The sequence below is a fragment of the Ochotona curzoniae genome, unplaced genomic scaffold, assembly GCF_017591425.1.
Source record: "Ochotona curzoniae isolate NIBS_2020 unplaced genomic scaffold, NIBS_Ocur_1.0 contig_3622, whole genome shotgun sequence".
Taxonomy (NCBI): Eukaryota; Metazoa; Chordata; class Mammalia; order Lagomorpha; family Ochotonidae; genus Ochotona; species Ochotona curzoniae.
The window spans coordinates 2,009,527-2,131,359 of NW_024465926.1; the positions used below are offsets into that span (position 1 = coordinate 2,009,527).

Below are 121,833 nucleotides of genomic sequence, written 5' to 3' on the forward strand. Positions count from 1 at the left end.
AGGCGCAGAGTCCCCGGGCCTCGAGCAGCACAGCCCCTGGAATGGGATGCGGATGGATGGAGGCCACGCTGGCGTCCATAACCCTGGGGGAAGCCGGTCACACACCGGGTGCTGGACCCCTCAGGAAAGTTCCCCGCCTATAGACAAGCAGACCCAGTGTCACACAGCCTGCCAGCTCAGATCCGCCTTGTGCCAGGTCCTGGGATGCCAGCTCGTGGGGGAGGGGCAGCCCAGAGATACCAATCCTCTCCCCACTCCTAGGGAAGCTGAGTACTGACCAGCTCCTGCTGTAGGATTTGTGCCAGCTGAGAAGGAACGCCAAGGGGCAGCTGTCTCGGCTTCACCTGGACAGCAGACTGGACACCCCAGGCTCTAATGGGTATGTGCCAGGAGAGGCCTCTGGGCATTGCCCAGCTGTGGCTTCCTCCACTGGCAGCCCTAGGACTCGAAAAGCATGGCCAGAGGCCCAGGGCTCCGATGGAAGCCGCCACCCCAGGCCCCCAGGAAGCCATCCACGTGGGCACTTCTCGGTTGTACGGCTCCCGTGGAGACATCTCAGCCCACACTCCATGGGGAGTGCGCTGGCCCTGCTGCTGCTAATGGCACCTGAGCTGTCCCCTACCTTCCCCCGGGGGACAGAGGCTGAGCCCCACCCCTGTGCTGTCCCAGTTTCCCAAGGCCCAGGATCTGGTCGGGCCCAGTCGGCGCGGACCCCATGCACACCCTGTGTTCCCTAGCCTTTGGCTGCTGTCAGCGGGCTCCTGCGTCCCTCCTGCCTGCTCCCAGCAGCACCCAGCCCCTTTCCCAGTTGCTTCTCACCACATGGCAGACCCGGGCCCCGCCTGGCCCCTGCAGGCAGCTCCAATCTCCCCACCCTGTGGCCCCCACACCCCTCAGAGGCAGGCGGCCAGTGCTTGGCCTCTGGCTCACCAGGGACCCAAAAATCTAAATTCATCAACTGAATGCCCTATTTTTCTTTTTGTTTGAGCAGTCGCGTGTGTGCCTACACACACACACACACACCATAACAAGGGGATTGGTGGAAGCTTTGGGGATTCCTAATGGTTTCTTCTCCCTGAGGAATGGTGCAAGAGCCGGCTGGAGCTCCTGGCTCCTGACTTCGGTCTGGCCCAGCAACGGCTGTTGTAGCCGGTCAGGGAGTGAACCAGCAGATGAAATCCATCTTGTCTCTGTCACTCTGCCTTTGGAGTAAAGAAAGGAAGAGGCAATTCATGACTTGCCAGATATCCCCAAGGGTCAGAGCAGGGGTACAGATCCTCAAAGCACCTTGCTCCCCTCCAGTTAGAAAGAAGGCAGGGGGAACATGCCTGCCCTCCCCCACCCCTCCCCACATGGACTTTAGTGCCTCATAAACCCTCTGATGGGTTGCCCTGGCCCCAGGGACCAGTGCTCGGCGTAAATCCAGAGGCTCCCTGGCTGCTGGCAGCCCAGCAGAATTCCCAGGGGTAGGAGTGTCTGGCCAGCGTGACAACAGCTGTAGGGATGGGTGTTGGTGGCTCAGCAACCTGACGGGGTGGGGGGCGCTGAGGCTCAGAGTGGGAGACTCCTTAGGGCCTGGAGGAGACCTGCAGTGTGCTCAGTGCCCAGCCAGGCATGAGGGCCAGCCTCCCCAGGCCCTTGTCCCTCATGGGGTCCTTCCAGGGAGGACCTTACAGTCAGGGCTTACTGCACACCCAGAGTCCATCTTGGGGCTCCATCCGTGCCTGTCCCCATCAGCCTGGGTGCCCTGGGGCCACGACAAAGGCTGGGACAGGTCCTTTGTTTTGGCTCCCTGGCTAGCTAGGGTGTCAGCAGCAACGGGTCCTCCTGGCCACCAAGGTCAGCCTTCACTTCCACCCACGGAACCCATCTGGGCTGTCAATGCCCAAAGAGGACACTGTGACAGGCTCCCTCTCAGACGCCGCCCGGTGTGCACCCTAGGGCTGACGACTCACAGCCGGGCACCCAGGGCCTGACCTCTAACCAGGGCGATTTCTGGCCGTCATATCCAGATGCAGTCACAGCCGTGCCCTCCCCACCACCACAGAGACCCTGTGCCTTTGCCTTATCCGCTGCCCCTCGTTAGGTCAGCCCAAAGGGTCCTAGTGTGCATACACCCTCTCATCTCCCACGAGCTCTCAGTGCCTCCTGGTGCCACCCAGTGCCACCTGGCCAGCCGGCTCTATGCCTTCTGAGGCCGGACGTGTGTCCTGTGGCACCTCTGGACCTGACCTCTTGCTGCACATCTTTGAGGTTCCTGTGGTCCTTGACCCCCTGAACCATCGGTGAGTGTGGGGACATTTCCTTCTGGGGTTGGCACCTACAGGGCATGTCTGTGGCACAGGTGCCCATAGGGTCCAGCCAGCCATCGGAAGTGGACACTGACCTCAGTGACAGAGTTGCTCTGTGACCACTCATGGTGGTGCCCGGAATGTTCCCGAGGCTCCCGCATCCCCAGGGGCAGTCCTCCGCTTCCCCCACCCCACCCGCCGAGCCCCAGAGCTGTCTCCCTGAGCCCCTGCTGCACTTCAGAGCAAGCAGGCAGCCGGCAGAGAACCACACGGGCTGCAGGACGAAGGCCACGGCCACTGGCACCGTCGCTGGCCCGTGCCCGCCTGGATGTATCCCTGCCCTTGGTCGGAGACTGCTGCTTTCATGGGCCAAGATACTCAGGCAAGGCTCGCTCTAAAAGGGGAAATGCATTTTCAAATTCCAAGCTGCCAGGGGTCTGAGAATGATTTAGAACATTCCAGCTGTCGGAGGGCAGCAGTCCTCAGAAACTGTGACTTACAGGCCTGGCCCCGCCCCTCCCAGGGGCCTGGAGTGGAGGCTGGGCAGGATCTGGGCGGCCGGCAGGACGGTGCAGAGGGCTGGGCAGGCATCCAGCGTGGGGACTGGCGCCTGCAGCCATGCCGGACCCCGGGCTGTCCCGACCCCTCCCATCTTGCTGCGGGGGCCCCTGCTAATCCCTGCTGCTGCCTCATTGTCAGCAGGAGAGTGACAGGGGCTCCCCAGAGGTTCATCTCCCCCACCTGAGCCAGCCCCTGCCTGCAAGGGGCAAGTGGTACCCACCTCCCAAAGGGCACCTGTCCAGGGAGGCGGGTTCTGCCCCTGCCCCACCCCCACACCAACTGGAGATGTTCCCTAGGAACGGGCTTTTCTGAACTCCAGCCCGAAGCCCCTGCCTCTGCTTTGGGACATGAACCCTGTGAGTCTGGCCCCAGCTTGCCTTGGTGTGGAGTGGGGAGGGGGCAGGTGGGGCAGAAGGACTGTCCCTGGGGTGGGTTGGGGAGCTGCCTCCACAGGGACATTAATATTCATCAGACATCAGATGGAAAGCTGAGCTGTGACAGCTGTTATGGGGGCTGGCGTGTGTACACACACACACACACAGGGGCAGTGGGCACATGGTGGCGGAGTGGGCTGAGCAGGGCCTCGTCTTGGGGACAAAGCCAGGCATTCAGTGGACAAGAGGAATATGATCAGGGAAACCACAGCTCCTCCTTAGAAGTGTTCCAGGTCAAAGGGTGGGAACAGGGAGCTGGGGCTGGACTTGAACCCCTGGCCTCCCAGCTGCTCCTCAGGCCCTGTGCTGTGTCTGCTCCCCGCCCGGGGACACCCCATCTTCTCAGAAGCACAGAGCCAGTCATGGTCTCGGGCCTCAGATTTCTCGGGCTGAATGCCAAGTTCTATAGTCGGAGACCCCCAGGGTTACTCGGAACCCCTTGCCCCACCTGGCACTGCCCCTGCACTACCACAGGGCCTTTGCACATGCTGCTTCCATAGCTGGGAAGTCATTTCCCTCCTCTTTCTGGCTGCTTTCTTCCAGGTAATCCCCAGCCTCACGCTCTGCTCTGCAGACTGTACTTTCTAGGATTCCTTGCCTCAGACAGGGGCCAGGAGCTGGGTCAGGAGGAGGAAGCCAGGGTGTTGCTTGGGCAGCGTCTCAGCGGGGACCCCTCCCTAGTCCTGCAGCAGCCCTGGGGTCTCTGTCCTCTCCCTTTGTCCCCTGCAGCCAGTGGCACCTGCTCAGTAGCCCCTCTGGAAGCCCCAGCACCGCTCAGCCAGGTAGTGCTCCGGGGCAGCTCCCTGCTGACCCACTGCGCTTGGCGCTGTGCCTGGCCAGCACCTGACTCCTTGTTGGTCCTTCCTGCACACCCAGCCCTCACAGCAGCCCTCCCCGAGCCCTGGCACAGACCCTCTGTGGCATGCCACGTCTGAGTACTTCTCGAGGTTTGCATTTAGGGAGTCACACATGTGGTCACATGACTGATGTCTGACCGCCCCCTCCCATCCCTGCACATTTGTAGGGAGGGTTCAGGTCACAGCGTGTGCTCATGGATAGCCCCACCACCAGGATCTGCAGGGTCGCCTGCTTGCTCCGGGGCACTCAGCTCGCTGGACAGGGAGCTGCTGGATGAAGAAGAAGCTGTGAGGACTCACAGTGAACTTGTGTCTGCCACAGCTTCCAGCATAGAATGCCGGAAGACTCACTTTCATTCAGATAGCACTGACTGGGCGCCAGGGTGGGTGGACAGAGGGACAGATGGATGGACAGTGGCTGGGAACCGGAGTGGATGATGACAAGGGATACGTGCCTCACGGCTGGATGAGTGGGGGAAGGATGGGTGGGTGGGTGTGTGATCAGTGGGTACATAGAGAGTCGGTGGGTAGGTGGAAGGATATGCTCCTGGGAAATAACAGGTACAGAGGACAGAAACCGTCAGGTTGTTAAAAGACACTGCTGTACCCTTGTGGAGAAGCTGGGCAGCACGGATCACGAGCATTTCCCAGTACCCCGTGTGACAGGCAGAGCAGCCAGCTTCCAAAAAGAGAGCAGCCAGGAGGGAGTTTTGAGCGGAGCAGCACTGCCCTGTGTTAACCCAGAGGCCTGGCACTGGAGTCCCCAGGGCATGCCTGACTGACAGCCACTGCCCACCGGAAGCACAGGGTCAGCGGTGAGGGTGGACATCACCTGGCTCCAGGTGCAGAGGCCAGGGGCAGGGGGACGCCAAGCCCACATGCAGCAGGCGTCAGGCCGAGGGCTGCGGCTCACAGGGCCCAGGGCCGCCAGTGCTTTTCCCAGCCCACATTGGCAGCCACCCCCTGGAGGTTTCACCGGGAGGCCAGGGCCTCTGCGTGGTTTTAGTGGCAGCTATGCCTAACAGTGGCCTAACCGGCTAATCCTTCAGCCTTGGCTCTGGCATCACCTATGGGTGCTGACTCAAGTCCTGGCTATCCCACTTCTGATCGAGCTCCCTGCTAATGGCAGGAGATGGCTCAAGGCCGTGGGCCCCTGCACCCACGTAGGAGACCCGGAAGAGGCTCCTGGCTTCGGGTTGGCGCAGCTCCAGCTGTAGCGGCTGATTGGGGAGTGAACCATCAGACGGAAGATCTTCCTCTCTGTCTCTCCTTCTCTGTATATCTGACTTTGCAATAAAAATAAATAAATCTTACAAAAAAAAAAAACCACGCCACTGAACACACATTTCTCCTTTATACAAATCTCCATGCATCTTTGTGATGGCTCCTTGTATATATTTTTTCTTTCACAGACATAAACTTAATCCCTTAATTCCTGTTTCTCATACACATTTTGGAGTATCCTCAGATATACTGCTCAATCTGACTTGTTCACATAGACATTAAAAAAAAAAACCTCTGCAGTAGCTGAGGGAGGGCAGAGGGGGCGGGATACTGGATCCTCCTCAAAGCCCCACACCTCATGTCTGCTCAGGGCCTCTGCCTCCCCCAGCTCTGAGGAGGGCATCCCCACTGCCCCAGCTCTCCTCCCTCCTCCCCTCTGCCCCAGCTCTGCTCCCTCTCCCTCCTCCCTCCTCCCCACTGCCCCAGCTCTCCTCCCTCCTCCCCTCTGCCCCAGCTCTGCTCCCTCTCCCTCCTCCCTCCTCCCCACTGTCCCAGCTCTCCTCCCTCCTCCCCACTGCCCCAGCTCTCCTCCCTCCTCCCCTCTGCCCCAGCTCTGCTCCCTCTCCCTCCTCCCTCCTCCCCACTGCCCCAGCTCTCCTCCCTCCTTCCCTCTGCCCCAGCTCTCCTCCCTTTCCCTCCTCCCTCCTCCCCACTGTCCCAGCTCTCCTCCCTCCTCCCCACTGTCCCAGCTCTCCTCCCTCCTCCCCACTGCCCCAGCTCTCCTCCCCTGCTCCCTCCTCCTCTCTGCCCCTGGCTCTCCTCCCACTTCCCCTGTGTACTGCCCTTGGCTTGGGGGTCCCTGCAGGGAGCAGAGGCTGTGGCTGAGAGGCGGGAGGGAGGCAAAGGAGTGCAGGCTGCAGTTTCTCCGCTTCCTGCAACAGGTGGCTTGCCATCTGCTGTGGCTTGCTGCCCGAGCCACGTGGCCAGCCCTCTGGAGTTTTAACTTTGGCCATGCATGTAGCCTGAGTTCACACAGCCAGAAAAAGAACTTGCTGAGAGCCGGTGGGTCCGAGGACAGAGCTCAGGTCACTTGTCCCGAGGAGCAGGCTAAACAGGACAAAGGACCTGGGAATGTCCCCCTGCCTGGGGCCTTGACCAGCCTCTTTCTTCCCTGTGAAGTGCTGGCTGAGGTTCTTGACTGGGAGGCAATGGGGCTAGCCTGGGCTCATGCTGCAGTATGGCTCTCACGCGTGGGGCTGTCAGCTCGCCAGCTGCTCCTCCGTGGGATGCTGAGCGTCCACCCACCGGCCACCCAGGGGCTGATGGAGCCTGACTAGTGAGGGTCCTGACCTCAGTGCCCACCGGGGGAGCCAGGGGTTTACTCAACATCACTACACTTTCTTTGGATGTCTCAGCCACCCTGCGCTGCCCACGTCACCAACCAGCATGCCCAGGGCAAGCCTGGACTTGGACCCAGGGCAGCCTGGTCCCTAGCTGGCCTCCTGCATGCCCACCACCACCCCTCCATTCCGCAATAACGACCCCCACCCCCTGGCTGGAAGGAACATGTTATGGCCTGTCCCTTGTGGCAGAGCCCAGCTGTCACTTCGCCAGCTGCCAGGACCGTGGTATGAGACACCTGGTGCTGGCCTGGATGAGGCCAGGGAGTCATGTGGCAGAACAGGGACAGAGGGCTGGGCAGAGCCCAGGTTCCACCCCTGCACCCTAACAGAGCCTCCCCTGCAGTTCCTGCCAGGGCTGGGAGCGGGGGAGGGGACACTAATTCCTGATGGTGCGTCCAGATGGAGAGAGCCAGAAATAGAGGACATGAGGACACGGGCAGATAGGGGCCACAGAGATGACAAAAGGACATGGACAGCTGTGCACAGACCTCACGGTGACAGAGCCCTGGCCAGCCTGCTGCCCCCATGACCTGCCCACTGGGGGGCAGAGGCCCCCAAGTTCCCAGCTCCTGCAGCCTGCTGCTGCTCTGCCGCAGTCAGGGTCTTGGAGTTTAACCCAAACTGGCCCAGAGGTGCTCTGGGCACGGGGCCTGCGTTTGGATCCTGAGTGGCCCCTGCCCGCTGACCCACAGTGAAGGGGAACCTGGGACTGCAGATGTCTGTAGCACGGGGCCATGGGGCATGGCTGGGTCATGGGGCATGGCTGGGCCATGGGCATGGCGGGGCCGTGGGCATGGCGGGGCCGTGGGCACGGCTGGCTGGTAACCAGCCCCCGGGATCGGGGGAGCTCAACCCACACCCTGGCAAGGGCAGCACTACCACAAGGTAGTCTTTGGAGCTAGTCCCTCAGCGTTGGCCTCAGCCTGTCCCGCCCAGCTCTGCTGTCCAAAGCCAGGCTGCATCCGTGTACACTGGGTCTTGCATGCACGCCCACAGGGTGGGGGGCTGGGCCAGACGGCAGGGGTTGACCTCATGTGACTCACTGGCTGGTTTAACCTTATCTCCTAGTATTTAAAATGGGAACAAAATGAGTGCAAGCACTCTGTCAGGGAGAAATGACCAACAGAAGAGGCAGTGGTGGACAGTGGAGCAGCACTTGGCCGTCATGAAGTCGCTGTCCCTCACAGTCAGATGAGGGTCAGTCGCCAGAAGCAGAAGATCGCGCATTGTCTGAGTTCACGGTCAGGACTGTCCTGAACAGACCAGGCTACCAGGACAGGAAGCCCACCAGCGCTTGCTTAGGGCTCGTGGAGCCCAGTGAGGACTCACTGTGGGGGCGGGGCTTCCTTACAAGTTCCACAGCCAGAAGGGCGGTGTGCAGCCGGGGGTACAGAAAACCTGACTCAGATTCTGGCAAGAGCCTACCCAGGTGACCACACGCGTCCCAGTGCCCAGCTTCAGAGCCAGCTGTTGCAGGCATCTGAGGAGGGAACCAGCAGCCCACATGGCCTGCACACACCTGACCTTCTAGTAGCCCAGACTGGCCCCAGGAGCCCTGGAGGGCCTGAGCTACAGAACCAGGCCCCGACTCTGACATAGGGAGACACAGAGAGCCCCACTCTGAGGCCAGCATGCCAGCTGCATCCCTCAGCACCCACCCCAACGACCACCTGGGCTGCAGACAGGAGAAAGAATGTGGCCTGTGCCGGGGTTCTTCCTGGACGCAGGAAGCCAGCCTGCGCAAGTCAGCAGGGGCTCCCAGGGGCTTTGAATTACAGGCAAAGGGGAGGGAAGGAAATGCAGCAAGGAAACAGGCCCGGGAAGCCCGCTCAGCCACCTTCCCTGGGCCACCCTGCCACTGTGGGGCCACTGCCCACAGCACCACACCTCACCTGGTACTTGCTCAGAGCCTCCTCCCAGGCCTTCCCACTCCCTGCTAAACCCTCCCAGGAACGTGGCCATCTAGGATCCCTGAAGCAACTAGACATTGCTTCCACTTACTGGTTTTCTTCTCTTTTCTAGAAGTTTCTTGAAAGCAGTCTTGTGTCTGCACCATTTCCAGGGTGCAAGGAAAGACCACTCCCATGTTCCCCCTCCCCAAACAGGCAAAGGCAGCTTCCAGCCCAGTCCTACCCATCCGCCAGCCGGTGGGTGACAGTGCTGGTGCTTAGCCTGTGGGTGTACAGCCTGATGACAGAGCCACAGTCACACTGGCACAGGAGGGAGAAGCTGCCGTGGACCCACACTATTGCTCAATGACTCCCAGCCCCCTTGACTTCTTGATCCACAGCCACGGCGCTGGGCGCTGCTGTAACGCTTTCCCAGACAATGGAAAATACACATCGCTGGGCTCCTCCCACCTGGCAAGGGCAGACCCACATGGCTCAGAACATGGCAGGTGACAGCAGGACCCCTGGCCTGCAGGGCACAGAGGGCCCCAGGCTGGCCACCCTGGAGACAGAGCAGCGAGCTGAGCTGCTCTAAGTGGGAGACAGAAAGGCCAAATGGTACTTGGGGCCTCATAGTGTCCTTCCCCTGTCCACACCCTGAGCAGGAATCAGGCCCCAGGCGCCTCAGCCCAGCTCCCTGCCCTGGCCCCTCGGCCAGGCTCTCACAGGACCGTGACCCAGCCCCGGGTTGGATGCTGGCCACAGGGAACATGGCTTAGCCTCGGAAGTGTGGGGACAGGAAGTGCTACACGGCCTTGGCAGGGTCAGGCAGCCGCTGCCTTGGGCGGGGCGGCCCCTGGGGCATGGCGGCCTGGGAGCCCATGTCCTTACCCTAGGGGCTCCTGCCCTGAGCCCCTGTGCCACTGGGGAGACACTTTTTGTATAAATAGATTCCATTGTGCATACCTCTGTCACCACCAAAAGCCAACTCGCACCTGGGAGGGACAAGATCTGGCCAGCTCAGGAGGGTGGGGACGAGCAGGGGGCTCAGGGGAGAACCTTAGGCAGGCAGCCAGGGTCAGGGGTTGGGCCCCAGACTAGGGACTAAGGGCCTCAGGGACTCCCAACACCCCATCTGGGAGTTGAATTGAGTCCACCTGCTCCACTGTCTTTATTTTTTTTAAGATTTACTTATTTTTATTGGAAAGCCAGATTTTACAGAGTGAAGGAGAGACAAAAGAGCTACCATCCGCTGGTTCACTCCCCAAGTCACCGCAACTGCTGGAGCTCAGCTGATTTGAAAACAGGGTTAGAGTTAAGAGTTTCTTCCGGGTCTCCCACATGAGTGCAGGGTCCCAAGGCTTTGGGCTATCCTCAACTGCTTTCCCAGGCCACAAGCAGGGAGCTGGATGGGAAGTGGAACAGCTGGGACACGAACTAGTGCCCATATGGGATCCGCAACATGCAAGGTGAGGATTTTGGACACTAGGCTATCGTGCCAGGCCCCAGCTGCTCCACTTTCAATCCAGCTTCCTGCTAAAGCACCCGGGAAAGCAGCAGAGGATGGCCCAGCTGTGTGAGCCCCTGCGTCCATGTGGGAGGCCCCGAAGCAGCGCCCGGCTTCCTCCCAGGCCACGTGGCCACCTTGGCCATTTGGGGAGTGAACCAGAGATGAAAGTGCTCTGTCTCTCCCAACCCTGACTTTCAAATACGTAAACCAAATGAAAAAGAACCAAAATGGCCCAGAGAGGCCAGTGCACAGAGGCAACACTGATGGGTGGTCACGAGGTGGGGGAGTCAGAGTGAAATGGGGTACGACGCGGGGTACAGGGAGCAGGGCATGTTTCCAGGGCACTGACGTCGGGCCCTGCCACAGAGGTGTCACACACGGTCAGGCAGCTGCTCCCGGGCCCTGAGCTGAGCAGCAGCGTGGCTGGGAGAGCGGCAGCCGGCTGGTTCACAGCTGCTCCCTCACTACGCCTCAGCTCTCCACAGTGTCCTCCCGGTGGCCTGTGCTGCTGCTGCCCCCCTTCCCTGCTGGCACACGTGTTCTTTTCATCGGGTGACACGGCGGGGCCCACGTGGGGGATGTGCTGGCAGCAGACAGAGCACAGCTGCTGCCCCACCAGGATCAGCGTGACCCTAGTCACGCCCGGCCCAGGCAGCCCAGGCTCATGGACTCACAGAGAGGGGGCTCCCAGAGGCCCAGCTGGGGAAGCCCTGCGGCCACCGGGCTGCACAGCTCCTAGCCCCGGTTGGCTGGCTGAGGCGGACATTGGTTGTGCTGGAGGTTTGTTTGTTTTGAAAGGTGGAGCTACAGAGGGATCTTCCATTCACTGGTTCACTCCGCGGATGGCCTCAATGGCCAGCACCGGGCCAGCCTGAAGCCAGGAGCTTCTTCCGAGGGCGCAGGAGCCATCTTTGGCCGCTTTGCCCAGGCCATCCGCAGGGAGCTGGATCGGAGAACAGCAGCTGTGGCACGATCCAGCTCGCAGGGGTGCAGGCGGCACTCCCCTAGATCCCAGGGTCACCTCCTGCCTGTCTTTAAACTCCAGGGTGTTTGAGGATCACCTGGGGTCACATGAGAGTGGAGCCTGCCAGAACCATGGACTCTGTCCAGGACAAACAACCCTGCTTCTTCCACAAACACATCATAAAGAGACAGAGAAAGGGAGGAAGACAGAGAGAAGCTGGTGAGACAGAGTGGGGGAGGGGAGCCAGAGAGCTGGTGGGGGGAGAGATGACACAGAGGCCTGAGACAGAGCCCACACGTTAAACATGTGCAGGGAACAAGCCCTCCCCAGGGACAGCTGGATCCTGGTGCAAACAAACCCAGCAGGACAAGGACTCAGGCGGGTGCATTCCACGAGTGCATGGGTACCAGGGGGCAGGCTCACCCAGGAAGGGCCCCCTTTGTCAATGGGCTCTTAGCCTTGGCCATGACCACCCAGGAATGGCTGCCAGCCCCTGCAACCCGCAGCATCTCACCCCGGATGTCCTGCTGCCCCTGCTGGTGTGACCTCACCCCAGCCCTGGCCTGTGTGACCCAGAGGCTGCTTCGTCTGCCGTGGTGACCCTGAGGTACTCTGACCAGCAGCAGCCGCTCAGCAGCTCGGGAGCTCATGGGCAGGAGCCACCCCCTCCCCAGGACCAGCAGTGCTCCTGCTTCTAGCCTGCCCCCCAGCAGCGCCCAGTGCCCACCCTCCCTCCTCTGTCCTCCATTCTCGGCACTTCTATGCAGGAGCTGGCTGACTGTAGGGCCGGGAGCCGGGCTCCAGCCCCCTTTCATCGTGGGCGATGGCGAGATCAACGCCCCCAGCATGGAAGCCGCCCCCACCTGCCCCAGGGGACTGACCTCCCCTCTGTGATTCTGCGGGTGGGCGGCCTCTCGGGGGAGAAAGGGACAATACAGGCCACTGTCCAAGCTCCCTGCATGTGCTGCCCTGAGGACACAGCCTGCCTGCCCCTGTGCCCCGGCTTTTCCTGACCAGCTCAGCCACTGTCCCCCAGGACCAGGTGGCCTTGGTGTGTCCCATCTGGACAGGAAGAAGTGGAGGCTTGGAACAGGGGCTATGGCCAGGATGGGCCACTCTCCCGGATGGGTGTCCCCTATCCCAGCCTGCTCAGGAGGACCCCCAAGGGCACAGGGATCTCTAAGCCACCTGACCGCCTGATGCTGAGTGCTCTGGGGACTCTGAGAACAAAGCCCCCCTCACCATGTCACCTGCACAGCCAGGACCACTGCCCCTTGCAGCCAGGAACACTGTATCCCTTCCTTGCCACCCCTCCTCCTCCACCTGCACTGCATCCCTTCCTTGCCGCCCCTCCTCCTCCACCTTCTGCCTCCCCCTTCAGGAAGTCCTCCTCACTGTCCTGAGACTGTAGCCGGTGCCATGAGACCACGCCTGCATGTTCTGTCTCCCAGTCTGCTAACAGTGCTTCACAATTCCCCTCCTAACTGGCGTTCTGCGAAGGCGGAGGCTCTCTGCCTTCCCCAGCCCTTCAGAGAGGCAGAGTTGAGAGAAAGAAGCGGAGCGTCTTGCCTCTGCCGGCTCACTCCCCAAATGGCTGCAATGATGAGGGGCTGACCACCCTCCCCTTGTGCCCAGCTTAAGGGGCACCTCTCAGAAGTACGCCAACCTGGACGCTCGGGCTCTGGCACCAGCTGGACCTTGGCGGCCTGGTCTCACTGTGACAGACACCAAGTGGCCCCCTGGATGCAGGCAACAGGGGCGGCCTGCCTCCCACACTGCTGCAGCCCAGCTGCCTGGCACATACCTCGACCCTCGGCGGGACCCCGGGGGGTTATGAACAAAACACTCAGATGGGGCAGGGGGGCAGGGCTCCCCCTGAGAGCTGCCACCACCCCTGCCACCCAACCCACCTCAACAAGGGGTTTCATTCATGAAGTCAGTCCTCTCCTTCAAAACACACCTGTTGTTGGAGAGTGGGGTGAGCAGCAGGTGCCTCCCCCAGACTGCCAGAGGCCCAACAAGCAAGCAGCTGGAGCTGTGCCCCTGCTCTGCCTGTGCCGGCCCCCGGCCTCGCCTAGAGCAGGCATCTGAGCCCAGAAGCTGCAAGGGCTTTGGGCCTGAGGGCCTACAGTCAGACACTGGGGGTGCAGGGGGTGGGGGGAGGAGGGACACAGGAGTCCAGCAGCCCCAGGTGCCACACCTCATTCTCATCAGCAAAAATATGGGGTTCATGGGTAACAGTCACTTCCTGCCGCCTAATACCCCCCCTCACAGGTCCTGAGGGAGCTAGGGAGGAGAGGGAGAGAAGGGAGGGGGAGAGGAAAAAGTGGGAGGAAGAAAGGCAGAGAGAAAGAGGGGAAAGGGAGGGGGGGGAATGGGAGGGAAGCATTTACACACCGCTGAGGCCCTGGTCAGAGACACACCAGTCCACAGCATGGCCGAAGCCACCCCAAGGGCAGCTGTGGACCTTGGCAAGCCAGGCTTGCTGAGGGACCCCACCCATGGCCCAGGCAGCCACCTCCCTCCACACCAGGCTGCTTACACAGGGCCTCTGTGGCCGGGGGCCAGGGCAGCCATCACGTGGGCGGCAGCCCAGGGAGGCGGGGTGGGCGCTCCCCCCGCCCGCCTGGCCCCATGTCAGCTGCTCAGCCTAGCGAGCGTTCCCAGATGTGCGTGGCCGGTCATGAAAGGCGCCCCGGCTCCTGTCGGCTGCAGAGAGCTCCAGGGGGTAGGACCCCCAGCAGACGGCAGGGCAGATGTTGGCAATGTGTGTGCTGGCAGCCAGGAGCGGCTGAGGGAGGCGTGGTACCCCTTCCTCTACATACTTGGTGGAAGGCGCCAGCCCAGGCTACCTTGCTCCCTACTCCCAGGGTTTGCCCTGAGCGTGGCCAACCAGCCTCTGGGTGCGCCCCAGGCCCCTGCTCCCTGCCTGTGCAACTGCACCACTTGAGGTTCTTTAGGCAGGTGCCCATCACAGCATCTTGCTCTGCCCACACCCCTGCCCCTGGCAACAAGGAAAATCGTTCTGGCCAATCACAACTGCCCCTTGTCCTTCCAGCTGCAGAAGTGGTCAGGAGACCCAAACAGGCCTACCAAAGCCCTTCCCTGAGATGGTTTTTTTCCTTGGGAAGACAACGACAGAAGGGGTTCCTGTCTGGGTGTCCGATCTTGTGAGACATAATCCTGAAGGCTGCACAGGGTCACCGAGACACACAGGAGACTGGGGTACAAGGTGGGGCCCGTGGCAGTTCATACTACCAGCTACTGACCGGGGCTGGAGGGGGCACTGAATGGGACCTCACTGCCTGAGCACCCCTGGGTGGCCTCAAGACCCTTAGCATATGAGCACTGTGAAATCCGGGCAGCTGGGCAGGTGCAGGGGCAATGAGTAGGGCTGGGCCCGGCGGGCGGGTGAGGCCTACTTCTGCTGTGAAATGCAGGCCGGGCCAGACCCTGGCAGAGCAGCATGGGAACACCGTGACCAAGAGGGCCTTGGGCAGGGGTCACACGAGGGCACGCCTACCCGGCCAGTGTGGAGCAAGGAGTGGGGCCGCACGGAGGCCCTGCAGGAAGTGAGGATTCCTTCTTTGACTCCCTAGCATCTAGGGGTCCCCAGGGGGGAACATCATGTCTGTGTCCCATAGCTGCCCCATTCCCACGGCAGCCCTGCTGACAGGGCTCTGCTGAGGGATCAGGCAGGGAGCGGCTGCACCCTAGGCCAGGGACTTCAGGAGCTGCCTGTTCTCACAGGCCCTGCCTTTGCCTCGCAGACAAATGCCATGTGGTTTGGAGGTCTGACCACAGTCCCCTCACCTTCTCTGACAGCCAGACTAAAAGCAGACAACGACCAGGGAGGAACAGGCAGTAGACTGTGCCCAGGAGGTCTGTTCAGGGTATCACTGGACAGGGACCCAGCCACCCTGGCCTCCAAGAATGGCTACTCAGGCAAAGTTGGCCCCGAAGTTCTGTTCACCCAGGCACTTTTCTGGAATGTTTTGTGGCCAGGAGTTGGGGGAAGGAGGGGAAGGGATATTCTCTGTGAGCCCAGCGCAGTGCCGCTATCTCCACCGGGCGCCAGGCGTGCATGAGTGTCTGTAGAGAGACGGCAGTCCAGCAAGGCCTGGTGCTGGCGGTGCTCCCCACAAGGTAGCATTGCACAAGCATCTCTCTTGGGAGCAACAGACACTCCCTCAGTCCAACCTTGCTTCTTACCCGCTGAAGGCTCAGGGATGTGACCTTGTCAGTTCCGGGGCCTCAATTCACCATTTCAGAAGTGGGTGTGATGCTCACTGCCATCAGGACAGCTGATACAACCATGTGCCTTCACGCCCCACAGGAGCAGCCCTGGATGACAGGCTAGGGCAGTTGGTGGGGGATGGTTGGCAGCCAGGCCAGCAGGGCGGGGGCCGGAAAGCAAGGGGGTGGCCACAGGAAAGGTGAGGCCGGAACCCCCGGAGCCAGCAGCTGGAAGGAAGCAGTCGCCAGGTGGGCCCCGCCCTCAGTAGGTGGTGCCGGCGGGCGGAGCGCCAGGGCACTTGGCAGGGCTGGCCCAGCCTCCGGAGACCCCGGGATGTCCTTCGGGACTGAGTGCCAAGCATTGTCCCCCTGGCAGGAGGCCTGGCCCGCAGCTCCCAGGAGGCCCATTGTGTGCAGAGCCTGTGGGAACAGGCCTGCGGCACCACCCCACACCCTGCTACCGGGTGGAGCTGGGTGCTGGCAGGGGAGGTGGCCTCAGCCACCATACAGTAGTTCCTTCCGTTCACTCGTGGGTGCCCTGGGGAGTGGGTGATGCCTGCCACACCAAGCCCAGGGAACTCCATGGGGATGGTGAGTGGGCAGCCCCAGGCCAGGCGAGCCTCTGTGACCTGAGTCACACTCCAGCTCCTGTGGGAGCAGGAGCAAGTTGGGAGGGTTTCCCAGAAGTCCAGGGGTTGATCAGACTGAGGTGGCAGGGAGGAGGTCGCCCTGGCCACAGGGGTAGCAGGTGCATGAGGCCCTGGACCAGGAGTGAGACCCAGCGTGATGCCTGGTACCCACGGGACAGGCACCAGCAACATTCACACAGCCACGGGAGGGCCCTGAACTTCCAAACCTTCTGCCTCTGCTGTCCCTCCCCCAGTCGTCTCCCGGGCCCAGTCCTTCCAAGGCCAAGCAAGGGACCAGTTAGGCCACACGGGTGGTACCCAGGTACCTGTCAGGGTGGCTGTGTTCAGGGCCCTGGGTTGCACATTACAGGAAGCGGCCACTGCTCACACTGCGGGCTGCCGCACCATCTGGAAGGCTTTTCTGTGTTTTCGCAGCCTTGATGACTTGGCAGTGGGCTGTCATGGAGTTCAGGACTATGTGGTGACAAAGTCGGGGAACTGCAACTGTCACAGTGATTTCCAATGGATCCCACAAGTTCATGTTTGACCATGTGACACAGGGCAACTTGCATTTGGGGTGCTGCCATCTGGGAAACGAATGTGGTAGACCGCAAACATGGGCCCGAGAAGACGTGGCCCCGGGCCAGCGGAGGAAGACATCTGGGGTCTGTGACTCCCAGCCTCCCCCCTCCAGGGCTGGTGGGGGACAGCCTGCTCCCCCTCCCCCCAGACAACAGTTGTTCTCACCCCTGAACCTCTCCAAATTTGGTGCTGCCCCGAGTCTCGACCCTGCTTCCTGCTCTCTGCCCCGCCCTCCATCCTGCCTGCCAGAGGGGCTGCCATGGGGGGGGGGGTTCGGGTGGAGGGGGGGCAGGAGGGCCTCCCTGGAGCCCCCAGGAGCTGCCCGAGGAGGAAATCCTCTTCTTCCTCTTATGGGCTGGAAGCTTCAAGTGTTTCTTTTGGAAGGGTTTGGCTTCCACGTTGCAGAATGTTCTAGCCTCCTCGCCACAGGCCCTTCCCTCCCGGCTGGCCACTCTTCAGCCAGTGCCTCCCCTGCTGGGGGGGGCTCCTCTCCCTTCCCCTCTTCCTGGGTTTATTGCCAGCAAAGCACAATGTACCAGAGAGGCCAGAAGACAAACAGGCAACTCCTCAGACTCACCCATCCTGGCCAAGGCGCCCAGGGTGCGGGACCTGACGGCCTAGGAGGGAGAGGGGGACGAGGGAGGGACCAAGGTGCCGCCTGGCCACTGGCCTGGGCTTCTTGCCCCTTTCGCTGCTCCCAGCCCTCCCTTCCTGGCAGAGAAATAATTCAATATTCATTCCGCAGGAAAGCGATAAGTCAGATTGCAGCGCGTGCACACGGAGCCTGGGCCCCCAGGCCAAGGGCTGGAGCCAAATTCCAGGGGGAAGACAAAGGCTTCACTCAACCTATGATGAAAACACCTTCACCTCCTCCGCCCCGGCCTCCTCGGCCTCCTTGCTGCGGCTGGGACAATCTGAGAAGCGGGAGGCTCCAGCGCCAATTAGGGCTGTTTGTGCTGACGTCAAGTCTGGGTGAAGGTTTTTTTTTTTTCTTCCCCTTGCAAGAATTTACAACACTGACAGATGCAAGGGGGGGAAGGAAGAAAGCTGGAGCAGCAGCAGGCCCGGGGGACCAATAGCCCCAACCCAAGTCAGCAGGGACCCATGTGTGGCCCAGGGGGCAAGAGGGTGAGGAAAGAGCTATTGTCGAGCGCCCACTGAGCGCGCCATGTGCCCGCCACCTGGGTGTTCACCCCATGCTGCCAGCAAGGCTCCACCACGAGGGCATTTTCTCCAGGTGGCAAAGAGACGGGGCTGGCATCCAAACACCCTGCTTGCACCCGCCCCATGCTGCTCCCTCCACCAGGATTCCTGACTCTCTGGCACAGGAACACAGCTGGGGAACTGGGAGCGGCTACAGCACCCCTCCCCCAGGCTCAGCCCAGAGAGACCTGGAAGTTGGAGTCCCATCCCACTGCACCCACAAAACTGCCCCCTGGTGGGCAGGGCTGGGGGTGTGCGAAGGGACCAGGAGCCTCTGGTGCAGCGTGCACTGAGTCAGAGCACATTGTGCAGTGGGGGCAGCACCGTGTTTCAAGTGCATCCCCTTCCATGCCAGCCCTAGAGTCCCCAGAAGTGCCGGACCCTGGGGACCGCGGGGGGGGGGGGAGGGTTCATGAGGAGGAGCTCCCGCCCGGAAGAGGTACCCACGTGCTGTGTGCGTGTCTCCATCATGCTTACATTTCAGGGATGGTGGGGAAGGGGCGTGATGGGAGTGAGGACGGGCAGGCGTGCCCACGTCCCATGTCACAGCGGTGCCTGGGTTTGATTCGCTGTCCCTGGGCTCCAGCTTCCCGCCCATGCAGGTCGCTGCCACCCACACAGGAGGCCTGCTAGAGTTCTTGGCTCCCTGGATGTGGTGGGCCTGTGGGGTTGCCATGTGTCAGCTCTCTGGTCCCCACCAGCCCAAGCAGGGCCTCTGTGTGCATGAGGCAAAACCCACAAGCAGCCCGTGGCTTGTTGCCCGGCCCCCTTGCAGAGCAGACAACTTACCAGCAGCTCTGGCTGGCAGGCACTGAGGGCGGCTGATAAGCAGAACCTCCGCCTCTCGCGCTGGTCCCTCCACCTGTCCTGCTGCACAGACGTGGCTCCCAGCCGGGGGTGGGGTGGGGCCTGACAGCCCCTGTGCCTGGCTGTGTGTGGCAAGTGGGGAGGGGCAGGGCTCTGGCCAGCGTCCCCCCCCCACCTCCCTTTCTTACAGCAGGCTCAGGCTGACTGTCTGGCTTGCTTTTGTGAATGGAATGTAACCTGAGAATTGGGCGGGTGGGGGGACGTGGATAGCATCCCATCCCAGCCTAACAGCATCCTGGTACGCCAGCCAGGCAGTGCCCCAGGCGAGATGGATGGGGCCAGGTGGGGAAGGACAAGGCGGCAGTGGCACAGCCAAGATAGGGGAGGCCCTGCTGCACACCCCCCGCCGCACCTCCCACCACATTCCCTGGGCTCTGCAAGCTGCTCAGAGCCCCAGGGCCAGACCACCCAGGAGCATCCAGAAGGTTCCCTGGAGTCTGGAACTCATTCATTTATTCACAAAGTGTGTACTGTGCACCTGCTGTGCCACTCAGTGCTGCTGTGGATTCCCCACCGCGGGGCCTTGTGACACCCTCCATGCGGTACACGCTGAGCCCTGCAGCAGAACCTCCAGCAGGAGGAGTGCCACCCACTTCCCAGATGGGAACAGCTAAGGCCCTGAGGGCAGGAATGCAGCCAACGTGGAGCCTGGTGTCCCTGACAACCAAGCCTGCACCGCTCTCAGGCCTCAGGCTCCCTGGGCAAGGAAGGGCCACAGCCTCAGCTCTAGAGACCAGGGAATGGAGGACTGGAAACTGGTGCAGGCGTCCTGGCGCCCGCTCCCAGCCGGGTCCCCACCAGCTCTGGGTCATCCTCCGCGCCTAGCAGGAGACGCTGCTGTGCTGTGCCAGGAACCGTGAGCACCCTGGGCTGCTCTGTTACTTTCTGTCCCACCACGCATACAAGCTGCAGCCACAGAGGTCCCCGGGATTCAGGAGGAGGCACAGAATCCCCTCCCCGCCCTTCTCCCTGGTTGGCTTTGTAATTGCCATGATTCACTAACCATAACATCTATATTTTAAAATATATTTGAGAATGAGAGAAAGTTCCCACCTGCTGATTCACCCTCCTACGATGCCTGCAGTGGCCCTGGTGTCTCCCAGGACGAGGTGGACACCTGAGTACTTGAACCTCCCGTGGGTGTGTGAGGAAGCCAGGGTCTGGAGCCAAGCTGGGATCGAACCTAGGAGCTCCCACATGGATGTGGGCTGAGCACTCCCCTGCAGCTTGGGGTCATCTCTGAGTTTTACCACAGTCGCAATGGCTGCAGCCTGCACCACTTGATTCCAGAGCGCTCTCAGGACAGCCCCAAGCAGTCACCCACACTTTCCTCAGCAGTCACCCACACTTCCTCCCTCTTGCCACCACTAACCTATTCTACGTCTGTGAGTTTGCCGATCCTTTAAACAAAAACAACAACAAAAAAAGATCAACTTATTTATGTACTTGAAAAAGCAGAGTGACAGAGAGGTCTTCCATCTGCTGGTCCACTCCCTAAATGGCCACCACATCCTGGCCTGGGTCAGGCAGAGGCCTGCCTCGTGGGAGGAGGGGCCCAGGTCCCAGTCCCATACGGCTTTCCCGGGAGCTGCATCCGAGCGGCGCTCCCATAGGGGACCATGTGCACCAGGCCGCACTGCAGTGCCAGCTCATGCAGCCAGATTCCCAGGAAGTGCAGGTCCCCAGGGATGGCGTCTCCCGGGAGCGTGGCTTCCACAGGCCTGCCTTTTCACTGCTGCACAATACTCCTCTGTGTGCGTAGTCTGTACTGTGAGGCAGGTATTGTAGACCGGCTACCACGAAGCCAGTTTCCCCCTTGCTAGGGGCCCTTTGGGAACTTGGCGTTCTTAGGGACCGGCTAGTCTGCTCCCCACAGGCACAGAGATCACCCCAACCCCCAGCAGACCTGGCTACCTATGTCCCCCTCATCTACCCTCGCTAGAGCTTTTGCGATGCCCTCCCACCCCTGCTCTCCTGTGCCCCACTCCAGGTAATGGACACGTTTATTGAACTGGGGATCCCTTCCAGCCTGAGCCCTCAGGAAGGCTGGGCTGCCCCAGCCCTGTGTACCATGACCCCCCACGCACAACAGCAAACAGGCAGGCAGTGACCTCTTTAGGCCCTGCTGGACTGGCCATGGCACCCAAGGGGCACCAGGAGGGACTGGTCCTGGGGAGTGGGTTCATAGTTTGCCCCTGGACGGTGCCTGGCCTGGCCAGGGGACAGGTTCCACAGAGCCTACCTGGGGTTCTTGGTTCTTTCACGGCCTTTGCCAATCACTGCCTGGCTCAGTCAGGGCAGGCGCCACTGTCACCGGCTTCGTCCAGCCATGCCTCAACGCATGGACCCACTGCTCCCCAGGACAGACCCGGAACGTGTGGCCCTGGCCAGGCTTGGGTTCAGCAAGACCACAGAGGCCCAATGTGACTAGGAAGCTACTCCTTGTGGGGTCAGCTGCGGCCCAGGGTGCCCCTTCCCTGCCAGCCCCATGCTGTGCGGCTGCTACAAGAAGCAATGAGAGCAAGGCCAGGGCCGAGCACACCCAAAGGTGTGGCTGGGGTTGGAGTCCCTGGAGTCAGAGTCCATGAGCCATGGTGCCCTCACCTCCCATCTTCTACTGGCAAGGTGGGTCCCTTCCCAGCAGGGCACACCCTCCCGCAGGGACCCCAGCCCTGGACCTCTCTATCTCTGGCCACAGATGTCTCCGTGTCCCAGCTGGCTTCCCTGTCAGATGCCCTTTTCTTCCTTCCAAGCCATGCTCAGCCTGGCACGCTCCATTCAGATGCATTCCTAGGGGTTGACTGAGGCTTGGTGGTCACATGGTGTACCCCACTCCCACCCTGGGCCTATGGGCATGGGGGTCCCCAGAGAAGCTGCCAGGCATGGATCATGGGGGCAGCCACAGCAGCGCCTAAGAAGCCCGGGCATGGCCTACCTGAGCACTCTGCTCTCTGGGTCCCAGAGCCACTTCCCAGGCTTGCCCTGAGATAACCACCCCCATCGCAGGCTGTGTGGGGGCCAGCAGTGGCCATCAGGGTGGGGGCAGGGCTGCTCCTTCCGGCCAGCCAGAGCCTCCCTGGCCAGTTGCCGTGTGGCGTGGCTGCAGGCTCTGCCCCCTGGCTGCCCTAAATATGTCTCTGCTTCCTCTTCTTATAAGGACACCGTCCCTGGAGCTGGCTCCCGAGTGACTGACTCATCTGGGCTAATTACAGCTGCCAGTGACCTCATCTTCAAATAAGGTCACAGGCTGAGGTCCTGGGGGGACATGCATTTTGGGGGAACCCTGTTGGACACAGCCCAGGCCCTGGGAGCGAAGGCCGCTGAGTCGGTGAGGAACATCCAGACAGCAGGTACAGGGTCCAGCACAGGATCCCCCTACTGACCTGGCACCATGTGGTGGGCATGGGTGTCTGCTGGGAACTGCCTTCCAGGGTGGGGGAACTGTGGCTGCACCAAACACTGGTTCATGCCCACACCTCAGGCAGGGTGTCAGGAAACACGGAGCCCGTGCCGGGGGATGGCCAGCAGGAGTGCCAGGGAGGGCACCAGGGAAGGGAGGCAAAGCAGCTCAGCCAAGGAGTACCGTGTGGTGGAGTGTGCCCAGCCATGAGGAACCCGAGGGCAGGCCCTGGCCTTGGTCCCTGCACCCCCATGCCAGGGACTCGTGTTCCCAAACTACTGTCAGGATTCCGTCCTACTTGGGGAGAAGAGAGAGGCTCAAAGAGGCCGAGTGACCCACCCAAAAGCCACACAAAGACTGAGCCTGGATCAGCCTGCCCTGATGCCTTGCTGTCACACAACACTGCTGTGAAGTCTCCAGACACGTCCACAGTGACCGCCTGGGCAGTCCGCCGGGGGATGGTCAGGGTCACGGTCACGTCTTGTTCTCTCCACACTGAGTCAGCACGGGGCACTGGGAGGACAGTGCGAGTGGGGGACACTCCTTTGAGCGTGGCCCTAGGAATTTACACCTGCCACATAACAGGTGCAGGAACCCAAGCACTGCGACCCTCTGCTGCTTTTCAAGATGCACTGGCAGGGAGCTGGATCAGAAATGGGGCAGCCAGCGCTCAGGGAGGGGTGCTGGAGCTGCAGATGGAGGCTTAGCCCACTGCGCCACAAAGTAGGGCCCACGCCTGAATTTTCCCGTGAAGACAAGAACCCCTCAGCTGTCTCCTTGTATACCAGCTTTCCCATGATGCACCGAACCTCACTTGCCATCATGCCAAAGTATTGTGGTGACATTGAGTTCCACATGGAGACGCCACGACACCCTTCCAGAAACCCGCAGGCTCGGCCTGAATTTGGGTGGAGGCAAGCACCATCTCCTTGGAGGGAGGCTGCTTGCACCCACTTTTGGACACACCATCTCACTAGGTGAGCCCTACCCTTCCGTTTACACCTTAGTTTTGTCTCTGCTAGGAATTTATCCCCCATGCTGAGATGGCAGTGTGGAGGAGATGCAGCCGGGGACCCCATCCACCCAGGCTGGAAGTGAGGGCTGAGTCCCAGGCCACGCCTAGTCCCACTGGAGCTGCCACCTGCGCAGGACGAGGAGGGGCCCTGGAGGTACCCCTGTCTGAGCACCTGAAGCCCTGAGCAGGCAAGGCTCAGAGGCCTCCCGCCTCTGGGAGCGTTGCCAGGACAACCTGCTGCCACTCTGCCCAGGCCTGCTGTGGGCGGCCCGGTCGCCTAGCAACCAGGTGACAGCGTCCCTAGAGCTCCCGACCACACAGGCAGGTCCCTGGCGGCCCTGGACAGCCGCCTCCTTCGGGCACAATGAACCTCGTCCTCTCCAGGTGAGTGCCTACCTGAGGCGCCGGGAGGGACAGAGGTGGGCATGGGGTTCAGGGCTCTGATGCACCAAGAAGAGTGAGCGTGAGGGTGGCTGGGATTGCTGGGGAAATGAACTCCCCTTCTCGCCCCGCCCCAGCCCTCTGCCCGCCCCTCCTCAAGGCCCAGGCACTGTGGCTCCTGATGACAGAGGCCTCTGGAAGCCGCGTTCTGACTGCCGCCTGTGTCACTGCCCCCACCACAGCTAAATGTACCTGCCCTGCGGCCTCCACCTGGCAACCCTCATCCCTACCTCAGGCCGGGCCCGACCCCGCCCTCAGCACCTGTCGCCCTCCCTGCTGCTCGGTTGTCATACCTGCTTGCTCTATGGGAGGTGAAAGGTCCTGGGGCCCTGGGCTCCCACCCCTATCCCCCGTATGTGCCTTACCAAGTGCAGCTGCCTGGCCTGGTTCCCAGGGGCTTGCGAGGTAAGGGAGGGGTGATGGCTACCTGCGAATCTGCACTTTGAAGCTGGGAATGCTGGCGATGCTGAACCGGGGTCTGGGGACTCCCTGGGAGGAACAGCAGCACCCCTGCTGCAGTGCTGGGGACAGCAAAGGCCAGCCACCAGGAAGCAGGGCCCCAGGGAGGCTCGGCCAGAACAGAGCAGCGATGCAGTGACCAGCCAGGACACAGATGGATAGCACGAACAGTGACAAACCAGGACACAGTGTGGGCAGGCAGTGGAGACCCCAGGGAGGAGGGCAGGTGCCAGGCCTGAGCCTCCCTCGCTGTCTCTGGGAACACATGACAATACAGGGCGACAGGAGCCCACCCACAGGAGGTGCTGGGTGCCCTGAGGGAGCATGGGGCGAGTGTCTGGGCTGGCAGTAAGACAGGAAGTGGACAGTGACACCAGGTGGTTGTCTCAGCGCACAGTGTGAGCAGCCCCGGGCACAGGGACATGCCCAGCTACAGCAGGCAGGGTCTTCAGCTCCCCCAGTGCCACGTGAGGCAGATGCTGTGGACAGAGGGGTGCCCTCCAGCCACCCCATTTCTCTTCCTCATAGAAATAGGAAGAGAATGCTTTGTGGTTCAGAGAAAGGAGAGGCCTGGGCAGCATGTGGGGGTGCCTGGGGAGTTTCAGCAGTCAAGAGTCCCACGAGGCAAGGCTGGGTATGCAACCATGCCTACACGTGGTTCCTGCTTGCCACTCCCTACGAGCCTGCTTATGTCAGTTTGAGTGTGGGGTGACCCCGGGGACTAGGCAGCCAACTGAGGTGGCCCCTGCGTGTCCACCTTGTGGGCCCAGGGTCCCTGCCTCACTCAGACCCCTGCACCCCCACCTCACAGGGACAGCCAGGTGAAGGCCATGGAGACCACGGTGACCAATGCCGACAAGTACTTGGGGCAGCTCTGCACACTTCTGGCCGCCTACACGCGCAAGACAGCACGCCTGCGTGACAAGGCTGACCAGTTGGTCAGGTGGCTCTTCAACTTTGCCAATACCGAGAGCCCTGAGCTGCGGGCCACCCTGAGGGACTTCGCCGAGGACCTGGCCAAGGTGCAGGACTACCGGCAGGCCCAGGTGAGTGGATGGGAACCCTGGGCCACTGCACCCTTGGGACCTACAGCCAGGACTGGATTCTGCCCACCTGCCTGTGCCAAGTGGCAGCACACTGGACCTGCTGCTGCTCCCAGCTTCAGGCTTGAGTGGCCAACGATGCCCTAAGGCAGTTTGGCAAACCACAGCGGGAGAGGTGGGGTGTAGTTCTGTCCCTGGCCAGCTCCAGTAGCCCCCAGTGCTGTCCTCATCACACGGCAGGGAGCAGGGCTGCCTGAGGGGGCTCAGCGCACACCCCTCCCTCATCCATCCTCCCCTGCAATGACCCCCATCCCTGGATTCTGGACTGGGTAGTTGCCCCCAGGTGCGAAAGCCCAATAGGCACAGCGATGTTCCTGCCTCCTGGGCGAGAGCAAGGCTGGCTGAGCTCAGGGCTATGCCGCAGAGCCAGGAAGCAAAGCTGGGCCTGGTGCCCAAACTGGGGGCTGGCTACCCTGCCAGCAAGGGGCAGGGATGTGCCACCTTCCTGGCCTCCCCACCCCTCCTGGGGCCTGTGGGGTGCAGACAGCATATCCAGGCGGCCTCCTCTGCTCTGACTCTCTGACGCCCCCAGGTGGAGAGGCTGGAGAACAAGGTGGTTGACCCGCTGAAGCTCTACGGGACACAGATAAAGCAGACCCGGGTAAGCAAGTGACACCTGGGGGCGGGCAGCAGCCGTCGTTGGGACTCTCAGAAGCCACTTCTGTCTTTCCCTTCAGGCTGAGATTAAGAAATTCCAACACGTCCGGAAGCATGAGATCAAACAACTGGAAAAGCTGGAGAAGCTGAGGCAAAGGGCGCCCTCGGATCGGCAGACGATTGTATCCGACTTGCCGCTGGGCCCAGGCTGCCCACCTAGCACTGGCCTCCTCCTGTCAGCTGGGACCTCCCTGGGGTGGGGGTGGGGCGCTCGGGATGAACGTGACTCCTTAACGGACCACGCTCAGTCACAGGTGAGTTCGTGGGTCTGCCAGGGGCAGGCGGGGCACACGCAGGTAACAAAGACCCTCCCCAAGTGGCCAGGTGACCTCGCTGGACAGAAGCAGGAGTGCACAGAGCCCAGCTCAGCCCAGGGGAGGAGGAAGGCACCCCGCTTACAGGACAGGGGCACCACCAGCTGTATCCTGTCATCTGGACCAGGAGGCTGCAGCTCAGACAGACCAGCTGGGGCTCAAGGGGAGGAGCCAGGTAGCAGGGGGCCCAGCCCGGGAGAGGGGAGCTGGGGGCAGGGCTGAGCACCAGCTGCGCCCCTCCCTGCCCCACTGCAGGGCCTGTCTTCTTCCTGTCTGATGCCCTGGTCCTGCCCAAGGCTGGCTCCAACCTGGGTTCTGGCTCCTGGGAAGGGGCCAGGGGCAGGCGGGGCACACGCAGGTAACAAAGACCCTCCCCAAGTGGCCAGGGTTCTGGCTCCTGGGAAGCTGGTTCCCTCACCCTACTTCAGGGCCCCTGACCTTGAAGGGGAGCAAACAGGCTGAGAAGGATCACAAGCACCGTGCCACCCAGACAGTCAAGGGCCGGCCGCGTCCAACCCTCACAGCCTGTTTTCCATGGGCCAGGTGTGGCATCCATAGGTGGGAACCCCAGGAACCAGGGAGCTGGGAGCCCCACATACTGAGGTTAATTACCAGTGAAACCAAGGAAACCAAGGATTAATGTCCACCATGCCCTGCACAGCAGGCTCCCAGCTTGCATGCAAGGGGACGCAGGTTCAGAGAGCTTGAGCAGGCTGCTCCAGGACAAAGAGCTGGGAAGCAGTTCTGTCCCCCAGCACCTGCCCCTGCAGCCACTGTCCAAGCAATCTGTCCCTGGGTGGTCAGAAGGCCGGGAAGCACTGGGAGGCAGGAGAGCGATCCCCAGAGGAGGGCACAGGCTCTGAGAACCTTCTAACATGGTGGCAATGGGTCAGCACCAATCCCACAACATCTTCTACCTCTTGTGTCCCCGGGCCAGGCTGAGAGCCGCGTGCAGAGAGCCTCAGGAGATGCCAGCCGCACCACCCAGCAGCTGCAAGAGACAGTGGATGGCTTCCAGAGGCAGAAGCTGCGGGACCTGCAGGTCAGGTGTGGGCTGCCCCGTGGGGACGTGTCTGGGTACAGGCACGCATGTGTCCATGTGCGTGCCTGTCTGCCTGTGCCCATGGGCCGCCTAGAACAGTTAATCCTGGCTGCTCAGGGCAGCTGTCCGGCACAGCTGGCTTGCCCGGAGGCCAGCCGGCAGCGGCCCTGGGCACAGCTCCCAAGCAGGAAGAGACCTTGGGAGGCACACTGCCCGGGCCCAGAGCCCAGCTCCAGCAGACGAGGGTCTGCAGCACGAGCCTATCCTCAGGCCCCAGCCCCGCGTGCACCCCCTCCCTGGGCCATCTTCCCAATTGCACACCCTGTAGCCATTCCCAGCCTGCTGCCCTGACACTCCAGGTAGGACCTAAGTGCCCTGGGCCCTGTCCAGCTCACAGCTATCTGGCAGAAAGTCCTCCCCACTCCATCCCAGCTGCTCTCTTCTCCCACTCTACTCTGCCCCCACGGGGGAGCTGCACTCCTCTTGCAGGCACTAATTTGACCAATGTGGGCTATTCTCCTACTGTGTGCCTAGCGCCATGGCACCGGGGGTATTGTGCCAGCAGAGCAGGGTCTCCACTCGGAGACACAGATGGCACGGTTGGGGGAGAATACCCCTGACACCTTGTGTCAGCACTAGCTTCCCATACCACGTGGCATGTCCCTGTGACCCAGCACCTGGCACTCAGCATGGTCCATGTACACACATGTGAAGGCATGATTGCATGCAAAGGGATCACCCCACGCCCTCTGCTGGCAGAGCCGGAGGGCACCAGCAGGCCATCATTAAGTGCCTAACATGTGCCATCTGAGCAGAAAGCCCCTGACTCCTTGCAGCAGTCAGCCTCCAGATGTACACACTGGGACTGGAGCAGAGAGGCGGCAGGCGAAGCGCCCCTAGAAAGCCCTCCAAATCTTAAAGGGTCAAGCCAGCAAGCCAGACCTTGAACGAGTCAGGTCTCTGCACTGCTAGTCTCCGTGCAGCTCCCAGCCTGGTTAGCGTCCCCTGTACGGAGGCGTTGGGGGATTTGGACAGCATCTGAAATCCTGCACCTAGAGTGGGTGTCAGCCTGGGGCAGGCTAAGGCCCAGCAGAGGCCCGGGCTCCTGGTTCCGTGGGCCATCTACTGCACAGAGAATCACGCCAAGGCCCCAGTGAGAATGAGCTGTTTTCTGGCACTGGTATAGCGAGGCCTGAACTCTGACCTCTGAGTTGGCAGCTGCTGGTCCCAGTGTGGCCAGGGTTTGGGAGAGAGCGGTCTCAGGTCCCTCCCCATCTCTCTTCCAGCACCACTGTTCCTTTCCGGAAATGGAGTCCAAACTGCAGGCCCCACCCCTAGCACTGGGCTGAAGCCCCCAGATACACACACAGTAGGGCCACTTTGGAGGCCCAACACACACTGGTAGCTCCCCATGAGGACCACCTAGACCCAGCAGCCCATCTGGTTCCAGTAAGCAATGTTCCTGTCATTCCTCACGTCTCGCGGAGCTAGCTGCAGTCAGGCCGGGGCCTCTAGGCAGCCGCCTCCCTCCCAGCACAGCTGTGCTGGGTGCGAAGGCCTGAGGACACGGGTGCCCTCAACCTGCAAGGACCTGTGTCAGCGAGGGGACACAGCTGAGCACTGGTGACATGGAGGGAGCCAGCCTCACACACACTTGCTACTCTGATCAGAACCACAAAGCAGCAACATCTATCTGGACGGAGCCAAGGGTGGAGAAGGGGCCGGACTCACCCAGGAAGCAGTGGAGGATTCTGCAGCAACTTCCAGCGTTAGCTCAGGGAGGTGGAGGGCTCAGGATGTGGGTGGGGCAGGCCTCTCCGTCACTGCTGGAACCTGGGCCTAGATGTGAATTCTGCTGCGGTATGACCAGGTTCAAAGTTACAGCCAAACTCATGCCAGCCTTCCCGCCTAGGGCTCACTGCGCAAGGACCTTGGCCGTGCTCACGGCCCCCCGGGACCCTCAGCGTGCTCCTGATGGGCTGTGGGCTCCTCTCTCTCCACAGAAAATGTTCCTGGACTTTGTCACTATAGAGATGGTCTTCCACGCCAAGGCGGTGGAGGTGTATTCCAGTGCCTTCCAGACCCTGGAGAACTACGACCTGGAACGGGACCTAGAGGTAGGACCCCCACACTCTTTTCTCCACTTGGTGGCAGGGGCCAGTTTCGTTTGCGGTTTGTCTCCTTAGAAGCAGCTTTCACTGGTAATGGTCTATGATTTCTCCAGCTTGGAAGACTTGCTGCGACAAATTCCTTTATGGATCTGCCTCTGGCAGAGAGGGTGTCCTGGCCACAGCACCTCGGGTGTTGCCCGCTGAGGCCTGGCATCCAGCACGAGTCGGCTAAAGTATAATGTGATAGACGGTCCCAAACCCAGGACCATTAAACCGAGCATGCATCATGACAGCCCCCCGTGGTCCTGGGCTAGTCGGGGCTTGATCGGTAGCCCTCATGCTGCAGCTGGTCCTTGGTTAGTAGTGAGTTGCTGGGGTGGTCCCACAGCCTGGGAGGGGTGTCGGCTCCAGCCCTGACTCACAGGGGTTTGAAGTCACTTCGGGATGGAGAGGTGGAGCTCAGACGGCTCCTGCCATGGTCCCCTCAGCTAATCCAGCCCGCTGTCCTGTGTGACTGATGACATGGGCCTCAGTCTTCTTGTCTGTTAACTGGGATAGGCTGCAACAGGTGACATGAAGTAGCAAACAGGAAGCTTCCAGAAGGGGCCTCTGGTCCTGCTGTGATCCACGCCTTCTTGTGTCATCATCCCTGTGTGTTTCCCAGTCGGACCCAGCCCACCCTGCTCTCTCTCCTCTGCAGGATTTCAGAACCAAGATGCATGGATTGTATGGGCATTCTGATGCCCGGCAGCTCCCTGGCACCACTCCCTGGCCATCCGTCCCGTGGGCACTGGCCAGTCAGGTGAGCAGCTGGGACCTCACCGGTGAGCAGAGGAGGAGCTGGCAGGAACCCTGGGGATAACAGCGTTTGGGTAGGAAGGAGACCGTCCATCCAGGAGCCTGGCCTGGGCTTGGCCTCCAGCAGGTTCCAAGCGCCCCCTAGAGGCAAGCAGGCATTTCCACATCAGAAACAGGCCCACCTGCAAGCCAAACCGCAGAATCTAGAACTCAGGAAAGCAGTGGCTGCAGCTCCGCGTCTGGGTGGGTTGGGGTGGTGGCCCTCGGTAATGCTCCCTGCAGACCAATGAGGTCGGCCTCCGTGACCCAAGCCTGGGGCCAGCCAGCCAGCAGGAGGAGGGATGGGCGGAGCTGCCCCAGGGCCTGGTGGTGACTTCCACAGCTGTCCTCCTGCAGAGCGCTCAGGACACAGAGAGCCAGCAGAGAGAGCAGGAGGAGGGCAGCGAGGCCGGCTCCACCGAGGACCCTGTGGAAGATCTCAGGGGTCAGGGGCGTCCCAGCTAGGACCCGCCTGCCTCCAGCCCCGAGGGCAGGGGTGGCGGGCTCGGCCTGTGCACTCTGAGTTCATCCAGTCCCTCTAGCCTACACAGCAGGCTCTGTGCCCTGACCTTGCGGGTGGCTCGGGGTTGGGTGTGGGGGCGGGAAGGACTCAAGTCTTCAATAAACGCTGTGCGACTGCACCCGGTTCAATTCCTGCCTTAGGCCAGCATCCCGCCGGGCAGGGTCCTGAAAGCCAAAGACTGGGTCCCTGAGTGCCTCTGGTGGCTCCCGGTGGTCCTCGGCGGAGCGGACACCTGGCCTGGTCTCGGCCTCCACGTTCCCGAACGGCGCTCCCTGCGTGCGTCACTTCCTGGCCGAACCGGAAGGCCTCAGTCGCGTGCGGCGCATTAGGATCCGGAGCTCCTTCCGCCCGGACCTTGTCTGTTAAAGACCCAGGCACCATGTACGGGCGCCCTCGCGGGAGTGCGAGCTGCCGCTTCCCCGGGGACAGGGCGCCCTGGGAGCCCACGGAACCTATGGAGCAAGGGGCCTGTAGACCGGGCACGGCCTGCCGGGGACCCTCAGGGGCTGGCCAGGGCCGGGCTGGATCACAGGCACGAAGACCTGGCTGCGCTAGCCCGCCACGTGCTGCCCAGCGTCAGTGGGTCACGTAGTGCCACCGGAGCTGGGCAGCCCGAGGCCGGAAAGAGTGTGCAGTGCAGGGCTGGGGTCAAGCCAGGCCCCCAGTGGGCAGGTGGAGCTGAGGAGTGGTCCTCCCAGGCCAGCGTGTCCCATAGCCTCCCCTCTGAGAGGACCCCGTGGCCGGCATGACCAGGGCCAGCGTTCCTCCAGACACAGGTCCTGGCTTCAGGAAGCCCCCGAGGTGACAGACCTCACAGATTTTAAGCAAAGACCTGGTGGATGGTGACACAGTTTTTTCCCCAAGAAGATAATTTATGCCTGGATTCTGCCTTCGCCAAGCCAAGGTGTGGGGCAAGTTTATTTGCTTCCTAGGAAGCAGTTCCGAATTTAGCTCTGCTTTGAGGTCTGCGACCTAGAAGCGTTCTCAGCCTTCACAGCAGTTTCTAGAACCAGCACCCCGCAGGACACATAGCAGGCTGGTGTCCCCGGACGCTGCTGGGCGGCTACCACAGAGGCTGTGTCTGAACACCACAGTGGAGATCTGGGCTGGGTCAGAGACACGGTGGCCCAACCCTGCCCTGACACAGTTATGCCTCTGCTCTGGGAGCGTGGGGCATGCGTGCTGCTGACTCCGCCTTCCTCAGCCTTCAGCCTTCCCTAGCACAAGGGTGAGCCATCCTCCTTGAGGTGCCTCCCAGGGGACCCAAATCCCTTCCCCAGCACGGACCTAGTCCCCACAGTTCCATTCCAGGAGTCCACGTATCCTTGCCCACCGGAACAAGCAGGGATGGGGTACAGCCCCAGTTGCAGTTCCAGCAAGAGGGTTCTCTGTTGAGAAGACTATTCTGATTCAGATGCAGCTCACAGGTGCTCTAAACCCAGCGGGTTCCAGGCCTGACTGTGCTGTGTTCACACTCTCTCTCTGTCCTGCAGGAGGGGTCGGACCCAGCCTGACCTCCCAATGTTACGCTGTCCTGTTCCCTCCTGACCCCAGACACAACAAGCCAGGGTCAGGGCCGACTCTGAGCTTACCCTCTTCTCCCTGTCCGGAACCCAGCACGCCGGCCAGCGGCAAGGCACAGGCACGAGCTTCAGTGCAGTCCAGCCCAGGCCGTGGTTCTGGTTGGCCAGGAGCAAGGCAGGCTGGGGCCCTGGAGGTATCAGTTCCTGTGAGCCTCTGTTGGTCACAGGAACCAGTGACACCAGGCCCAGTGGCCCGTGGGGGGCCGAGGTGTGCTGGGCAATGACGGGCTGGGGGGACAACCCCGTGTGGCTGTCTGCTGTCGCCCCACACTACTCATGAATGGACCAGGAGTGCTCCAGCTATGTAGTACCTGGTGACCACGGAGCTTGCTTGACAGCTGTTCTAGGCCACCACGTCGCCATGAATCGTGAAGAGGAACACATGACACCCAGGAATGGTGGGCCACACAGCTGAGCTGGGAGAGGACTGGCTCCCCAGAACCCAGTGGCTCTGTGGCGGCAGGTGCTGCCACAGTAACTGACACACAGCCTTTACCCAGGGGGCACAACTGCAGGCTGCAGCCTTCTGTCTGCTCCAGCCAGCCTGGGGCCGTGCCTGCCCTGGGGCCCACTGGGTCCAGCCCACACAAGCGGTGATACCCATCCCTGCATGGGCCCCAGTTCTGAATGGTGGCACTGTTTCTATGCCACCAAGTGCCCCTAGGTGACCGGAGCTCAGAAACTGGCCCTTCTCTTGTTCTTTCTCTTTCCAATGGCAGAGCTGCACAGCTCCAGGAGCGCAGCATATGGAGGCCCCACAGGCAGGTTTTGGGGTGCGCTGTTTCACTAGAGCAAGGAGGGGCCGTGCCTCATTTCCTGTTCTCTCAATATGCTCAACAGAGACACGCACTACTAAGGGGCCTGCGATGGGGAGTGCCCCACTTATATTACCTGCCCTGGCACATAGTAAGCAAACTGACAACGCAGTGGTGCTGTCCATGGGATGTGCTGGGGGTGGAAATCCAGCACACACGTGTGTGAGTGTACACACACACACACACACCACGGCCTCTAAGCCCTGGCCCTTGTCCTTCCGGTTGGCCAGAGTGCTTCCAGAGATTGTTATGCTTCAACTTGCCTCTGTTTTATCACCTCCCTTGGCCCCAAGTCACCATGTGTGTGGTTCAGCCAATCCCTGTTCTCTGGAACATTCCAGGAAGGCACTCCCCAAGGACAACCTTGCAGGCACTGATGGAAAAGTGACGAGGTTGCGCTCACAAATGAGACAGTAATTTAATTTGATTGAATGCTGGAGGAGGCCGTGAGGGAAGACGGCGGAGTGTGGGAGATGCCTGGCGGGTGGGGAGGAGAGCCCAGGGGCCCGTGTCAGGGTCAGTGAGCAGACTGCTATGGCAGGAGGCAGAGCGAGCCAGGGCTAATCAGCAACATTTGCAGGGTGAAACCACAGGCTCCGGGGCCAGCATGCTGGCTGCTGCGGCGGGGAGCTCGGGGTTACGGTCGGCCCGCTGTGCCTGGCACGGCGCACAGAGCAGTGCGTGGTTTCTGGCACCAGAGACAACATGAAGGGAGCATCTGCAGGGTAAGAGAGAAACACGAAGGCCTGGGCTGCACAGGGATGTGAAGGGCCCTGTGCCCAGGGCCTGGAGGTGTTGCCAAGTCCACAGTGCTAGCTGGCCTGAGCAGCCGCAGCCCGTCCCCTCGCCTCCGCCCTGCCTCCTCTGGCATGAGCAGCGACGATGTCTGATTTAGGAAGGATGGCGTTCTCATAGTTCCTGAAGAAGCCTCTGTCCTCTGCGCTCCGTGCCTGGGACTCAAAGCAGAACACTGCTGCAGTGACTCAGCCTCAGAGCAGGCTTCCAGCTGACGGATGGCCCTGAAGGACGCCCAGCGAGAGCCTGGTGGCCGGGGATGCCGGCTGGATCCTCCTAACCCTGTGGCGGGGGTAGGCCTTGCTAGGACAGAGGCAGTGTCCTCTGCACCAGTGTCTGTTCCCATTGAAGGGCACATCACCCAGCTGCAGTCCTGGGCAGGCCAGCGCAAGCCTGCTCTGTGCCCCACTGCAGGTGGTCGCCTCTGCATGCACACAGTTCCACCTCACCCCTGTGCTCCTCAGATGGGACCTAGGCCAACAGCGCCCCGTGCCGCCTCACCCAAAGGCCTCCTCCTTTCCCTCCTCCTCCCCCTCAGTCTCATCTCCCAAGACTGGCACAGGGGTGCAGACGGGCACCTCAGCTCTTACTGCATGATCCGAGGGACACTCTGGCATGGGGATGGGGGAGCGGGTGCAGGCCAATGGGAGCACAGGCGCTGGATTCTTCTGAGAGTTTGAGGGCAGCGAGGAGTGGCTGTGGGCACTGCTGGTGTCATGCAGGGTCATTGAGGGAGACGGCCAGTCGCTGGCCCAGGAAAGCAGGGTGTGCCCTCCGTCCTCTATTCAGTGGCCATCTGCTCAATGTGGTCACTAAGCAGCTTGTATTGCTCTGCAAGAGAAAGCTGCGTCATTGCTGGGCGAGACAGCCGGCAGGAACAGGCGGCTTCCGCTCCCCAGGCAGAGCGGGTAGCCTTCTAAGCGCCACATCTGCCGTGTCCGGGGCAGGGCTGGGCCACAGGGACTGAGCAGCACAGCTTCAGTCCTGCACACAGCGAGCGGTGACACGCGCAGAGTTATAGAAGCAGTGTCACGAAGGGCAGCCACCTAGCCCTTCCGGAAGTACACAGAAGGCACCGTGTGTCCCAGGGGACTGCCTACATGGCCATGTGCTGGGCAGGGGACAGGGCCCTGCCTTGCCCTCCGCTGCTGAGATGGGGTTGTGGTGACAAGGCGACAGTCCAGAGCTGGCAACACTCTCTTTCCTCCGAGGGCAATGTTGCTGTGACCCCCTTTGCTACAGCAAGGACCCCTAACCCCTTCCCCCAACACTGGTCTGTCCAAACAGACGGAGTCTTCAACAAGTTGGTGGAAAGCACATGTTATGAAAAACTTGTACATGGATTTTTAAAGTTTTTTTGTACCAAGATAGACTTATCTCGTAACTCTACATTTCCACAGCATTCCTGAAGTGCCCTGCACGTGTCTGGGTACCAGGCTCTTTATGCTGTAGCATACCAGATGGCACAGAACAGCTGGCTCCAACAGAAGACCCCTAAACACCTGACATCCCTCCTGCCCTCCCACAGCTGCTGCTGCAGGAGTCAGCTCTGGCCCACCTGCAGTGTGGGCACTGACAGGCTTTCCGCATGAGTGCGGGCCTGTGGCAGGCTGCCCGCCCTCCAGCAAGCCGTGGCCAGGCACAGAGTTCCACAGGGAAGGAGTCAGCCTTCACTCATTCCCATAGGGAACAGGAGGTGAGGCAACCCAACAGGTTGAAAAAAAGAAACCTCCATTTTTTGGCAGGTGGAGGAGGTGTGAGGGGGCGGAGCCCCAGCATGCCAGCGTTTGGACTCCACCTGCCCCTGACCTGTCCCCCACCAGCACTGCCCTGGTGCCCCAACCTAGCAGCCACAGTCTCACCTTCGTCCAGGTTGCCAATCACAGCCTGCTTCTTCAGAAAGTCATTGCACAGCTTCTTATTCAAGCCAAAGGCCAACATGTTGTGAGTAAACGTGCTGGAGAAAGACAGCCGGATGTCACCGTTCCCTGGGGAGGGGGACCACGCAGGAGGCCCAGCCACAAGTGTAGTGCGGGGAGCCCGCCCACAGCTTTCGGGGAACAGCGCTCACCCCTCCCGGGAGTGGGGAGGCTGTCAGGAGGCATCCAGGCCAAGCGTGATTAGGCTGTGCGTTGAGGACACAGCTGTCCTGCTGTCCCCACGTGGTAGCGCAGGGTCCCAGGGCCCTCCCCCGGGCACCCTGACGCTTACCCCAGCTGCCCAAAGGTGATGTTCTCATTGAAGCGGAGGCTGTCATCGCGCTCCTCCTGGGTCATGTGGCACCACTTCTCCCTGCGGCATAGGAGGGGACAGCAATGGCTCAGCCTCAGCGCAGGCCTCCCCCACCACTCGCTTCCTGCTTTGTTCTGCAGGTGCAGCTGCCGCCAGGCGCTCCAGCCCAGGGCAGAGCCCCCCCGCCAGGCGCTCCGGCCCAAGGCAGAGCCCCCCACCAGGCGCTCTGGCCCAAGGCAGAGCCCCCCACCAGGCGCTCCGGCCCAGGGCAGAGCCCCCCACCAGGCGCTCCGGCCCAGGGCAGAGCCCCCCACTGGGCCTGCTGCGCTCTGCTGGGCTCTGCTGGGAAGGTGCTGCTGGTTCTGCCTGAAGGGTCCCAGACAGAGAAGAGCTCAAGTCCAGAGGCCCAACACTCTGTGTCCCTCACTGCCCTGGGAAGACAGGGCCAGCGTGGCTGCCTAGAAAGCTCTGTCAGCAAGGCCAGCCCATGTCCCTCCTGCAGGTTAAACATGGGGTTTCAGGTACCCCATCCTCGCACAGTGGGGAAGCCTCCGGAAGGAAAGGGGGTCTCCCCAGTGTCCTAGGGAAGTGGGGATAAAGAGACACACGGGCCAGCAGCCACTAAAGCATCAAGTCCTGGTGCTGGCTGCAGGTTCAAGGGACACAAATGGCCACCTGACCCTTGCTGCGACCTCCCAGAGGGTCACCCAGTGCGTTGTGTTGCTGTTCTCCCTCAGCTTCCTTCTCCATTGTCCTGGGCAGGCGACACATTCCTCCCCGAGCCTCTGAACTGGGAGCCTGTGGCTGAGGGACCCTCGTGAAGATGGCATCAAGGTCTGGCTGGGAAGCCCGAGGCAGGCCCGGCTGGCCTGGAGAGAGCCAGAGCTCCCCTGTACAGTGTGGGGAAGCCCCCACTGAGAGGGGTGCTGCGGCTCAGCTGACGCAGGGCAGCCAGGGCCGGCCCCAGTTAAAGCCCTGCTCCGTCCCTCACTGCGGGTACCCTGTACCAAGCTCCGTCCCCCGCTGGGGGCTGACAGGCCCAGGCATATGTGTGTCTATCTGGGAAGCCACCTGTGGATGAATGCCGACATGGAGGACGAGGTCATGGCAGCCCATTGCCCGCTGGAAAGAAAACTCTGGATGAAGGACCCTGACTAGAACAAAGCTGCGAGGAAGATGCAAGAGAAGGGGAAGGAGACCGCATGAAGGGGCGAGGGCTGGGGGAACGGAGATGCTAAAGGAAGACCAATGGAATGAGAGGGTAGGAACTCTTAACTCCTCCCCACCCCCTGGGCCCACAGAGACCCCCAGAACGCACATCCAGGGACATGGCCAAGTCCCGTCCTGTTGTCCTTCCTTCCTTTTTCCTCTGGGACCCTGAAGGCGTGGCAGGCACACCCGTCAGTCCCCTCACTGGCGCCAAGCCTGGTGTGCAGAGCACAAAGCTGGGGCACCTGCCACCCACCCCATGGGGACAGCTCCCTGCAGTCCTGTAGCTCATTGGCCCCAACCTCTGCTCCCCCTGTCTGGATGGGCAGGCTCCTCTCTCCCTGCAGCCTGCCTCAGGCAGGGTATCTCCGTAGAACTGGGTTCAGGCCTTAGTTCCCCTGGAGGGCCAGCAGCAGGCGTGACAGCCCTGGCTGACAGGGAGACCATCAGCCACTGAGAACGGCAACGTGCGGTCAGCAGAGGTCACGGAAGGAGAGCAGGCAGGCCTAGGCATGAGGTGGCCTGCGGACGGCGCTGACACCGCTGTGAGGAAGCAGCGCCAGGCCCTCTAACTGGTAATGGCACACGGCACGTTGAGACATGGCTCCACTGTCCCTGGTAGGTCCAGAGGCCACTGTCGTCTGAGCTAGCTCCAGACGGGACAGGGCTCCCCGCACTAGCAGCCCTGCCACTGAGGAGCTCCCAGTCCTGTGTGAGGACACAGACACCTTGTCGCCCTGGTGACTGCAGGGAACTTTGCAGAAAAGCTCCTTTAAAAAGAACCAGGCTGGGCCCGATGCAGTAGCCTAGCAGTTCAAGTCCTCACCTTCTATGAGCCAGGGTTCCATATAGGCACTGATTCTAATTCTGGCAGCCCCACTTCCCATCCAGTTTCCTGACAAAGCAGTCGAGGATGGCCCAAAGCCTTAGGACCCTGCACACATGTGTGAGACCTGGAAGAGGCTCCTGGCTTTGGATCGGCACAGCTCTGGCCATTGCAACAGCTTGGGGAGTGAATCAGCAGACAGAAGATCTTCCTCTCTGTCTCTCCTCTGTGTATCTGACTTTCCAATAAAAACAAAATATATATAAAGGCCCAGGCTGCAGTAGAAGCAGATCCCCACAAGAACAGCACCCCGAGGAAGCACCAAGGCCCCCTCTGCAACTGGATAGCGAGGCAGGCCTGGCGGCCTCTCTGAAAATACCTCACAGTGTTCTCAAAAGGACACGGCTCACGCTGCCACGGTCAGACCCCGTGGGTGCAGGGAGCAGCCACGTGCCCTCCTGGCCTGGCTGTTCTCCTGGGGACCCCACCACACCCTCGCAGCTTGTGGAAATGGATCAGCTGTCCTGTCCCCCCACTGTCCCCACACTGCCAGCCCCACCGCTCCCCTCCGAGGGCGCCATGTAGCATGCCACACAGCCTCTCCACGCCCCGCCCTCAGAGGGGTCTAACTGTGCAGCATTTCACCCGTGGGGGAGGGGGTGCTGAGGGTGAGTCCCAGCTCAGCGCGGGAGGGGCTGGCACAGCTGGCTGGGAGAGGCCAGCAGACCCCGCAGCTCCCTCCACCCTGCCCGGGCCGCCCTCCCCCAGCGCTGTAGAAGGGGACAGTCCCGGGGACACACACCTCTTCTCCTCCTCCTCTCCAGCATCCCCTCTGCAGCGGCAGCAGAAACAGGTAAACAAAGGAACATGTCACGTCACGGGCAAAGAGGGCACGCAGAGAGGGCGCTCATCGCAGGCAGCAATGGAGAGGACAGAGAGAGGGTTCCAGGTCGACTCCTCTCCTAGGACTGTGAGAGCTAAACCCGAGCTCAGGCCCACTTGTCTGGAAGCATCCAAGCCCCAGTGTCACTCAGGACCCCTGCGGGAGTCTCAGCACAGCCTGTGTGGGACAGGCGGGCTCTCGGCCACCGGGAGGCTCCCCACAAGGCGGGCTCCTAGGGCCCTGGGAGGCTCCAGCTGCCCCCGGGACTGAGTGTCTTAGGGCGCACCGAGCACTAGCAGAGTGGTCCCCCCAGCAGCCGCGCAGTGAGGCTGAGGTCTGCCCAGCGTTAGCGGACGTGGGAATTTTTTTTTCCCCCCACTAACACAGAGACCAAGGCTCCAAGACACTTAGGGACTTCAGAACCGCGAGACCCTAAGGCCAAGAAGGGGTCCAGTATGGGTGGGGTGCTTCTGTCGCCCCTTCGCTGCCCAGTCACTGCATGCAACGGGCAGTGACCTATCCTGGCTGGACAGGAAGGCTGCACACAGAGAGCTGGGCACCAGTGCCCCGTGCCAACTCTTGCAGCTGCCATGCAGAGTCTCAGAAAGATTCTTCAAAACCAGTGCCCACAGCAAGAGGAGGGGAGAGGCTGCATTTCTAGAGGTGTCAGCTCTGGGGCAGGCAGTGGGCAGCCAGGCCTACACCCCAGGACCCTTCTCGTTCCGACTTCCCCCAGCAACGAGCAGGGCTGCGGGTGGGTGGTCCGGCTGGTCTCATTTGGTGGGAGTTGCCTTCTGAGTCATGCCAGAGCCCTAGGACAGACAGCGTCCATGCAAGCAGAGCACCCCCACCCACAAAGCTGTGCGTGTCCGGGGCTTCAGGCAGCTTGCAGGGTGTCAGGGCCAGGGAACAGAAGCACATGGACATGGCCATCCTGTTGCTGTCCACTCTGGACACTTCCTGAGCCAGTCGGGGCCACTCATGGCGCCTACCTGGTGGTGGGGGACCGCTTTCTCCTCTCGCAGTGCACAGCGTCGAAGAAGGCTGCATTCCAGAACCTCAGCGTGTGCCTGCAGGGCAGAGATGTGCGTGAGACTGGGAGAAGGCGGGGGTGAGACAGACAGATGGGTCCTGGAGTCGCTGCCGGCCGCTCGGGCCTCTGAGAAGTCTCGGAGGGGAAGGATTGTGACCTGAGCCTAAACAGAGGTTTCCCAAGAGTCCCCAGGCAGTACAGCTGTCTAGGGAGGTGGGACAAGGAGTCAGGAAGCCTGGCACTGCAGTATACACAGGGCGGAGTGCAGCCAGTGCGTGCTGGGCGCGCAGCCCCAGCGGGGTGCTGCCCATATCTCTGCTTCCCGCTGGGGCTGCCGCAAGGAAGCAGAGGGCCAGAGGACCCGCTTCTCCAGGGTCTCGGCACCCCAGGGTGTCACACACGTCCACGGGTCAAGGAGAGCAGGGAAAGTGCTTCTGAGAGATCAGGCGTGTGGCCCAAAGCCAGCTGCTGCCTGTTCCTGCAATCAAAGCTTGACGGTACACAGTCATCCTCAGCGCATCTAACCACAGCGCTGAAGCACTGTGCTGACTGAGGGGCCCAGGCTGCCCTACTCCATTTGCCCTGACAGAAAACGCTGGCCACATCTCCTCCCAGGAGGTAAGGCAAGTCAGGGGTCGGGGGGGACAGCCAACCCCCTGCACAAGTGCCACAGGGATGGGTCAACCCGTCCTCCTGCTGCTGCCATGGGAGCTGGCCACTCAGGCCAGCCCCACGTCTCCCAGAAGTTCAGCCTTAGAACTCCACCAAAGCCAGGCCACACTTGTCACAGGCAGTTCTGATCACTGCTGGCCTGTGATTGCAGAGGCAGTCTGGCTCCTGTGGGTCCGTGCGCCAGGGCAGCATCTCCCTCGTGATGGTGACGAGAACCTTCGGCCACAATGACACAGACAACTGTTCACAGCGGACAGGGGAGGGGTAAGGCTCCTCCTGACCTCTGTCCGCCCACTTCATCCTGGCCTTCATTCACAGGTGGATGCGTGCCTGAATGTGTAGGTATGTGAGCTCCATCTGGGGTCTGTGCTGGATTCAGAATTATGCCATGACCTATGGCACCATCTAGTTCCAGAACATTCCAACTACCTGACTCTCCAATTCCAGACGCCCCTGGCATTCACACTGCCACTGTTGGCACTGGGGGTTCACCTGTGCTGGACACGCCACAGCTGAAACCGCAGAGTACCATTCTGTACCATTCTGTTGAGGGGGGCCAGCAGCTCAACACGGCCGAGCAACGCTGTGTGGCATGCACAGACCCCTTTCTGTCTGTTGTCCACAGACATACCCCGTACTGTCTGCCTTCTGGCCGCCAGGAGCCACGCCACTGGGCTTTCCTGTGGACGCATCTTCTTCTCTCTGGGGTGCACACGTGTGGACCTGTGGGCTCCCTGCTCCCTCTGGGCGTGACAGCTGTCTCACAGTCAGACAGCCCTGTCTTAATGTTCCCACCAGCAGTGTAGCACAGCACTGATTTCCCCACATGCCTGCCAACACCTGTTAGCACACACATCTCTGAGCTGGACCTTCTCAGAGCACCAGTGGCCACCATGCGTGATGGAGACAGGAGCTGCTGGGAGCGGTCCTGGGGAGGCAACCGTCCCCAGGTCCGAGAGCGGCTAGCGGTGTGGGTGGGACTCACCAGATGGGCTGTTGCTTCAGGTGCGTGTACAGGTAGATCTTCTCCCCTTTGCGCTCGTCCTCGGGGCTGCACACCGTCACTGCAGGAGCACAGCAAGGTGCTGAGCGTGGCCCTGGCTGTGCTCCCACATGTCAGCAAACCCCCTGCCACTCCTCCCAACAGACACCACTTCTCCAAGGTCAGCAAGACAGGCGGTTGAAACTCAGCAGCCACTGCCAAGGATGAGTTCCTCATGCCTGGGGCCAGCACCTCCTCCGACTGAAGAGGCTCCCAGGGGTGACTGTCCCCTCCAGGAACAGGTCACTAATTTTCTGGGGACTAGAAAAGCAGCTCTCCTGAGGGAGTCCGGTAGAGAACAGGGACCAGCTTGGGAGTCATCTAGGACGAGGGCTGCAAGGCCCTGGACCGCTTAGGCCAGCTTGCCTGTGCTGCTAGCCCATGGTGGGCCTGGCTCAGCTGGGCCTGGGGGTGGCGAGGCACTGCAGGGGCGGCACGAGCAAGTTGGCTACTCACCAGTCTTGGGCAGCTTCTGTTTGGGCTTGTTCTCGTCGTCCCTGGAGGGAGAGAAACCACAGTGTGACAACTCCGCCCACGCCATCCAGTCAAGGATGGCGCCGCTCAGTTCTGAGGTGTGCCTGCGTATGTGTACACGGTTTCCTCCAGAGAGAACTGCATGGTTGGGGCTGTGTGTGTCAGCTGCCCGCCTGCTGCGGCGAGGAGGAGCCGGCTGAGCCTGCTCTGAAGGCAGCGCTGTAGGGACGCGAGGAGGAGCTAGGCTGAGTCATGTGGTGTGAGTGAGGGGGGTCCCTCCCACTGAGGTGCCCCCTGCCTTGTGCACTCCAGGGCCTCGCATGCCTGTCCCCAGGGAGTCCTCAAGCTGCCATTCACCAGCTGCTCTCCTAGGAGACGGTGCTGTCTTTCCTGTGTTCCATTAGCGCCAATTCTCACCATGGCTGGAGGAGGAGGAGAATGACAGCGACAAGCCGGAGGAGGAGACTGTGGTGGCAGGGGTGCCGTCTCTCTCCCATCAACTGAACAATTTCCATATGTTCTTCCTCAGTCCAGAGAGCACAGACTCCCTCCCCTGGCCAGGCCCTCCCTCTGCAGGGCTGTGAATAACACAGGATCCTGGGGGAGGCGGCTGAGCTGGCCAGCAGCCATGTGCACGCCCAGCGGCTCTCGGGGCCCCAGAAGGGAGAAGCTGGGCAGATCCTCAGATGCGGCGCACTCCCTGATACGCCCTGCTCAGTCCAGGCCCTTCCTTCCTACTGCCCCGCCCCCACCCAACAAACCAGAGATGCCTTTGAGGCCATACTCACTCATTTCTCTTGATCAGGGGTCCCCTCAGCTTGGTCTCCAGCCCCCCAAAGAAGCCCTTGGCGTTCTCGGTGCTGGCAGGGGTGTCCTTCAGCAGCCGTGCAGCGATGTCCCTCTTCTCAGCCAGCCAGCTGTTGGCGGACTTCAAGTAGGCGTCGATGCTCCCCACAGGCTTCTCCTTGGACTCGGAGGGGAGCAGCTGCGGTTTACCTTGGCAGACAGGGAGGAAGTAGATGAGCGGAGCAGGAGCCGGACTGGACAGGCACACACAGAGGGCCGGGCTGGCTGGGCACACGCAGCAGGAGCCAGGAAGGGTCCTGTGGGGCCACAGGTCAGTGATGGGGAGGCAGGGCCCCCAGCATCTACCGTGCAGCAGAGGGGACACAGCCTAGGACAAGGCAGAGGGTTTGGCCCTTCTCTGGCAGTGTCTGAAGGATTCAGCCAGGCATTGGGAAACAGGAAAGAGAAAGCAGCAGGGGTCTGGCCCTAGCAAGTGGGGTGTCCGTCAGGCCATAGCTGCAGCCATGTGGGCCAAGGGCAAGGAGAGGACAGACAGCATAGACTCAACATGGCCCATGGCACTCAGGCTGGCAGGTGGAGGGTAGGGGGACACATACAGGACAGCTGATGGGGTAAGACCTGTGAGTCGAAGCAAGAGAGAAGCTCCAGGTCCCAGGACACTATGCACAACTGCCCCCCAACACCCCCGCCACCCAGTACCCCTGAATATCTGAGAGGCTCCCACCTGACTTGAAGGCAGTCAAGACAGCTAGCATAGCCCAGTATGAAGGGCCCACTTGGGGGTGGCCTGCTTTGAGCTAAGGCAGCAGAGAAGCTGCTGTCCTGGAATGGGGGAGGGGAGCACAGCGAAGCAAGGGAGAGTCAGGAGGGACACAGAGAGGCCTGAAGGGGCACAGAGAGGCCTGAAGGGACCTGGAGGGGCACAGAGGGGCCTGGCGGGACACAGAGGGGCACATAGGGGCCTGGAGGGGCACAGAGGGGCACATAGGGGCCTGGAGGGGCACAGAGGGGCACATAGGGGCGTGGAGGGGCACAGAGGGGCACATAGGGGCCTGGAGGGGCACAGAGGGGCACATAGGGGCCTGGAGGGGCACAGAGGGGCACATAGGGGCGTGGAGGGGCACAGAGGGGCACATAGGGGCCTGGAGGGGCACAGAAGGAATGGAGAGGCATGGAGGGGCACAGAGGAACCTGAGGGGTATGGAGGGGTGGGGCTGTTGGGTGTAGGAGAGGATGAAGCCGGGTTGCAGGGGAAGGGACTGTGGGAGAGCAAGCCCGTGCATGAGGCAAAGGAGGCCCAGCCCCACCCACAGAAAGCGCTCCACTAACCTCCACTAACCATCTGCTATTGTACCCAAGGGGCTTCCCACGGAGCCCATGAGCTCCAGAGAGGCATTGCAGCCTCTGCATTAAGAAACATCTGGACTTTCCACAAGCATTTGCAAGGATGCCTGCAGCTCGCACCTGGGAGCCGTGTCTGGCCTCGGATCCTGGACTCCTCAGGCAGCCTCAGCCCTGCTCAGGAGCCTCCCTACTTGCTCACTCCTCCCTGACACCAGCTTCTTGTGCTCTCCAGAACTCTCGCCTGTAGCCACGAGGACACGCGCCGTCTGTGGACCAGCGCCCTGTTCCCCAGCCTCAGCTCCTCCGAGTCACGTTCCAGGGGCTCACCAATGTGGTAGTAAGTGAAACACATCGTCATGAGGTTCTTGGCAGGCCCGAAGTCATCCATCTGATGGCACCTGAAGCAAGGAACAAGGCTGATCAGCGAAGGTGCTGTGCCCCCGACCTCACTGCCCGCCAGCTAAGCAAGGCCAGCACACTCTGCAGGCTTGCCATGGATTGGCTCAGTGCCACGGTGCCACTGCATGAAGAGCTCCACGATGACCCACTCAGTGTGCCCAGGTGAGTTCCCCACAGCTCCACGGCCTGGGAAGAGGCCAGGCCACGCACCCACAGCCCAGGAGGCCTCCCCCCACACTCAGCACCCGGGACTGGAAGTGAGGCCTCAAGTCTCGGGCCAAACCCAGGGCCCTCCTAGCGCCCTGGACCCTTCAGAGAGCTTGTGGAGCAGTGGATGTCTGGTGCAGCTGGCAAGGCACCCCTTGGGTTGCCCACACCCTACATGCAGGTGCCTGGGTTCGAGTCCCAGCTGCCTGAGAGGCAGAGGCCATGGCGCAAGGACCAGCAGTTGTCGTGGCCTAGAAGAAGTGCAGACAGACATGTTCTACTTCCACCCAGACCCCTCCTCGCCAGGGCTATTGGCAAGGCTCCCGCTCATTCAAGTCAATGCTGCATGCTTGGCGTCCCTGGAGTGGAGAAGGGCCCATCCTCTCACTCCAGGGGGTCTGCCACCTGTGCTGGCCACTGATCCACAGGTGTGATGGGGTCTGGCCATCTCAGGGGTTCACAGGAAGGAGCAGGCTGTGCCCCCGTAACCCACAGCCTGCTCTGCACTGCCTCTGCTGTCCACACTGCCTTGTGTGAGGCGGCTCCGGCAGTGCCTAGCTGCTGCTTCCAGGCAGGCTGCAGGCTTCCAGGGGTACAGCACCCTGTAGGAGGGCCCACTCACGGGCTGGGCGCCTGTCTGGTTTGAAAACCTTCAATATGGAATCTGGAGAGCTGCACGCAGGGGCACAGGCCGCGGCCCCAGGGGCTTGACTCACAGCCAGCTGTGGAGCTCTAACAAGAAGCCAAGTGCTGCAACAGACGCTGGGCATGACTTCTTGGGTTGATGCTGGGTGAGAGTGCTGACTACCAAAGAGGGCGTTTCTCACCGCATGGTAACCCCGGGGTGAGAAAGCATAGGTGGGACATTGGCTGTGAGCGGCCACAGGACTTACTCAAACAGCACCACGGCAAAAGACTGCACGAGGCGGTAGAAGGTGGCCTCCGAGACACACTTGGAATTGCAGCGCTGTGCAGAAAGAAGCAGACACACTGTGAGCGGCGGGAGACCTAGGGCAGCTTCCTGCTGCAGGGGTTTCCTGGCATGTGGGATGAGCCCCAGCACGCTGCCTGCCCCCTGCCCCCAGCAGAGGGCGCCATCTCTGCCTGACTGGGTGCAGGTATGTGCCCCTTGTGCCCGCCCTCAGGGCAGGATGCTCACTCTCACTCACACACGGAAAAGCACGGAGCAAGGACATCCCACAAGGACAAGGCTGGCTCCCTCTGTGCTGAGGACACAAAGCCAATCAGCTTTATCTGACTCGTCTAATTCTCCTACGAAGATAAAATTACTCACAATAAAATGTGAGCCACTCTTCAGAAATATGAAGAACCTCTTAGCTGGTGACATCCCTGGCCTTGGCAGTCACCTGAGTCCTTCAACACTGAGCACCTCTTCCAGCCCGCCCAGCGTGTGCTGCTCCAGAGTAACATACAGACACGGCTCACACGCTGCCTCTGGTGAACCCCATGCTCCCCTTCACAACATCTTCAGGGGGCCAGCTCCCTCTCCTCCCTTCTCCAGTGAGGACATAGCAGGATGTAGGAGTCTCTCTCCCCCCCCCCCCGGCTGCCTGCCCTCACCTGGGCACTCACGTAGCGGGCAAACCACTCACGCCCTTGGCCGCTGTCACCACTGCAGTACTCTCCAAACTGGGCTTTCTCCTCCTGCTCCAAGTCCTCCCTGAAACCAAGACGAAAGGAGAAAAATGAGCCAAAGATCTCTGAACTGTCTGGAGTACAAAAGGTGGCAGTGGGGGACAGAGCAGAGAGAAGGCGCTAAGGATGCGGCACCTGGCCACATGGACACTGAGGTGGGTGAGCCGAGCCCTGGGCACACAGCGTTGGGTCAGGTGGGCACTGTACAACCCCAGAAGGAAGTATGATTATCCTGTCAAAGATGGGGGCCTGCAAGTGGGCATCAGGGTGGCATTTAAGCTGCCAAGAGGGGCACTAGCGACTCATACCTGAGTGCCCGATTCTGAGACCCAGGCTCTGCTTCTGACACGGGGGGAAGCTGTGGGGCAGCAGGTGATGGCCCGAGAGCTTGTGCTTCTGCCACCCACATGGGAGGCTGGGATGGAGTTGCCGGCTATAAGTTTCAGCCTGAGCAGCCCCGGCAGTTACAGATCAATCTCTCTCTCCTTCCCCCATCTCAACCCCCTCATCCTATCCAAAATGAGAGTAAGAATATGAGTCCCTTCAGACAACCAGAGAGGGCTTGAGTGACAAATGCAAGTCCCACCCAGGCTTCCTGTCCAACCTCTGTCCTCTTGCTTATCGCCAATAAGACCAGAGCCCCAACAAGGACAGGAACCCTAAAGTCCATGCTTCTCCACCTTATCCTGCTCGTCTGGATAATGGCACAGCAGGAATCCCCTGTGGAGTCCAAGATGCCCAAGAGCACCATGCCTCACCAAGAAAAGCCACAGGTCTGAGGTGCGGGAGCTGAAGTGGTGCCACTGTGCGCACCCGGGTGTGAACCAGCCCCCATCACTGCGAGCTGCTGCGCATGTGAGAGGCGGAGACTTGGAGAGCCTCGGCTGCAGGCCACCACCTCCAGAGTGGATAGAGAGCTGGCGTGAGCCTGAATCCCTCCTGACTTCTACTGCAAGGGACCAATGCTCCCTCCAAAACGTAAAGACAAGAGTGAAGCAGAAGGCTTAGACGATGTTCATTTATTTAAAATTTTTATAGGAAACATCTTAGTCTCGTTTATCCCCCAATACTAACACCAGATGAGGTAGGGGACTCTGCCAGCCATCTGCAGCATTTCTGGAATGCTCTTACAGATGCATCGGACTCAGCTGTCCACGCTCCACATTGCTGACAGCCTGCTGCAAATACAGACAGGCCCTCCTAGCGGATCAGCCAACTTCTGGCTCTCTCCCCTCTTCTTTTGGCTAAAGATGCTGTTTTGGCTAAAGCGTGTTTTGAGAGAAAGCAAGCGATTCTGGTGATAGTTGAACAACCTGAGCAGGCAGCCACGTGTGCTCCAAGTCAGGTAGTGATGCATTTCTGAGTCAGATACTCGGATTTTCACTTAACCTTCCCTTTCCCAGCCTGAGGAAACTGAGGCTGGGCTCTGCACAACCTTGCAGGGGACAGCTCTGTGGTGGCCCTTCGCTGACACAAGAGGACACAGAAGCCCTATCCCCCCGGACAAGCCTGTGAGGAGCAGAGCAGAGTGTGTGTGTAGGGGGGTGGGCAGTGGGCACGGCCGTGCCTGTCTCTTGCGTGTAGCCACCTACCTTCCAGAAAAGATCTTCTCTACATAGCTGCGCATGAACTCTCGGAGTGCCACAGTCTCCTCGTCCTGTGCCGACTCAGTGCTCTGGCCGGAGGAGAAGGACTCATTGGAGGAGGAGCGGCGGTTGTGGTCCCAGGACGGGTGGGAAGGGGACTCGCCCATGTCGTTCTCACTGTCTGCTGACTCAGTGGTCTCGCTCTCGGACGCGCCGTCATCCAGGGAGCCATCCCCATCCCGGTCCTGCGGTGCTGAAGGGGGTGCCTCCAGCGGACAGGAGGTGGGGGTGTCAGTCCCAAAGTCAATGAGGGAGCCCACAGGGACCTCCGCAGCCTCCATAGCTCAAGGGTGGTGGGCCGATGAGGAGGAAGACTTGGTGGCCGTGTCAATGGAGCCCACCAGCACACCAGGGCGTGTCCCCGTTCAGCTCACGTGGCTCTAAGGCATCTGGAATGGAAATAGACAAACACGGTCATCAAGAGAGAGAGCCCTTCCTGGCACAGGGAGATCAGACTTGCTATACCTGGTGTGGTACGTTTGCCGTGGTTACGGGCCAAGTGCATCCCAAAGGGTTGCACTACCGGAAGTGGAGCCCACTGGGAGTCCTTAGGTCCTGCGGGGCCGGCCTTGGAAGGCAGGTCTGCTGAGCTTGGGCCAGTCTACTCTCTGTTTCCTGGCTCGCCATGTACATGAACCCTAACACGTGCTCCCACCCTCTCTGCTTTCCGTTCTCACTGGAGGCCAAATCAACAGGCTCACCCTGTCACGGACATGAACCGTCAGAACTGAGTTGAGCAGAGGGGTTCAGCAGTGGGTTGCCTCATGCACTTTGTCATAGCAAAGAAAAGCTAACACAGCACTCAGCATGTATTGAGCAAGTGAATAAATAATCACCATGCAAACAAGACTCTCATGGCAGCACATCTGCCGGCTTCCTCCCAGCTCAGCTTCCAGGCACATCATCCTGGGCTGGACATAGCAGGTGGCCATGGGGGGAAGGGTCGACCTGCCCACCCTACTGCTGGGCTCTTCAGCTGCGGGAGTGCTGCCTGCCAAACGGCGGGTCCCTCCGACCCTGCCCCTGGAGCCCTTGGCCCTCCGGGGTGTCTTTCCCAAGCTGGTGGTGGCATCCAACACCTGGACCCTCCGTCGCCCTGCCACACAGCCGCCCAGATGATAAGCACGTCCACGTCTGGGCCTCTCGCTCTGGTCCCTGCTCGTCCTCTGCTCCCGCCGCACCAGGAGTTGTACTTAGACTCCTGTGGATGAAGTCAGTGTTTTTGTCTAACCAGGAAATCACAGCTGGGAGGAGACCTGGCCTGGCTGTCCTGTGCCCAGCACAGACCCTTGACTAAAGGAGGACTCCCCCTGCTTGCTGAGTGGGGAACAGATGTGACTGTGACCCTGAAACCAAGGGTCATGAGGAAGGTGAGGTTGGGTTGAGATCTTTGCTAGGCTCCTGACGTTTCCTCAGAAGCTACCTGCCGGTTCTAGAATCTTCCTTGCCAGAACCAGGGGGAAGCCAGCAAAGCAAGATGTGAAAGTCTTCCTGTGGTCAGCCCTGGAGACAAGAAAACATCTCTGACCTTAGCCATCCTCTATCAGACCCCAAATCTCTAGGGCAACCCGCAGAAGCGGGACTGTTGGTTGGCGTGTTGAACTGAATGCATCTTCCGTGGACAATTCAATATCAGAACAGCACTTACTGCCTCTTAATGTTCACAAATCAATCGTGGATTCTTCCAGATTGCCTAGCCTTCAATGATTTTAAATACTCTGAGTCAGGAAAGAGATCGGCTGCCTTGCGGTCACCAGAGCCAAGTGCCCAGGGTCAATGAGCCCTTCAGGACCTGCCTCTGTCGAGAAGTGGGAGGCAAATCATGGCTGCAAGGAACTTGGGCGAGATTGTGACCAAGACCCAGAGGTCCTTGCGGCCGCTCCACGCCGTGTCAGACTCTCCTCCGAAAAACAGAAAGGCACACACATAAAACGCACTGGGTGATAAACACGGAAAACCATACACACCAGAAACGCTTGCTGGGCAGGTCATCGGCCCGTGCTATATACTCACAATTACAAAACCTATATTCTGACAGACACCCAAACTATTCTCAAAGGGAAAAAATACAAGAAATATAGTTATTAAGTCCTGAGACAACTCTTCAATTATACAAATAATCACACTTAAGGCTGCTAAGCCAAGTTCCACATTGCTCGCACTACATTACTACAACTACAAAAACTCTAATCCAAACACAGGTAAAATTATAGCCAAACACGTCTTCTCCAACCTGGCTGCCTTGGAAAACAATGTCTTTAATTCTTATTCTCCTCTCCCCTGATCTAGGCATTGACACATTCAAAACATTAAGAAACACTTACATGGAGCAAACTGCTCACTATGACAGTATTTAACATCCCAGGGAGCTGAGGGAGGAATATCCAAGTACAGCAAAGGGGCAAATAAAGTGTAACCATCCGGTGCTGGAGTAATCAGCATATGATGCAGGTAGGAAAACGCTCAGTGCACAGCTGAGTAAACAAAACACCCTGCAACCCGTGCGTGCCCCGGCTGCCTGCCGCGAGCCGCGGCGGGCGGACGCGAAAGAATCTCTTTTTCACTTGGACGACAACCGTGCAAACATGCAAGGCAGCAAGGCAAAGGGGGCTGGGAACTGTGCTGCCCTGCTGGCTGCCGCACTCATTATCACCCCAGGACAGCTGGCAGACCACAGGACAAGGAAGCAAGTGCATGGGGAAAGCCTAAGGGGACAGAGGCCGTGTCCCTGACAGCACAGGGGCTCAGCCGTGTGTGACCCTGCCGCAGTGTGCTCTGAGCGCTGCCCACAGGAGGCTCTACTGACACCTGCACCACACTTGAGCACCGAGTGCGTTCTATGGGCGTAGCCAGGAGGAGGCAGAGCAGCAGCAGGTGCCCCAGGTCCCCTGCTGGGCCCTGCCCTGGGACCCGTTGGTGGTGATTTTCTCTCTCCTGGAAGATGGGACAGAATAGCCAGCTAGTCCTGGTACTAGGACACTGTGTAGAAAGATCCCAGGAAGTGACACATTTTCCATGGAACTATCAGCCTCTCAGAGTCGCTCTCACACTCCAAGATCACACAGCTTAGGAGACTTCCTGGCCCAGCCGGAGGACACAGAGGTAGTGGCCCCTTGGGTGACGGTCTGCAGTGTCCCTGCTCAGAGCCAGCCAAGGGTAGCCATTTACAAACCAGGCCCAGTGGATCCAAAGATTCTAGGATTTCTAACGAATGCTGAAATTACAGTATGAAATCTCCCAGTTTTTCTAGAACAGCAAGTAACTTCAATTTATTTATAAGCACTTTGGACATTAAAAAACAACAACAACACTTGTGTGGATTGTGGTTCAATCACTAGAATGTTCCGCACACAAGGAGGCTCCAAGCCCCTCTGCAAGTCAGACTCCAGACCACAGGGTACTCCATTAGCGGGCACCTCCGCAGAGTGGTGCTACGCCCACACCAACAGGCAGGGGGCAGCACAGAGCTCCCACAGAGGCACTCAGCTTGGCGCGAGTGCAGAATTGCTACCAGGGAAGCGCTAAGTTAACCCCTGTGATGAACCAGCTGCTGTATAAGGAGCAGGACAGACTGGAGCCCTGAGCATCTTTTCCTATGTGGTGGAGTGGGGGCAGAGGAGGAACTGGAGAATAAGGAGAAAGCAAAGTCAGTTAACATGTTCTAAAAAACAGTAACACTTGGTGGCACTAAGTGTGGGCTCCAGGGTGATAACCCTAGCAGGGCTGCGAGATGCTTCTGTGCCCTGGCTGGGGGCGGTCAAGTCTCTGGGCTGGGATAGGTTGTAGGGAACCAGCCTGAGGGGCCACAGAGCCCAAAGGTGAGCACAGCTTTGGGGAGTTCAAGGCTGAAACACATAGCTGAGCCAGGGGGCTGCAGACAGGGTTCCTGTGTTCCTGTGTTTCCTGACCAAAGGGGAGGCCTAGCAGAAACTCAAGGCCCTGTATCTGCATGGAAAATAGGGGAGCAGGCCAAGGGGCCCGGGGAGGCAGGCATGACAGCCATAGCACTCTGCAGGGAGTTTCCCAACCTCCTGCCACAACCCTGTCAATCCACTTCCCCAGAGTCTCTCCCCACCGCTCAGTATCTCCTTGCAAGAGGAACTCACGAGATTGCCTCGGCCCTGCCGCGGCCACATCCCCACAAGCCTTTGCTCAAAATCTGATTTCCCCAGCACCCCCAGTGAGTAGAGCTGTGACTTCCCCAGCAGAGCAGCCTTGGGCAATCAGACCAGGCCCCCTGGTTCTGTAACCCTGTGACCCACTGCTTCCTGCTGGCCTCAGGCGACACCCGCTATTTCAGCATCCTCAGAATCTACCACCGAAAGCAGAGAAACTGCACAGCCTCACCTGCCCAATGCACGGATGCCCTGTTAGTCTCTCTTCCTAAAACTACTGTAACAGGCCCAACACTGTGGCAAGCAGGTTAAGCTACCACCCTGCAGCACTGGCATCCCATAAGGGTGCTGGTTTAAGTCCTCAGAAAAAGCTTGTGGCTCCTGATTCCAGTCCAGCTCAGCCCAGCTAAGCCCAGCCCAGGCCACTGCAGCCATCTGGGAAAGAACCAGTAGATAAATCTCTCTCTCTCTCAACTCTGCCTTTCAAATAAATAAACCTTTAAAAGAATGAAAGAAAAGAACCGGAGTAAACCAAGGCCAACAAAACAGGGGAAGCGTCCACACACAGAGAAGTGACCAAGCAATCAGCCCACACACAGGTCAGCTGCAAAACCACTGTCCCCTGCCGTGCTGCCCCAGCACTCACAGCTCTATCATAAGAACACACTGGCAGGGCAGGACTGCTGGCCCAAGGGGTCACATGACAGGCTGCTGGTAAGCCCTGACATACTGGCCTTCTGCAAAGTCCGGCCTGGGGCAGCGTATGCTCGCGGGTTTCACATCTGACCTTTCAGTGCAACCCCAAACCCAGAGCCAGCATCAGCTTCCCTCACTCATGGAGTCAGCGTGGGAGGAACTGGGACCCCAAGGCAGGCCCTGTGCCCCTGAGGGGCCTCAACTCTCACACTCTCCCCACCCCTCTGCCTGATGTCCCAGTCAAGAAACAGTGACCGCCTTATTTTATTTATCTGAAAGGCAGAGTTACAGAGAGAGAGAGAGAGAGATAGTGAGAGAAAAAGTTGCCCACCCACTGGTTCTCTGTGCAAATGGCTGCAATAGCAGTGATGGGTCTAGGCTAAAGCCGAGTCTCCTATGTGGGTGCAAAAGCCCAAGTACCTGGGCCGTCTTCCGCTGCTCTCCAGGCACATTAGCAGGGAGCTGGGGGGACTTGAACCTGTGCTTGGTACTACAAGTGGAGTTTCAGCCCCTTCTTCCCCAAGTGGCAGCTCCACTGTAGGCCCAGGCATCTCCAGTGGCTCATGCTGAGAACCGTGACTTCACATTTCTGTTTCCCCTAATCAACTGGGTGATCATTAAGCTCAAGGAGGTTCTACAGGGAAGCTCCAGGGAGAAATACAGTCTTCCTCTGGGCGAGGTGGGAGGGAGGGGCAGCTGGAGAGCCACAGCCCTCCCCGTCCACCACCCTCCGTCCCTCTGTGGTGACTGCCAGCAAGAGCCAAGGCTCCTGTCCTCCGGACTGTCCAGAGTGGCCGTTGCCATGCGGGACACCTACGTTCCACACGGCAGTTCCTGGTTCAAGTCCCAGCTGATCTCCACATCCAACCTCCTGCTAACTCGTGCCGTGGGAGCAGCAGGATATGGCTCAGGCTTTTGGATTCCTGCCACCCACCTGGAGACCGGATGGAGTTCCAGTTTCCTGGCTCTAGCCTGGCCCAGCACTGGCTGATGATGGCCTCTGGGGGACGAACCACTGGATGAGAGATCCGCCTCTCTGCCTTTCAAATAAGAATGAAAATAAATACAAATACAGATATATCATTACATATATATATATATAAAACAAAACATTTTAATTCTGAACAACTATATCAAGCTGCTGGGGTAATATTATCATGTTTTTCCTGCCAGTTCAGAGTTTAGGCTGAAGGAGGGTGGATGTGGCTTATAGGGGAAGCTCTCTCTGCCGGCTCTGGGTCTAACGTTGTCTTCAGAAACTGGTTCAGACTTGGGCTCCAATCTCCGTTTTCTAGAACCGCTGTTTTGGCTGAACGGTGCCAGTACAGCTAGAGGAGACAGCCAGACTTCACAACACCAGCTCAGCCCAGATTAATGTGGTTCCCAACCTGGTGCCAGGGCACCCAGAACACCTAACTCACAGGAGTGCCATGGGAAACATGCCAAGGCCTGCCAGACACCTGCTGCACCCACAGCCAACGGGTGGTTGGGTGCCCCTCACAGCCTCACTGTTAGGCCGTGCTGGGCTTCCTCAATGACATGGCATCTTCCACTCCTGGATTTCCCACAGAGCGTCATGAGCAAGAGCAGGGAGTGTGGGACAGGAAAGGAGGGTGGTCGTGCCGGATACTGAACCCTGTGGACATACTGTCCTGTTGGTTAGTAACCACGGGACTCTAACAATTACTTCTTTCTGAATGGTGCGATATGCTCAATAGTAGTACCCCAAAATGTCCACATTGGAATCGCCAGAGCCTATGAATGTGTTACTGTGGCAAGTGTAATTACATTAAGGGCCATGGGGGGAAGGGCTATTCTGGATTATTGGGGTACAGGCAACATGATTCTAGAATCCTCATAAGAAAAAAGAAGGGGTCAGGGGAGATATGATGACAGATGTTGGGGTGATGTAATTCTTAGCTTTGTAGACAGAGGGGCCACTAGCCAAGGCATGGGGGTATCCCTAGAGCCCCCACTCTGGCTTTAGCCTGGGGGACATGTACTGTTACCTGTGACCCCGAGACCTGTAAGTGAGTGAACAAGCACTATGCCCAAATCCTGAGGAGCCACAAGTTCCAGCTGCGACAAACAGCTGGGATATTGTTGGACATAAACTGATCAACAGGGCAGTCAGGTATTGTCTATAGTCTAGAAGTACCAGGATGATACTAAGCATTAAGACAAAAGTGCTGTGGAAGTTTGGAAATCCTTGGCCCAGGAAGAAGGTCCCAAGGTCGATGCCCAACCCGAGAGGCAGAAGAAGGCAGGCGAAGCCCTCTTTGCCTACAGAACCCCTAACGCAGGGCTACACTGATTGTTGCTAGCCTGCCCTGTGCCAGCGTGCAGCCAGCACTCAGCTTTGAGCAGGCTGTTGGTTCCGTTTCCCTTTATCACAGCTGCAGAATTACAGCAAGGCTGGCAAACAGAAGGGGGGAGGTTTCCACGCCAACACAGTCACATCTCACTGCTGTGCAGTTCCTTCTAGGCACGGTGCTTGCTTTCTCAATAGCAAATGGTTTTAATAACTGCAAAGCCAAAAGGCGGCTAAGCCTTGATTCCCCACCTAGCCAGGGGCTATTCCTCCTGTGACATTCACATGAGCGGCTCTGTGAGCTGACCCCGTGTCTCTCCGTGTCGGCCTGCAGCAGCCATGTGAAGCAGCCACTGAGATTTCTGGTCTCTGTGGCTCTCTTGAGATAAGCAAACCCAGTCAATCATGAGATTATCATCTGCTCTTGTTGAGCTATTAAACAGACACAATAGATGGTTCCGTAGGAAACTATGCCCCCCTGAAAGAGCTACTAAGGGCAGAGGAGACGGAGAAAACCCAAGGAAGACAAGAGTCTGCTCGCCTGCATGCCGACGAGGCGCAGCACTGGAAGGAAAGCGCTGCGGACATGACAATGAAAAGGGGAATGACCGAGGTGCCGCTGGACCTGGGCGCCGTCCCCAAGCAGCCGTGCCAGCACCTCTAGCTGTCAGGGTACGAGGGGAGGGCAGGACCCGCTCCCACAGGCCGCTCACCCCTACACCTGCTGGGAGTGAGCCTCAGCAGGGCAGGGCCCTTCTAGCACCACCCTCTGCTTCTGCCCCACACTCAGGAATCCCCCTCCCCCACCGCCCACATCCTTCCTCGCCTGAGATAAGAAGCCCTGTGGGCTGCCTGCGCTTGGGCTGTGTATGGATGTGCTGCGCGGGGGGCCCCAGCCACACCACATCCACTGGCCCAGGGTGCTCGGGGTCTCTCCTGCCCGTAAGACCACAGGACGACGCTCATCTGCCTTTGCTGGAAGCCAGCCAGCTTGGCCCTGAAGCTCGTGACAAGCACATCTGCTCGTCACTCCAAGCTAGCTGATAAGTGACTTGGCCTGGGAACCAGGAAGGGCCTTTTGACTATCTGGGGCTATGCAGCTACACTTGCTCCAAGGGGTCAGAACATGCCAAGTCCAGAATGTCCCCAGCGTCCTTCAGATGTGAGTCCAGGCTGCTTAGACAGGAACTGATATCCAGCCCAGACGAGTCTGTAAGGTGACTTGCAGTCAGTGGGAGCAAGCAGCACATTGCTGCTGTGGCGCAATGAACCACGTGCATGACCGCCAAAGTGGTAAGGGGAAACGGGTTGGTGTTGTGGTGCAGTCAGTTAATTCGCTGCCTGTGAGGCTGACATCCAAATGGGAAAATCAGTTCCAGGGCCTCAGTCTCAACAGCCCTGCTCCTGACCCAGCTCCCTACTCAAGTACCAGAGGGCTGTCCACGTACCTGGGCCCGGCCATCCACAGGGGAGGCCTAATGGAGTTCCAGGACCCTGGCTCCAGCCCTTTCCAATGTGGCCATTTGGAGAATAAAACAGAATGAAAAAGATCTCTCTCTCTCTCAGTCAGCCTTTTAAATAAATGAATGGGTAAATAACCTTTTTGTTAAAAAAAAAAAAAAAGGAAAAAAATGCTAGGGCATAAGATTCCTTTGATTCTGAAAAATTCACCTGCAAATGAAATCTTTCCAGACACTGGATTAAAAAACACATTTGTCCAGAAGGTCCTCGTACAAAACGATAGTGACTCTTAACAACAAAGTCTTCAACAGTCTCTGAGACAGACACACAGATGCCGAAAGAGACGTCTCTCTCAACCACTGCCCAGTTACCCAAGCGATCTGTTGTATCAGTGAGCGCCTGGCATTTGACTGGACGGTGGCATTTGGCTGGACGGCACCATCTGCTGTGTAAACACACATCTCAAGGGGTTCCTGATACATGGCAGGTGACGCACCATGGCACTCTTCAAAGGCCAGATGCCTCCAAGGGTTTGACAAGCACAGCCACAGACTGGCCAGCCTTGACTTCTCTGAAAGGGTCCTTCGGGTTCAGCGTTTGGTAGCTGACTGCCATGGCACCCATGCACCACAGGCACCAGGCAGGAGGACTATGGGCATGCAGGGAGAATTTAGGAGCCCAGTTGACACGAGAGCAGCAGTGTCTCCGACCTCTGCAGGGGCTACTCTTCAGGGAGTTCTGCACAGGGAGACGCAGACGGCTGGGTCCCACCTACGGAGGGCAGCGGAGGCAGTTCCACTCTAGCTCCAGGCACGGCCCGCTTCCTGGAGTGGCTGCAAGGAGGCGGCTTCAACCAGGGAAAGTTCCAGCCGAGTGCTGGGCATCAGAGCCCTGACCTGTGAGAGCAGGCCGGCCTCCCTCCGCTGAGTGCACCTCTTCATGACCCAGGGTCCCCGAGCTCAGCACCAGCCTCACCAACGCCAGCTCCCTGAGGAGCCTGAGTCCTGCCCCAGCCTCCCCGTGGATTCCCAGGGCCAGACCCCACCAGGTCCAGGCATGTTTGCTGTTGGGAACTCAGAGTGCAAGGGTCAAAGGTGAGCTCTGTCCTGTTACTGCAATCACCCCCGTGCTAAGCCCACCCGGTACTGAACACTCCCCACACTTCTGCTACCCTGCACACCACGCCAGGGAGTGGACAGAAGCTTTTTAAAGAAGTCTGTCAGAAAACGCTGCCTGGTGATGGATTTTGTGGCTGAAAGGAGCAACACCGCAGGAGCACTTGCTGATTGTCTAGGGCACTCAGCAAGGCTGCTGGGAGCAGCTGGCATACTTGCGACCTCAGTGAGCTCATGCTGTAATCCAGAGGACAGAGAACAAGCACTGCTTACATCAGAGAACTCACAGGCCTCCTGCCTAGGTCAGAGAGCACGTGCAGGCAATCGGAGAGCCGGCCTCTGCGACTGCACGCCTCGCAGGAAGTACAGACAGGTGCCAAAACAACCAGGCCACCACACCAGAGGCAAAAGGTGGCAGGTTGAGCAGGGGTAGGAGTGCCTGTGGCAACATGGAGCCCACAGTCAAGACCTGCTTGTCCAACAAAATTCTCAGGGCTCCCGAGTTCACAAGGCCAGCTTTGATGCCCCTGTCAGGGGAGCAGTTAAATGCTGTTAAATGCTGGCTGCAGCTCCTAGAAAGGTCTGGATTAGGAATGGGCTTGGGGTTCATGGACCAGAAACACACACAAGGCACAGACCCACACAGTGCACAGCAGGGCAAAGCCACTTGCTGACCCCATAGGAAAAGGGCAGAAAGGGCATGGAGCAGGTGCCGTGCCTGCGGGAGGCTCACTGCCCAGGGTACCAGATAAGAGCAACACAGCGCTTGGCTGTGACATGGAACTCGCGCCCACAGCTGCTGCAGCGGAACATGCTGAATGTCAACTTCTCATCTGGGAGGAAACCAAAACACGGCAGGGAGGAAGTGAAAAAGGGCAAACGGGAGAGTCGGGGTCTGTAACAGATTGAGTGAGACATGTGCACATCAGGCACACATCTAGAGAGAGGTTCCTAAAGCGATGGCTCTGTGCGTGCTGAGAACAGGGCACGACGAGGGCTCAAGTCGAGGCCTGCCTCCACGGAGCTGGAGCTGTTCGTGAGCTTGGGGTCACCGGGGACAGTGGGGAACAGGATGCTGTTTGGGGAGCAACTGAGCAAGCCGTATAGTTAGAGGATGAGACAGAAAAACACAGCCTAAACACCATGGGATTAAGCGGATTTATAAAGACTGCACTTCATTATCTAAAATGCACTTTTTTTTCCTCTTTCACAGTCCCTACAGTCAGATGTGCCTTTATTGTTCCCAGGCAGGCGCTTCATGATGTAGCTGTCACTCTCAGACAATGCCAGTCTCCTTTAAAAAACACACACACAAAAATAGAAACCAGGGCAGCAGTGTGATCCAGCAGTTAAGATAATGGTTAAGATACCTGCACTTTCCTCCTAGCTCCTAGCTTCACCCCAGCACAGGCCCAGCTGTCCTGGGCATTTGGTAAATGAGCTCTATGTCTTATTCTCTGCATTGCTTTGCGTCTCAAATAATACAAAGAAAGTATAAAGGAGCTGGAATGGTGGTATAGTGGATGACGCTGTAGCTGTGATGCTGGCATCCGTCTTATAGCTCAAGTCCTGGCCGCTCTGCTACCCATCGGCTCTTGCTAACGAGCCTGGGGAAAAGTGGAAGACGGGCTAAGTGCTTGGGCCCCCGCTACCCGCTTGGGAGCTCTTGACTTAACTGCGTCCAGCCCTCGCCACTGTGGCCGTTTGGGGAATGAGCTAGCAGGTGGAAGATCTCTTTTCTCTTCGTCTCATCCATTCTGTCAGTTTTCCTTTTGAATAGCTATATTTTTCTTTAAAAAAAAAAAAAAAGATGGTTGAATGTGCTATCAGAGGGTTGGACGTGGCTCCTGACTCCACATTCCTGTTAGAATGGGCCCTGTGTAGCAGCTGCGATGGCTCAGGTGGCCGGTTCCTCACTCCAGCCCAGCCCAGGACGGTTAGTGCTGGTCACTGTGGTCATTTGGGAAGTATACCGGAAGATGAGAACTTGCACCTCTCTGCCTTTCAAATAAATAAATAATTTTAAATGAATACAAAAATACACAAATCATAAGTTGCTCAGTGAGCCCACACACACCCATCTGAGGAGGCACTGCCCTCCCAGGGGTAAGGACTGCTCTGCAGAGGGGAAGCCAGCACCGAGGGCGCACTGGGTAGGGCAAGAGAGCTCCTGCTGCAGGCGCTCAGTCTGTCTTTACCCAGACAACCCAAGTAATTCTACAGGACGGTCTTCCTGCAAGGAGAGAAAGGTTCCAGGGCATGAGAAAACACCGTGATCACTTAAATGACCATGATTAATATTTCCAAATGGTCCACAGAAAAACAGCAAAGCTTTCCACTGAGTTTCAACCTGATGAAAAACAGATGCAGCGGGGGAGGGGCTTGGGGAGGGAATAGGGGAGATCCCAGAGCCTATGGAACTGTATCATAAAATGATAATAACAAAAATAAGTAAACAAAAAATTTAAAAAAGCAGAAGCAGTCAGGGATTGCTTGGACTTGAACACAAATAACCCTTTGGTGGAAAAGACAGGATACTGAAGGCTGACAGTGTTAACGTGGAGTGACAATGCTGCAACTCCAAAAACTACCCTGGCAGACTTCAGCAATGGGCTGGCCTGCAAGTCGCCTGGAGAGGAAATGCACTCACTTGCTGGTGTTTACTGAGGGCCTTCGCTGTGTCAGGCATGAGTGGAACAGTGTGGTGGCACTCTCGGATGGCACACAGACTGCTGGCGAGGCAGGCGACATTCCGGTCCACAGTTATCTGAGCTAATGGGAGTTCATTAGTCAATGGGATGCTTGATCAAAGTCACTGTGTCTCACGAACACAACAAAACTCCAACCTGACCTTCAGACTCGTTGATACGTTATCTGATCCAAAACCACAATAATTATTTCATTCAATTGCCTCCATAGGGAGAGGGAGGTCAGACTGCTTCCAGAACACTCTGTTCTGTTCTACCCACTGCAAGCCAACTCAGCTCTCCATGCTGCAGCAGGACCACAGGTGACCCCATCTGAGAATCCACACCTGCTGTCATTGCCACCCATTAGGATTCACTGTTTTAGAAACTGCAACCACCTTGCAAAGGCATTCCAATTCAGAAACTGCTTTTAAAAACATGAGAGGAGAAAAGAGCTCTTGAGAATCCAGACAGCGTCCAACAAACAACGCCATCCAGCCCGCGCCCGTATCCTCGGGAGTCTAATAACCGCACTGTCACACAGGCGGCAGCCAGGGAGTCAAGCACCCAGAGGTGGCCTGGGAGACAGAGGGTGGGCTTCAGGTCCACGAGGCGCTGTCGTGTCACCAGGGACTGCATTCTGTGTGGCTCCAGAGGGGGAACTGAGACAGGAGCCACTGCCACTGGCACTGTACCTCCAGGGTTTCTGGCCACATCCCTTCACTTTATACAGCTTGATGCGTTTTTCCCCTCTACTACAACTGCCATAACTTCCAAAAAGAAGAAAACATCTCAACTGTTCAGAGAAGAAAGGGCACATCTACTGGTTCCTAGCCCAGGGTGCAAGTTTGCCACCAAGAGTGGCGCAGAGCTGTGGCTTCAGTGCCTCCATTTCTAAGCCACGCAGGTGGGCCAGGCTCTGTGCCAAGGCGCAGCAATGCAACGTTAGGAGACATGCTCCCTCCCTCTCAGGACAAACAGCCCAGTGCCCTGCCTTCTTTGATTCAGCTCAGGCACCGAGGGTTCCAGGACAAATCCCACTGCACCATGCTGCCCAGGAACGGAAGGAGCCAGGAGTTCCGGGAGCCCGGGGTGGGTTACAAGATCAGAGTCCTACAGCTCTACGAGAGTCTAAAGGGTTACCGTCCTCATTTCTCAGACATTTTCCTAAGTCCCCACCCAAAAGGCACCTCATACAGGCCGTTTTACTAATGGCTTAACTTATCACACTTTGGTAATGTTTAACTTCTCACAGGTAATTCCTGTGTCAACGGCTGAGCCCTCCTGTTTCAGACCATGAGGTGGAATGTAGCGACAGGTGTTTGCCATGGATTTTCACCGTGAACAGACCGAGTTGGCTCCACTCTAACTAAACATCAGAATTTGCTGTGAGGCGAGCCCCTCCCTTGGTGAGCAGCTGTCTCTGAACACAAGGACACAGCCGGCAACTCAGGAACAGCTGGGTTCAGTCTGGATGGAGACTAGCTTGGCCCTCTGTCCTCCTGAGTAGTGTGGTAAAGCAAGCAAACATGGCACAGCAGAACCAGTTGGAACAGGACAGGCTCCCTCCAGGGCTAGAACTTGGGTCTTCTCCACGAACCCCAGGGAGGTTGAGCACAGACTGGAACAGCCGTCTATCCTTCTCGGGGCTTGGTTTCTCTGTTGGCCAGAGAAGGCCTCCAGGAAGGGCCAGGGTGCCGAGCCTTGCGCACGGACACCTGTGTGCCTGTGGGAGGAGAGAGCGGGCAGATCCCCCGAACGCGGGGCTTGCTGGCAGGTTTTGATGAGCCCTCTCATGCCTGTCACCATCCAGCCCCGACACCTGTCATCTCTGGCTGGTAGTCTAGGTTCTGCAAGCTGGAGCTGCTCAAAGCTGCCCACTCAGTGGCCAAACACAGAGAGGATGCTGCCACCGGGAAGGAGCAACTTCAGCAAGCCTTCAGGGCCAGGCCGGTCCGCCCTCACTCCTCACACACTGTGCCTTGGCTAAGGCTTTCCTCATCCCCCCACACACTGCCTGCCACCCTCTAGCCAAATCCCTTGGCCAATCCAAAGCTTGCCTCTCAACATGGAGAAATCTGCAAATTGTCATTAAGCTGGTGTTTTCTACAGGACATCTGCGGTCTTTTGAAATCCTTCCTAATCTTGTTGAAATATGTTTAACAATATTTTAGAAGTCTATTTAATCTATGCTAGGGCTATAACCCAAATATGTTCCATTCTGGGGTGGTGGGGAGGGCGAAGCTAAATGTAGTTGTATTTATGAGAGGGGGGGAAAAAAAGAAAGAAAATCTAATTTGTAAACAATTATGTAAATTTGCTACATTAATTCTGGCACTTCATTGACATATTAGGGTAATAATGCACATCCTGGAAAACTGTTCAAGTGAAATGAAAAATTAAACACCAAGATGGAAATGTACACCTTCCTTGAACGCTAGAATAAGGCAAGACGTGGTATGGCTGCCCCATCTGCCTCCTTATACTATCAGCCTGCTAAGTCCTCCAGCGGCTGAAGCACCCTTCAGAGTTTAAACGTCATCCACATTAGGTATCTGAAGACTGTCAGGATATAAGTCAACAGTAACGGGGGCTGGCACTGTGGCACAGCCTTAAATGCCAGCATCCCATATGGACCCCGTTTGAACCTCAGCTGTTCCACTTCTAATCCAGCTCCCTGCTAATGTGCCTGGAAAGCAGAAGACAGTTCAAGTAATTGGGCCCCTGCCACCCATATGGGAGATCCAGATGGCGTTGCTAGCCTCTGGCTTTGGCTGGCCCAGCCCCGGGTGTTGCAGCAGCCGTCTGAAGAGTGGACCCGAGGATGAGATCTCTTCCTCTCTTTCTCCTTCTCCCTCCGTCCCTCCCTCTGTAACTCTCCATTTCAAATAAATAAATTTTAAAATATGCTTTACTCTCAAAAACACCTTTCTCTATTCCTTCTGTACTTTTATTCAAAAGGCTCACTGTCCCTTTTCTGAAATGCTTGTGGTCATAAGCTTTGGATTTTTTTCAGATTTTGGAATACTTGCATACACACGATGGGATATTTCAGGGATAGGTTCCAAGTCTCCACAAGAAATCCGTTCGTGGTTCATATGCATATAAACCTTATATACACAGCCTGGGGGTAATAGGTCATTTTACACAATGTTTTTAGTGTGCCTGTATTTTAACTGTAACTTTCCACATGAGGTCAGGAGTAGAACTTTCCACTTTTGATGTCATGTGGACATTCAAAATGTTTCAAACTTTACAGCATTTCATATTTTAGACTTTCTGCTTACATATGCTATGTAGAGCCAGGAGATGGGGCCAGGGGGAACAGTAACTTGAGCCTTGGGGCAGGGATAGTTCAAGTTCGGGCTGCTCCTCAGGTGCAGCTCCCTGCTAGTGCGCCTGGAGAGCGGTGAAGATGGGGGAGACTTGGGCTCCTGCAGTGACGTGAGAGACCTGGATGGAGGCCATGCTTCTGCCTTTGGCTTTGCCCAGCCATGGCTGGTACAGTCATGTAGAGAAATGGCCAGCAGAGGCCAGAGCTCTCTCTCTCAGCACCACCCACCCCTCTCTCCCTTCGATGTCACTGTCTTTCAATTTGAAAAAGAAAACAAAAAAAGACACAGGCATCTTAAGGAAGGAGCTGCCCAGCCCTGATGTGTTTGCATCTCAGATGCCTATGCTAATGCTTGTCTAATCACTCACCCTCTATTGCTTTGCCCATACAAACCATAACTTCCCCGGGCCACATACAGCCTGACTTCCTCATTATTTTGTTTAATCTAGATCATTCTGTTCAATGCCTCTAAAACACACATTTTGTGTCTTCTCTGTAGTTCTGCATAAGATAGAGCAAGCCTGCCCTGCGCTTGACATTGTAAGCCCGGGGCAGGATGCATAGAGCAACTACTTGAGGCCTCTGCAAACCAGTCACTGCTGTGAATGAGGGCAGAGCACCAGCGTGAGGCCCCACCACTGCAGGGAGGCCCGGCCCCTCGGCACCAGCATGAGGCCCCACTACTGCAGGGAGGCCCAGCCCCTCGGCACCAGTGTCTAAGGCCCCACCACTGTTGGAGAGGCCCGTGCCCTTGGCCAGATGGACGCAGCCCAGAACCTGGCATGGCCTCGGTGCGGTCAGGGGCTCAGGAGCAGCTCTTTTGTCCTGGCTTACAAAGCAGGAGGAGATGCTGGGCTCTCAGCCGATGGACCCCATCTTAGGGTTCTTTTTTCCTTGTCTTGCTGCTGTTGTGCCCTAGCCCCCACCATTCCACAGCACCAGAGGCAACAACTGCACCAGCAAAGAATCTGCGGGCGCCCCTGGGGGGGCTGGGGTCTAGAGGGGCAAGCTCACTGAGCGTTGCTCCCAGTCCCCCTCTTGCTGGACACAGAAGTTTAGTCACAGCTCAGTCCTTCCTTCTGACTGAAGGTCCAAGAGGAGAATCCCAGTGAACAGGAAAGCACTGAGAAGACTAGACGGTGTGGTGCTTGGAAACACCGTCCCTGACACCGCCGTGCGCTCCGGGGCTCACTCCTGGGCTGAATGTGCATGGATGGAAACACAGACTGTCTACACCCCAGACTGGCACAGACCTGAGTAACTGGGCAAAAGCTTGGAGACACAGCGGACACTGAAACCTGGAGAAGCTTGAACGAGACCCAGAACCTGAAGCCACGTTGGTCAAGTGCCTGTTGAAACCAGGATGCAAACATTCTGCACAAGACTTCACCAAGTGATCATCAGAGTGTTACGGAGTGGGGCGGATGTCCCGCGCGTGGCACTAGCATCCCACATGAACACCAGCTCGTGTCCCAGCTGCTGTACCCTTGACCCAGCTCCCTGTTTACGGTTTGAGGAAGCAACAGACGTCTCAGGTCCTGGGCCCTGCATCCACACGGAAGACGCAGAGGAAGCTCCTGGCTCCTGACCAAACTGATTTTGCTCTGACTGTCGTGGCCGTCTGGGGAGTGAACCTGAGAATGGAAAATTGCTCTCTATGTCTCTGCTTCTCTCTGTAACTCTGGCTTTCAAAAAAAAAATTAGAAGAAAATGCTAACGATCAATTCAAAAGGATGCAGAACACTAAGGACTCACAGGCGAAGATAACAGATTATCTGAGATGACACAGTGACTGGAATTAACAGACCAAACTTGAAGGCAGTAATTATTTCAAAACAATTCAGAAACAACGGGGAACATCTTGACATAAGACAGCGAGTCTTGGACAGGCTCCTGTTTGGCCCAGCAGTTCAGACAATCCCTCAGAAGTCCTGGGCCTGACAGCTGCCCGGGCTCCTAATTCCAGTTTCTGCTAACGCAGACCCTAGCAGACAAACGGTGACAGTTCTAGTTATTGGGTCCCTGCCACCCACGTGGGAGACCTGGGGTAAGCACCTGACTCCTGGCTTTGACCTTGTCCAGTCCGTGTCAAGAATATTCAGGCAGGGAACCAGAGGGTGGGATCTCTCAGACCATTGTTCTATTGGCTGTTTATCTGCTTGTTAAACACATTTTTTAAATTAAAAATAAATAAAAATCCTCCAGAAGCAAGCAGAAGATATCAAGGAGAATCAAGTGGAAATTTCAGAACTCAAAATATAATGGCTGAAAATTTTACATTTTAAACACTGGATCAGCTCAATAGCAAGATAAAGGTTACAAAGAAGAGAGTCAGTGAGAAGAAGACAGACTAATAGAACTAAGGTGATCTGAAGGACAGAGCAGAGAAAAGAAGTTGGGAATGGAACAGGCCTGGGTTCGTGAGACAACACCAAACACCAGACGGTCACTGGGGTCCTTAAAGACAAAGAAGAGGGCGGGCTCAAAACATGCTTTCATCTGCCCGAGGACACAAACCCAGAGCTTCAAGAGGCTCCATGCCCCCAAACAGGATAACCCGAGACAGCCACACCTACACACATCACAACAAAACCACCGAAACCCACAGACCAAGAGCGCACCTTGAGGACAGCTGCAGCCAAGCGCTGAGCGACTTACGGGGAAATACGGACTCTGTGACCAGAGGCTTCTCGACAAAACCCACAGAAGCCAACAGGAAGTGAAGCAACATTTTTTAAGTACTGAAAGAAAAGAACTGTCAACCCAGAATTCAGTGTGCAGCAAAAACAAAACAGCACACAGAAACGACCTCCAGGGATATAGGTAAAATTAAGGTATTTGCAAGAGAATTTTAAAAGAAAGATATATTCATTATTTAAAAGAGTTGGACACACACACAGAGAACTCCCATCCACTGATTTACCTCCTAAATGCCTACCACGTCCTGGGCAGAACTAGCCCAGGGCCAGGAGCCTGGAATTCCATCTGGGTCTTCCCACAAGGAGGCAGGGGCCGAATCACTTGGCTCATTATCAGGATGCTGGATCCTAAGTGGAACTGCTAGGGTGTTGAACTGGCATTGCTATGGGATGCTGGCCCTGGCACGGCCAGAGGAAACTCTGACTCCTAGCCCCATGAAGGTCCATCCTTGTTGCTGTGCCTATCTGGGCAGTGAACTGGCAAATGGAAGACCTCTCTCTCTCTGTAAACCTGCCTTTCCACTAAAAATCAATAAATCTTCTTTAAAAATAACATTACATAATAATAAAAGTGTCAATTTATCAAAAAGATTTAGCAATTCTAAATATGCATGGACCTAAAACTGGGGTTTCAAAAGATACAGAGTAAGAAATGGATAAAACTTATAGGAAAAAGACATAATCCAGATTGAGTTGGAGAATTTAAAGCTCGTATAGAGCTCATAAACAGAACATCACTGCATATCAGCAAGGATATGAAACGAGTCCGGAAATACCAGCAGCTGACTGGGTCTAACTGACGTTTATAGGATACACCATCAAACCGCAACAGAATAAAATCCTCTTCAGGTGCACATGGGATATTTACTGAGATAAACTATATCCCAGGTTGTAAAATAAACATTGGCAATTTTAAAACCACTGAAAACACATCAAGCATGTTGTCAGATTGTAATGGAATCAGACTAGAAGTCAGTAGCAGAAACGTCACAAAACACCGTCAGCACTCAGATGCTAAACAGCACACTCTGCCGTGACTCCTGCTCAAAGACATCTCAAGGAAAATGAGAATACATAATAAGCCAGACAGAAGTGCAAATACAACCTATGAAAGCCTGCAGGTGTGGGGAAGCACGGCTCAGCACAGCAACCAAGGGCATGCAACACCACATCACTTTCTTTTTTCAGAAAAAAATAATATATTTATTTATTTGAAAGTGAGAATGAGAAAGGGGAAGGAGGATTCCATCCATTGGTTCATCCCCCCCCAAATGCCCGCAACAGCCAGAGCTGGGCCAGGCTGAAGTCAGGAGCCAGGCGCTTCGTCTAGAGCTCCTGCATCTGGGCCATCCTCTGCTGCTTTCCCAGGCACCCCAGCAGGGAGCTGGATTGGAAGTGGGGCAGCCGGGACTCAAACTGGTGCTGCTTGTACAAGATGCCAGCTCTACAGATGGTGGCTTGTCCTGCTGCTCCACTTCCCTGCTTACGCCAACCAGATGGCTTAGCTGAAGTCACGTTTGTCAGGCTGCTCTCCTTCGTGCCCCTTAAATCCTTTACATTTGCACATTCAGTCTTTGGGAGGAACTCACTGTGGGCAGTCCACACGTGAGGAACACAGATTCGGAATTCTGAGAGACTCAGGCAGTTCTTAATAGAGTTAAACATGCAATCATGCTTACCATATGACACGGCGATCCCTTGGTATGCACGTACTCAAGAGAAATGAAAAGAGAGGTTCACACAGAACCTGTACTCAAGGTTCACAGCAAATCCTTCACAATGACCAAAAGCAGAACACGAGCCAAATGTCCCTCGGCAGGTGAACGGAGAGCCAGCTCGACAGCTACTGCTCAGCAACAGCGACGAGAGCCACGCCTCGGACGGACTGCTGCGCTCGGACGCAAGTCCATCCACAAAACGTTCCACAGAATTGGGCAGGTGCCCGCCAACAAGGAACAAGGAAATGGCTTACTATGAACCAATCTGTATTTTACAATATACTCCAGGAAAGATGAATCTTACTGTATACTAATACGAAGAAAAAGGAGGCAGATGCAGCCAGCTGGGTGTCAGAACATGGAAGGGGCTAGGTAGCTGGTGGCCCCTTCTCCTTGAAGGCCCAGGCTCCCCAGCTCTGGGACAGATGCACCTGGCCCTGGGTGGGTCCTGAATCTAATACCACACCCACCTTTCTCTAAAGCCCTACAGCCTCCACACCTCCCTGACAAGCAGGGCCAGACCAGTCCCTGGGGAGGATGAGGCAACCAAGCCAGCCACTCCACCTGTGGCATCAGCCAGCCCCAAAGGGGGGCCTTAGCTTACCGACAGGCCCTTCCCCCTGCCGACTGACAGCTGCTCCCTGGGAGGGAATCAGGGATCCCGGGGGTGGGTGCAGACAGAGCAGAGCGCCCCACTTTCTTCACGATGCCTGTTCAGGAGGCCAGGTTTCCCATCCAGCAGGAAAGGAGTGGGGGGCACTTACCACCCCAGAGCCCTGAGGTGTCTGCGCTTCAACACCCAGATCTTAGTGGAGGAAGGCTCCCATCCAGAGCACCCGGAGTCAGATGAGGGCCTCGGCTTTTGTTTCTAAAGTAAACAGGAGTTAAAAACAGAAGAGAAAGTGATGAGAACAGTATCACGGGTACACTGGAGGAAGACTCATTGAAACACAGTCACAGAAACGACTCCTGCCTAGCTCTCAGAGGGCCGCAGATGAAAGGGGAGAAGGCAGCCCCTCTGCGTGCGAAGCCAGGAGGCAGTGATGTCACAGCCAGCCTGACCTGTTTCTGGAGAGCTGTGACCCAACAACCCGCCACCATTTCTTTCCTGACCCCTCCCTCAGGTGGCTGCCACGTAGGATGTGTGTGACCAGCGGCCTCCACCTGCCTCACCCACTGGGCACACAGCCATGATCTGAGGCAGTATAGAGAAGTAGATGTATGGTAGGAATGGGGTGGTCCCGGCACGATGGAGCAGTCAGTGGTTAATGTATGGAAGGAATGGGGTGCCTTGGAGGAGCCCCATGGCCTCATGGGGGCCACCACATGGCTCGCCAGCCTGCAGCACAGGAGCCAACAATACAGGACACAACTCAGTCACCCAAGAGGAGGCTGGCAAGTGGATCCTAATCCCAGGGACTGTGCATATAGGTTCTTGAAACAGTCATGAGATCCGTGCTTAGGCGGCCTCTGACGCTCCTCTCCCCAGGCAGCATGCACACTGCCACGGTACATGTCCCTAACCGACTTGGAGACTCGGCAGGTGTGGCAGGCCTAGCTGCTGTCCACCTCTTTCTTGCCAATGCACCCAGCTGCTCCATCCACTTACGTGACAAGGTGCATGGGGGATCTTGCTCTGCACCCTGAGAATGGAGACTCCAGCAAAACTTCCGCTTTGGCACACTGGGGAAGGGGGACCCTGACTTCTCAGTCACTTGCCTGACCTGCACTGGATGACCCAAGAGGCAGACACTGGCCTTCCTGTGTGAGCACAGGTTCACCTTCTCTCCCTTGGGAGCCAAAGCTGCTCTGTGTCTACCAACAGAAACCAAATGGTTTTAAAATAATAGGAAGGGAATAAAAGGTGTTTGCACAAAAGTGGGAACACAATGGTTACAACCCTAGACCTGATCCAAATAAAATTTCAAGATGGTAAGGTTAGCTGAGACTTCAGACTTGCAGAAAACAGGCAGGGAGGGTTAGAGGTGGGATAAGCAAGGGGTGCGGAGCGGAAAGCGCAGGGAAGCTGAGCAGCAGAAAGCCCGGAAGGACGGCCTTCGTTCTCACCACTGAGGTTTCTAGGCAACAGAGAGGGCAGCACCGACTCCTGCCTAAGAGCATTTCAGTCAATTACAATTCACTTCCACCGCACAGGGCAGAGCAGCCCAGACAAGGACGCACAGAAAGGCCCAGTAGGCCAGGCAGAGCAGTATCTGCTCTTCGCAGGCAAGTAGCCTGCGGAGAGGAAAGGGAGGGTTTGTGTGCTGCTTGCTTGCTCACAGTCTGACACGGACCTCTGAGGGCACTGGCTACGCTCCCAGCTGCCTGCCGAGGCTCAGAAGGCCAAGGGGTGAATGGCCTGGCTCTTCCGTGGACTACCCAGCCACGAGGCCTCACACCCCCAGGGCTAGTCTGCCCTGTTCCTCCTGGAGAGGTTCATCCCAGCTCCCCAATGCTGCCTCCTCTGTTGAGCAGCATGCGTATCCTCCTGACATCCTGTGTCCAGGCTCTTGGCTTTAGCCAAGGAATAAATCGTGCCCTCCAAGACACGGCATGGAGGAAAGTGACACCTCCCATGTGCTTCTGGCCAGACCACACCTGCCTGGTCAGTCCAGTGAGTGGAGGAGAGATAGTAAGAGGGAGAGTGAAAGGACAGATACAAGAAAGAGGGAGAGGGAGATACAGAAAGAGCAAGGGAATGGGAGGGAAACAATCAGACGAGACAGGGGGAATGAGTCAGAGAGACGAAGCAAAGAGAGGGACAGACAGCAGGATGGAGGGTAAAAGGGCCCGGGGAAGAGGCAGAAGGGGGCACACACAGAGGCCAGAGGGAAAGGAGGAGGGGCACAGGAGACATCCACACACAGAAGGGCCTTCGACATGTGTGTGAGGAAAAACTACGCATGGATTCCAAAAGCTCTATTTTCAAAAGCAATGTTGGTTTTTCTTTCATTTCCCATGAGCTCCTGGGAATGACCTTGTATGTACGTGTGAGTAGAGAGAGAGAACATGCCTTGCTGCCAGACCTAATAACAGCCCCAGAGATGCTCCCGTGAGGTCGGCGATGTAAAGTAAGGGGGCTTCCTCATCATTCGTTTTAAGAGCTTTTTTGCCACCCATTACAGAAGTTTCATACAAACACATTCCTCTAAACTTCTTCTCTTTCCAAACTCATATTTGACCAAAGAACGGCACTTCAGAAATCTCCCGGAGGCACTACGCCCCCTCGCCCACCGATCGCCCACCGATCGCCCACCGATCCCCTGCCCAGGCGCTCCGTGGAAACCAAAGCCAGCTGCGTTCTGCCGCTGCTTTGGCTACGGCGGTGGTGTGGAAAGCCAGGCTGCTCCTTTCCATCACACTAACTAGTGTATATATTAAACACTTCTCAGACATTAAGTGATAACTGCAACTGAAGTTTGTTGTGTGCTCGCTACACACCGAGCACTAAGCTAACACGTTACACTAATAACCTGATTTAATTCTCCAGGAACAGACGAGCCAGGCCTAGCACCATCTCCAGTCTGCATGAACAGACTGACTCAAGGTCTGGCAAAGTCAAATAGATCCCCCCGAGGCCCAGAGGCCAGACCACCCCAAGCAGCCTGACCACAGCCTGGCTAAATTGGGGTCTGCACAAGGCACTCCCCTTCCCCTTCGCGGGGATCAGGAACCGCCAAGCGGCTGTGGGAGCCTGGAATGGACAAACGCTCCTGACGCTACTACCTGTAGGCAAAGACGTGGGTGACACTCGGCTTAACGGTTTCATGTTTCACCCAAAGCACTCAGACTTTTCCAATCCCCGCTTCACTAGAGGCTGGCAGATGAGAAGGCCTCAGCACTCCTCCGCCACAACTGCTGCTACTAGAAGTGCTAGAAACTACCCTGTGCCTCCAGACAGAAACAAAACGAGTTTAAAATAATAGGAAGGAAATAAAAGGTGTTTGCACAAAAGTGGGAACACAACAGTTACAATCCTAGACCTGATCCAAATAAAATTCCAAGATGGTAAGGTTAGCTGAGACTTCTGACTTGCAGAAAACAGGCAGGGAGGGCTTCAGGTGGGATAAGAAAGGAGTGAGGAGGAAGTGCAGGGAGGGGGCAGGGGAAGGTACGGACTTGAGAGTGCAGTTAACAGATGGGGGCACTGGAGCCACAGCGGTTCACTCAGAGCTGCACCTGGAAGCCCTACTTCCCACTAAGCCCCACACACCCATGTCATCAGCTGGTCAATCCAAGAACCAGTGGCTGCTCTTGCCCTGGGTGAGCCAGGCGTCTCTTAGCTCCACACTCCTGGGATCTCCCCAACTGAGGTTGCAATAAGACAGTGAGCATTTCCCAGCCATTGCCCCTCTCTTTTCAGCAGGGACAGATACAAGGTGCGATTCAGTCAAGTGCACTCATTCATTTGGCAGTCACTGACCGAGACCCTGGCACCCAGCGGGACTGTGGTATTATGCCCTGGGAATGCGAAGACAGTGGAGGCGTGGATACGGCCCTTCATTTTTCAAACACAATCCATAGAGAGACCCAGCTACACAGCTACTGCCATATAATAAACACTGATTCTAGGGGCAGATGTGACCGGGAATACAGAAGTACAAAACCTCAACCCTGGGGCCTGGCGCGGTGGCGCAAGTGGTTAAAGGTCCTCACCTTGCACGCCCGGGATCCCATATGGGCACCACTTCACGTCCTGGCTGTTCCACTTCCCATCCAGCTCCCTGCCTGTGGCCTGGGAAAGCAGTCGAGGACAGCTTTGGGAACCTGCACCCACGTGGGAGACCCGGAAGAGGCTCCTGGCTTCGGATCGGCATAGTATCGGCCCATTGCGCTCACTTGGGGAGTGAATCATCGGACGGAAGATCTTCCTCTCTGTCTCTCCTCTCTGTATATCCGCCTTTCCAATAAAAAAATAATAATAATAAATCTTTAAAAAAAAAAAAACCTCAACTCTGCCTACTGAGATTTAGAAAGATTACATTCGTGCTCGCTTCGGCAGCACATATACGAAAATTACATTCTTTGGGCCAAATCTGGCTGGAGCCTGAGCGTGCCAATCAGGCAAGCGATGGGATTTTGGACAGAAGACAGCTGGCACCGAGCAGCACGGCTCAGGTGGCCAGATGGTCCCATACAGCCAACTCAGACCTGCGCAGCCTTAGCTGCAAGGGGACAAAATACTGCCATGGGGCTGGCATTTAGCCCAGAAGTTAGGGCCCTGCTTAAGATGCCCACGGTCCATATGTAGAGTCTTGGGATCGAGTCCTGCCAGTACCTGCTAATGGACACTCCGGAAGCAGGGGCAATTGGGCAACTGTGTCCCTCCCACCCACTTGACAGACCTGAGTTTCTGGACCTCAGCTTCAGCTTGGCTCCATCCCAGCTGTGGCAGGGGTGGAAATAAACTAATAGATGATCCCTCTTGCTCTCTGTGTGTTTGCAACACAAAATAACATTGTCTAGCTGAGAATCTCAGCTTATATGTGAGGTATTCCCCCTAAAAGTTTAAAATGGAAATCTCTACCATTTTTCCTATGTATAAAAAATAGTCAAATTCTTATATTGGCAGGGAGGGACTTCATGTATAACAAGGACTGGAGTCCAGGCCTGCCTGGGCATGCTGCTGTGTCCTGAGCTGCCAGTGGGGTGAGCAGAAAGGCTCTGCAGCCGCCTGGCTTTGTGGACAGCAGGGGCTGCTTCAAGTGTATCGATCCAGTTCCCATGCCTTCTCAGCAGAATTCAGATGCGTGGTTTAAAAGCGGGGCGCACTTCCTTTCATCTCAAATGCTTTAGCTGTAGGCTCCCATGAGGCCTGTCCTTTTAGGAGAGGAAACACTAGGTCCGGGCAGGCTTAACCTGAAGGGAGGGAGGGAAACAAAGACAAGGCCTGCATGGAAGCTGTCAGGCATCCAGACGTGAGGAGCCTTCCTACTGTTCCCAGCGGCAACAGGCGTGCAGGGCACTGCCTGGCAGCAGCGCTCCTGTGCACCACCGCCAGGGGGATCCGGGGCCATCACTGCACTGGGGGCTGTCCTCAGTGCTGCAGGAGGCTTCGGGGCATGGCTGGCCAGAAGCACTGACGGGGTATGACAGCCATAGAAGGTTTTTTTTTTTTTTTTCCCAACTTTGTCCCCAAGATGAAATTCCTGTTATAGGGCACACCATTTGGCAGAGAGTAAAGTTACAGTTTAGGATGCCCCAGCCAATTCACTTCAGAGCTGCCCTCTGCTGATGTGCTGGGAGACAGCAGGTGAAGGCCCAATAACTTGGGCCCGTGCCATCCTGGATAAAAGTATCTAGTTCCTGGCCCAACCCTGGCTATTGTGGGGATCTGGGGAGTAGGGAAATACTTCTCTCTTCCTGCCAAATGAAACACAAAGAAATAATTTTTAAAAATTCCTAATCTATACTAACTCCAGAAAACAACATCTTCAAAGAAGCTCAATCCTTCGAATTCCTCTCTTCAGGATCACTGTCTCAAAAAAACAAACCCAACAGAGTCATCAGAAGGGACCTTTCACAATACATGAATGAAAAGGAGCAGGAACCCTGCCCTTCCAAGTGCTCAACGGCACTGTGCGACTGTCACTCCTACAGCAGCTCGGCTCACTGTCCCTTCAGCCTATTAACAGGCACTCACAAGCACCCAGCGTGCCAGGCAGGGCAGCAGGGAAATGCCACAAACAAAAGCACCAGCCTGGGGCACTGGCGTTGGGGCACAGGTGCAGTGGGAATCCTGGGGGTTGGAATTCAGATAATCTCACAATTTGATTTCTATTCTGGGAAGATGTTACTCTCTGGCCTTGGCACGGGGTAGGCTGGCACACCAGGTAGGGGCACCAATGTTGGAGGGCCCTGTCGGCTGTGGCCACCAGCTCAACAGGCAAGCTGAGGACCCTGACACTGTGGGAGGTGAACTGAGGGGTGCCACTTTGGCCCCAGAACAATTTCATTTTTGTTTGCCCATTAGCAAACCTTTGTTGAAAAACTGACATCAAAGCAGGAGAGAACTGCTGTATATCTTAACAGATCAGGTCAAACGCCTTCCTAAGAAGGAGTACTGCATGCCTGACAGGGCTTTCTGTGAGAAATCACAACGCTGGGAAGCTGCTGGTCCCTGGCACGGTTCTCTCTAAAGCAGCAGCCTTCGGGGAGCAGGGCCTTCCCCCGTAGGCTGGCACAACACGGCCAGCAGCCCGCAGAGGACCACCGCGCCCACTCACCTGGAGCAAGCGGCATACCTCAGAGCCAGGCGGCGCACACACGGACTTTGAACCAGCTGTTTCTTCTCACACTTCTACTTTCCTCCTCTTTCGAGCAGTCAATCTCTAGTCAAAGCTCCATATGGCTGTGGATGTTTGTTAATTCTACTTAACTCAAACACTAGATGAGGCGTGCTCTTTCCTCCGCAGTAGGCTGCCGGCTGCCTCAGCAGGGACCTGGGGCCCCAGGAGGAATCTTGTTCCACGGGGAGGTTCAGCACCTTCCCCTCGGGGAGTACAAGCACGCTACACCAGCTTGACTCTCCTACCTAGCTTTCTGTTGCTTTGTAGTACCCTCCCTGCCACTAGTGGCAGTTTAGAAACCTGTGAGTGGGTTATACTTCATAATGCTGCGATCTTATTTAATTCTTTCCATTTAAAAAAACATTATTTGAGAGGGAGAGACAGAGAGGTTTTATCTGCTGGCTCACTTCCCAAGCGGCTGCAACAGCTGGGGCTGGACCAGGCTGAAGCACGAGGCCAGGAACTCCATCTATAGCCCCCGTGTGGGTAACAGGAGCCCAAGCACTTGAGTCATCTGCTGCTTTCTCAGCCACATGGGCAGGGAGCTGGATCAAAAGTGGAACAGCAAGGACTCGAACCAGAACTCTGATGTGGGATTTCAGCAGCACTGAAAGTGGCAGCTTGACCCGCCACACCACCGTACCAGCCCCCTTCCACTTCACTCCTGATATTCAGCACTAACTCAGCATTTAGTCTCCCCTCTCCTAAGGCCTCCACCACTTTAACCAGGAACAGGCTTGACACTCCGGCTTCTGAGATTCACCCCAGGTCCCCAGCTCAAGGATGTCAGCTTACCGCAGCCTGGGAGCTCATTCACTGTGGCATTTTCCACTTGGCATTTGTTCTGCCGTTTCTACATTCTCACCCTGCTGCCGGCTCCTCGGTCATCCTTGCACTGAGTCATCGCTGTGAGTCACGTTGGCCGGGACACAGGGACAATGCCTAGGAGAGCACCTGGCAGGAAAGGCTGTCGCTGGGGAGGCACGCGCCGCGGAGGGCCTCTTCTCGCAGCTTCTCTCCTCTAATTCACCGTCTCTCTTAGAGTTTGCCGGGTCCTGGCCATTCATTTCTGATTTCAGAGGCTGGGGAATGCTTCGGGAATGAACCCTGAACAGTCCACCAATGCAAATGCGTTTCATTTGTGTATGCTCCCTGCTTTATTGTGCAGCATGCACCTTTAGCGCAGGCTGCCTCGCTTTTCCTCCCTACAGCGTGCAGGTGCCATTCTACAGGGGAACCACTGTGTATAAGTGCGTGTGTGTGCACATGTGTGCACACTGTGTGTGGTGTGTGATGTCTCTCTGTGTGTACGTGAGTGTGTGTGTGGTGTGTAAGTGAAGCAGGCGGACTGGGCAGACCCGTGGGTGCCCTGGGCTGGATGCTGGGACAGACAGCAGACATTCATGGAAGCACATAATTCAAGTCTGTGATTGTATCCACCAGGACACCCACTGGCACTGCCACTCGCTCGTTCCACCTCAGCTGATGGCACACAGGCAGGCTGGCAGATACAGGGAGACGGGAGCAGACACTAGTTTTGTTATAATGGCCAAAACGCTACCATAAAAAGGAGCGAACTCCTGGTATGCTCTACAAGAGGGATGAGCTAAAAACGAGCCTAGTCACGAAGAACCACATGTTGTTTGATGCCATTTATATCAAGTGTCCGGAATCAGCAGCTCTGTAGAGATGAGGGGCCATCTGAGGCCTGAGTGCAGGGAAACAGTGACTGCTATGGGGACACAATTCCTTTTTGAGGTGAGATAAAACACTCTAGGAAGAGATCAGGGTCATGGTCAGAACACTAGTCACGGCTGCTGGGATTCACTGCAATGTACATTGGCTGTGGGAGCTTTACATGTGACACTATGCACATGTGAACACTCCAGTGTGCGCGGCTTTACATGTGACACTATGCACATGTGTGAACACTCCAGTGTGCGCGGCTTTACATGTGACACTATGCACATGTGTGAACACTCCAGTGTGCGTGGCTTTACATGTGACACTATGCACATGTGTGAACACTCCAGTGTGCGTGGCTTTACATGTGACACTATGCACAGTGTGCATAGCATGTTCCTAAGCTGTTGAAAGCATTTTTAACAGACAGGAGGGAAGGCAGAAGCAGATTAGAGGGCAGCGGGAAGGGGATTCTGCAGTGGCAGAGACGTGGGGCACAGCTCTCTTTTCAGAGCTCACGAGGCTGACCCTGGGAACAGGAGCAAGAGTCACACAAGACTGAGTGCAGCAGGAGCAGCCCCTGAGGAGCCCCGGCAGGTGCAGAGCCTGGCCTGCCCTGTGCCAGGACACAGGCAGAGGGGCCTGGGGCTCCAGAGAGACCTGTCCTGTAGGTCAGGGTCAGGGGAGATCCCTGGGCCGTGGAGAGTGGCTGAGAGGGGGTAGGAAGGCACCAAGGCAGGACTAGGCAAGACTGCACAAGATGCCGGCATACTCCTGATAGCTGCCTGTGCAGAGGGGGAGGGAGCAGACCCCGGTTTGAAGCTAGCTCTGCTTTCACAGGCTGTGGAATGGAGAACAAACTGCTCCACCTCTCCACACGATTTTCTCCCTGTAGAACTGCACAGGTAAGAGAAACAGGTTGAAGTTACAACCCCACAAGTAGTTAGTGCCTGGTTGGGCCTGGTGCACAGTAACGCTCATAAACATGAATTGCATCGGGCCAGTGTGATAGCCTAGTGGCTAGGGTCCTCCTTGCATGCGCCAAGATCCCGCATGGGTACCAGTTCGTATCCCTGCTGCCCCATTTCCCATCCAGCTCCCTGCTTGTGGCCTGGGAAAGCAAAAAGGATGACCTAAAGCCTTGGGATCCTGTGCCCATGTGGGAACCGAGAAGAAGCTCCTGGCTCCTGGCTTTAGATCAGCTCAGCTCTGGCCATTGTGGTTATTTGGGAAATGGACCAGCAGATGAAGGATCTTTCTGTCTCTCCTTTTCTCTATAAATCTACCTTTTCAATAAAAATAGTAACTCTTAAAAAAGAAAAGAAAAATACCTTGAGTTGAACCAATAACAACTTTACACCTTCCAGAGCTTAAAATGTCCCTGTTACCATTTTCTTGGGAGTCCTTTGACCTGCCCACTTGTCAGACTGACCCTACCTAGTGCAACTGAAGGAACAGGACTCTGAAAACCACCCCTTCAATACGAGCACTTCGCCTATCCGCTCATCTCAGACTTTGCCATTGTCACGTCATCTCCACAAAGCATCTTCCTTCCAGATATGAAGCCCGTTGGCAGGGGCACTGCTGTCATCTCTTACCACGTGGGAACGTGCCAGCCGGCCAGGGTGCCTCAGACAGAGGGGTTGTGAGCTCAGAAGCAGGAAAGGGTGGAAAGCAGAGATGATGAACAGGGCGGTGAGAGTGGTGGTGGCGATTGGGAACGTGAGAACGGATGCTGGATCCCTGGTAGAAGATACGAGAAACACAGTCACCAATGCCACTGCAGGGGCTGGGAGAGGGCCTAGTTACCAGACAACATCTTTTTGCGTCATTTGAATTTGGTACCACCTGCATGCATCACCCAGTCAAAAACAAAAGGAAGAGCAGGGGGTATCTGAATGAGACAGCGCCAGAATAAAAGGGCACACGGGGGTGGTGTTTAACTCAGCAGTTACCACGTGTGGCTCGGACACTGCTTTCCTCGCTGCAGAGTCTGGGCTATTTCCAATTCGAGCTTCATGCTCATGTGTACCCTGCAAGCAGAAGCGGGTGGCTCAGGCACTGGGGTCCCTGTCACCCATGTGGGAGACATGGAGAGAGTTCTAGGCTCTTGGCCCAGCAATGCACATTTGTTGTGGACACCTGAGGACATCTGGGGAGTGAAACAGAGGATGGTGGATTTCTTTTTGTCTCTTTGCCTCTCAAATAAAATGAAAAAGCAAAGAATAGAAAGAAACATGAAGGGGAAGACCCAAATCACTTCAGACAAGCCTGCTGGCTGGCCGCACTGCCGGCCCTCTCTGCAAATGACAGGCTGTGAGTGTATGGATGGCTCCCTCATTGTTGGTATAAACCCCAAACTCCCAAGCCCTCCACACACAGCTCCTCAGAGGCACACAGGAGAGCCCAGCTTACCCCGACCAGTCACTTGTGCCAACCTGGGCAGCATGAGGTCGAATGGGACCCTTTCTTCCCCTACTGGACAGTTACAAGAACAGGGCAAAGCAAAAAGCTAAGGAAGGACGTCACCTCCAAGGGCCTCTGAAGAGGCCACAGGCAAGAATCCTGTACCCTACCCTGAGCAGCAGGCCTGCCCCTGCCAGGAGGCCCCGAGAAGAACGCCAGTTCCCAGCGTCAGGGGCCCCTTCACATGGCCACCCCTGCCAGTTACAAGAGGCCTGGCCTTGGACAAGTCACTGGAAATCAGAGCCTTGCTCTCCTTATTTTGATGCATGTATCTACTAGATAACTAAGGATCATGGAGCTTTCCAGAAGCATACCTGAATCCCCATCACTGGGCTGAGAAACCGGTAATGCCTGCCAATTTCCCCTTTAAAATGTCACAGGACCTTGAAGTTGGATTATGTCTCCTTCCCCCGCTCAAAGAAAAGGTAAGTTAACATCCTAACTCACCAGAGCCTGTTACTGTGAACTGACTTGGAAACGGGGTCTATGTTGATGCAACTAGTTAGGCTGAAGTCATCACAAGATAGGCGGGCCCCAAATCCAAACCGAATGGTGTGCTTGTAAGGAGTCAGGTGCACAGGAAGGGGGCCAGGTGACCACAGGGAGAGGTTAGAGGGACGCGTCTGTGACCACAGGAGCACCAGGACAGGCCGACAACAGGAGAGGCACAGGGTGTCCCCCCAGCACCCTGGAGGGGTAGACAGCCCTGCCAACACCTCGGGCTTGGACTTCCGTTGTCCCAAGCAAAGAGAATATATTTCTGTGGCTTTGAGCCACCCAGTTTGTGGTACTTAGGTACACAGGCCCTAGGGAAAAAAAACCTGGAGATGGCCCACTTTTCTAATGCTTGGACTTTCTTGCAGAGTGGTCAGCAAGCCAGCCTATGTTTGATTAGGAAAACCCACCCTAGAACCTAACAAGGTCTGATGGGCCTAAGAAACATCTTTTAGCAGATGTTGACTGAGTGGCTACTCTATGCCACGTCCTTTCCTGGACACGGCCGACACAGTGGCAAGCAGGGAAGGGGCAACACAAAGCATTCTGGAGGCCAGTATTGTGACACAGCGAGGTGCGCTGCCAAGTGCGATACCTGTAGCCCATATCAGAGCACTGGCTTGTGGCCCATCTCAGCTTCCTGCTGATGTGCCTAGAAGGTGAATGATGCGCCAGGAATCTGGGTCCCTGCCACCCACCTGGGACACCTGAATGGACCGATGCTACACCTGGCCACTGAAGAGTACATTGGAAGATGGAAGAGTCTCTCTCCCACACTTTCTATCCCTTTTTAAAGCATTCTGAAATACACAAGGTTATTTCTGATATTGTCATGAAGACAATAAAACAACGTAGTATCTCAGCGTAAGTCAGCCAGGCAGAGGACAAAGGAATGTTCTTTTCTGGGTGAAGAAGGTCTCCCTTGGGGTGTGACACTGGAGCCGTGACCCGAATGACAGAGTCAGCTGTGGGAAAATCCAGCCTGAAGAGTGGCCAGCGCCAGGGCACTGAGGCAGGGTGACCTAGGTGTGTCTAAGGCAGCGAGGGAACCGGTGAGGTCGGGCGGTTCCTGCCCCGCTGATCAGCTCTAACTGCTTCACCCTGGAGCAGCTTCCAACGCCGACACTTGACTTTTTTTCCTACCTCCTTCATGGGATGCTACACCTAGAAAGGAACATTCTAAGCAGGGAACAGACTGGAACCACCGCTATTTATACTCCACATTTCTCTAGCTGCGTGCCAAGATCATCCTGTCTTCCGTGTTGTACCAGGAGCTGCCAAAACATACATGTACTGGGCAGCCTCCTGTGAAGTCCTTCTCGTGATGCCTACGACCTAGAAAACAGGATTAGAGCTAGCTCCTCCTTAATGAGAACAGCTGTGCCCGTCACCACAACCCAAACAATGTCACAGATGAAACGCACACCAAGATAAACAACCCTGCTGGTCCCCTCCTTCGCTTTCACAAGGGCTCCCCTCGGGGTGGAGGACGCCAAGAACCATTCGGGCAAGTTCCCCAGGCTCCGCTCTTGCATCACCGAGTGAAGACAGCGAGGCGATGTGCAAGCACCAAGCACCTGGGCAGAAGGCGCTCTCACTCGCACTTCCTCCTGGGCCACTCAAAGGAGTGAACAATTCCAAGTTGACACAGACTCTCTCGAGCTGGGGTCACAGGCAGCCGGGCAGGCAAAGGGCAGAGGACGCTGCTGGGAGGGCCTGGGGGTCCTGACAGGAGGTGTAATCCACGCGATGCAGGGCAACAACGGGCTCCACCTCCACAGGCAGGCACTTGCCCCCAGAGCTAAGTCACTCAGCTTGCATCCCCCATCAGCGAACTACAGAGAAGAGCGTTTAAGAGCACGTGTGTCAAAGCTCTCCATCGCAGGAAACTGAGGGGCTACCACGGCAACAAGATTCGCACTGGCTGCTCCGCTTCCCGTCCAGCTCCCTGCTAATGGCCTCGGAACACAGCGGATGGTGACTCAAGTCCTGGGGCCCCTGCTCCCATGTGGGAGACCCACGAGAAGCTCCTGGCTCCCGGCTTTGGATTGGCTCAGCTCCAGGTGTTATGGCCATTTGGGAAATTAATCAGCAGACAGAAGACTTATCTCTCCTCTTTGTAACTATGCCTTTCAAACAAGAAAAAGTAAAATATGTCTTTCATACACACACACACACACACACACACACACACACACACGATTCATCTGAAAGGTAGATCTTCCAGCTACTGGTTCACTCCTCAAATGGCTGAAGCAGCCAGAACTGGAGCAGGAAGTCCAGGAACTCCAGCCTGGTTTCCACATGGGCGGCGGGCTGAAGCCCTTGGGTCAGCCTCTGCTGCCTTCTCAAGCAGCGGCTCTTCCTCACCACAGCACCTGTCTCCGGCCCCTCTTTTTTGTCAGTAGCTCCCGTATGCTTTGGATGCTGCTTCTAACCTGTTTTTGTTTTGAGATATGAGCCAGAGGAAGAGAGACAGAGGGCAAAAAAGGGGGAAGGAAAAAAGGAAGGGAGGAGTAAAGAGAAGCTTACTGCCCTGAGCCCTGGCCTAGAGCTTTTCCTGAAAGACCCTCAGAGCCCATACGGTTACCACGCAGCAACTTTCCTTGGACAGCAAAGTTCCTGCCGCAGGAAGGGACCGTATCTAACACTGAGGCCTGCTGTCCAGCTTCTGGAACTGCAGCAAATCACCAAGGGCCCACGATTCACTCCCAACCCACTTAGCTTTCCACTGCGACACCCTCAAAGGACCCAGCCCTCACGCAGACGGACGCGTGCCCTCCATGAGACAAACCCCACCGCAAACGCCCAGCCTGGGGTGCCCCTGCCCGTTAACCGGCCAGCCCACACGACATCCAGGGCCAGGCCACCCTGCTCGTGCTGAGCTGAGCTCCACAGCCTGCAGCCGAGCGTGGCAAGGCGTAAGCAGTCCTATTTCTGAACAAATTAAAACAAGCGCCAGCTGAGGGGAGACACCGAACAACGGGGGCACACACGGCTCCCAGCAGGGAAGCGCCGCTCACGCCCTAACACACCCTATACCTCTAGGCCGCCCTGCACGGGTGCCGGGGGGCTGCCCCACCCCGCTGGAGGGATGCAAGGCACCGGATCAGCTGAGGCAGCCTGCCGCCCACACTGATGCCCAGTGCTGGCCCCGCAGGGCGCCTCACCTGTGCCGCTCCCGCAGCCTGGCACTCACGCGGGCATCTAACTGGCAGGAAGGGGGAACTGGCGGGCCCCCAGGGCAAAGCCCACCTCTTCTCGCCCTCTCCGCCCTCCCAGGGAAGCGCGGCCCGAGTGGCGGGCTGTGCACCAGCGACAGGAGGACCACGTCCTGTCCCCGCCACAAGCCTGGCCCGGCTCGGCCCCCCACGCGCCAGCTTCCCAGAAGTGGCCCCCTTGCTCACAGCCCGGCACGAGCAGAAGGGCGCCCCTGAAAGGACAGGCCTTTCCCTCACCCCGACACCTGCCAGGCCCCCCATGCGCCAGGAGTCTGGGGTCTCTCCCCACCCCATGTCCCCGACACTGGCACTTGTCCAAGCCACCCAGGGGCAACATCTGCCTTGGGGACAGCTCTTCCAGACGCCAGGCCCCTCTGGCTTCTGCCAGGGGCTTCACACAACCCCTGGGCTTGCAACCCCACTCACCCCTCAGCCAGCTGTCATCCCCAGAAAACCCTGTCACCACAGAGAACATGTCTTTCCATGGAGAACCCTGTCTGTCACCCCACAGGTGTCACCCCACATCTGTCACCTCACGGAGAACCTTGTCTGCCATCCCATGGAACCCATCTGTCACCCCACAGAGAACCCTGTCACCACAAGGAACCCACACCTGTCACCCCACAGGGAACCCTGTCACCCCACAGGGAACCCACATCTGTCACCTCACAGGAAACCTACGTCTGTCACCTCTCGGAGAACCCTGTCACCCCTCAGGGAACCCACATCTGTCACCCCACAGGGGACCCATCTATCCCCCACAGAGAACTCACATCCGTCCCCCCCGGCCGAGCACCTCGTCCCGGGTCCCCGCCGTCACCCCGAGCGGCCGGCCCCGGGCTGCGGAGCCCCTCTCACGGCGGCGGCTCCCGACCCGCAGGCTGCCAGGGCACGGAGCGGGCGCCCGGCCGCGGACACTGCACCGCCGCTCGCCAGCAGCCGGGTCCTTCCTGTCAGTCAGCGCGACGCCCCGCCCACGCCCCGGCCGCGCAGGCGCGAGGGGCGGCGTCACGTGACGGGGCCTCCGGGTGGGCGCGCGTGGCCCGGCGGGAGGCGAGGGTGACTGGGTGACGGCGTCGGCGCCACGCACTGACGGCTGCGGGTTGCCCCGTCCCTAAGACAGGGGTGCCCACGGCTGCGTTGAGCCGGGAGCCAGGGGCTCCGCCAGGGCGCTAACCTGAGTGACGGGGCCGAGTGCCTGAGCCATCCTGGGCCGCCTCCGCAGGGCATCGGCAGGGCGCCTGGGGGGCGGTGGGTGGGACCGTTGAACTGATATGAACTGATATGGAATGAGGGTTGCAAAGTCCGAGGATTGTTTTTAAGCAAATACAACACTATAAACACAACATCCCAACTATTCAGTTTCTTCCACAAATCCTTAATTTAATGAAAGAAAAAGCATGGGCCAGCACAGTAGCCTAGTGGATAAAGTCCTCACCTTGCACGCACCAGGATCCCATATGGGCACTTGTTCATGTCCCAGCGGCCCCATTTCCCATCCAGCTCCCTGCTTGTGGCCTGGGAAAGCAGTCAAGGACGGCCCAAAGCATTGGGACCCTGCACCCACGTGGGAGACCTGGAAGAAGCTCCTGGCTCCTAGCTTCAGATTGGCGCAGCTCCAGTCATTGCAGCTGCTTGGGGAGTGAATCAATGGATCAACAGACGGGTCTTCCTCTCTGTATATCTGACCTTCCAATATAAATAAAATAAATCTTAAAAAAAAAAAAAAAGCAAAAGCAGATGCCTTTTATGGAAGCTGTCACAGGTTTGAGAAGAAAGTGACAACCCAGGGCCACCGTGATGGCTCAGTTCACTCACCCTCTGCCTTCAAGCTTCCCACATGGGTGCTGCTTTGTGTCCCTGCTGCTCCACTTCCCAAAAGCTCCCTGCCGATGGCCTGGGAAAATGGTGGAGGATGGGTTAAGTCTGAGGGACCCTGCGCCCACCAGGGAGACCCACGCAGCAGAGTCCGGAGCCCCTGGGGATCTGTGTGCATCTGTGTCCCTGCCGCTCAAACAAGCTTTGAAAAAGGGCGACCAGCACCAAGGAAATGCAGAGGTGTTGAAGGAGAGCTGAGCGGCCATGTCAGAGGTCAGGGGTCATGGAGGAGCAGCTAGAGGTGATGTATGGCTGGTGAGCTCAGAGCCGTGCCCCAAGCAAAGCAGGGCAGGGAAACCTGCAGAGACCCTGCAGAGGGTGCCTGGAGGAGCTGCCGTGAGCCAAGCCCCAAGGGACACGAGATGGGCGTGGCCCTTGCTGGGACTGCAGAGCACACAGCCCGAGCCTGGCACCACCACCATGCCCCTTTCCCCGCCCCGGGCAGCTGCCCATGCCCTGCAGGCTCAGAGCACAGGGAGCCCCACTGCCTCTGGGTTTACACAGCCTGGGCCTGCACAGCGTCTGCCCTCAGGCTGGCTGTAAATTCAGCACGACAGAAAATCGGAAGCTTACTCTCCGGGAAAAACCGATTTTCCACTGTGCGACCTTTGAGAGCCTCTCCCTCCATCTCCGAGTCCCTGCTGCCCGCGGCACTCACCTGAAGGGCTGGGTGCGACCCCGTGTCCACCCCGAGCAAACCCCTCCCAGCGAACTGCAGTGTGGCCTGTGCCTCTTCTAGACAGAGACCGAGTTTGCCCGTCTTCACATTCATTACAAATTTTGAAAATTGATTTTTAAGAGCAGAGAGACACAAAATCTCCATCTGCTGGTCATTGCTCAGATCCCCCCGATGGCCTGTGCTGGGCCAGGCTGAAGCCGGACGCCAGGAACCCAAGCCAGCTATTCCATGTGGGTGACAGGGACCCAAGTATGTGGGCCACTGTTCCTCCTCCCAGGGTCTGTGCGAGCAGAAGCTACAGTCAGAGAAGCAGGTACTGAGCCTGGATAGTCCGAGATGGGGTGGCAGCATGCTGGCCAAGGCTGAACGCCCGGGCTACCTGCTTTGGGTAACGAAGTCATATCGTGTGTATTCTGTCGGGTATGGCTTCTGTTCTGTTTTCTATCCCTGTTGATGTCATCTGCCCTCTCCGTCGACGCACGGTACTTCACTGCGGGACCGGACACCGGTTGTTTAGCCATTTGTCACTGATGGACACTTCAGGCTGATCCGAGTCTGGGCTGCCAGTGATGAGGCTCTGTGCAAGTTCTAGAACAACACGTTTGGTGAACCTGAGCTCAGTCTGTCGTAAAGATCTGGTCACTTATCCGAAAGGAAGAGTGACAGAAAAAGAGCCATCTTCCCTTTATCACTCACTTCCCAAGTGCCCACACGCCAGGGCTGGGTCGGCCTTAGCCAGGAGCTGGGGATACCACGATCTCCCATGTGAGTAGCTAGGGCCCAAGTTCTTGAGCCAGCATCCACTGCTGTGCGAGACACATTATGAGCAAGCTGGATTGGAAGCAGAGTTAGGTAGGACTCAGGAACACTGCAACAGGAAATGTGGGCACAGCAAGGAGTGATTTAGCCCACCGCACCACAGCACCTGTGCCCTGTGTTCAGTTATAGGGGTGCTAAAACATGGTCCAAGACAGCCACCAGCAGTGCACAGGCTGCCCACACCTGCCAACACCTGGGGTTTGGTTTTTTGCCATTCTAGGAGGTGTGGTTTAAGTTTGCGTCTCCCTGACGATTAATGAAAACAAGCACTTTCTCCTATTGAGATAGGTCCTTTTATTAAGTATCTATTGAAGGGTTTGGCCAACTGTTCTATTGTCTTATTTATTTTAAATCACTATTTTTTGTTTTTAAAATGAGTACATCCTCATAGTAAAAAAAAAAAAAATCAACAAACTACACATCTAATTCTTCTGTGTTTTTCCAGGATTCAATGGGCATACAAACGTGTATAATCTCTCAACTCAGGGCCCAGTGCCGTGGCACAGTGGGTTAAGTGGCCACCTGCAGTGTCAGCATCCTTTTGGAGCACGGATGCTCCACTTCCAATCCAGCTCCTTACTAACAGAAGATCATCCAAGTGTTTGGCCCCTGGACTCATCTGGGAGATCCGGAAGCAGCTCTGAGCTTCTGGCTTTGTCTTGATGCACCCTTGGCTCCTGTGGCCATTTGGGGAGTGAACAGTGGACGAAAGATTTTTCTCCCTCTGTAACTCTGCTTTTCAAATAAACAAATAAATCCTAATTTTTTTTTCAGTTCTTCCCTTCTACACAAAAAGACACAGTTTTATAATGCAGACAACTAGCAAAGACCATTCCTATCGATTCATAAAAATTTATCTCAGCCTGACAACTGCATGGCGTCACGCTGTGTGTGGGCACCAGCTGTTGCACACAGTAGGCGAGGCAGCAGGCCGACGCCCGAACTTCGCTTCCACAAACACTCTACTGTACTCTGCCCAGCTTTCTGAAAAGCTGTCACTGCAAGTGCAGGGCACACACAGCCGATCTGTTGGCAGGATAAACACCCGTGAGCAGGACTGCTGGGCCCAGCGTGCACACTGGTGTTCTACTATTTGTACTGCAACCTGCTCTGCAGAGAATTGGCTGGACTCTAAGCACACCAATCTGGCCTTCCTGGACAACTCAGGACTCGCAGACATTCGCATCAGCGGGCCAGGCAGTGCTAGCACTGTGTGCTTTTGAGCTTATGGTCACTCCTTTGACGTTCAATGAGGCTAAACGTCCTTTCATGGCTTTGAAGGGAGGGTCCCCTCACTCTGAAGGCCCAGGGCTTCTGAGGAGGAACACAGCTAACACAGGAGGGGCGGTCTGCATCTCTGCAGGGGGATCCATCCCAGCTGCCTGGGCAGTCAGGGTAAGGCCGCACACTCCAAGGTGAACCATGCTCTTCATACAGAAGGAGCCTTGGAAGTAGTCTGATCTTCATCTCACAGGAATGTTTTCAACAAGTAGAGGCCGCAGTCGGCGTGGAGGCACAGCAGGTCAACCTTGGGACACTGGCATCCCATGCTATCCTGGTTTGAGCCTCAGCTGTGCTGCTTCTGGTCCTGCTCCTGCAGCCCGGCAGGCAGCAGACAGTGGCCCAAGGACTCGGGGTCCCTGCCACCCACAGAGACCAGGACAGAGTGCCTGGATCCTGGGTTTGCTTGGCCCAGCCCTGGCTGTCGCGCTCCTCTGGGGAGCCAGCCAGTGAATGAAAGCTCTCTCTCCCTCTCTGTTACTCTGCCTGCCAAATAAACACAGACATAAATCTTGTCCAAAAATAAAAGCTGAAAGGTGGAGGCGTGGGGGCACAGCAAGCTCACCCACCGCCTGCGATGCTGGCATTCCATGAGATCTGTTCCAGTCCTGGCTGCTCCACATCCAACACAGCTCCCTGCTAAGTCTGCTCGCAGCAAAAAAAGAGACTTGGGTCCCTGCATCCACGTGGGAGACTCACATGGAATTCCAGGCCGCAGCCCTGGCCACTGCCCTTCAAATAAAGCTTTTAACATAGACCCTGGGTGTTCCATCTTCAAAAACCTTAGGATGTCACACAGAAGGGACCCCCCTCAACACTCTAAGTGTCCAAATCCCTCACGTAAGTCCCAGCGGGCCGCTCACTCACTCCCCACCCCTGGCACCCACCTTCCCTGCTGGGGAATGGACACAGAGCCCTGGCACCATGAGGTGCCAGCCAACTCGCTGACCGAGCCACAGGGCCACCAGGGCTTCTCCCTAAGCCTCCAGGAACCAAGAAAGACCGGCTTCCTCCCACCTCGCCGACGCCCTGGCTCGTGGGCTCCTCCAGCCTTTCCCGCCGGCCGGTTTTGGGGTGCCCCATAGGGCGCCCGCTTGGACCTCGCGGAGGCCCGCAGCCCCCCAGCGTCTTCCCGCCCCTGGCCCAGTGCGCGGACGTGTCCGAGCTTTACCGAGCGGTGCGCTGCGACCGAGACCGGCTCTGCCTCCTCCCTGAGGGGTCCCGGCCGCCCCCCACCCCACGGCCCTCCTCACGCCGGCCCGGGCGGCGCGGCCGGAGTGCGCAGGCGCGGCGCCCCTGCCCTCGCCGGGTTCACTTCCGGCGGCCGCAGGGCCCCGCACTCGGGGCAGGGCTGCGGGCTCGCGCGTCCGTCTGCTGCCCACCGGCCCCGGTCGTCCGAGCCGCGGGGCCCGCTCCGGCCCGGCCATGAGCGCGGCCGCATGATGCGTCCCTGCCTCGGCTGCTGCAGTCGCCGCCGCCGGCCGGGAGGAGCCGCAGCGCCGGGCGACCCCGCCCGGGCCTCGGGTGAGTGCGGCCCGCCGCGCACCTGCCGCCCCTCAGCGCCCCGGGGTGTCGGGGCACCCCGGCAGTGTGGCCTGAGCCGGGGCGGCTCGCGGAGCCACGCTTCTCCCCTGGGGCAGGTGAGGGGGTGGTTTTATGGGGCGGCTGTAAACCCTCCCTAAGGGTGGAGTTGTAAACGGGCTTGCTGAATGCCCCTCTCCTTCCCTCAGTTGTCCATTGTCCACCCTGCCAGGGGCTGCCAGGGCAGAGCCGGCTTTTGCCGTTGAGGGCACACGCTGTTGACTGAGGAATATTGGCTGGTGATGAGGGTTGCCTGGCAGGTGCCTGTCCTGGGCTGTAAGACCCGCACCCACATGGGGCCGCAGTGTTTCATTTGTGTACTGCCTAAGGCACCCTTGCCTATGTTTTGCTCCCACTGTTTCTGATGAGCTTGAGGCTGTGGGCAGTGCCATTTGGGGCTCGGCTTCTCTCGGGTCGTGGTTTCAGAAGTCACCTTGTTCAATTTGCCTGTTAGGTCAACTGGCCTTGTGCGCGTGTCCTGCCAGCCAGAAGTCAGAACGTGGTTAAACTGAAAGGCTCGAGTGAGATATGAAAGGTGTGGCTGCAGGAAAAAACATGTATTATTAGCTAAGTTGCATTTCTGGAACATTCTAGAAGGCAGCAGGGTGTCTGCATTGGCTGTCTGTGGAGGTCCACTGGCTCACTCTGCCTTCTGAGGGAGAAGTCTGGCCGTTGGTCATTCCCAGCCCAGCCCCGCCTCGGGTGCAGCTTCGTAGCAGGACAGCCCTGCTCATCGCTGTCCTGTCAGGTCCTCCCGAAGCAAGAGAAGTGTTAGCAAGGGCCGAGGAGCCCTGGAGAGAGGCGGCGGACTTCGCACAGACAGGGGTGGCGATCTGGGGTGCACCGAGTGGACCACAGACCTAAGGTCACATACTAAGTTCCTGCTGGAGCAGTCTTCCTGACTAACTGCAGGATTTCCTCAAGGAGCTTTTGGAATATGTTTGATCTTTAAAGCAATTCTTTTTATTTTAATTTCAGAGGCCGAGCTGCAGAGAGAGGGACAGACAGACCATCCATCCACAGATTCACGCCCCAAGTGGCCAGTCCGAAGCCTGGAGCCGAGAGCTTCTTCTGGGTCTCCCTCGTGAGTGGCGGGGGCTGCTCTGCTTGGCTCTGTGGGCTCCCAGCTTCCTCTGCTGCCTGCCACCTCTGGGTGGGCCTCCTGTGGGTGCCTCAGCTCCCACAGGCACGCTCAGCACACACCTTCCAGAGCCTGTAGCCCCTGGGGCAGACGCATCCCTGCTTCCTGTCATCTCCCTGGCGTCCCCGTTGGCCAGTTCTTCCATGACTGCTGTCCCAGGGCCTGCACCCCAGCTTCGGCCGGAGGGGACGGAGCAGGCAGCCCTCTGGATGCTCATCCTCCTCTTGCTGCTGTGGTGTCTTTTTATTTGAAAGGCAGAGTTACAGAGAGAAAGACCTTTCACCTGTGGTCACTCCCCAAATGGCCACAGTAGCCAGAGCTGAGCTGATCTGAAGCTGGGAGTCAGGAGCTTCCTCTGGGTCTCCCTCATGGTGCAGGGTTCTAAGGCCTTGGGCCATCCTTGACTGCTTTCCTAGGCCACAAGCAGGGAGCTGGATGGGAAATGGAGCCAGTGCTCATGTGTGATCCTGGTGCGTGCAAGGCGAGGACTTCAGCCACTAGGCTACTGTGCTGGGCCCGTCAGTGATCTTTTTCAAACAGCCATCTGCATACCTAAGTCCTGGTGCCGCCTGCTTCAGCAGATGATTCCAGAATCCCGGAGGACTTGTTAGGGATCCCAGTTGAAGCCCTCCGGTACATATCCTGTGACAGGGCGTGTCGTCTGGGTAACCCCTACCATGCTGTCCCTTTTGTCCCTTGTCAGGACCTCCATGCCGTCCTCTTTGCAGCAGAAGTAGCTTTGTGGTACCCCTGGCGTGGGGACAGCGCCGCCCAGTGCTGTCTGAGGGCCTCCGCGTGGCCCTGCTGCGAGCAGGCAGTTCCACCTGGCAGCACTGGTGTTGGCCCCCTGTTCCTCCGTGCTGGCGGCACGTTCACCTGGTTCTGTGGGTGTGTGAATAGAAGACCATTGACACGGTTGCATAGATTGAATTCTGATCGAAGCCCTCGGTCCTAGGGTAGATCTGTTAGCGCTGCAGGGTTAAAAATCATGATGCTCTGACTCTTCTATCCCGTCGCCAGGGAGTCAGGGCACCTTTAGTATGGCATAGTCAGGGCACCTTCAGTATGGCATAGTCAGGGCACCTTCAGTATGGCATAGTCAGGGTACCTTTAGTATGGCATAGTCAGGGAATCTTTAGTATGGCATAGTCAGGGTACCTTTAGTATGGCATAGTCAGGGCACCTTTAGTATGGCATAGTCAGGGCACCTTTAGTATGGCATAGTCAGGGAATCTTCAGTATGGCATAGTCAGGGCACCTTCAGTATGGCATAGTCAGGGCATCATTTTTAGCATGTTTGAGAAATACGATCCCCATTACTAGTCAACGAAAATGGTGAGAGGAAGTGCTTAAGAAACTCGCTCGGGGGCCAGCACCATCGTGTAGTGGACAGAGCGACTACCTGTGGCACCAGTATTTCATGGGCACTAGAGTCCTGGCTGTTCCACGTCTGATCTGGCTTCCTGCTAATCCACTTGGGAAAGCAGCAGAGGATGGCCCAAGTGATATGGGAGGGCCAGAAGCAGCTCTGGGCTCCTGGCTTCAGACAGGCCCCCTCTGGCCATTACAGTGATTTGAGAAGCGAGCCGGCGGATGAAACTCTGTCTTTGTCTCTCGCTCTGCAACTCTGCCTTTCAAATAAATCTTTAAAAAAGTGAAAGAGAGGGGCCCAGCACAGTAGCCTAGTGGCTGAAGTCCTCGCCTTGCACGCACCAGGATCTCATGTGGGCACTGGTTCATGTCCTGGCGGCCCCGTTTCCCATCCAGCTCCCTGCTTGTGGCCTAGGAGAGCAATCAAGGATAGCCCAAGGCCTCGGGGCCCTGCACCCATGTGAGAGACCCAGAGGAAGCTCCTGACTCCCGGTTCAGATCAGCTCGGCTCTGGCCGTTGCAGCCGCTTGGGGAGTGAACCAGCAGATGGAAGAGCTTCCTCTGTCTCTCCTCCTCTCCGTATAACTGACTTTCCGATAAAGATAAATCTTTTTTTTTTTTTTTTCCAAAGTGACCTCTCTTCCCCTTCTGGCTCTCCCCCTGCCCTCCACTGGCTTGTCTCCTCCCCTGCCCTGGCAGCCCCATCCCACCATGGCAGGAGGTATGTGCCTTTTTCTCTTTGCTTTCCCACCACCCTCTTCCCTTTTCTGCCCTGCTGGAATAAAGGACCTCTTAAAGCACCAAAAAAAGTGAAGGAGACAGAAATTGGCTTAAGTTGCAGGTAAAAGTAACCATGAGGCTCTGGAATCACAGAGCCACCTGTGTCGGGAGGGACTGCCGCAGGTGGCGGCTAGCATTCACTTCCATGCCTGATGTTTAAGTTGGGGCGTGACCAGTGAATAATGAAGTGTGCAGTGTAGCTCACTGCTGCTTCCCGCCAACCGAGACTGATTTATTTGTATTTGAATGAAACAAAACAGAGGAGAGACAGAGCTTGCCTCTTTCGGCTCACGCAGCCGCTGTGGCCACCTGGGCTGGTGGTAGCCAGGATCGTGGAGCTCCTCCTGGGTCCCCTGTGCGGGTGCAGGGACCCAAGGATCTGGGCCATCTCTTGCTGTTTCTCCAGGCATGCTAGGAGGGAGTTGGGTCAGAAGTGGAGCAGCCAGGAATGGAACCAGCACCCACGGGGATGCTGGCACGGCAAGCCAGGCTTGTACTGCGGCCCTGGGCGTCTCCCTGGTCGTTGTCCCTGCTCTCAGACCCCTGTTCTGATCTGGCATACTCGCTGGCCTGCCTGGCTTTGGGCAGAAGCTCCTGTGCGCACGCTTCTCTGGCGTGTCCACTCAGCAGAGCACCTTTGAAGGTGGTCTGTGTTGCTCCTGTATCAGTTATTTCCCCTCTTTTGCACAATTGTGCCATTTTATAAGTACTCACAGTTCCTTTTTTGTTTTTAATTCATCTCCTATTGAAACCTTGGTGTGTTTCTGGTTTGGGGATATTGTGAGTAAAACTGCTACAAACAGTTTGGTGCAAATTTTTGTTCCTTTTTTTGGGTTAAATACTTAGCAGAAGAACTGCTGAGTCAGAGGGTCCGATTTTTACCTCTGAGCAGTGCCAGTCCCCGTAACTCCTGCGCGTCACGGATGTGTGTATTCTTGTGGAATCCTGCTGTGTAGCTCATGGACACAGTTGGCAGTTCCGCAGTTGGCAAGCGAGTTTTAAAGATCTATTTATCTGTTTATTTGGAAGAGAGGAGAGAGTGGTCTTCATGTGCTGGTTCATTCTCCAAATTCCCACAACACCTAGGATAAAAACTTATTTGAAAGGAAGGATATCAGATATCTCTTATGTCTACTGGTTTACTCAAATGGATGCAACGGCCAGGCTGGGCAAGGCTGAATGCTTAAGCCAGGAGCTCCATGTGAGCAGCAGCGGCCCAAACCCTTGAGCCTGTCAGCAGGAAAGCAGCCAGGCAGCTGGGCACTGTGCGAGGGAACGCCAGGCCCGCAGACTCGGGCATTGCTGTCAGTGCTCTGCGGCCCCTAGGTCTGCCCGCCTTCCTCGTTTCTGAGATGGGACTGCACTGGCTGCACAGCAGGTGCCTCCCCCGCTCCCTGGGGCCCTCATCATAGGAAATCTGACACACTCCTAACTGCCCCCACCCCCATTTTCCCACCCTTGCCCTTGGGACTCTGGGAGCCATGTGGGAAGTGAGAGCCCTCACCTGCAGTGGGGTCACACTTAGTTCCAGAATCTTCCTGCGCCTGCCCTGCTCATTCTGCCAGCCTGGAGTGCCCACATCTCTCACCCCTGGTCTCCTCTGGAGAAGGGAGCAGCTGGTGAGTAGCTGAGCTTGAGGTCAGCCAGATGTGGCTGGGATCACCCTGGGAGTCTCCCTCGACGCGCTGCCTTGGAGACTTGTGATGGAAGCAGGAGGCCAGAGTGCCCAGATTCTAAACTGAGTGATTCCCAGGAACGCTGACTTCCTAGTAGTCACAGCTTACAAGAGGCGTGATTCCAAGCTGAGGAAGTCCCGAGTGCCGGGACTCGTGCAGAACGCGTCCCAGTGTCCTTTTCTGACCGCTGCTGTTGTCTTGCAGATCCTGTCACCCAGAAGGCATGCACCCAAGGGTCCTGCGGAAGAGGCGCAGAGGGCCCCAGTGATGCTCCCGAGCCGGCTGTGAGGTGAGGGCGGGCGGGCCAGCACACAGCGGCCTTTCTCCCCTGAGCTTCTGCAGGGGCCAGGTCCTTGGCGTCAGAAAGCTGTTGAGGGACCCCTGCCGCGGGTCCTGTGTGTGCAGGGTGGTCCCTGAGCACAGAGGCCTGCCGCTTGGCTTTTCTATTCTGGGAAGCAGTGACTGAGTGGGAGGTGAAGAGCTTAGGGCTCGGGAACAGAGATGACCTCCAGGAGCAGGGAGGCGGCTCCCGGAAGCGTATGCGCCTCAGGGTGGCGTTGGCTGTGACCAGAGCGTGGCCCTGAGCGCCCGGGCCGTGGAGCAGCCTCTGCACAGAGCCTCATTTCTTCATTTCCTCCCCACCCTTCCTGTGGCACTGGTGAAGTGTAAATACGGTGACTCAGTGGGTGCCAGTGCACTTCGTGCAGCCAGCCCGACCTGGCTTGTTGAGTGACTGCTTTCTGCAGCATGCACTGTTGGGGTGAGCTCTGGGGTGCTGATCCGTTCTAAGCATGGAAGCTCTCAGGTGTCGGGCCCTGCAGACCCACCGCGTCCAGTGCTGGGCATCCTGCACACACACTGCTGTCTTTGGCCCTCCAGCAGGGCCGCCTCATGGTCTGGATTGGACATGGAGGCTAGGCTGCACTGGCTTGGCTCTGGGCCTCTGCACCCTGCAGACACTGGGGGGCACATGGACCACATCTACGTCATGCCCTCCAAACTCTGGGCTGTCCAGTGTTCCCTGGAGAAGGACGCAGAGTGGCCCTGGACCATGGTCCCTCATGGACGCAGAGTGGCCCTGGGCTGTGGCCCTTTGAGGACACTGAGTGGCTCTGGGCCGTGGTCCCTCGAGGATGCAGAGTGGCCTTGGTCACAGGACACTTTGCTTTGGTTCCTGATGCTATGGACCCTGCGACACTGAGTCACAGGGAAGGCCCTAGAAGCCTAGGCCCACTGGGTGTCCATCACATCACCCTCCTGGCAAGCGTGCCAGATGATGTATGGGCACAGGGAGAACACTGGCAGGAAGATGGGGTGTGCTTTGCGTGTGGTTTCAGCCGCCGCCTGCAGTCACCCCCAGGTTGAGAGGCGTGTTTGCAGAGCGCTCGCAGGAGAGGAAGTCTCCCAAGGGAAGCTTGCTGGAGGAGGAGCAGGCTTGGGGCACGTGGGACACGGGCCGAGCCCTCGGACTCGCCAGAGCCTCTGTGCGCCAGCGGCGGGAGGGCCAGCAGCGTTTGCCCATGTCCTGTCAGTGTTTGTCTCTGAGCCACTGCGATGTTTGAAAGATGCTTTCTTCTGACTCAAGGGTGGGTTCCTCTATTGACTTTGGAAAACGCGTTCATTCTTCTACTGGTCAGCGTTTCTGGCCCCTCAGGGAATCCCACAAAGCGTGTGGAATGTGAGCAAGTTCCTAAACATTGCCACAATTGCTCGGCTCCAGCCTCGTCTTCTAAGCAGGGCGCTGTCAGTCCCTTGTAGCAGGCCTGCTCTCCGAAGTGAACTTGCTCGGAAGCCAGGCCATGGTGCGTCTCCTTACGCCCCCTGCTGTGACGTTGGGGTGTGCAGCCGTGGTCCCTTTTCCTGTAAGAGCCGACTCCTCCGCCGCAGCTGTGTGCTGCCCACACGCTCCTCCATCTCGCCCCAGTATAGAAGGCCACTTGTTTAAAGCGGTCAAAGTCACTTTGAAGCATACATGTCTGGTTCAGATCAGCTCAGCTCTGGCTGTGGTAGCCACTTGGGAAGTGAACCAGCAGATGGAAGATCTTTCTGTCTCCTCTCTGTAAATTTTTCAAGTAATTTTTTTTTAAGTTAGAAAGAAAACAGGGCACAGCACAGTAGCCTAGTGGCTAAATCCTCACCTTGCATGTGGCAGGATCCCATATGGGCACTGGTTCTAATCCTGCAGCCCTGCTTCCCATACGGCTCCGTGCTTGTGGCCTGGGGAAGCAGTCGAGGATGGCCCAGAACCTTGGAACCCTGCACCGCGTGGGAGACCCAGAGGAGGCTCCTGGCTCCAGGCCCCTGGCTTTGGATCAGTACAGCGCCAGCCATTGTGGCCGCCTGGGGAGTGAACCAATGGATGGAAGATTTTCCTCTCCATCTCTCCTCCTCCCTGTGTATCTAACTTTCCAAGAAGAGAGAGAAAGTTAAAGACAGGAGAGACGACTGCTCTTTGACCAGTAGCATCTCCGGGAGCCTCCGCAGCGACATGACACGTGGTACAGGAGAGACCAGGGAGCAGGGCCGGTGTCGCAGCTGGTGTCCTGTGAGTGCCGCGTGAGTGCCCACCGCTCCGCTTCCGGTCCAGCGCCCTGCCCACGCACCTGGGGAAGCAGTGGAGGATGGCGCCTGCACCCAGGAAGGTGGTCTAGGCTCCGGGCTTTGGCTTAGCTTGGCCCCAGCCAAGTGGGAAGTGAGCTAGTGGAGCGAAGATCTTTGTCTCTCCCTTTCTGTGAAAATGTGACTTTTAAATAAATAAATCTTAAAAAAAAAAAAGTGGAGTCATCGGAGAAATGGCAGGTACGGGCCGCGAGTTCGGAGAACAAGCACTGCCTCCAACAGCGACAGGCGTGCTGGTTCAGCTTTCTGCACGTGGGTGGTTGGCACTGGCAGCTGCTGGACTCCACTGGGCCCCGCACCTGCCCTGCCAAGCAGAGAAGACATGCCCATGTGCGGGCTCAAGGGTGCGGCGTGTGCACCCCGCGCGGCCTGTCACATCTGCGTGCGTGTGGCTGCGGTGAGCTGGCGGTGATGGAGTGGTGTTTATAGGCAGGACCTGCTGTGGCAGACAGCAAGGCAATCGGATGAAAGACTTCAACACACACCTTAGCTAGTTCAACTTTTATGTTCTTTTCTAATCACAAAATGGCCAAAGGCAAGTCATTGCATGTCCCATGAAGAGGTGGCCTGTGAGTGTGTGTTCAAGTGGGGGTGCACCAGAGTGTTTGAAAGGTTTGTGTGAGCTTACATGTATGAAGGAGAGTGTAGGTGTGTGGTGACTGTGTGTGTGGTGTGTGTGTGTGTGTGTGTGTAGTTTGTCTCTGTGTGGGAGGTGTGTGTCTGCGTGTCTGAGCCTGCGAGGTCTGGCTTGCCCTCACCAGCCGTGTCGCCCCCTGCAGGGCTCTCTGGGAATCATGCAGCCGGCAGGACACAGGCTGCGGGATGTGGAGCATCACCCTCTCCTGGCTGACAGCGACAACTACGACTCCTCATCCTCCTCTTCCTCCGAGGCCGACCTGGCCGACAGGGTCTGGTTCATCCGCGATGGCTGTGGCATGGTCTGTGCCGTCATGACGTGGCTCCTGGTCGTCTACGCGGACTTCGTGGTGACGTTCGTCATGCTGCTGCCCTCCAAGGACTTCTGGTACTCTGTGGTCAATGGCGTCATCTTCAACTGCCTGGCGGTGCTCGCGCTGTCCTCGCACCTGCGGACCATGCTCACTGACCCCGTGAGTGTGCCCTGGGCGCGGGGCTCGTCGCCGTGTTCTGTGTCCCACCTGGGGAGCGACGTGGCTGCAGCGAGTGTGATGGCATGGTGTCGCTGAGGGGAAATGGCCCCACTGGGCTGTGTCCAGAGAAGAGACGGCGCTCCGTGGCTCCTGATCCCCACCTGGTCTGGTTGCTGTTTCTCTGACACACACGGAGCCTGTTTGCTTTGCTTTGGTTGCCAGATGTTTAGTACAATCCTTGTTCGAGGTGATCCATATGAAAGCCAGCCTGATTCCAAGCCTTGAGGCGTCTGCGAGGCTTCCATGGCCCCCGGGCGGGGTGTCCTGCCCCTGCACTGGGGGATGGCTGAAAGCCGAGGCGGGCCCAGGGCTCCCGTGTCCTCTGAGCGTCAGGCTCCAGGGTCTGCAGGAGTACTCCCAGTCTGTCACCTTGCTGGGCTCCGGGGAAGTTAGGAGCAGAGAGCTGCCTCGAGGTCTCTGGTCGCGGGCAGGAGAGGCCGCCTCTTGGGCAGGGCACGTGTGGAATCAGGACAGTGTGTTGGGGTCGTCTCCAGAGCAGAGACCCTGTGGGCTGCTTCCTGCTGCTCGTCGGCCTGCAGCTGCTGGGTGTCAGAGGTCCGAGGCTCCAGGCAGACGGCCTTCTCTTGTGGCACAGCCACCAGGTTCCTCTGGAGGTGGGTGCAGCCAGGCCACTACAGAGCCTGGCAGGATGCCCGGGGCTGGCCTTTGGGCACAGAGCCTATAGGTGTGTGAGGCAGGTGTGCCTGGCCGGGCATTAGCTGGGTGTTAAGTTTCGTTGGGACAGGCTTCTTGCCAACACTTTAAAACAATGTTTGTACAGTCATTTGTATATCTAAAATCTACTGATCTTTGTCTAAGATGGAAGCTGTGTCTGCGGAAAATGCCAGGAAGTTAATGTTTTCAAGGTCAACTTTTTATGAACAAAAGTCTGACACTGAGCCTCAGGGAAAGGCTTGCTGTGATTGGCTGCGCAGGGAAAGGCTCGCTGTGATTGGCTGCGCAGGCTGTGTCAGCGGCCGGTGCTGCCGCGGGGACTCCCTGTGTCTGCTCTCTGGCCAGTAGCCTCTCGGGCAGCGTGCCCCTGGGGTGGGACAGGGTTACCGCCCTGAGCCAGCGAGCAGCTGGGCACGCTGCTGAGGGCCAGGACAGGCCAGCCTGCCGTAGTGGCAGGAGCCTGTGGCCGGCGCCTTGGGGGGCTTGAAAGGCTGTCTTCCTGTTTCCACTTTCACCCCGTAGTGCTCTTGGGGAGCCAGAAGAGCTCCTTGGAGTCCCCTGTTTCCTCTGGGTCCCCTTTGGGTCTCAGAGCACAGCAAGTGCCCGGCTTCTCCCTGGGTGCCCATCGTCAAAAGAGCCCCGTTTGGTGACCACTGACTAGGTCCCTCCTTTCAGGCATCTGTGGTGAGGGCGCCGTGTCTGTGCCAGGCTTCCAGCTACGTGCATGCAGACTGCCATGGCGATGCCTTGCGGTTTTGTTTCTGCCAATGAGGGTGCTTGTCCTTTGTTTCTCTGACACGGTGGGCCCTCAGCAGCCACATTGCCGTCCCTGCCCCGTCCTTAGCAGAAGGGCCTCAGCCTGTGAAAAGCCCAGGAGAGAGGAGGCAGACAGGCCAGTAGGCGCGTAGGGCCGGGGCACTGGACACAGTGGGAGGGCAGCAGGGGGAGCAGTTGGACATCTTGGCATGGTCTCTGCTGAGCTGTGACTCGGGTCTGAGTCCACTTGTGACCTTCCCCAGCTTGGAGACCCTGTTTGCTGCCTCGAGACTCTGAGACTCTGCCTGTTTCTGAGACACCTTCCACACTGCCACGGCTTGCAGAAGGATCTCTCCCACACGTGCATGCTGTCAGGGGGCTCTGCTGTCCCCAAGACTAAACCTCACCTCCTGCAACCAGCTCAGGCCTCACCCTGCCCCCTGGCCTGACCTCCCCTCCTCCTGGCAGCTGCTGCCCTGTCCCCACCACACACACACACACACACACACACACACACACACACACACACACACACACACGCCACCATGTTGAAGCAGGTCAAGTGTGCTTTGGGGAGGGACGTGATATGCCTGGCGGAGCGCTAGTGTGCTGTAAAGTCCACTTGCAGCTCCTGTCTGCCAGACCCCCTCCCAGCTGACAGAGAACCCCAGGTGACCCACTAGAGACCCCTGCTGTCAGGTGGGCGCTTGGGGCAGGGCTGACCGTGTCTAGTGTGCTCACAAGAAGCTGGAGAACCCGCAGGCGAGTTCTCAGTTCACGGGAAGGAAAGGAAGGAAGCAGTTTTTGCCTATTTCACTGTTAGGGTTTTTTGTTTGTTTGGTAGAAAATAGGAAACTTCTGACCCTGTCCCAGTAATGGACTTTTAAAATGTATTTGATATTCTTTAGGTGATTTGCTAATGTAAAAAACCTACGGTTATTTCCGCAGTTACTCAACTCCCTCTAAACTTTTCCTCCTTTGCGCCCTCCAGGGGGCGGTGCCCAAGGGCAATGCCACGAAAGAGTACATGGAGAGCTTGCAGCTGAAGCCGGGCGAGGTTATCTACAAGTGCCCCAAGTGCTGCTGCATCAAGCCGGAGCGCGCCCACCACTGCAGGTACTGGGGCGCCCCCACCCAACAGACTGTCTCACTGGGAACCCTTCCTGCCCGAGGAGACGCCGCACTGGGAAGGGGCCTGAGGCTGTGCCAGCACCCTGTGTTGCAGGCTGGCAGCCCTGGGGAGTCCGGTGGAGGCGGAGCGTCCTCCTGCCGCCAGCCCCTTTCTCCGCTGCTCTGGGTCCGGTTTTATGTTTTACTGACAGGGACGTAGAGCCTGCAGGACTGGCCTGGTGGCCTGGGGCATGTGGCTTGGTGTGGTGGCATTCAGCCTTGAAGCTGTCCGGGGGGCTGTGCTGCGGGGTCTGGTTTGGAAAGTGCACTGTCCTTTCCAGTATCTGCAAACGGTGCATCCGCAAGATGGACCACCACTGCCCGTGGGTGAACAACTGCGTGGGGGAGAAGAACCAGCGGTTCTTCGTGCTCTTCACGGTGAGTACAGGCTCCCGGGCTGGCACCGCGCCGCCGAAGCCCCTGCGTCAGGAGGCCGCTTGTGCCCCGGCCTCTCCTGCAGGAGTCTGGTGAAAATGCAGTGCTGGCCGGGGGTTGGGGGTGCTGCCAGGCGATGGGAGGGCTCGCCTTGACCTGGCATTTCAGAGGCCTCAAGGCACTGTTGTAGATAGCATCTTTGCTGTGTGTTTTTCTGTAACATTTTGTTTGCCCTAGTGCCCACTTGGGTAGGCAGAAGTCAGCTGCCCAGTTCACTCCCTCCCTGCTTGTTTTCTTGACACGTGGAGTGCAATGGCCAGCTTAGCTCTCAGCCTCGGCGGGCGGGCTCAGCTGCTCACCTGCCCCCCTTCCTCCTAGATGTACATAGCGCTGTCCTCGGTCCACGCGCTGATCCTTTGCGGGCTGCAGTTCATTTCCTGTGTCCGAGGGCAGTGGACTGGTAAGCTGGGGCTCCCTCCATCGTATGGGCTGAGATGGGACCACCACTGGGAAGCTGTGAAGAAAAGGCTGTAGCTATTTTAGGAATGGCTTCAATTTCTGTAGAAAAGAGCAGGGTTAGGTTTGCGCCTCCATTTTGCTGGGATCGGGCAGCCAAGCCGCCGTCCTGCCTTAGGCGGTTGATTCTGCTGTCCTGGCTTATGTTTACGGAGTCTGAGACTAGAAGTGGGCATGGGTCACCTCACCACATCCATGCTCACTGCCTGAGCAGCCAGCCTCGGCGGGCACTGCTGCTGGGGCCTGGCAGCTGTACCTCAGACGGTTCTTAGCCGTCCAGCTGGGCCTCCTGCCTTCCTTCCACCACAGAGGGCACTCGGCTCTCCTGGCCTGGGTTGCCCTCTAAGCAGCTCAGTGCCCAGGCCATCGTCCCGTGGCCATAGAAATCCCAGAGAATACGGGATCTTCCAAAACTGCCAGCCAAGAAAGCAGCTGTGCATCCTGCTCTGGGGAGCAGTGGCCGAGCCTGAGGGCAGTGTGAGAGCCCCGGGCACTGGCCAAGGTGCCACCTGCCCCGCCGTCAGCTGCTGCCCCTCTTGCCCGCAGAGTGCAGCGACTTCTCTCCTCCTGTTACTGTAATCCTGTTGATCTTCCTGTGCCTCGAGGGGCTTCTGTTCTTCACCTTCACGGCCGTCATGTTTGGCACCCAGATCCACTCCATATGCAACGACGAGACGGTAGGTGGGTCAGGCCCCAGCACTGGGGTGGCGCCCGTGGCAACGGAGGGTGCACTGGGAGGTCACTTGTGTCCGGCTGAGCCTCGGCAGGTTCCCTCAAGCTCATGGCTGGCCGTGCGTGCTTCCAGGCCCAGCTGGTGGGGGCGGCAGCGGGCTGGGCCTGGCAGCCCTGTGACTTTCAGGAGCTGGCCTCCTCGTGCCCTGCGCTGCAGGTGTTCCTGGTGCCAGTGCCGCGGTCTAGCCGAGGGCCGGGGTCACCGCACGCCGGCTGCCTCGCTGGAGCACCGGGTTCCCTCGGCCTGCCCAGGGCCCCGCCCACCTGCTTCTCTGCTTCCAGGAGATCGAGCGGCTGAGGAGCGAGAAGCCCACGTGGGAGCGGCGGCTGCGGTGGGAAGGGATGAAGTCTGTCTTCGGGGGTCCCCCCTCACTCCTCTGGATGAACCCCTTTGTCGGCTTCCGACTGAGGCGGCTGCAGCTGAGACCTAGGAAAGGCGGCCCAGAGTTCTCTGTGTGAGACCACCGCTGGCCTGGGGCTCGGCAACATTCCGTTACTCGCTTGGGGCCTGCAGGGGGCAAGTGAGTGCCAGCAGACGCCTGGCAGCGTGGACTGGCCCGAGTATCCTATGCCACAGCCACACGTTGGGCCCTCCTGCAGCCCGTTGCTGCTGAGCAGGCCTGCATTTAGGACGTTGGGTGGGATCTCAGAGTGAAATCCTTGTACTGAGCTGCTGCTTTCCGTCCTGAAGAGAACAAAGTCCCAGGAACCGGAAGCCTCCACGTTGGGGTGTCCCTGCTGCCCTGGGTGAGCCGCCGGCCCGGGACCTCGGGGCTCTGGGAGCCCTAAACTGCACTGAGCGGCAGGCCCATCCTGCTGCACTCCCCGCTGCCCACAGAGGAGGCTGTGTGTGTGCTGTGCGTGTGCGTCGAGATGGGCAGTGTTGTTCCGGCGCTGTGACAGCCGACAAGCTGGCTTCTAGAACATGCTGCTGCAGGGCGGGGCGGGGCGGACCTCCCCTCGTGCCCACCCGAGTGCCTCCATCCGAGTGGCAGTCATGTGCTGCTTGCCGGCAGGTTTCTAAGACGTGGGAGTGTGTGGGGGCCTTGGAACAGCCAAATGAGCAACAGCACCACGGGGCTCACCTCACATGGCGCAGCGTCGGGGGTGAGGGTGGCTTGCCTCTGCCCAGGTCAGGATGCCAGCAGCTTGGCGTTTACTTTTGCTTGTCTCTGCACAGCCCAGGTGATAAACAGGACCCTTGGTGGGGAGCTGAGAAATCCGAGGTCCGGTGGCTCCCCTCCTCGGGCACTTGCCTTAACTCGCCTGGTCCGTGCTGTTCCCCCAGCTGCCCCGCAGTGGCTGTGGCACATTCCAGGGTCGTCCTCTGTGCTCCCCGTGGCACAGCAGGCTGAGGTCTCCCTCCTGGGAACATGACCCCACATTCTGCTCTGGCCAGGGCTTCGGCCACTGCCGGACATGCAGACCAGCCGATGGGACCAGCAGGCCACGGCGGAGGGACCCAGGAGCCGGAGGGGCTGCCGGCGATGGTTTCGCATCTTCACTCGCACACCTGTCCCCTGGGCTGTGGCCTGAGGCTCCTCCCTCAGTGCCCTGTTGAGTAGTCTTGAGCCTGGGCATGAGGGTGCGCACCCAGGAGACACGACTTGTCAACCTCTTCTCAGTGTATCTTTTATATGGAATAAAGTCACCCGTTGACGCTCTCATGCGGTTATGCAGCGGCTCAGTTCTTCCTGGTGCTGGTGCATGTGCGGGGCTGCCGGATTCTCAGACCTCAGGCTGAGTATTCCATGACTGCTCACAGACGGGGCTGCCCACACTCCCTGTGGGCCCAGTGTCGCGCTGGACACCCCTGTTGGATGCTTTCCCGAGTGTGAGCAAGATGGCCACATCGAGCCACAGGACCATGTGGGGAGGCAGCGCTTCGGCAAGGGAGACACGTGGATGCCCACGGGAGGGACCCCCGCCCCCTTCCACGACCCTGGACTCACAGATACCCGTCAGTGCAGATCCTTCCACGAGAGCCTGCCCCCTCTCTTGTGGCCCCTGAAGTCAGCTCACCTCTTCCCCAGGCCCCTTCCAGCCTGCGCCCTGCACACCCAGGAGCACGTGGGGGCCCCCACACCCCTGGGAGGCAGTGGAGAAAGAGGCTGGGCCATTTCCCTACCAGCCTGCTGTTCTGGTGCCTGCACGTTCCCCACTCTGCCCACACAGCACAGCTGCCCACTGAAAACTCGCCTCACTGCTGCCCTCTGCTGGCACCTGGCAAGCACAGTTTTCCTTCCCCCTTGCTGCTGTCCCCATGCCCTGGGACCCCCTCCGTATAAGGAGGAGTGCGTCATGCTTATTCACTATTGGCCGACACACCATCTATAGTGAGTGCCAGGAACGGGCCAGGTTAACGTCGCAGGGCTCCGTGAGGACCCAGGCCGCTGCTCCAGCTAGCTGCAGGCACCTGCAGGATCAGGGTGGGCTCAGCACACAGCTGTGTGCACACCACCAGAGGGCGCCAGAGGACAGCAGATGCCGCACAGCCCAGCACACACGCGGCCAGACCAGCTCCCTGCAGGTTCATCCATCCAGTTGGTTCACAAGCATTTAGGGTTGGGAAACTATTCTGAAAGGCAGACAGGGGTTTAAGCAGAGCTCTCCCATCATGGGTTCGGTGCCGAAATGCCCCAGTCAGGAGCTGGAACTCAGTCTAGGTCTCCTATGTGGGTGCATTGACCCTGCTACTTGAGCCATCCTTTGCTGCCTTCCTGGGCCTGCACTCGAAGGAAATTGGGGTCTGACGCCAAGCTGGGACCTGAACCCAGGCCCTGGACAGGGATGTAGATGGCCTGGGCAGCCTCCAAATCGATGCACGAGGACTCGGGACATCCCCAAAGCAGGCTGTGGAAGTGCGTGGGTTCTCAGCGGCTGTCAGGTGGGACCATGGCATGGTTGGAGTGGGGCTGGGTTCTGCTGGGCATGGCCATCTGCAGCTGTGGTGGCCATGAAGGCCAGCCTGGGCTCATGGGGCACTCAGGAGCCCACCCTCCTTCCCCGCCTGTGTCTGACCAACTAGAGACAACCCTGTGCCCAGCATGGCAGAGGTCAGAGCTGGGTGCCCAGGAGAACAGAGCAACCCCAGAACCATCCTCCCGTGTGTTGGATGAAGGGCCAAACAGCAGCCTTGGCGGCCCCTTCCTGCACTTGCTCTCCGTCCAGGCCCTCAGGGCTGCAGTGGAGAGTATGGGCCGCCCCCTCCCTGCCCCATCTTCTAATGTCCCTATTTGAGCTCCATGGCTAATGGGGGGGCTTCCAGTCCCCCGCTGTCAGTGGTCAGCCACACCTCAGCAAGAACGAGCTGGCTGGTTCACTCAGGTATGTTCCCATGGGAGCAGTGGCTGCAGGGTCATGTCACGTGGAAGCTGTCAGGCATGGCAGTGGCCAGCCCAACAGGCCATGTGTTGACCACAGGCCTGGCCTGGCTGGGAGGGGGCTGGCCAGCTGCATTCCTGGAGCCATCACGCCCCTCCTGGTGACAGTCCTAGCTCCTCTTGGGAAGGAAGTGGTGCATGGTCAGGGCATGCCTGGCACACGCTGGTCCTTGGGGACCGTGGTAACTTCCGGGTGGTCCGATTCCAAGCCAGCACCAGCAGGCTGGGTCCTGCTGCTCTCATTCAGTCTGTTTGCTTTGCTGGGACTGACAGGTTATTAATCTAGGTTGTGTGGGTTTTTTAAAAACTAAATTAAAACTACAGCAAACAAAGGCCATTTCTCATGCATCCCCAAGGCATGCACTTTGTCCCCCACCCCTGCCAAGTGTCTTGTTCCTGGCAGGCCGCAGAGACCCCAGCACTGGCCTGCTAAGGCCATGCCCGGGGAGGGACGATGACCCCAGCTGCTGAGGCACACACTGTGGCCTGACCCAGCTGTGCCCAAGGGCCCTGTTCAACACACCTGGAAATTCAGACTGCCCTGTGCCACTGTTGAACCTGGCCACAGCAGCCAGAGCTACCCACCCTATTGGAGTGACTGGTGTACCCTCCCCGTCCAGCTGGGAGTGTCTGAATGTTGGAGGAGACCCCAGGGGCCATAGAGCCAGCTCTCCCCTGCTGCAGGACCACTGGCAGAGCTGCCACAGGCCCGAGGCAGAGTCCAGCGGAGAGACTGCTGGAGCATGGCTGAGCACCATGGAAGCCTGTGTCCACCCTGAGGTGACCACAAGTGGGACAAGATAAGGGAGGGGAAGACTTGCAGCCCTGGTGTGGCCATGGCCGTGGGCTGCCCTAGGCTGGCTCCATGCCCCTTCAGAGGGGCAGGTGGGTGCCCCAAGTCCATCAAAGGCACCGAGGTTCTACCCAGGGACTCCACTAGCAGGAGCCTAACCGGGAGGCTGGTGACACAGCGCCACCATGCCTGTCCATACCTCCCCGGGGTCGGTGGCGTCCATTCAGGCACTTGCAGAGCAGCTACACTGCCTGGCCACCCCCAGTGCCCGATCCTGCAGATGGGATCCCTCCCGCCTGCTCTTGGCGTGGCCTTGGAGCCCCAGAAGCCCTCGGGCACTGCATGGTGTCTGCTCTGCCCAACGCCTGGGCGGACGGGAGTGGGCGGCATCCACCTGGGGGGAGTGTTTTATTTGTGAAATGGGTGCCTCCTAGGTGACCACTTAGCTCCCACTGGGAGAAGTGGACCAGAGGATGCACTGCAGGTGGCAAGGGGGAAGCGGCTACCGGGAGCACCAGTTGCAAGCAGCCCTTGGCGCTCACAGGGGCAGCTCCCAGCCCCTCACTGACCACTAACCCTGCATACACCCCGCGGCACCCACCCCACCATCGCCATGGAGGCCTTAGGGTCCCCTCCTGGATCCTCATGGCCATGGTCAGCAAGTGTCTCCTTTCTCCACAAGCGCACAGCACCTTCCCGGCAGGGGCAAACAGGAGTGGTCATGCTTGACCCCTTCCTGGCAGACACAGCATAGGAGAGCAGGATGTAGGGCCGGGTGTCTTTCACGGGGGTGGGAAGGCACAGATATTGGGCTTCATGCAAGACCAGGCTGCCCGTGGGCTGGCCACATGCCCAGAGCAGTAGAACACTCACAACCAGGAGCCCGCCAGCTGCACCATCTCCCCTCGCCTTCTGCCCCGGAACTCCGACACGCCACACATGGGAGACCTGCTGGCTCCCAGGCCATGGTGTCACACGGGGCTGTGACCTGCGGTATCTCTCTGGATGCAGAGCCTTCCACGTCAGTGGAACGGTGGAATCAAAATCAACTGTCCATGCTACCCACAGCCACCTACAGATTCAACATGACCCCAATCCAAATGCCTGTGGTCTTTTCCTCAGGTCTGAAAAAACGATGCCAAAATGCACAGAGAAACACAAGAGACCCCGAAGAGCGAAGGCAGTCTTTAAAAACAAAAGCCAAGTGGAAGGCATTGCAATTCCAGCCTGCGAGACAGACTGCGGGACAGCCATAATGCAAAGAGGCTGGTATGGCAACAGAACGGAAACCCAGACAGAACAACAAAAAAGATGCTTACATTACACCTGTTACAAAAATCAACTCTAAGTTGCCCTAGGATCTAATCTATGACCTGAAACTATCAAATGACAGCGGGAGATATTGCTAACCCTTGTAAGACATAGCTAAGGCCCTGGGAGCACAGGCAATGGTCGCAAAAACAGACAAAACCCACCGTGAGGACTCAGCCCAGTGAGAATGGCCAGCTACAGAAATCAGAAATCGAAGTGCTGGCAGAGACGGGGCAGAGGGTGTGGCACGCAGCTCTCTCCTCGGCCACACACGGCCTTTGCCTTCTCATGGGGCCCCCAGCCAGCAGCCCAGGCCCGTGCTGGTCCCAGAGGACCTCATGTCCTTTTTCAGAGTCAGGGCTGCGGACTCCGGGGCTCCTCTTACGGGAGCAGTTCTGCCTGGCAGAGCTAGCCAACAGCAGGGGCACCCAGCCCTCTCCACACTGCCAGCAGAGAAAGCAGGAGCAGGTGGGTGGCGCCCCTCCTCTCCCTGTGAGGATCCATGCTGACCTTCTGAAGGTACGAGAGGGGCCCCGGTCACTTCCCAGGCCCACTGTGCCCCTGTCCCTGGGAGCCCTCACCAGTTCTAACCACCCACCTTCCAGCCTCGGCCCTTCACCCTGGGAAAGTGGCCATAAACCCATCTTACCTGGGAGCAGCTGGAGATCCATGGGGCTTGGAGCCAACCTAACCGACATGGGGCCCCAGCGTCCTCATCCATGTGGGGGGCCTTGCAGGCTCAGAGGGGTGGTGGAGAGACCACCGCCCAGGAACAGGTGAACTACTCTGGCAGAAGCACCAGGTGCAATGAGTCCATGGGCTCCGCTGCAGCACAGCACACCTGTCTCCATCAAAGTGTGGGGGTCAGGAGTCCCCCGGCTGGAGCTGGCTGTAGGCCAGTGGCCTTCTGCCCCTCCCACCGTGCCGGGGAAGTGGGCAGGGCTCACGAAGCACTCGTGCGGCTGGACTGGGCCCACCTGGGCGCCCGCAGGCCCTCAGTGAACATCATCACACCTGTGCAGGCTCCTGGGCCCTGGGAATCGGGGAGAAGGGGTGGTGTTCTGACAGCCCAAGCCACTGAGCCGACCCCAGAGACGGGGCACTCTCCGGACAGAGGCCTTGTCTGTAAGGGAGCTGGAAGTTTCCAGTTGTTGCTCGTGCTCAGCTTTAGCAGGTCAAGTGTTCTCAGGACCTTAGCAAGGCAGGCTAGGAGGCCGGGAACCACCCAGCTTGGGTTCTGTGCCATACTCCCATAGCCACCAGGGGGCACTCTCCAAGCCACATCACCGCTCTCCTGGAGCCTTCCACTGCCTTGGATAAAGCCTGGCTCCCCAGGACGGTGTTGACATGCCCGGCTCCACCTCTCTCCTCCTCGCTCTGAGCCAGCACCACTGGTCCTTGCGAGCCCCTCTGGGATCCCTGGTCATGTGACTTGGCCACGCGGCCACGCGAGCAAAGCACTTTGGGAGGCGTCGTGACTTTCCTTCTCTCTTGGGCACAGCCAGTGGCTGAGCCTGTTCCATGTTGCCGACACCCACATAGATGCTTGAACCGCCTCCCCCTCAGGCCCAGCCTCGGCCACCTCGCCAGTTGCTCAGCGTCACCTCATGTACTCTGCTAGTGCTGTGTGCACACAGGTGCCTGTATCCTGCCTGGACTCTGAGCACAGCTCCCGAAATCAAAGCTGCTCTCTCGGTCTCTGTCCTCCAACCCCCAAGCCCAAGGACTCCATCCTGGGACCCCAGCCCCTGCTAGTGAGGCCACTGGTCAGCCGACTGGACCCCACCCATGCTCCCCACGCCTCTCAGCCAGCAAGAGTCCTGGGTCCTTGCTCGTCTAGCCCCAAAATGGGGCGGTGCTCAGAGGAGTGGGACAACCTTGCAGCATCCCCTCAGGGGAGGGACCCTGCCTCAAGGGTTTGTTCTGGATACTGCCCAATCCCTGGGGGTTCCCCCAGTGAGAGGTTGCCACCCCTGCTCCAATCCTGGTCCACCCACAACCCTGTAACAAGTAAATGAGGGGAAATAACCCAAAATAACCCACTTCCCTGACACACGCCTCTCAGCCCTGCAGGCATCCGGCATGAAAACCTTGCCTGGTCCAGCCCACCTGGAATGAGAGCTAGGGCGGGGCAGGAGGACCTGGCTGAAGGATCAGGCAGAGTGGCCAATGGGTGACAGACTGCAGTGAGAGCCACCGCAGTGGCCACTCTAAACCCACTCATTCATACCACGTGGTCTCATGTCAAGACCAAATTACTTTAAGAAACCAAAACCCGAAGACCACCATGGGGGTACGCCTGGTCTGGGGGATCCAGCGGTGGTGGCTGCAGTTGGACAAAGGCAGAGGATAGAGGTTGCACCCCAAGAGCCACGTGGGGTGCAGATACTTCATGTGGGGGTCTGGGAGGAGGAAAGGGGTGGGAACCCAAAGGCCCCGGCAGCTTCCAGAAAGTGCCATGCGTGTGTTGGGGGGTTTGCGGCGCTGTGAGCCTCCTGGGGGGCCGCTCACGCTGGGGAACAGATGAGTCAGACGATACTGCGCATGACACCGTGTGTCCCCACCCTCCTGGCTAGGCGCCGTGTGGCGTGCCAGCTCAGCCTGTTGTGCAGATGCTGGCTGAGAGCACACCAGTCTCCACACACAGCCCAAGCAGGCCTCTGGACACAGGGCCCACCGCAGCCGCGTGCCCCCGGCCCCGGGATTCGCCTCAGCTCGCCCCTCAGGGGCTGACAGCCAGACAGTGGGGGTCCGACCTGGCTGACTCCTCACCCCTTGGCCGGAGGAGGCAGAACTGTCCCAGCAGGCCACGTGGCGTCACCCTGCATGGTGGCGGACATCTGAGAGGCAGACCTCATAGTCTGATGAGAGGTGGGTCTGTGGAAGGCAGAGTCTGTGGTGAACAGGCTGTTCCAGAAACTTCCATCTCGAGCCATCTGGCCAGACCTCACTGTGCCCCTTCCATTGTCTGGAATCCTCACCCAGCCCCCTCACCCCCCACAAACATCCCCCATCTTCTCCAGCTGGGTCACAGCTCCCTGCAGCCCCCAGGGCTGCCACGTCAGCCTTCATGGCTGGCTCATGCTGCGGGGTCACGGCCTAAGCCTCTGCTGGCAGTGCTGGCTTGCATCCTGGCTGCTGCACTTCTGCTCCAGCCCCCTGCCAACGGCTGAGCAGAAGACGGCCAAGTGTCTGGGCTTTTACACACACCTGGGACACCTGGACGAACGTCCCGGTTTCAGACTGGCCCAACCCTGGCCTTTGTAACCATTTGGAAAGTGAACCGGCAGATGGAAGATCTTTCTGCTTCTCTACTTTCAAACAAGCCTTTTTTGAACAAAATAGCAACGTTCATGGCAAAGTCGCTGCCCTTGACCGACCCATTGCCTGGTCATGACCTGAATTCAGACTCTGACCTCTTGGCCCTGTCCAGTGAGACCAGAGCCCCCGTGGGTCAGTGTGATCCAGTGAGATCCTGTGATCTCATCAACCCCCTGGGTCCCCATGGTAGTGTCTGCTCTGCTCTGTGCTCTGGCCCCGCCATGACTCCTGCTGGTCCTTGCTGCCGTTGGAAGTGAGCCCAGGGCCGTCCAGGCTTCCGTTCCTGCTGCTGTGGGCCTGAGCAGTGTCGGGTTGGCATCCATGCCATATCCGGCACCATTCTCCTGCCCACGCCCTGGCCTGGCTGTCCTGGCAGCCCTGGTGGGCAGGCAGGGCCTGTCCCTGTGTCAGATACAGCAGGACTTGGTCCATGTCTGCGCCATTGGTGGCTTCTGTCTACACTTGCGGCTCTGTCTACACTGGCAGTTTGTGCTGAAGAAACCGTATCTTGAGGGCCCTGCCTCCCACTCCTGGCCGCCCACCTCCATTGCTGGGTTTCCAACGGCGGGGGAACAGGAGAAGGCCGGGTCTTACGGTTGGACTCACAGGACCACTTGAAACCCTCCGCAGGGTCCCACCTGGACTGAGTTCAGCCCCACCTGTGTAGGCTGGAGGAGGGGCTGCAAGGGTCCTGGAGGGTCCTCCCTTGGACCCCCAGCCCCGGGAGACGTGCTGTGTGGTCCCATCTGCCCAGGCTCTTTCTGGGAAGAAGGAGTCTAGATGAGGACCTGGATAACGTCCACACTTGAGCTCAGCTGACTTCCACGTGGGTCTAGGCTGGGGCCTTGGGCTGGTGGCTGGCCCAGGCTGGAGGAATGGCCTGTGGCCCTCTGTCCCCACACTCGGGTCCCAGGGTAACGGGACATCTGGTCAACACATGAGGAACCCTGAGTGCCGGAGAATGGGGAGTGCTTAGCGCTGGGCTGGCAGGATTTCTGAGTCACTCATGGCTGTAGGGAGCCAGGCCTGGAAACTCCGAACAAGAAAAACAAGCATGAAAAGGGGGTGGGGGACACCTCCCAGGGAGCTGCAACGCCCATGGGGTTGCCCTAGCACCCTGCACCCCGGGCTCAGCGTCTCCAGCACCATTCTATGGCTTGGCTTCCCTGCAGGTCCCCTGAACATGGGGCGTGGGCCAGTTCCCATGGAGGTTAGCAGGGCTGGGGGAAGCCCTGTGGAGCCCAGCACATCACACACCATGTCAAGGGCTTTCCATCTGGAACACCAAAACCCAGCAGACCACAGAGGGGCCAGAAAATCGAGGCTCCAACTGCCCAGTCACCCGGTACACTGCAGCCACACATGCCCTCATCGCTCAAACCCCAGGGCTTCCTCCACAACGCAGGGCCAGCAGGTGCCTCTGCTCACCCAGGGGCGTTGGTCTGCTGGACACACACACTCTCCTGAGGCCGTGATACTGCGGACAGCGCGGCTCCTCCCTGCTGGACGGCCCACATCTGCCCCGCTGACACCAGACGCACATGGACTGGAGAGGAAGTGGAGGCAGCTGGAGACACGGTCTCTTCGGGCGTGTGCCAGGATCTTACAAACCTCACAACCTCGTCATCCCTCCACAACCGCGACAAAGAAAAAAAATGGCTTTGGCTGTGGGTTTTCCCACGGCTCCTGGCTGGCGCACATGGGGGTCACAGAAGGGCCAGCCCCAGGGCCCGATCCTGTGGCGTCCTGGACTGGTGCCCATTGGACACCATTTCTAGACACGGGAGGGGGTAGCACCCTGGGCTTGGCATAGAGCAGCCAGGGGCCAACAAGCTGGCCGGGGAAACCTACCCTGGTCTGAATGTGGCAGCCTGGGCCAAGGCCATGGCCAGGTCAGAGCTCGGGACAGACACCATGCCGCCCCGCCAAGCCCTTCAGCTCAGCTGGGCACCCTGCGTTGCCAGACAGCAGGGCTGGAGGCCAGGAAAGCATGCCCAGGTTGGTGTGGACAGAGCTCTACAAAGGAAGTGAGCAAGTGCAGGCCTGGCCAAGACCAGTGTCAACCTTGGGGTTCTGCATCAGGCGACTTGGGGCAGCTTAAAGCCAGGCCCGGCAGGCAAGCTTGTCACACCAGGATGCTGCCCAGATCTATGCGGGGCTTGGCGCTGGGCAGGGAGCTGCCCCAGGACGTCTGAGGACACACTGCTCCCACTGGCCTGTGCCAGGGTCGGGGGAGGTGGCCATGACCCGGCAGCTGGGCCTGCAGCTCCTCAGCTCTGACTCAAACTCGGCACCCAGCACAGGCCTGGAGGGGCTTCGGGACAAGGTCCCTTCTCCCACACAAACTTCAGGAACCTTAACAAGCCGGGCAGCTCAGAGAGGTCCCGTTCCCCACCCCATCCCCGCCCCCAGTTCTGGGCTCTCTGTCCTTGCTTCAGTCGGGTCCCCCGAAGCAGGGCCCAGGCAAGGATTTGGCTCCAGACAGTTCGAGGGGAGCACGGTTGGGATGTACCCCCAGGAACATGAGTGAGGGGTGAGGAAGGAAGGCAGAGGGCACCGAGGGGCAGGAGACCTTGGGGTCACCCCACACCCGGGGCAGCACCCCGGGGGGAGTGACCAAGGACCCTGGCCTGCAGGGCATGGGGGATTCCTAGCAGCTGGGTTTCCAGTGTACAGAGCAGAGTGGCCGGGCCCTCCCGGCTGGGCCTGTGTGCACACGGACGCTGACTACACAGCTGGAGCAACCCCTGAGCAGAACACGCAGGCGGAGGCTGCCTGCCACCAGAACCACCGAGACAGACGCAGCCTACCCCAGCCCCACCCCAGCAACAAAGGACAGTCTTCAGGTCCCTCACACAGGCTGTCCCTGCTGTCTGGACACCCCAAGCCCACACTTCCTTTTGGGGTGTCCTGCACTCCAGAAACCAGCAGAGGAAGCCCCCTTTGCCATGCTCTGTTGTGTTGGGCAGGCCTTGGGGACCAAGTAGCCTCCTGGGACCTCATCCGCGTGGGAGCCCAATGCCAAAACCTGCTTGGCCAATGGAAAACCACCACACACCAGCTTGCCTGAGCTGAGCTCCAATCTTGGGCACCTCTGGACGTCCCTTGCCAGGGGCCTATGGACAGGACCCGGCTATGCTGTGGCCGCCCAGCTCAGCTCCCAGAAGCCCTGTAGGACGCTGACACGGCAGAGGTGGGCTGCACGGCACACTCCCCTTTCCCTAAATACCTGAAATGACCTTGTTCAAGGGTCCGGAGGGTCCCTGATGCTCCACCCCCGCCCATCCCCTCCCCCAGCAGGTGCCCCTGCGGGCAGCAGCAGGTCCTGAGTGCAAAGGACCCCACACCTTCTCTGGGCGTTCCTGCCTTGGTGCCCAGTGCTCTGCTGCCCCCTAGTGGTGGGTGGTTCTGTGCCATCTGGAGCAAGCTCGAGCCCCTGGGCCAAAGCCAGGAGACTAGAGGAAGGGAGGGTTCTTGCAAGAACCTTGGGCCCCCCACATGGGCAGACTGGCTTTCGTTTGGTCTCCCATTCCTGGGCACTCCTCCCTGGAGAGATGGGCTGCTCCACCAGCATCCTACCTTCTAAGCTGCTGACCTCTGGCTCTGCTGTGCCTTCTTCCAAGGGCACGGTCACCATCACCTTCTGTTCACGGACAGGCTGATGGCAGCTAGGGCAGGTGAGAGGCCGGCTTCCTCAGGCAGGTAGCAGGGGCCTGGGGTCAGCCAGTCACCAGCTGGCTCCCTGGACCTGGGCCTGAGAAGAGGCCAGGGCTGAATAGCAGGGTGGGGGTGGGCAAGGGTGTCCCCTGCATGCCATGGGCAACACCCAGCAGCGGGGACTAGGAGTGGGCAGGCTAGGAGTGGCACGCATCTAGTTCCTACCTTCATGAAGTTTCTCCAAGGCTCTGGCTGCTGGTGGGCCCAGGCCAGGGACAGCCTGCGGTTCTCCTGGGCTGGGCTGGAACTCCAGTGCCCATCCATTCCTAAAAGCTGATCCTTGCATTGCTGATGTAGTGGACAGTTAGAATGGGGCCTGTGCGATGGAGGACCATGGGTGCCACTCAGGTGACCGCAACTGGGAAAAGGGGCAGGGCCAGTGTGGCTGGAGGGAGAGCAGCCCGGTTGGGGTCCAACAGAAGGCAACCTTGCAGAGCAAAAGAGGAGAGCTTGTGAAGGAGCAGGCGGGAAGACCCTCCCCTCCCCCAGGAGTCCCCAGGCAGGGGATTTGAAACTCCCCAGCTTGTAGTAGCTACAAACGCCATGAAAATTGACTATTATATAAAAGCAGTACATGGATACATGGATTTCACACATTTTTACACCAAAATAAACTCATTTTTAAAGAGATGCATTAATTTATTAATTTCAAAGGCAGAGTTAGAGAAGGAGAGATTTTTTACTCCCTAAATGGCTGCACTATGTGGAACTGAACTGAACTGAACTGAAAAGCCAGGAGCCAAGAACTTCTTCCAGACCTCCCTGTGGGTGCAGGGCCCCAAGGATTTGAACCAGCCTCCGCTGCTTTCCCAGACCACAAGCAGGTGTTGGATTGGAAGTGGAGCAGCTGGAACACGAGCCAGTGGCCCTACAGGATGCTGGTGCTGCGGGCAGAGGCTTAGCCTACCACGTCACAGCACCAACCCCTAAACTCATTCTTTTGTTTTCCCCAGATTTTAAAAAACAAATTATTTTTGCCAAGGTTTACATAGTTGAGAAGGATGCATGCTTATGTGGACCCCTGATTAGGGTGGGAGGGGCTGAGGACTAGGAAAGGTGAAAGACCCTTGTTGCCAGTTTCCTTTTGCTTGCTGTACCTGGGGGAAGTGAGGGGAGAAGCAGAGAAGCCACACCCAGCATCCTCACCACACTGGTACCCAAGGATGGGGGTCGGCCACCTGATGTTATCAAGGTCCCCACTGTGGAGCATGCTCTGAGGGTTCTGCTCAAGTGATTCTGATTGTTCGGAAATGTTGTTGTTTCGTTGTACTAAGGATGAGGAAGTCCTCCCAAGGTCCATCGGCTGACACGGTCACCGTAGAGTCTCCACCTGCCCGGATACTTACTGTCAACACTCGGCTGGGAGAATTGTCCAATTTGTTCTGCCCTCCATCCTCTGCTATGGTACTAGATGTCCTGTGCAGGCTCCAGTGGACTGCCATGTCTCCCATGTGCATGTGGGCATGCTGTCCACTGTGCCATCTTCAACCACTGAGGAGGCCCAGCTCTGACACATGCACTCCACCATGAGACCAGAGATCCTGTGAGTCTCCCCGTGGTTGGAGTTATGAGTCCAGAGGTTTGTTTTGGGGGATCCCCAAAGAAACCTCATTTGAAGTGACCCTGAACTTGATTCCTGTGTGCCAGCCAATAGGCGGTCTGGCTCAGTCTGTCACCCACATCAGCCTGCACACACACACTGGTAGCTGCAGTTGCTGCGTCAGTTCTGTCTTCAACTGCATCTCTTCTGCAAACCAATGGATGCTGCGGCCCGGCCCAACCCTGCCCACCACACATTCAAACGTCTTGTACACTAGTGGGAGCTGCAGCCCACTCTGAGCAACCCCAGTAACTGCCACCAGGCCCTAAGCTCATTTTGTAGGGGCCAACGTGGAGGTGCAGCTGGGTAAGCTACTGCTTGAGAGGCCGGCATCCCATCTTGGAGCCCCAGTTTGAGTCCCGGCTGCCTCACTTCCCATCCAGCTCTCTGCTTGTGGCCCGGGAAAGCAGCTGAGGACAGCCCAAAGCCTTGGGGCCCTGCACCCGCGTGGGAAACCATCTGGAACTCCTGGCACCTGCCTGGCCTTGCTGTTGCAAGCATTCGGGAGTGAACGAGCCGATCGGAGATTGCTCTCTCTCTAACACTACCTTTCAAATAAATAAGGAAACGAATCTACAAACAAGTCAGCCTGTGGCACAGGATGTGCCCGGGCACTTACACATGTCCCCTCCTGCACCTGTCACTGTCCCACGGAACTGGAGTGTCAGTGCTTCTGAGCCCGTGCTTCTCCAAGGTCGGCCGAGGAACTCCAGCCTCAAGGTTGTCTGGTGCTGTCCGCAGCGGGGACCACAGAGCTGGGCTCAGCCTGGAGGGGGGTGTGTGTGTGTGTGTGTGTGGTGTGTGTGTGGGGGGGGGGTATTTGGATGCATCCAGGGTTTCCTGAGCCCAGCTGAGAGGAAGGTCTGGGGGTGGTGGAGAGTCTGTGTCACAAGGAAGCGGGCAAGAGCCACAGAGGGGCTGGGCCAAGGGAGTGGCTCCCCTCGTGCTGTCTTCCGAGGCTTCGGGCAGCTGCTGCAGCCCAGATGTTGGGTGAGGGGGACTTGCCCACCCCCGCGCCCAGCTGCTCAGGGAGGGAGGGTGTGCTGTCAGCCCTGGGGTTCCCCAAGGCCCCGGCACTGCTCTCACTCGGGGAATTCCTGGCCGGGCAAGCGGCCTGGGCTAACGGGCTACAATGGCCTGGAAGCAGCTGGCCAGCCGGGCCGCAGGGAACACTTACATAACGGCTTCCAGAGCAGATGTGGACGACAGACCAGAACAAACACAGTGTTCCCTGTGCTGGGGTGGGGGTGGGCCCTCTGGCTCCACATGGTCTGGGACAGAGCAACAGAAGGGGGGACTCAGCCATGCGGGGCCTCATAAGCAGTTCCCTGGCTCAGAGCAGCAGCCCACTGTGGCACGGGGGAGCCTGCTACAAGTGCCAGACCTTCTGAGCTGGGCTCGGAGGCAGGGCTGGAGAGAGCCCGAGCAGACTCCCTGCAGGTGTGTGCACCCTGCCACCTGGGGCAGGGGTCAAAGCACAGAACACACCTGCTCCCACCCCCAGCCCCAGAGCGGGGCCACAGACTGCGGCTGGCACAGCTCTCACCCCACACCACCACTCCCGCTGGTCACAGCAGGGTCATGGCTGGACCCACTGCCCCCTGCCACCACCATGGCCATTGTCCCCCCTCTCCCCCACTGTGACCGTCAGGGCAGCCTAGTCCTGTCCTCTGTGGGTGGGTCAGAGTGCATGTAGCATTCTGATTTTCAGGGAGACAACAGCTGAGGGTGCCGTGTGCTCAGGATGGCACCACTGCTGGATTCTCTATGCCGGCCTCTGCTGAGACAGCCCGATCTTTCCCTGAGGAAGATGCCCCTCGGGGTCTTCTACACTACTAGGGAAATGGGAGCTGCTGTCTGCCCTGCATACCCATCCAGAACTGGCTGCTTCCTGGGGGGTTTCAGCCTGCTCCGCCCTGGACAGCCTCAGATGCCATGCACAGTGGGTGCCAGCTCCACCCTCCCATCACTGGGTCCGGACAGGGTGCCCCAGCCCATGGCTTTGGAGACGGGAGTGGCCCTCCCCTCAGCCTGCTTTCTCTGCCAGGATCTGCTGTGTCTAGATTCTACTGTGGCCAAGAAGGAGCAGGGCCCACTTGGAGGGACAGCTGCTCCCAAGGCTGGCCAGAGGCAGTACAAGATGAGCCAGGGTATCTTGCCATGCCAGGAAGTAGTGCCAGCTGGCCACAGCCTCACTGCCTAAAGCCAGGCCAATCCAGTCAGCTCTGTAAGAACTGGTGGTCCTGCCCTGTGCCCCAGTACGTCCATACCAATGCATGTGTGGTGCAACGGCAGGCTCTCTGTCAGTCTCCATCACCTATTCAGCCAACCCACCCTTCCAGATCAGTCCATCAGACACACACACACGTGTATAAACACAGAAGAAGAGCATGACGCTACCTGTAGTTCTGGAAGGAACGGTGCAAGTGGAGAAGTCTTAACAAGTACCACAGAGTACCTGCCCAGTGGAGGTGGGTGCGGGCTTGGCAGGGAGTAGCCGTGTACGCAGTTTTAGCTTGTTCCTCCACGAGATCTGGCCTTGTGTGAAACAGGAACTCCATGGCTTGGGCGTCTGGCAGACTCGACCAGTGGGCAGTTGGAAAGGGCCTTGTAGCAATGGGATATGTGGGATGCTCTAGGGAGGACCCCAGTCTCCCTGGCTAACCCCGGGCCAGAACACATCGCCAGAGCCTGAGAAAGGTATGCTGGACACTCGACTTGTGTGCTAGATGGCCATCGGAACACACGCCAGTCGTCCCTGAAGGCAATATCACGAGGGGTGGAGACACAGCGGCCCTAGCCCTGCAATCAGCTGAGGAAGCCAATGGGAAGCCATCACAGCCCAGATGAGGGCCTGCACACACAGCCAGCAGGCCCTGCGAGGAGATGGGCAGGGATGGGAGGGATGCCACTGTAGCCAGGGGTGCCCAGAGCCGGCACCCCACCCTGTAAGAGCAGCCCGCAGCGGGAACTCAACCTGGATGTGGCTCTTGTGGCCTCCGGAACTCTGAGAGGACCCGAGTCTGCTACAAGTCTCCGGGTTTGTGAGCATCTGTTCCGCAGTCCTAAGAAGCATGCACAGGCTCATGGGTAGTTATGGAGAGAAAGAGAAGAGGGAAGTGCGGAAAGAGGGAGAAAGGGAGAGAGGGAGAGAGGGAGAGAGAGAGAACTGTCATCCACTGGTTCACTCCCCAAAGTTGAGCCAGGAGTCTGGAACACCATCAGGGTCTCCCATGGCGAGGCAAGGGTCCAACCACACACCTCCGGGCCCCTTGGAGGCTGCGGTGGCGGCAGAACCCAATCCTGACACAAACAGGAAGTGGAAACATTTCAGCTAGCACTGTCAGCAGTCACAGAGGGACCCTGACTCTGCATGAAACACGGATAAACCCCAGACCGCCACAGCTGTGAAGTGTACCTGAAGGGTTCAGACACCTGGGGATGCCTGCACCCCATTTGTAGTAACTTGGATGGGGGTACCTGGATTTGATTTCCAGCTCCACTTTCTGCCCACCTTGGGAAGCAGTGGGTGATGGCCCAAGTACTAGGGGTTCTGCCCTCCAGTGTGGGAGACCATATGGAGTTTTAGGCACCTGCTCCAGCCCTGGCTGTTACAGAAATTCAAGGAGCGAGCCAGCAGATGGAAGATCTTTCTCTCTTGCTCTGCTTTTCAAGTTGATGAGGATAATAAATCAGGAAAACCTTGAAGAAAAAAAAAGAGGCAGACGCCGTGCAGGTGATAGGAAGGTGTGGCCCAGGTAAGCCCTGTGAGCACCTTTGTGACACATGAGCCCCAGGCAGCGCCTTGCAGGGCCCGCTGAACATCCCTTAGACCCGCAGGCCCTTGGGAGTGGAGCACGCAGCGGCTCAGGCAGCACACTCAGCCCTATGTCAGCTCTGCCAGGTCACTGCCAGCGCCAAGCCTGCCAAGGGTGCTCCCCAAACAGCCACCAGAGCTCCCGGCCATGACAGACAGCCCCCCGCTGTGGCTGGACTGCGTCCTGCCTTGATCTGCTTACCGGCAGCCAGCCGCAGGTTTCATGAGCATGACCGAGGCAGACTCCAACTGACAGAGAAGGGGCTAGCTCAATCAAGCGGCATGCGCTCAGCGGCCAGCTGCTACCTGACACAGGTGGAGTCTTTCCTCTTCTGTGCCTTCAGGCAGGGGGTGACACTGGACGGACACCACACTCCGCCAGCCATGGCCACCACTGCAGTGGGGCGTGAGAGCAGGTCAGCTGGACACCTGGCTCTGTGCAGCCTGGTGGTCATTCTGAGCCAGGCCAGAGCTGGAAGGAGGACCTGGACTTGGGGCCTGTGTCTGGGCTCTTTGGCCAGAGGCCGGCGCCAGCTTGCTTGGCCAAGGTGACCAGGAAAAAGGAATCCGCAGGCTTGCAGAGCCGCACCGTCAGTGCCAGAGCTGCTCAGGGTCTGGAAGATTTCTCAAGGGCCTGTGGTCAGCGAGGACAGGTCTGGGATTGCAGGAGACTTCTGGAGGAAGGTGGATATGCCCAGCCAACAAACAAATCCAACCCAGCAAAACGCCCAGCCTTTGCCACCCGCTCAACTGCCAAGGCAGCCCTTGGGACTCTCAGTTGTCAAGGCTGAGCAGGCCTAGGACTCCATACTCCATGTTGCTGCTTTCCGGGGCCACCAGGGGCTGGAAGGGCTGTAGGAGAAGGAGGGTCCACGCAGAAGGGCCGTGTCCCTGTCCAGCCACAGGGAACTCACTCCTCCCCATTGGGCTGTTCATCTCTGGACGCGCGTGTCTGCTAGAACGTTCTTTGCCACATTTGTTAGAAATCTATCTCCTTCTAACGTGTAATCACTGGAATTCAGTTTTGTTGTTGTTGTTGTTGTTTTAAGATATGTTTATTCGAAAGGAAGAGTGAGTGAGAAAGAGAGAGAGAGATTCCATCTCTTGGTTCACTCCCCAGATGGCCACAACAGCCAGGTCTGGGTCAGCATGACGTCAAGAGCCAGGAACTCAACGTGGGTCTCCCATGTCAGTAACAGGAACCTAAG

At 58.0% G+C, this 121,833-nt stretch overlaps 3 protein-coding genes across 6 annotated transcripts; 2 read left to right on the forward strand and 1 right to left on the reverse strand.

Moving 5' to 3' along the window:
* Positions 1-23,429: 23,429 nt before the first annotated feature.
* On the forward strand, positions 23,430-30,494 carry CIBAR2 (CBY1 interacting BAR domain containing 2). Its single transcript, XM_040982152.1, has 9 exons — positions 23,430-23,449; positions 24,777-25,011; positions 25,601-25,669; positions 25,746-25,847; positions 25,974-25,979; positions 26,977-27,081; positions 29,085-29,198; positions 29,893-29,994; positions 30,387-30,494. The coding sequence occupies exons 1-9, from the start codon at positions 23,430-23,432 to the stop codon at positions 30,492-30,494; spliced, it is 861 nt and encodes a 286-aa protein (XP_040838086.1).
* Positions 30,495-33,349: 2,855 nt separating this feature from the next.
* On the reverse strand, positions 33,350-84,399 carry KIAA0513 (KIAA0513 ortholog). Of its 4 annotated transcripts, XM_040982282.1 has the most exons (13): positions 65,403-66,894; positions 48,122-48,564; positions 46,455-46,554; positions 45,767-45,840; positions 44,595-44,665; positions 42,905-43,112; positions 42,099-42,139; positions 41,586-41,664; positions 39,888-39,965; positions 38,815-38,844; positions 35,957-36,037; positions 35,608-35,702; positions 33,350-34,576 (listed from the first exon to the last, which is right to left on the reverse strand). In XM_040982282.1, exons 2-13 carry the CDS (start codon positions 48,454-48,456, stop codon positions 34,527-34,529), a joined length of 1,242 nt encoding a protein of 413 aa, XP_040838216.1. In that variant the 5' UTR covers positions 48,457-48,564; positions 65,403-66,894; the 3' UTR covers positions 33,350-34,526. The 4 variants fall into 4 exon arrangements, with proteins under 4 accessions (XP_040838216.1, XP_040838215.1, XP_040838214.1 ...); XM_040982281.1 differs by lacking the exons at positions 38,815-38,844; positions 65,403-66,894 and adding an exon at positions 84,324-84,399; XM_040982280.1 differs by lacking the exon at positions 38,815-38,844 and having other exon boundaries at positions 66,516-66,891.
* A 6,349-nt stretch (positions 84,400-90,748) lies between these two features.
* ZDHHC7 (zinc finger DHHC-type palmitoyltransferase 7) lies at positions 90,749-104,350 on the forward strand. Its single transcript, XM_040982283.1, has 8 exons — positions 90,749-90,787; positions 94,876-94,960; positions 98,070-98,399; positions 100,882-101,006; positions 101,342-101,438; positions 101,814-101,895; positions 102,498-102,628; positions 102,966-104,350. Exons 3-8 carry the CDS (start codon positions 98,085-98,087, stop codon positions 103,140-103,142), a joined length of 927 nt encoding a protein of 308 aa, XP_040838217.1. The 5' UTR covers positions 90,749-90,787; positions 94,876-94,960; positions 98,070-98,084; the 3' UTR covers positions 103,143-104,350.
* The last annotated feature ends 17,483 nt before the right edge of the window (positions 104,351-121,833 follow it).

Coding starts and splice junctions, on each gene's coding strand:
- CIBAR2 (XM_040982152.1), top strand. CDS start 23,430: ATGAACCTCGTCCTCTCCAG. Junction 29,199..29,892: donor ACCTGGAACGGGACCTAGAG/GTAGGACCCCCA, acceptor TCTCCTCTGCAG/GATTTCAGAACCAAGATGCA. Junction 29,995..30,386: donor CGTGGGCACTGGCCAGTCAG/GTGAGCAGCTGG, acceptor GTCCTCCTGCAG/AGCGCTCAGGACACAGAGAG.
- KIAA0513 (XM_040982282.1), bottom strand. CDS start 48,456: ATGGAGGCTGCGGAGGTCCCTGTGGGCTCCCTCATTGACTTTGGGACT. Junction 38,845..39,887: donor AAGCGGTCCCCCACCACCAG/GTAGGCGCCATG, acceptor CTGCCGCTGCAG/AGGGGATGCTGGAGAGGAGG. Junction 35,703..35,956: donor ATCACCTTTGGGCAGCTGGG/GTAAGCGTCAGG, acceptor GTCTTTCTCCAG/CACGTTTACTCACAACATGT.
- ZDHHC7 (XM_040982283.1), top strand. CDS start 98,085: ATGCAGCCGGCAGGACACAGGCTGCGGGATGTGGAGCATCACCCTCTC. Junction 101,439..101,813: donor GGTTCTTCGTGCTCTTCACG/GTGAGTACAGGC, acceptor CCTTCCTCCTAG/ATGTACATAGCGCTGTCCTC. Junction 102,629..102,965: donor CCATATGCAACGACGAGACG/GTAGGTGGGTCA, acceptor CTCTGCTTCCAG/GAGATCGAGCGGCTGAGGAG.